Here is a 134,671-nt window from a genome sequence, read left to right on the forward strand (position 1 = left end):
AAAAGGGGAACCACAGAGTCAATACAATCAATCTTTACTGCTCATGGTTGACAAAAAACTACCTCCGGCAGATCTATGAATTTTCATCTTCCCATGTTCAAGCTAGATGATGAAATGTCCTTCTTCTTTTTTTTTTTTTTTTTTTTAATAGAATGTAAACTCTCTTGAAATCATGCTACTTTAATGTGATACAAAAATTTCTCAACATTATTTCTTGCAATTTAGCAAAAAGGACAAAGGTATTAACAAGTACAGATAAAGCATAAAGTAGTTGGATCCCAAAAGTAGCTAGCCAATTGCATTTATTCTCTTATAGCCGTCGGAACAAACAGAAAGGAGAAAATAAACTTATGACATCATTAAAATAATACTTCAGTAGCAGCAGCATATAGCAGCACACACATAATTATATTAAGCATACTTAACATTGATATTATATGAAGGAAAGTTATGTACAATCAAAATGTCTTTCCTTATCCCATATCCCACACTAATATTAAACTAGTTAGCACATCAAGGAAAGCTAAGTACATGCAAAATACCTTTCCTTATCTTACGCTAAGATTTTTCATACTTCCGGTTTTTTCAACATCAACACCAAAAACTACTTCCCATATGCTAAAAACTTCTCATGCTTAAAAAAAAAAAAACGAAGGTCTGGTATTTTATCATAATGAGGGTCACAGAGCAAGAAACATCTTGGAATTAATTCATCAAAGGAGGTGGATATACTACACTGAGCAACCCAGAGATCATTATGTGCCTACTTTGGTTAGGGAATTTTATGCAAATCTTAACCCCCAAAATAATACATCATGGGTTAGAGGTAACACTGTCGTTTTTTCTTCATACGTGATTAATTCTCTTTTTAGACTTGAAGAAATAGATGACAGTGTTACTCAATTTGAAATTGATAATCCAAATGTTAATGAGATTGATGAAACCTTGTGTCCCTTCGGGGCTGACTGGACCTATAAGAATAATGGTTCGAGGCACTTACGGGGAACAAATATGCGACGTTCACACCGAGCGTGGCTGTAATTTGTTAATAGTCGGTTAATCCCAACCTCGAACAACTGTGAGATTAAAGTCTCCAAAGCTGCGTTGGTTCAAGCAGTTCATCAATTGTTGCCATTGAATGTGTGGCGTATAATTAACGAACAAATCAAGTTATGTAGAACTGATGTCATAGTACGATCATTTTTCTTTCCTTCACTGATAACACAATTGGTGGCAAATGCCGGGGTTCGCATCACTGGAAATTTGTGGAAAAGTCCTCCTAAACCTCCTATTACTATGATTTTCTTGTTAAGTCTTGCAGACACTACTGGTCCGAGGCGGCCGGATAGGCTCGCTGGTCAAGAACAAGGAATCGCTGGTCAAGAACAAGGAATCATTGGACAAGAACAGGGTGTCATTGGACAAGAACAAATGATTGATGGACAAGAGCAGGTAAACATTGGACAAGATCAGGTAAATGTTGTACAAAACCAAGTGAATGCCGAACAAGAACATGGAATTATCGAACAGGCACAAGTGGAAGATGAACAAGAGCAGGTAGTTGATGAGCAAGAACAAGCAGCCATAGATCAAGGACAGGAAGAAGGGGGCGGTTTAGAACCACCACCCCCAAGAAGGGGAAGAAGGAATTTGACTGAAGGAATTAGTCGACTTGAGGAACATATGGGAATGATGTTAGTCCACCAAGAACAAATGATTGCTCGACAAGAGCAGATGCAACAAGACGTAGCAGGAATAAAAAATGTGTAAGAAAACAACTTTGCATATTCATCCTCAATGATGTACTCTATGGGTTCCCTTATGGGAAATCTTGCACATGCTTTTAATATTGACTTACCAGTTTTTTATCCTTTTCATGAATATGTACAAAATGGAGAACCAACTGCACCTCCGCCGCAACAACAAAACATGCCTCTGGGAGGAGTTCGTGTAGGAGAAGATACCGGAGTAAATTATGAGGAAGGAGACATGGAAACTTATAACCCATCCATGGAGCAGACTCATTTTCAGCAGTTCCAAACATGTGTAGAAAGGGATCAATTCACATATGGAGATATGACTGATGAACGTGCAGGACCTAGTAGTGCTACAGAAATTGCTGCACCATTGATGAATATACAAGGATTTGCTGACATGGAGGATGGGGATTTCCAGAGGAACGATGACAATGCTTAACCTTTTAAGTTCAAAAAAAAAAATTATATATATATATATAATATATATATACCTCTCCTAAATCAGGCTTTTACTCGAGACGAGTAAAATCTTGAGTTTGGGGGAGGCACTATGGTATTACTCGATCTCCCTATATCTCTCTTATCTACTAAATATGTGTTACTACTACTTTTTTTTTTTTTTTAACTTGAAAATGGTAGAAGACAGAGAGTTTTTAAAGTACAGTATAAAGAGAGAAAGATGAGTACGGCAGGAAGAAGTACAATCTTTATTTATACAGATTTCCACCGCCAAAAAACGTTTGTACTCCGTCTTCTTGATGCCCGATGCAGATTTGCAATCTCATTCTTGCGGGTTATCTTGTTGCCATTAATCTCTCCTGACACATTTTCTTCTCTCAGCTTTTTATCTTCTGCCTTGGTAAATGACTTATGTCATGTACTATTCTTAAATATATATATCTATAGTTGAGCTGGTTCCATCATTAAGATGTTTCTTGTATAAAATATATCTGTAGATATATGTATAGGAATATATAGTCCTACGCTACTTAACTTCCTAGTCTACTTGATGTTATCTAATAAGAACTACCCTTATTTTTTTATTTTATTTTTAATATATAAAAATAAAATAAAAAATAAAAAATAAAAAACAAATATTTAAAGCAGAATAATGTTAGTTCTGATTTTAACGTCTTCAGCTAGACAGAGTTCCTTTTATGGATCACTGGATGAGTGTCGTAGAGGATTGCTTGTCATATCCTCCACCCAAGTATATTTTCAATCGATGTCCATTTACTTTGAATTTGTCACCTCCTTTTATGTGTTGTATCTCAAATGTTCCATATGAGGTGGCCGCAGTGACTAAGTATGGACCTGTCCATCTAGATTTGAACTTTCCTGGAAAAATTTTTAACCGGCTATTGTATAGAAGAACCTTGTCGCCCACTTTGAATTCCTTGTTTTTAATAAAGTTATCATGCCATCTTTTCACTTTTTCTTTGTACAAGCGAGCATTCTCGTATGAGTTCAGACGGAATTCCTCCAGTTGATTTACCTGCAACAATCGATGCTTACCAGCAGCAGTGAAATCCATGTTTAGCATTTTAATTGCCCAAAAAGCTTTACATTCTAACTCTACTGGTAGATGACATGCTTTTCCAAAGACAAGCTTATAGGGAGAAGTTCCTATTGGTGTTTTATAGGCTGTCCTATAAGCCCACAACGCATCATCAAGTTTCAAAGCCCAATCTTTTCGTGAAGTCCCAACAGTTTTTTCTAATATTCTTTTCAATTCTCTATTGGAAACTTCAACTTGACCATTGGTTTGAGCATGATATGGTGTGCCTGTCTTATGAGTAACCCCATATTTTCCCAACAAGGACTGAAATTGTTTGTTAACAAAGTGCGATCCTTGATCGCTAATGATTATTCTAGGGGTTCCAAATCGTGTGAATATATTTTTTCTCAAAAAATTGCAAACCGTTTTTGCATCATTTGTTTTTGTGGCTACTGCCTCTACCCATTTAGATACGTAGTCTACTGCAACTAAAATGTATTCATAAGAATGAGAAGAAGGGAAAGGTCCCATAAAATCAATGCCCCAAACATCAAATATTTCACAAATTAATATGGTATTGAGGGGCATTTCATCTCTTTTTGAGATGTTACCCATTCTTTGACATCGGTCGCAAGATTGGACATATTCTTTAGCATCTTTGAACACAGTTGGCCAATAGAAACCTGCTTCCAATATCTTTGCTGCCGTCCGATTTGCTCCATAGTGTCCACCTATTGCTCCATCATGGCATTGACTGAGAATTTTTGTCATTTCCGTCTCATGGACACATCTTCTGATAACTCCGTCTGCACAAAATTAAAAAAGGTAAGGGTTTTCCCAAAAATAATGTTTTACCTCTGTCATAAGCTTTCTTTTCTGCTGTTGAGAGAATTCCCTTGGCATCCATCGTCCAACTAAATAGTTAGCCAAATCAGCAAACCATGGTGGTTGATCTGCGATACAGTCTATTGACAAAATATGTTCATCTGGAAATTCTTCTTGGATACCCACTTTTTCATTTGGTGGTTTCTCTAATCGAGAGAGATGATCAGCAACCTGATTCTCTGTACCCTTCTTATCCTTTATTTCTAAGTCAAATTCTTGGAGTAGAAGTATCCATCTCAAGAGTCGAGGTTTTGCATCTTTTTTAGCAAGAAGGTACTTAAGTGCTGAGTGGTCCGTATATACAGTTACTTTTGAGCCAATTAGATATGCTCTGAATTTGTCGAAAGCAAATACTACAGCCAACAACTCTTTCTCGGTTGTAGCATAATTAAGTTGTGCCTCATTTAGTATGCGACTAGCGTAGTAAATGGGGTGAAAGATTTTATCCTTTCTTTGTCCAAGAACTGCCCCAACTGCTACATCACTAGCATCACACATCAATTCAAATGGTTGATTCCAATCTGGTGTCACAATAATCGGTGCATTTACTAATTTATTTTTTATTATTTCAAATGCTTCCAAGCAATCTTTGGTAAATTCAAACTTCACATCCTTACTTAACAAGTTAGTCAATGGCTTTGTAATTTTGGAGAAGTCTTTGATAAATCTCCTGTAGAATCCAAAAGATGTCCCAAAAAACTTCTTATACCCTTGACTGTGGTCGGAGGGGGTAATTTTGCGATTATATCCACCTTAGCTCTATCAACCTCGATGCCTTTTGACGTGATCTTGTGCCCAAGGACAATACCTTCTCTTACCATAAAGTGACATTTTTCCCAATTTAAGACCAAATTTGTTTCTTCACATCTTCTTAGTACCAATGTGAGATGGTGGAGACATTCTTCAAAGGTTTTACCAAAGAGTGTGAAATCATCCATGAATATCTCCAGACATTTTTCAGTTAATTCAGAAAATATGGCTGTCATACATCGTTGAAAGGTGGCAGGGGCATTGCATAGACCAAATGGCATTCTTCTGTACGCAAATGTCCCGCTGGGGCAAGTGAACGTGGTTTTCTCTTGATCTTCCGGAGCAATTGATATTTGATTGTATCCAGAATATCCGTCAAGAAAACAATAAAAACCATGACCTGCAACTTTCTCAAGCATTTGGTCAATAAAAGGCAGAGGAAAATGGTCTTTTCTTGTGGCTTCATTAAGTCGTTTGTAATCAATACGTACTCTCCATCCCGTGACCGTTTCCGGTAGGTACGAGTTCATTGTTTTCATTTTTTACTACCGTCATACCTCCTTTCTTTGGTACTACATGCACAGACTTACCCAAGGGCGTCGTATATCGGGTAAATGATACCGCTCGCTAGAAGTTTCACTACTTCTTTCTTGACAACCTCTTGCATTGCTGGGTTCAGTCTCCTTTGGGGTTGGACTATTTGCTTGTGATTATCCTCCATGAGAATCCTATGCATGCAAATAGCTGGACTGATTCCTTTTAGGTCACCAATGGTCCATCCTATTGTCTTCTTGTACTTTTTCAAGACTTCAATCAATTGTTTTTCCTGTTCACCTGTTAAGGAAGAAGAAATTATGACTGGCAATGTTTCACGTTCTAAGAAGACATATTTCAAATGGGAAGGGAGTGCTTTTAATTCAAGGGAAGAGTAATGGTTCCCCTTTTCATTTTGATTTTCTGAAGATTTTTTTTGTTCACATTCCAATTGAATTTCTTCGTCTGAATCTAAGTCAGTGTCAGTTGGATGTTCCTCTGGTGGATTCTTAAGTAGTTGTTGACCTTGATATTCTTCCACAAGCTCATTTAATATATCAATGCTGAAACATGAGGATGACGAAGCTTCTTCCTTTGGGTATTTCATCAGTTTCTGCATGTAAAAAATTACCCTATCCTCATCAACTCTTAAGATCAATTGTCCTTGTTGGACGTCAATCAACGCTCGTCCAGTTGCTAGAAAAGGTCTTCCAAGAATTAGAGGCACTTCATTATGTGCTTCCATGTCTAGGACAATGAAGTCCACTGGAAATACAAATTTATCAACTCTAACCAACACATCTTCGATTATGCCCTTGGGTTTTTTTAAGGATTGATCTGCCAATTGTAATGATACAAGCGTGGTTTTAATCTGTCCAAGGTTGAGTTTCCTGAAAATAGAAAATGGCATTAAGTTAATTGAAGCTCCTGAATCACATAGTGCCTTCTCAAAATAAACACCTCCTAAAGTACAAGGAATTGTAAAACTCCCTGGATCCCCAAGTTTTTTTGGTAATTTATTTTGAAGTATGGCACTGCATTCTTCTGTTAATTCTATAACAAAGAAGTTCTTCCATCCTTCGTTTATTTGACAATATTTCCTTTAAAAATTTGGCATAGGAAGGCATCTGAGTTAATGCTTCAGTAAAAGGGACATTAATGTATAGTTGTTTAAGAATATCTAAGAATTTCCCAAATTGTTTGTCTAATTTTTCCCTTTTTTGTTTTTGTGGAAAAGGGAGAGCTACTTCTTGAGTGCTTTCATCAACCCGACGGGGTGATTCTTGTTTTCTCTTTTCCCCCTTTTTCACTGTTTCAACTGACTCTTGTTCCTTAAGTTCTTCACTTTTGTCTTCTTTTGGAACTTCTTTTTCAGGGTATGGTTCAGGTAGATTTTTTCCGTTTCTTAAAGCTATGGCTTTTGCTTGTTCTTTTGGATTTTTTTTCGGTGTGGCTTGGGAGGCTCCCAGGATTCCTATATGTTAGCTTGCTTGCTAATTGTCCCATCTGAATTTCAAGATTTCGAATTGCCAAGCTTTGGGACTCCATTTTTTCATCAGCGTTTTTGATGAATTTATACATTAGGTCTTCCAGATTTTGTTTCTGAGGTGGAGGTTGTGCTTGATATCCTTGATGATTCTTGGTTTGGTTGAGAAACCCAGGAGGTGGCTGGCTTGATTGACCTTGGTTTCCTGGTTGCCACGGATTTAGGCTTCCACTATTATTGCTCCATGAGAACCCCGGATGTCTTTGCCCTTGTGGATTAAAGCCGTTGGTATTATAATAGTTACTATTTCTATTATAATGACCGACTGCATTTATCTCTTCTCCATGTTGACATTCATGGTTTGGGTGTCCTCCACCACATAAATCACATAGCGCTTGTGACTGAGGTTTTGATGTGTTTGCTTGTATTGCCTCAACTTTCTTTGTTAAGTTTGTTATTTGATGAGCTAATGTGGTTACAGCATCAATCTGGTGCATTCCAGCTGGCTTTCTTGATTGAGCTCTTTCAGTTGGCCATTGATTTGCGTGTTCAGTGACTTCATCTAAAAGTGTCATGGCTTCATCGGTGGTTCTGCTCATGATTGATCCTCCTGCAGCTGTATCTACCATGCTTCTTGAGGCAGGTGTTATTCCATTGTAAAAGGTAATTAGCTGCTGCTAATCTGGTACGCCATGATGTGGACATTTTCTCATAAGTCCTTTAAATCTTTCCCAGGCCTCATAAACTGATTCTGCATCGAATTGAGAGAAGTTATTGATTTCTTGTCTCAATTTAGCAGTTTTTCCAGGTGAAAAGTATTTGTTTAGAAACTTTTGAGTCATGTCTTCCCATGTCTGGATGGAACCTGTTGGTAGGTTCCTTAGCTAGGCTCTTGCATCTCCCCTTAATGAGAAAGGGAATAATCGTAATCTCATAGCATCATCTGGGATCCCATTATTTCCAAAAGTATCTAAGATTTCCATGAAATCATCCAGATGAGTATTAGGATCTTCTTGTGAGAGTCCATTGAATTGACATGTGTTTTGAATCATCTGAATCAAGGCCGGCTTAATTTCAAAATTACCGGTTGCTACTGGGGGACGCGTTACACTGGATTCTCTCCTTGTGTAAGTCGGTCGAGCATAATCCTTCAAAGAATCGTCTGGGCCGTGCTACGACTTCATCAAATTGATCCTCCAAAATAGGATCCTGGTTGTTGACTCTCCTGTTTTGGTTTCCATCTTCTGTTCCATCCAATCCTTGTTCTAGATTGTTTCCCCTATTAGGAGGTAGTCCTTGAATTCCATCCATATTATATGGAAGTGAGCTGAGACTGTAATCGTATTCTGTGGACAACTTTTTCAATCGTCTCAAGGTTTTATTTATTTGAGGATCAAGATTGATTAACTTCCTTGAAGAGGAGCGGGTCATGCACCAAAGATCTAATGTTAATGCTGCAGAATATGATAAAGAAAATTAGCTTAGAAAATTGGGTTAGTATTTAATGAATTGCACCAAAAGATTACCAATCCCCGGCAACGGCGCCAAAAATTTGACGAGCATCTGGCGTATATATATTTTAACTCGTACTCTGTCAAATAATAGTATAGAAAGATATCGATCCCACAGAGATTGGAATATTTAATGCTCTACCTTGACTACTACCGTAAAAATATAATGACTTTTCGCTTGATAATCCTTATGAAAGTAATAAAATTAAAGTATCGTGATTAGAATTTACCAATGGAAAAGATGTTGGAAATTGTGATTTCACTTGTTAATTTCATTGAGATACGAGTCCTTTGGCGAATTAATTATTTCTTGCGAATATAATTAAATCGTATAAGTCATAAATTATATTCTTTTCAGATATATAATTTAATTATAAAATGATTACAAGGAGATACCTGCTATAATTCTTAGATTTAAAGATGACTCCTTTCAGATATCAAAATTAATATATCTCATTACATTAATTTCTTTTTCGCAAATAAAAATTAATATAATAAGGTAAAAGAGATAAATTATAAAATCAGTGGCAAGTAATTAGGCTTATTGTATCCCAATTTAATTAACTAGATCCATCATATTTCCAACTGTTAAAGAATTAGTTCATTTTTTTTCGCAAGATAAGAATGTAAAAGACGACGCAATATAATGCATAATAGTGAGTAGCAACAATTGACGTTAACAACAAAATATATATGGTAATTTTATTTCACGGTATTATCTCCCTTTTGACAACACAGCTTCTTGAATTCTTCATAGTACATCCCAAGGGGTAGCTTCACTGTTGAGAATTCTTTTCCATTAAGGAAGTTCACACGTAGTAAAATCACTTCTTGAATCTAGCTTCCTACAAGAGAATGATTTCCCAAGTGGGCCCTTTCATTTCTTCTATGAAGACTTTTCAAAACAAGTAGAGAAAGGCAACTTAAAAAGTAGAAAAGAAAACTTTTGGTGGCTCTTGGTAAGTGTGTCCCTTTTTGTATCTCAGCACCTCTTTTTATAGGTTTTAAAATGTATAGCATGTTGCAGGCTTTAACTCTTCTTTAGCTCATTTGCAAATATTGATCATTGAATGTACAGCGCGTTGCAGGCCTTAACTTTTCTTTAGCTCATTTGCAGATATTGATCATTGAGCTCGATGTAATATATGAACTTTTCATCTGTTCTATCTTTTGTGTATCAACCTTGCAATCTTCTCTTTTGTCCCGGGCGTTATAAATCGCTTATTCTCTTCGGAAAAAGACAAATACCTTTAAAAATAGAAAATAAATCAGAGAAAATATAAAATATGTAAATAAAAATAGGCAAATATTCAACATTATTTAAGTGCTATCAAAGCGGACAATTTCTACAAGCAGTGGACTGGGCTGTTACAGTTGGTATCAGAGCCTGTGTCGGGCTGGTGCTAGGGCAAACCCGATGGTGGGGCAAACCTCAGCGAGGACACTGAGTCCCAAGGGGGGTGAGTATAAGGCTTGCCTTAGGCGAATCCACATCAGTTTAGGCAAATCCCATATCAGTTGGGGAGGAGAACGAAGAGTGCTTTATGAGTGCTTGGATACCTCTTCCTTGTAGACGCGTTTTAAAATCGAATCCCATATCGGTTAGGGTGGAGAACGAAGAGTGCTTTATAAGTGCTTGGATACCTCTCCCTTATAGACGCGTTTTAAAACCGTGAGGGGCAAGGGCTCTAAAGCGGACAATTTCTACAAGCGGTGGCCTGGGCTGTTACAGTTTTTAAGGCTTGCTTAGGCGAATCCCAGATCAGTTTAGGTGAATCCACATCGGTTGGGGAGGAGAACGAAGAGTGATTTATAAGTGCTTGGATACCTCTCCCTTGTAGATGCGTTTTAAAACCGTAAGGGGCAAGGGCTCCAAAGCGGACAATTTCGCAGTGGTGACCGAGGGTTACAGGCTGGTATCGAGCCCGTGCTCGGGGCCGTGGCGGGCAAACCCGATGGTGGGGCAAACCTCAGCGAGGACGCTGAGTCCCAAGGGGGGTGAGTGTAAGGCTTGCTTTAGACGAATCCCACATCGGTTGGGGAGGAGAACGAAGAGTGCTTTATAAGTGCTTGGATACCTCTCCCTTGTAGACGCGTTTTAAAACCGTAAAGGGCAAGGGCTCCAAAGCGGACAATTTCTACAAGCGGTGGCCGGGGCTATTACAGTTGGTATGAGTGTAAGGCTTGCTTTAGGAGAATCCCACATCAGTTTAGGCAAATCCCACATCGGTTGGGGAGGAGAACGAAGAGTGCTTTATAAGTGCTTGGATACCTCTCCCTTGTAGACGCGTTTTAAAACCGTGAGGGCGGGGCTTCAAAGCGGACAATTTCTACAAGCGATGGCCTGGGCTGTTACATAATCAAATGACCCGTCCTCAATTTTAAATCCTAATTACTTCATAAACCCACTTGTTTAACCCGACCCGACCCACTTTCATGCTCTCCTCCTCTTTCAAAGTGCAATTATCCCAATTTTTTAGGAGGATATACCGGACTTAATCCACTTTACTTTTACACCCGGGTGATCATAGCACCTTAAAACAATCTAATTAGCTTCCTCTTTTTCCACAATCTGTTACTATAAAATTTTAGGCTCATATCTGTGTTACAAGTTCTGTCCAATTGGCAAGTGTCAAAAAATAGCCAAAACACTATTAACCTATAATTGGACGTAGATCTATTCAACTCTGAAGCAATTTGACGACGTTTGCAAAGGCACTTAACGATTAAATCCTGTAAAACAGAATTCTAAGAGAAGTATTTTACAAGATGAAACATTTGTTAAAAGTTAGACTTTTGAAAATAGTCATAAAATTATGCACCAAGCAGTACAAGGTGTAGATGCAACCAAAACTACAACTCTAATCTCGAAGGACAATAAAATTGCTGATTACCTCGGCTGTTTAAGGAACATAACTTGTTGATTAAATCATGAACTTGAATACAGTGCAGAAAAGCGGGAAAGGAAAGTTTTATCAACACAATTATGTTGAAAGATGAAATTCAGAAACAAAAAATCACAGGCAGAACATGATATGAAACTAGAGCTAGAAGCCTAGAAGGCAGAATTCGAGAAGATGGATATGATGAGCAAAGTGGCAGTCCAGTATAAATGACAGATAAGTGGTATAAGCTAAAAGTCTAAAATTCCCTCAACTGACATTTTATTGACACCAAGTAGGGAAAATGAGCTAAAAGGGACATTTGAGAATGGAATGAAGGATAAGGAATTTCATTTTATTTTTTCATTTTTTTTATTTTACAAGGTTGATTAAGTTTAAAATAGAATATTTAACAACTTAGGTAAAATATTAAAACATCAAAAACTTATAATAAACCCAACCAATCTCTACTCATTTCCCCATTTTTCAAACGTCTCCTCTTACTTCTTTTCTCTTCTCTTCTCTCTATATTTTCTCCCCTTTTTCCTCTTTAACCCACTTTTTTCTTACTAATTTCTCCTTCAAGAACGCTCTTTCTCTGCAAATTCGAGTTTTTTAAGGCACCCATTTGTTTTTATTCTTATTTCTATTGTTTTTATGCCCATTTGGGACATGGGGTTTTTGTTTCCTATGTTTGCCTGGTCGATCGATCCATCTATTTCCTTTTATGGAATCATTGTTAGGGATTCTGCTAAAAAAGGGTAATTTTGCCTATGATTTTTTTTGTTATTAATAAGAAGAAGGACTGATTCTTGGGTTGCCTCACAAAGTGATTTATTGAGATTCTATTAGTTTTGTGGAATAGTGAGGTTCTTGAATTAATAGTGTGCTACAATGTCATAAATATGTGTGGAGAAAGTAGTAATGGCAACACTTTGTTTCCAGCTTCATCAGAGGGGAATAGTGCTTATGACATATGGTGGATAAATTCTGTATTACAAAAAAAAAAAAAACTAGGGGCAGCGAAGCCGTGTTGAGCACGGCCCAATCCAAAACTCAAAAGAGAGGATTGAAATTTAAATGTAGGTGTATGAGTTATGTTAAAAAAACACATCAACATTATTTTGTGAAATATCATTTTACATCTACCTCTCTTTTGTTTTGTCTCTGGTTATTCTCAAGTGCAAGGAAAGAAAATCAATTACATATATGGTAGTACTAATTACAGGCAAAAATTTTCAGGAAAGAATATAAACTTTATCCAAACAATCTATTTTCTTTTATGGTTATTGTAGAAACAAAAAAAAAATCTGTGTACTTTAAAAATTTCCTGTATGTTAGAAATGTACTAGAAAACAAATACTCTTCATAAGCACTCTATATAAGAACAGCGGAAAAATAGAAGATTGCATAATGAATTGTTTTTCCCCAGCAATAAACTTTTAGATTATTTATAAGAGAGCTGCAGTAAAATGCATTGACAACCAATGAAATTGCCTCATTATCATCCAATTACAAAATAACCTCTCCAAATACCATTGTCAAAACATAAAGAAACAATACTTTAGCAAGGAACTCTGTGAAATGACATATAAGCATGTGGCAGATTTTGTGCAAATGATAAGGGCCCACACAGTAAACACACATAAATAGGGGTGGTACGGTACGGTATATACCGATTACCATTTCGAAATTGAAAATTTTGATACCGTGATTTCGGTATTATGGTATTTGGCATGCATTTTTTAAAAATTTGGTATTTGGTACGGTATTCGGTATTGATAAAGAAAAAAATGAAATACCGAATATCATACCGAAGTTTTTCATATAGTTACATATACAATTCATATATATATATATATATATATATATATATATATATTAATACAAACTAATTGTTTAAACGTTGGAATTGCTTGCAGTTTCTTTTAAATATTTTCACATATGTAAGATGTTAGTATGATATAATTGATTGAAATGCCCTTTTTGTGTACCAAAGTATATATATATCTTGGTTGAAATGCCCTTTTTGTGTAATTGCTTAACGAAGGCATTGCTTGTACTTTCTTTTGAATATTTTTACACGTGTAAGGTGTTAGTATAATATAATTGAGATGTTTCTTGAATAGCCGAAGTCTTAATTCTTTAGTATATGTATATATGTAAGTCGTAGTCGAGCAAATTATGGTTACCGAATTACCGTACTGCAAAATACCGAAATCAAACTTAAAAATACCGACCATACCGAATTAATTTGGTATGGTAATGGTATAGTATTTTTAAATACCGAAAATCGAAATTACCAAACCGAAGTTTCAAATACCGTACCATATCCACCCCTACACATAAAAATACTAAATGAAAGAGCTGGGTTAAATCATATGGGGGAACCAATGAAAAAGCTCAGCATGGAGCAGCGCGACTAAAAGTATAAGTAGGAAACAGTAAGGATTTTTCGGTCATTATACATATACGGGAAGCTCATACACCCCCTTATTAATAGTAGTAAAATTTCTACTATATTAGAAGAGTGGGAAAAAATAATAATAATAATAAAGGTGGGGTCCACATGAAGAATTAGGAAACAATTGGAAAAAAATAATAATAAAGGTGGGGTCCATGTGAAGAAGTAGGAGACAATTGCAAAAAAAATAAAAGAATAAGGTAGGATCCATGTGAAGAAGTAGGAGACAATTGCGGAAAAAAAAATTTAAATAATGATAATAAGTTCAGAAAATGGTAAAGGTATGCTTAGAGAAAATTTAAAGAAGAGAAATCCAGGAAAAAAAAATAACGATTTAAATTGAAAACAAAAATCGCTAAAGAAGTCATAAAACCAAAAGATTTAAAACTATACCTTTGGGTAAGGATAAAAATGCACTAATTTTAGACACATACGTCTCACACAAATAATGAATAACATCAAGAAGACGAAATATAAACGGTCAAGAAACTTATACACATATTTTCTTAAAATGATGAAGTTGGTCTATACTTAAAAATTTAAGACTACAACAGATGCTAACACATGAAAGCGTTTTTCAGTGTTATTGAGTAGAAAGAGACGATGGCATGAAACTCGGTGGGAGAAGGTGTGTTTCAAATCTTTCAATTGGAGAACCAAACCAGGGAGAAGCGGACTAAGTAAATAATTTATTGATATTTTCAATTAATTGAATTATAATATTTTCTATAATAATAATTTCATAATTATATTACTAAAAGGTAATCTCTCTGTCCTAATTTATGTGACATAGTTTGACTAGGCACGAAGTTTAAAAAAGAAAGAAAAGATCTTTGAAACTTGTGGTCTAAAACAAGTCATAGATATTTGTGTGGATTTAAATCATTTCATTAAAGGAAAAAGGGAAAGTTTCAAGTTAAATGATTTCTAAACATAAAAATATATCATTCTTTTTTAGACAGACTAAAAAAAAGGTATGATACTATTGTTGTATTGGGCCCGTGCTAGCACGAGCTTTCATCATCTAGTAATAATAATATATATAAGCGAGGATGCAAAAGTTTTGTCATCCTTACGAAACTTTTGATCCTTTGAACTTTGATAAACCTATACATGGAGGATTTGATGTTGTCTTTTTCTTTGCCTACTCATTTTTTGCATCCAATATTTTTTTCTTATGTCCTTTCTATACAGTCCTATGTAATTAATGTATGTTAGGATTATAGTAATTTTTTGTTGAAATCTATTCTTATCCTTTATTTTCTCCAGTTTATATTATATGGTTTTTTTAGTTTTTATATTTAATTCGTGTAAATATTTTTATATAATCAAGGAGGTATTAATAACTTTTTTATTGTTATGAGGGAATTTATGTTTATTTTATGCGAGGTTTAGTTATTCATGTATTGGTTATTCAACCTATATATCCTGCATAAAGTAATACATAGATTCCCTCATAACTTATATATGTATTAGTTATACGGATTTCTATATTGCAAATTAAACATCGTATTAAGTTTATACGTGAATAACTTACCTCCTAACCAGCTACCAAGCACGATATTACTTATGCAATAGTTAATACCTGCATAACTCACCTTCTAACTAGCTACCAAATGACCCCTTAAGGTAATAGTGAAAACGCTTCTTACTTTCTAGGGGGAACTGATTTCTTAAAGGATGTGTCCAAACTAAAAACAACCTACAATATGGACTGAAAGGACTATTTGATTACCCTTTACATTATTTGCCATTATAGATAAATTTAGGCAACTTTTGCGCCACATTTTTAGTTTCCCACTGGAGCATTTATTAGATCCTATTAATTATCCACCTCCACCCCCCTCCACCCCTCCCCCCCCCCCCCCCCACGATTTATGTGTCACTTTTCATTTTGCGAGAGTCAGTTTGACTAAACTTTGAAGCTTAATTGAATTAGATCAACTTAATATTTTAAATTAAAATTTAGATACTCCCTTTGTTTCAATTTGTATGTCTTGTTTTGACTTGACATGAAGTTTAAGAAAGTAAATAATACTTTTGGATCTTGTGGTCTTAAACTAAAAATATGTAGAATGTACCAAAATGTCCTTTAATCTTGTGGTTTTAAACATGTCACATGGAAAGTTAGAACTAAAGAGTTGCCAAAAAAAGAAAGAAACATTCTTTTTTAAACGGACTGAAAAGGAAAGTAAGACAAAACAAATTAAAATAGATGGAGCATTGAACATCTATACAAAAAGTATTATAATTGCAATTTTAACTTAGCATTAATATTTTTAAGTATAAAATATATATGAAGAACTAAATTGATTCTTGAGAGTCATTTAATGAATTTAGTTTTTCCCCTTATTTTAGTCTAAAACTAAGTTTAAATGGCCACAATTAACTAGCATAAACCCTTGCTACATGAAATATTATAAGTGAAATTAAAACTTAATAAATCAATAAAAAATCTATTTCTATATGTAAATACAGAAACTATTGATAAAAATGCTATGTTTTTGTTTCATCGAGTTGTAATTATTTTACATAATTTAAATCATGTTATTTTACAGAATGTTGAGTCGATTGTGTCCCTTTGGTATTTAATAATTTTTCTGATAGACTGTCTTCCCCGTAAATAGTTTTTTGTTTAAAAATTATCTAACTAGGTGACTAGAAAACTTTAATAATAACAAATACTTCTTTAATTACAATATTACTATTGTTATCTGTTGAGCCGGGCCTCATGTAACTACTAATAGAAATAGAAATAGAAATATATAAAGAGGTGATGAGATCACCTCCAAATTTCATGTGACAAGTAACATTTTTAGGATATATTTACTATGACCATGATAGTCTTAAAATTATTATGAGGAGTTTTTTTTTTTTTTTTTGGTAATAAAATCATTAAGGAATTTCTTAATTTAAAAGATGGAATAATCATGTTAATATGCTGAATGTTCCTGTTGCAAATAAGATTGATGTGTATAATTAAAGAAGACAAGAAATTGGTTAATTTATTTATGTATGAGCACTTGAGAACACGCACAAAAGTTATTTAAAAAATTTGAACTGAAAGTTTCGAAGAGTAACACTTTATTATGTGTTCGGTGTTCAATTTGAACACTCCGTAGTTCGAGTGTACAAATGAAATTTACTAGCAAGTTTAAGGGTTGACTCCTTTGACTTTTTCGTGTGTTTACCTTTTTGTATTTTGAATCCTCTCAGTGAAAAATCCTGAATCCGCCATATATTAGAAATTCTATAAATGCCTATAAATTTTTAACCGTGAACTCAATTATTGTATTTTAACTTGATTTTTCTGTAAGAACCCACAAACTTCAAATCACGATCCAACCCCTGTCCATCCTAAACTGGAGGTCTGAAGTTCGAGCACGTAAAATGAAGTGGCCTTTGTTGGGAGCACTTAACCCCAAAGTGGGACTTTCTGGCGGGATTCTAATTATTCGAGCCCCAAAAAAGTTACTGAATATCGGATAAGATAAAAGAAAATAACTATTATTATATACCTTAATTTGAAAGACCAGTCATGGTTCAACATTAATTAAATTGAGAAATAGATTCCGTTGTTTGGTCATTAAATACCAAGTTTCCAAAAATTAACGGTTACCGTTTTTTTTTTCTTGCCATAAAATATCAACAATTTCTTCTACCGCCAAGAAGAAAAGTTTCCTAAGTTCTCAATTACTTTGGGTAAGTTTCCTACTCAGTACCAAATTTGTCCCACGCTTCCTACTTTTATTACACTTGGGTTTTACAAAAGTTCCCTAAAATTGAACTTTTTGTTCTATAAAATCAAACTATATATAATCATACAATACAAGTATACAACCCTATTTTATCTCTCAATTAACTCTAATATCGGCCGCCCATACCATACTAAATACACATCTCTTTTCCCTTGTTTTTTCATCTCTGAAAAAAAAAGGTTCTGTCTTTCGGTTCTTTCTTCATATACTGATATACATGCAAGAAAGAATTAATACTGATATGGAGTTAGAGAATCTTGAAGAAGGGTATCGTTTTCATCCAACAGATTCAGAGTTACTCACATTCCTTTTGAGGTTTATTGCTAAACAACCATTGTGTGATGATGGTTATATTACTGAGCATGATGTTTACAAACAAGAACCTTGGAAGACTTATAACCATGGTCGCCATTGTGGAGGACAAGATGATGAGGATACTAGTATTTACCGCTACTTCATTACACCAAGGCAGAAGAAAGGGAACAGTTTTTGCAGAGTTGTGGGTGAAAAACTTGGAACTTGGAAGCAGCAAGATAAGGGAAAGAATGTAACTATGAGTTATGGTAATCAGAGAAAGCCTTTGATTATCGGACGAATGAAGAGTTATTGCTATGAGAATACTAAGTATGTTCATGGGAAGTGGCTCATGAAGGAATATGTGTTTTGTGATACTCTTCTTAGAAAGTTCGAGAATTCTGAGTATAAAGATTATGTTATCTGTGCCATCAAAAAGTTGTCCAAAAAGAATTCTTCTAATGGTAGTCAAAGTAGCAATCTGACAAGTATTGATTTTGTTGACGAACCAATGGTGGATACGGAGGTGACTTCAGGGGTAAATTCTGTTGAGCCGTTGATGGATCATGAATATAAGGCGATCACTCCTATCAATGTTGTTGAAGAATCAATGGTGGAATCTGCTACTGGTGAAGAGAATGGTGCGTTGGAGCTAAGTACTTCTTCTCAAATTCAAGAATCTAAGATTGCTGACTTTGAGAACGCGATGCCAGAAAATAATGTTCTTGAAACAATGGATATGTTGGATCAGGACTATGAGATGATCAGTCCTATCAATATTGTTGAAGAACCAATGGTGGAATTTGATGATCTTGAGGTGAAAATCCAAGAGGCTGCTGGTGAAGAGAACGGTGTTTTGGGGCCAACTACTTCTTCTCAAATTCAAGAATTTGAGAACGCCATGCCAGAAATTAATCTGCCTAAAGAAAAGGATAGATTGACTGAAAATACAGGTGACACAGTGTTGGACAAGAACCAGACACAAGAGGGTTGTATTATTGTTGCTAATGAAGACTATACTGCATATTTGGAACTTGAAGCCAAGAGTACAAGCTTTGTTGAACTACTAACTGTTGGGGGAGACTCTGCTATGAAGAACAATCAAGTGCAAACTCAAGAGGCTCCTGGGGATGAGATTAATCGTCTGTTGAGGCAAACTAGTTTTTCTCAGATTCATCAACCTGTGATCCCTGACTTTGCGAATGGACCAGAAAAAACTATGCCTGAAATATTGAATACTTTAGCTGAATATATGGGTGTCACAGTGTTGATGTATCCGGACTATGAGCTGACCACTCCTTTTGATTTTTCTGAACAACCAATAGTAGAATATAATGAACCTCAGGTGCAGACTCAAGAGGCTGCTGGTGAAGAGAATGGTCTGTTGCGGCTAACTGATATTTCTCAAAATCAAGAACATGTGATGCCAGAAATTAATGTGCCTGAAATGTTTGATACGGGTGACACACTGTTTGAGAAGAACGAGACACAACAAGAGACACTTTGTGAAACAGAAGAATCGAGCTTTATTTCTGACCTTGTGGAAGACATGTCAGATCATGCGACTATGAAGGAGAGATTGGCTGCAAGTAGGATGGATCACAATACATTAATGTTGGACCAACAGTCTTGGCTGTCAAAGACGTATTTACAAGATATGCTGCTATGAAGTATTGGTACTACCTCAACAGTTTCCAGCTAACTTAGTGGACAGTACTAACTAGTTAGGTTCAATTCTTGAATCTTAAAGTGAGTTATTTGCACAATAACTGTACATACTGCGTGCTTATCAATGGAGGTTTACATTCTTTTTTCCTTTGTGCTTGTGAATGGTTAAGAGAATATCTTTTTGAAGCAACAAGAAATTTTGAGCTGCTTCTTAGTCCTCTTTGGTTTAATGTTTATAAGAGTTTATGTAAATTCTATTCGTCCAGATTTAGTGTTCAGTTTCTAATTTAGACAAAGAATCATCTACTGCAACTTTTATATTAAAGCTTGATCGCATGTGACAAACATTCAAACAGTTCCCCCTAAATGAATTTTTCTGTTCTGTCCTAAACTAAATATAGTACTGGAAAAGATGAGCAGGGTCTCTACAACACATCTCATCATTTGAAATTTGATACATAAAATTCCCCCTAAATTTGGTTCTTTCTGCTACTATAGGATGTTTGTATTAACCTGAACTTTGTTTTTTCGTATGAATTACCATCCTATCCAAATCTGGTAGCAAGTGACAATTACGTGCCAGACACTTAGTTGCCAATTTTGGAGAATCACATCCCAGTGAAAAATGAAAATCACTCTGTTTTTATGGTAATTCATACAAGCCACCTGCTGCATATATCTCATTTTTTTTCATTGCTGAAGATCCATAAATGTGCCATAGAACATCTTTTCTTGAATGGTTCCTTTTGCGACAAACTTGAAATCCTGAAATATGTAAATTCGACAAATTACCTCAAATTTAACCATGTTCTGAAGATAAAGTTGAGCATTATTTGAAGCGAAAACATCATATTTTGCATCCTGATATAAGAGGATTCACGAAAGAGCAAATACAAAATTAACTAGGAAGATGATCAATTTTAATTACTTAGCTAATAAAGACTTCAAATATGTGCTCATAATAGTTAAGCACAGTACATTAATGTTGGACAAACAATCTTGGTTGTCTAATGTGCATTTATGAGATGCTGCTGACTAGAATTGGAACTACCTGAAACTATTCAGCTAATTTAGTCGACAGTGGTATGCTTTGCATTATTTTCAAGTGATGCGACTCCATTGTTTATATATGTGTTGTTTTTAGAGGAAAAAAGAATATTTACACGCACATGTATAAGAATTTTTTGCTAAGAGATTTTAGATGACACCCTTTACTAAAAGGTCTCTCCGCGACTGCTTCTACTCTACTTACCCCAATTCCAGTAGTATTAAATAAAAACTATCATTTCAAAAGAGTTGATTATCCAATTTAGTTGAACATAAGCATTTGGCTTCTATTGTAGCCTTTAACAGCTCCAGGAAGGAAGTATGATCATGTTACACGCTATTTACAGACATTTTGTTGAAAAAGCTTAAATATTGTTCATGTTATCGTAATTGTGTTTCTCATGTTAAAGATATTGTTTAATCTTCTTAGGATTGTGCAGACTTGCCACATTCAAGCTTGTCCTCACAAGTTGCTTCACCAAAGTGTTCAATCTCCACTGTACAATATTTGTATTGTCGGAAAATATGCAATAAATATCCGATAGAATAGTTGAGGCGTCAAAAATTTGTTTTCTAAAATTGTCAGGAGTGAATAACGGCTCTAAGAGTACTTTTTTTTACGTAACTATTAACTATTCAATATCCAATAACCACATGCCTGATTAATTTAGATTTGCGATATTTAGGACTCATTAAAGGAGGAAACTCTCCCCCAATTTTTCATTTTCAAGGTTTGAACTCAACAATTGATTGGAAAGAAGTGCTCCAAAAAATAAAAGGCATATAAAACTTAGAATTACGTGAGAGTATTGATTGACGACTAGTTTAAAGTTGGATTAGGAAACATAAATAATTTTTTTTTATTTGCTAAGTTATTTAATTAATATATAGCATTTGTAGTCAAATCCATATAGGAATAGTTTTTCAATTCCTAGTAAAAATAGGTTTCAATATTATTATAAATATAGGTAATACAGGATATTTTTGTAAAAAAATTGTGGAGTTCATTCAAACATATAGGTATTGCTAGCAGAATTTTTTTACCGACAAGAACTTCTCTTCCTTCGAATTCAATTTGGAGTTCCAAAAAGTACGTGCTCACACACATATATATCCTTCATTTCACATTATTTTATTAAATATAAAGGTAAAGAATGCTAAATTAAATACAAATATATTGTAATTTGAAACATGGGATACTATGATATTGAAATCGTTTCTTGGCAAGCATATTTGAAGAAGTGAACGTGACAAATATTTTGGAATAAAGGAATAGTTTTTTTTTTTTTTAAAAAAAAAAATCTAATAGGTTTTTCTTTATAATGAATAATTAATGTCCAAATTTACCTCATCCTTATATTTGAGAGGGATAATAGTATTTTTGGTCAATTTCGGTATAATTTGATTTTGGTCCCTGTAATATTTGACAAATCACGTTTAGCCTTTAATTAATCGAAATGATTGTTTTTAGTCCTTTTATATAAAAGTATGTTGTATTTGAACTACTTTTAAGACTATATTCCCATCAAATATGGAGTAATAATACAAATATAACATAACACGAGAGTAATTTGTTGTATTTGAACTACTTTTAAGACTCCTATCAAACATAGAGTAATAATACAAATATAACATAACACGTGAGTAATTAAGTGGTAGAATGACTGATAATTATGGTAAAATTTTAATACTCACAAACAAAGGAATCAAAAGTGCACATTTCAATTAATTGAAGGTTAAACGTATTTAGCTAGATATCACAAGGATCAAAATTAGAATTTATCAATAATTAAAAAACCAAAAATGCTACTAACCCTTTTCTTTTCTTTTTTTTTTTTCAAAAAAAAACAAAAAAACAAAAAAAACAAAAAACCGGACCTTTTAGGTGGTTTTTCCCCCTTTTATTTTATAATGAGGAATCAACATCCAAATTTACCTCATTTATTATATTTATGACGGTGGGAGTAGCACTTTTGCAACCATAAGGGTTAAAGTATCAATTTCCCAATCTTTAGGTATCAAAGTGATATTCCGTCCTTTCGAATCGTGTGAATTGGAAAAAAATGATACTTAAACCCTTATGTTTATAAAAGTGCTACTCCCACCTCCCTTTCAATAGAAGAATTTCAGTTCCAATCCCGATCTTTCCTCTCTCTTTATAGCCACCGTAATCACCGCCGTAGGCCTTCTCGGACGTATTCTTCGGTCAATTATTACTCTCTATCGGGCCTAAGGTCAAGCCCAAATTATTTTTGTGCTTATTAGGTTATTTTTTGTGATTCTTATTGTAATTGGGCATTTATAGAGCGAAGATTGATATTAGGGATCCAAATTAGTTTGGGATTGACATGTACTTGATTGATTGATCGATTCTTTGTTGTGATTGGGCTTTAATAGAAGAAGAAAAATAGGTCAGAGGATATTATTGATTCGAAGTGTGGATTTTTCTGACTTGAATTACTTGATATGATAGAGTTAATTTCATGACCCATATAGCATTCTTGCTTATTTACGTCTTTTCGAGTTCAATTAAGAGATTATGGTAAAAAAAAAAAAAAAACACTTGAATTATCGCTTTTTCGCGAGTTTCACGCCCCAAATATTGTTCCCTTTTCCTACCTGAACTATCAGCATCTATGTATTAAAACGCACTATTTGATAGTTCAGGTAGGAAAAGGGGATAACTGGTAGTTGGCCTTATCAGCTTCGAGGTGCGTTTTAATTAATACATATATGGTGATAGTTCAGGTAGGAAAAGGTGGCCTAATCAGCTTTGAGGTGTGTTTTAATTAATACGTATATGGTGATAGTTCAGGTAGGCAAAAGGAACAGCTGATAGTTGCTAAGTGAAACTCGCGAAAAAGTGATAGTTCAGGTGTGTTTTTGACCATTATCTCTTGAATTAAAGTATCCCTAATGAGGAATAGTACATGGTATAATTGTACCCTGATACTATCTAAATTTTGTAAGGCTTATAGTACTAAGATAAGTAATGGAAAATTTGTTAGCTAAAAGGGTTAAAAAGTTTTCTATGAGAAAGATGATAGATAATGATTATCAGTCAGACGTGTTTTTGAAGAACTTAGAAATCCCTTCGTGTTCGTGTCGAATTAGGGTACCTGCTTACTATGTTGACAAGGCATAAGTATGAAGACTGTAATCGAATTCTCATCGTGTTTTTGATATACCTGAGTGGGAAAAAGGATAAAGGTACTTCATTGTTGAACTTAAACTTTATTAAGTATATGTTGGGTGTTAAGTTATATTTTTTCGTAATATGATGTTGAAAAGGCACCGTGTGATTGGAATGTTTGTTCCGTAATAGAAGTTGATGCATCTTTGTATGACCCAAAAAGAAAAGTAGGTGAAGGTCTTTGAAAAAGGAATTCTATAAGTTGACCGCTTTCTGACAAAAGAAATGCGCTTTTATAAATCTATACCTCAAATTACGAGGGAAAGCTTAAATGTAACTTCTAGAAAAAGTTGTACTTATTAGGATGCTTCATTCACTCAGTTATGCAGTGGTTTGTTCAATATCTTTGCCTGGCTAGCATTTTCCTGATGTCAGTTGTCTATTGCTTACCAGATGGCACTTCAAGAAAGTCTGCAAAGGTTCAAGAAGCAGCAAGAGAAGTGCCAAAATACCCTTAGTAGTATAGCTAGAGCTGGACCTTCTAGGCCAGCAGCTCCTCCAAGACCAGCAAATGCAAAACCTCCTGCACCTGCAGTCAAATTTTCAAATGACACGGAAAGGCTCCAGCATATAAATAGTATAAGGAAAGCTCCTGTTGGGGCTCAGATAAAACGTGTCATAGACTTGCTGCTGGAGGTATATTGCCTCCCCTTTCTTCTCATTGTTTTTAAAATTTTCGTTAATTTTATTTCGAAATTAAGAGCTATGATTCAGGAACTTAATGTAACTTAGCACCCAGAAGCAAGTGTCAAAACTGCTAAATCTCTAAATTCATCCCTGCAGAGAAGATTAGGATTAATTAAGGACTACTTAACTTTGCTTACTAGTTGGCAGTCAAAACTTAATAGCTGGTTGAGATTAGATCCATTAGCCTTGTTCAATTGTCTTAGATTTATGACTAGGTCTACCACTTAGGATTCGTGCAACGTTGTCGATGGAGCAATTTATTTGGTTGAAGCTGCTTTTATTGGGGCACATCAAATGAGAAACGAACAGAAGTTCTATAAAAAATAAAAAAAACACAAAAAAAAAACAATGCAGTTTTAATGGAGGGCTTTTGCTTGTTCTGAGGAATTATTTTTGTGGAACGTGTCATGTGGTTTGATGTACTGTTGTGTGTTTATTTCATGTCATATTGGAGTAGTATCCTATTACAAGCTACTTCTAGTTTCTAGAGTGTCAACCATTGATTATTAGTTGCAAGACATACTGAAGCTAGAGGTCTATTCCCTTCTTCTTCAAGTGAAGTCTTTTGCATGTCTTCGGAATAACCATAAACGTACAGGCGTCAAATGAGTCGCTGAAAGACCTTTCAACTTCATGGATATGGTGATGAAAATTAATCTCTTCTTTTAGCAGGTCTGATGTAGTTAACTAAATATCATGTGAATAGACTTCAGACCCCACGATGTGGGATTTCACTGGGTTGTTGTTGTTAGACTTCAGGGTGGCATATTTCTTAGCTGGTAGTACAGCACAACCGCATAACTCGTTGTATCCTGCAGTGTTCCTTCTTTTAGCTTCAGGTTGGTAGATTAGATTCACATACACTATTGTTTCTTTCTTCTTTCCCTGATGCTACTGGGCAGTAACTACGGAGAATTACTGCCAAATGAAGACACCAAGCATGCGCAGAAAAAAGATATGAAATGGTAAAGATTATACTTCATACAGCACTAATAATGTGCTGAATCGAGAATTGATTCAGTTACATTTTGCACCCAACACACAACAAAAAATTATCTATGGTCCTTTCCGGGGTGGGAGTTCTGTTGGTACATAAAAGTGCGAAAATTTGCAAGGCCATACCCCAGGAATGTTGCATACCTCTCCATTGTAGCTGGATTCTCTGCCCTGATTAATGTAGTGGCTTGTCCTGTTATCTTATGGGAAACTGTGTCACATTCTGTTTAATAGTAGTAGTCGGACTTTGACGATTAATTATTTTTCATACATACAGACAAGGCAGGCTTTCACACCCGAACAGATTAATGAATCATGTTATGTTGATATAAATGGCAATAAAGCTGTGTTTGACAGTTTGAGGAACAACCTCAAAGTATATTATGATGGCAATCGGTTCTCTTATAAGGTATTGTAGTCCTCCGTCTTTAAGTCATTTGCAACCATCTAAATCTCTCCTTTTTAGTAACATAAATTCACTTATTATTTGTCAACAGTCGAAACATGCCTTGAAAAATAAAGATCAACTACTTATCTTGATACGAAAATTTCCTGAGGGTATTGCTGTCATCGACCTCAAGGATGCATACCCAACTGTCATGGAGGACCTTCAGGTACATTTGTCATACTAACATACTTTTGAGTATTTGCTTTCAATGTACTGATACAGGGTATTTCCTATAGGCTCTCAAAGGTGCTGGTCAAATTTGGCTGCTATCAAATTTTGACTCGCAGGAAGACATTGCCTTCCCAAATGATCCACGAGTACCTATTAAGGTTGATGATGATTTGAAACAGCTTTTCAGAGGTATTGAATTACCACGTGACATGCTTGATATTGAAAAGGATCTCCAGAAGAACGGGATGAAACCTGCTACAAACACTGCAAAGAGAAGGGCAATGGCACAAGTTCATGGCATTGCTCCCAAGAACAAAACCAAGAAGAAGAAGCATGAGATTAGCAAGAGGACTAAGCTTACAAATGCTCATCTTCCAGAGCTCTTCAAACTTTAGAGTTCCATTTGTTCATAAACTTCTCCTGAATTGAAAAGAAGCACTGGAGCTCCTGTCATAAAGGCAGTAGTCTTTATTAGGCTTGGTGTGTGTTGCTCCTTTCCAGATTCTGATGTCTAGTGACTGAGCCTCCAGATGCCAAATGCTTTACAATACGTCTAGCACGAAAAGCTCTTAAGAATGGCTAAAGTCTAGGTGTTTGGTTCCTGTTGACAAGGTACTTATTTTTATTTATGTTAACTTGGGGGTGGGAATGATACTATCATTTTGTGAGTGTATTACTGACTTGGGGTTTTTGGACCATCAAACTGTTATGTATAACCAAGTTCATGAAGATCAACAACTCCATTTTGTATCATATAGTTTTAATATCAATATATATTACAAGAAATTTGCAACTTGTTGAGGTATGGACTTTCAAGATTTACAAATTTAGTTTCAGCTTCAAAAATTCTTATAAGTTGCAACTTCATGTACTAGTAAATCCTTCATAGTTCCAGTTTGTCAAGAAAGTTCGTAGCTTTTATTATTAAGTCAATACATTGGAAAATCATTTCATGTGCTTTCGCATGAGTTTTCTGACTCTAAATTTCATGATCATTCCTTTCGTAAGAGAAGAATATGATATCTCACAGATTTTTTTGACCCAACCTTTAAAGCCAAAAAGTTCAGTTTCCAATGCGGTCCCTTCCAGATAAATGCTGGATAAGCTGCTGGTTCCTTTTTTTCTCTCTTTGTTTTTAGAGTCCGGTTAACCAACTAATTGATATATGACAAAATTGGATTAGGTTTGGACAACCAATAGGCACAGAATTAATAGTGAAGTATGCAGTGACCGTGATGATAACAGCCACCTATGGACTAGATCAGCCAAGACAACAATAGAAGAATTAGACAGCCATAGTTGGAACCAAAGATGGATGTGTCCGCCACTTATCTTTCTTGAATGATCCCTGAGTATGCATTAGATTTTACGATATTAGGAACAACAATTTCATTGATCGTGGGTTCAAGCCGTTAAAACAATCTCTTCCAAAATTTCTAGGTAAGGTTTTATACAATAGACCCCACATGTGGACCACCCCTTCCCTAAATCCTCACATAAGCTGAACTTAATGCATTGAGTTGCCCTTTAGGTCGGCGAAGGTTGCCACTCTGTGTAGTAAAGACTTGGTTTCCTGAATTATCACTTTGTACATATGCCACTTCATGAAGAATAGCAGGATCTTTGAATCACTAGGATTTTTCACTTCATGCAATGACTAGAATTTTTAGAAGCAATATTTGTATTCCATCAATATGACAAGCCACTATACTTTATTGAGCTATAGACTATTAGTGTGCATACACATAAAAATCGCCTTTTCCAAACCCTTGTAATCTTTTGCAAAATAATCTTGATGCCAAATATTATCAAATTTGTTAACAAATGCTTTTTGGAATAAACATAAAAAAGAAGATACAAGCACTGGTTGCCAACAAAATTAGCAACGCATTGTGATAAAGAACTCCTGCAAAATCCCATTTCAGAATTTCATTTAGCCATGAGATGCAATCTGATCAAAATACCCTACTCTTAAAACCTCGTAGGACTTTCTCCAAGCAAATCTACGAATTGATAAATGTCATTGCGCCTCTGGCTCTCTAAAGGGAGGCTTTCCCTGCACAAGCTTTGAACAAAGTGAAAAAAACATAAAGATCTTATACTAAGCCAATTTTTACAAGAAATGATGCATCACCTTGTCTGTTGAATTGCAGCATAATCAATTTCAGCAATTAGAACTGCTTCCTCATGCCCAGTGGTTGCAATTATTTCACCCATCTGCTCACCAGGCAAACAAAGATCTCTTTGATTGCTCTATCTAACAACTGCAATCCAAAGTAACTATTTGCAGATTTACATTACAGTTTCTTAACATACCGGTCCAACCACAGTGGAGTGACCCCATATCATGTAGCTACTGGCTGAATCTCGAGATGGGGAGCAGGATGCCACATAAAGCTACGAAAACGTAATGCATGTCTTTCAGTTTTGAGTACAAGACAAAGAGGACTATCATGATAAAGTAACATGCATTACCTGGTTATCTACTGCCCTGCAAAATCAAAGTTGAATGAGCAATGAGGAAGCATCAGTTATAATAATATAGCACAGAACATTGTTACACCACAGGCAAGAAGAGAGAATCAGAGGGATATATCCAAAGTGAAGAGATATTGTTTATGCCAACAGGAAGTTCGTCGTATAGAGTAAAATACTTAAGTTACTACTAAAAACATAGGCTACAAGATCTCCGATATTAAGGTGACCTCGTTGGTCGAAGAGGATAAAGAATAAGGAGAAATCATTTTGAGGGAAAAAATTTCAATAGGGGTTAAGTACTGGTTAATTGAGGGCGGGAGGGGACCTATTCCGGGAGTTTTGTGTATGATTTCCATAAGTGTGTTGCAACTAAATTGGTCTCTCTTTAATGAAATATTATGAAAATCTTCATAGAACCTCTATTGGTCAAATCTATTCACAACTTAGAGGAGACAGAATCATCTTGCCTTGTTCTTTGCTCCAGCTCCCACAGAGCTGCCCCAGTACTCATGTTGAATGCTCCAGGGTAACATATTAGACGAGCACCTGATTCTCATATGAAGAAGCTCTTTTGTAGACATCATGGTGAAATGAAGAAGAACAATTAGCCAAACAGGATGAGTAACTACTTAAACATGTAAATTATCGTACCTCTAGCACTATATGACATTGCCAATTCAGGAAATCGTATATCGTGACAAATTCCTATTCCAATGCGTCCAAAATCTGCAGACACTTTGAATTGTCAGTAACAAGATGTGTAAAAGTACAGTTTCAAGTACAAAGCCTGATAGGGAAATTAAGAAAAGAAACATAAGTGAGACCAACTACTAGCTAGAAAAGTTTTGCCGACAAAATGAGACCTAAATCAGAATTGGGCAGGTAGAAAAATGTGAGCATACATATGACGTACCAGATGCAGCAAAACATTTGGACATTTTCTGCTAATATATTTGAGATGCCTAATGCCAGTAATGTCAATATATTTGACATGCCTATGCACAGAAGAATTACATAATATCCTGACTGACCTATGAAACATACTACCAGGGGCAGATTTAGAGGGTCAGTTATGGGTTCACGTGAATCCAATAGCTTTTACCCAAACATTGCATGCATATATATATATATATGCATGCAATGTATTAAGAAATATATATATATATATATATGTATGTATGTATATATATATATATATATATATATATATGTATGTATATATATATATATATATATATATATATATATATATATATTAAGAAATACGCTAAATATCTATAAATATTTGACTGTGAACATAGTTGTTATTGAAGTATTAACTTGAACTCGCTATAGGAACCCATAAATTTCAAATCCTAGATCTGTACTCTACTAGTAATTACCAATTTACCACATTTAGGGGTAATTGCTTTAAGCAGGAAACAGTTGCCTACCTGTATCAACAATTATAGGCTTCTCTCCTGCTGAAATGATATTTGATTCCTTAAATTGAACTTCTCCTGGCAGTGGCTGACCCATGTCAAACAAATGTATCTGCAGAAAGGCATTGCACAATTACATTTCTAGTTCGTCTTGCCATTCTCTCCGTCCAATCACCTGTTTAACTTCTTTTTCGTGCAACCAAAGTTTATCATTATATATATTATTTTACTTTTGTTAATATTTTGGACAACTAGCTTGATGCTTTCAACTTATAATGAAAATATAACACTAATCAGAAAAGAAAAAGATGTGGCCTTCATTGTAGACTTTTCTATCTTCCCTATAAGAAAAGGCTTACTTTTCTGTGCTTAGCCTTTAATTCTCCATTAGGTCCAAACACAGAGCAAGTATTGTACAGCTGACCGGCATCTTTTCCGGAATCGATCCACCTATAATAGTGACTCCTAAGGAAGCAGCAACTTCAGATGACATAAGCAATGACGGGGAGCTTTCTATATCATTGAAGTCCTCAGCAAACTTTGCAAACAAGTCAGTTGAATAAGGGCAATTCCACATTTCCTACAACAAATGATTGAAAAACATTGAATCATCACTTCCAACATTGTTATTAAGATATGCACAGTTACATCCTTGACCATCTTTTTTAAATCTTCAGATAGAAACTTCTTTAGGCTGGTATAAATTTTCGTTCTTACTTTGGGAGCATGATTCAATCCTCTTTCCTATCTTATCCGATCATAAAGTTTTATTCTTAAAACCATAGCAGAAATGAATACAAAGAACTTCCAACAGCGTAAAATGCTACTGGAAATAATAACAATGTGCTAGTCAGCATGTTTAGGTCAAATCACTATGCTAGACTTCCACAGTGAATAAATATGAGTAAAAAAGGTATTAGGCATCGTCGCATCGATCATCTAAAATGAAAAGTATAACTATTTCTTTTAGATTTAAGTTTTATACACTAATAGTGTAAAGAGCATTTGCACAACCAAATCTTTCTTAAAGCCAACTGCAGTGCAAGTGTCTAACTAAGTCTGATTTGTTAAAATTGGTCAAATTACAGCATCTAGTTCTTTACATTGTAGTATATAAATCAGCATAAGATTTATCAAAAAAAAAAAAAAAAAAAATTATAAAAAGAATTGTGTAAAACAAAAAAGAAAAAGGATTAAGCAGTGATATTTAAAGCTAAAATATAAGAGGGTTTAGTGAAGGGGAAAGGCTACTCACAGGCAAAAGTATAAGACTTGCACCTTGTTCTGCAGCAGCTTCAATCATATTACGAGCCTTGAGAATGTTAGCACTCTTCTCTGTGGTCACTTTCAGCTGACATATTCCAATCTTGAACTTCTTTGACAAAAACCCAACAAAAAAAAAAAAGAAAGAAAAAAATCAACAAAATCATTATCAAAGTGAGGAAATTTGTTAGTCATTTTGTTTTCCCCATCAAGAATCAAGAAAATATCATGTTTTGGATTTTGTTGGGAGATGGAGAAACCAAAGGAGACCAAAAAGGTAATTTGATAAAGACATTATAAAAGCATACCTTTGTTATTTTGGGGATTTGAAGTGGACCAGAGACAAAAAACTGGTCACTTGTTGTACTTTTAGAGATAGAAGCCATGTAAGTAGGTCGCAAATGCTGATTTTGTGAGAAATGAGTGTGAAGAATACAGGAGGAAGGTGATAAAGGCTCTATACATTTTGTCTGGCCTTAAATAAAACAATTCTCTTAATTAATTATGCTTCTTGTTTACTAATCACGGGATGAGACAAATTCTCAAAATAATGGAGCAACAATCAACACTCCCTCTGCCAATTTGAAGTGCCTTTTAAATTTAGAGAGTCAATTTTTTTTTTTTTTTGTAAGTTTGACCTTAAATTCTGACATAATGTTTTAAATATTTAAAAGTTATATATAAGATATTTATAAGATATTTATAAAGCATATGAAAAATCTTGGTTAAAGAAAAACTTGTTTGGGCAGATCCGAAAGATATCAGACGGGAATAATGATAATGATAAAACGAGTTTAGAAAGGTTAGAAATAGACGATATTTCATATCACTAATCTCTAGTAACTTGGAATCGAAGCATAATTATTGTTGTTGTAGTAGCAACAAAGAAAACCTTAAAACAAATTATCCTAATCTAAGCTAGAATCAGTACTATAAGCACGACTTGTAAACTAGACATAACTACACACTCGGTTCAAAACTCGATAAGACTAATAGTTTTATAATGTTTAATGTTGCTTGCTTTCCACAAAATTAGCTGTGAACAAAAAATTGCAATTGGCCTAAATGGAGAACCTCAAAGGATAGCACATCACAAGATGTAGAAGATCAGTTATTTATGAACACAAAATATCAAGCATCCGGGGCCTCACTGTTTCTTCAGAAATAAACAATCGAGAGAACAAAGTGCTACCACAAGTGGAACTAAATGAGGTATATTTCAAGTCTAACTGCTATCTTAGCTGTAACTACAAAGAAGAATATTTCAACTATGAACCAATGCCTTCCATGTAAGAAGTGAAATAAAATATGAAAATAGATAGTATAAAACAAGCTGAGTCATTCTCCTCTTCTGTACAACCAACAACCTCATGGATTCTACAGCCTCCATAAGAACATAATCAATGAAGCCATTCTCTATAATATTATGGAATCTGAGCAATTTCGACCAAAATCTTATGCAGCGATTGTGGCTTCGAGAAGAATGGAGCATGGTCACTGCCTTTGATCTTGAAAACTCCTTCAGGAGGGTTTACTCTCACTAGCTTTTCTTGGACATCCGGTGAAAGAGCATGGTCATCCAAAGTCTGGATATAAAATCTACGACTAGTTCCATACTTTTCAGGTGTGAGTGATAGCTTGTCCATCATCGGACCAAGAGGAATAGGTCTCATAGAAACCATTGCTAAAGCAACATCCTGCAAGCATTACATATAGTGTGTTAGAGATGTATTTTTGCGAAACCATCGATTTACATTTTTCTCTTAACTGTTCAGAAATGATCTGAAAACATCTAGATAGACATTAAAATACACACAAGGATTCTTTGGCAATACATTTTCATGATGATGGTATCTGGACCAGCTTTTCCGCATCTCGACTATTCCACCGGGTACTTGCTACCTCCCCTCCCATCAGCACAGGTACCTAGCAACTCTGCCCACTAATGCTCAAGTAGATTCAAAGAAATCACCTATTGTGTTTTGCCTCTGCTAGGATTTGAACCTAACACATCATGGTTTACCCCCACTTCGTTGCCCAGTAGGTCACAACCTGGGGTGCTTCTTTGGCAATAATTTAACTTCTGAAATGGGCTTAATTAGATGTTGGAATCATAATTTACACCAAACTCTGACGGAAACAGGATCTATTCTGATCCGCTGTGGTCAGCTTCTCTATGGTACCACAGGGCGTTGATCGAACTCGTAATGTAAGCATATTCTTCCTAGTAAAACTAAGAAAAGTTAGCCCCTATCATTAGCTTTCGTACTCCGTCTTCCTTCCATACTCTCTCTTTTCTACACTATCGTTAGCTTAATCTGGAGTACATGGAGGTCTTACTATTCATCTTTTTTTTTTTTTTTTTTTTTTTTTTACCGAGCAAAACTGCATATTGAGGTCTCTGTGTTTTTCTGTAGTCATTTCTAAAGTAGTTTTAATTGAAACAGCATAAATAATGCACTACGAAGCACATTCCCACATACTAGGGATGGTTTAAGTTTAGCAATTAGCATAGTAATGGATGAACCCTTGCAACTTGTATAAAGGAAGTACCTTTGTAGGAGACTGATTGAAATATAGCCCCCGCATTTGCTCCTTCTCGAACATGATGCCAGTAGCAGGCTTGTCTTTACCATTCCCATAAATTAAGAACTTAGACTCCGGGGTAAAAAGCTCGGCGGACCCAAGCTGCAAAAATATCACCCATAAAAATGTCAAAGTGGAAAGAAGAGATATAAAACAATTATCGACACTAGAAGAAAATTTCAGCAGCAGATTTATTTTTAGGACCAAACAAATCCTTATGAGTTTAAATTGATAGGTTATAATGAATGACACCTAATCCACCAATAATTTTGCAAGAATATACATCCGCAACGTCTCTAAACATGAATCGTGCATGAAGAACATTATGGCATGGTTAATTGAACTTAGATTAGTCTAATTCGAACAGCAGTCTGCAGTGAGGTTGTCACAATCATTATATATAAGCATATTAACCAGACAGTCAGTAGGATGCTGATTTGGAATGTGGACTAAACTGAGATAGCAATCACTATCAGACATCACCTCTTATGGTACTTTCTTACCTTTTGAGCTCCATTCTATGTACAAGCCCCTACTTTTGTTTATTAATGTAAATACAAATTGGGGCTAGATATTCTAAAACTAACAAAGTTCCTATTTACTCCACAATAGATTTTTATTACAAGGTTTACTCAGTTTATCTCACACGAATAAGGACACAATTGAGGGAAAGAGGAAACATCTTTCAGCGAAAATACAAGGCAAGTTCTAGGGGAGAGAAAACACGCTATCAATGCACTGTACCTACCTAACCAAAAATATCAAGAATTTGCATTTGATTACTTGCTATGCAGTTTGCTGCTATTTTATCAAGTTTAAGAACTATAGAAGTTTCAGATGATACTTTTTGACCTCTCCTTATATGTTCCTTGAAAATTTCATAACTTCAAGCACTCCATGTGACGAAACAAGAATATCTTACAAGATGACATCACAACCAAAACAGTGCTTTCTGAAGGCATGACCATAATAATGTTAGTTTTAATACGTGCAGTTTAAAAAGTGCTACTAATAAATAATTCAACAGGTTTCCCAATCGAGATGAGAATAAAAGGTTGGTAACCATTATTGGTAATTATTATTCAATTGTATAGATAATAAGGGATGTGTACCTCTTCAGCAAACGCATCAAAAGGCCTCTGGCCATCAGATATCATCGTGGCACTAAGAAATACTGCTTTTGCAATTTTAGTTGGGAAATGCTCTAAGGCATAGGAAACACAAGCACCTCCAGCACTGTGACCGACTAAAATTACCTAAAGAGATATATGCATAATGCTTTCAGAACATAAGTGAAATCGTCTATGTTAAAATTCATAGTAGAAAAAGGACTTGAAATTTATACCAAATCTATCTTACCTTTTCATCCTCTGGCAACTTCTCCAGATAATCGATTAATGGTTTTGAGTAGTCGACTAGAGTAGTAACATTATTTGTATCTGTCAGATGAATGCCAGATCCAGTGAGATCTAAGGCTGTGGGGACCAATCCTGTTTCCTCCAGTAGAGCAATAGTTTTGTACCAACACCAAGCTCCAAATCCTTCTCCATGTACCAGAACAAATTTCTTTGTTTTGATGTTCTCCAAAAACTCTGGTAGCTTTACAGCATAAATTTTGTACGTTAATTCAGTGCTATATAAAAATTTTCTATAGGTCGCCAAAAAGATGTTGATGATTATTGGATTTCCGGGGTCTCATTTTCTTCATTAAGTGGCGTGTTACCAGCAACAGTATATTTTCTACATCCTTCTTTTCAAGATGTTCCCACTGATTAAGCAATAAACACTCAGATGGATCTGAACTTTTTCAATTGCTCTGTTATTAAACTTGAGCTACGAATTAAAAAAGACTTCCTATCATTGCTATATTTACATCTATAGCATGAGTACTTAAAGCTAGTGAGAAGTTAAAAAGTTTACTTCCCACAAACATGATTGTGGCCACAAGATATCGCCAAACAAAGGGGAATTAGGATCTAAAGAAGTGATTCAAAAAATCACTTTGGCAAAATAATATTCAGAAATAACCAAAAACAAGAAGCAAATCACAAAGGAAAGGGTGGATCTTTTTGTTGTTCCTTTCCGTCCATCCACGTGAAATTTGCAAAACATATTCAACCCAAACCCGAAAAGGCAAATAATTGCAATAAGTTTATAATCAACAGTCTAATAATGAATCTTAGCTGAATGAACTAATTCGGAAGAAAAGGCCAAAAGGGGGAGGGGGGATCAAAACTTTTCACTTTTTGCAACAAAAGGTGCCTTTTTTGACTTATTTCCTTTTCATGAGGACTTCAGCAACATCACGAAGCTTAAAGAGAGTTATCATATCCACCACCAAAATAATAAAAGAAAGATGCTACTTTTCTGCGTTCTGCACCATCAATTCATTATAGAAAAAATAAACCAAAAGAAACACATAAAGGAAGAAACTTTCCACATCAAAAAGCATATCATAATAAAATAAAGAAAAAGTGACTCTAAAGAACTGAATAAATAAGAAAACAAGTCTTGAAACAACAACAATACCTCAACCTCAAACCACTTGGGGTCACTATATAAACCCTTCATATTCATTGAGCTCCCTAATCCATTTCATTGCAGTATCATAAAGACAAATTAAGGGTTCACTACCAAGACTCTTCTATTTTCATTAGTTACATTTGAAATTGTTTCATTCCACTTCAGAAACTTTTCTTTTCCTTTACTTTTCTTTTAAGCCGAGGGTCTATCAGAAATAACATCTCTAACCCACAAATGTAGGGGTAAGGCTGCGTACATCCTACCATCTCCAGACCCGCTTATTGGATTACACTGTGTATGTTGTTATTTTTATTTTCACAAAACTTAGGGGTTCTACAATAGACTTACATATAAAGCATAGCCTAGTGACTACCTGTTTTGAATTGGCTAACTGGTCAGGCAAATCATTGCGACGACGAGAACTAGTGGATCCAATACGTCTAGACATTGACCCCTCAAATCTTTGAGACAATTGATGTTGTTGAATTGCCATAGACAAAGCTTGTCTATGAAGTAACTCTTCTTCCAATAATGACCTCCTCTTTGATCTCTCCATCCTCTTACTCCTTGAACCTATCCCATTTTTCCCACTTTCTCTTATATCCTTCTTTGTCATGCAAATAAATTTGTTGCCCATTTCTCAAAATTCAATCTTGAACAAACCCCCGAATTTTTTTTTTGCCTAACAATGACCAATAAAAGCAAAAAAACTCAATCTTGAACAACACCCAGATTTTTTTTTTTTTTTTTGCTAAACAATGACCAGATAAAGCAAAAAAAATTCAATCTTGAACTAACCCCAGTTTTTTTTTTTGCTTAACAATGACCAGAAAAAGCAAAAAATTCAATCTTGAACAAAACCTAGATTTTTTTTGCTTAACAAAAAGCAAAAAAATTCAATCTTGGGCAAAACCCACGTTTTTTTTTTTTTTTGCCTAACACTGACCAGAAAAGCCAAAAATTCAATCTTGAACAAACCCCAGTTTTTTTTCGCTGAACAAAAAGCAAAAAAAATTCAATCTTGAACTAACCCCAGTTTTTTTTTTTTTTTTTTTGCTTAACAATGACCAGAAAAAGCAAAAATTCAATCTTTGAACAAAACCTAGATTTTTTTTGTTTCAATCTTTTTTTTTTTTTTTTTTTGCCTAACACTGACCAGAAAAGCCAAAAATTCAATCTTGAACAAACCCCAGTTTTTTTTCGCTGAAAAAAGCAAAAAAAATTCAATCTTGAACAAACCCCAGTTTTTTTTTTTTTTTTTTTTTGGCCTGAGAATGACCAGAAAAAGCAAAAAATTCAATCTTGAACAAAATCCAGTTCTCTCTCTCTTTTTTTTTTTTTTTACTTAAATGACCGGAAAAGGCAAAAAAATTCAATCTTGAACAAAACCCAGATTTTTTTTTTTTTTTTTACTTAAATGACCAGAAAAAGCAAAAAAATTCAATAAATTGCACAAGATCTAGAAAGAATTTTTCCCAAAAAGAACAAGAAAAACTGAAAATTTGGTACTGTAAATGGAGTTGCAGGTTCTTGATATGTTTGAAAACGATGACGTTTATTGAGGTAATAACAGTAGGTGGAAGTGCAAGCGAGGTGGTTTTTATTTAATAGAATTAATTCATTTGATTGTTAAGGAAAGTCTGGAAAAACAACTCAATACAACCTAATATACAAGGAATTTAATGCTATAGTATAATTTCTTTTTTTTTTGTCAACGGATGCTTCATTGATTTTCTCTCTCTTGATATATGTCACTTTCAAGTTTCTACTTCTGTTTTGTTTTTTTCTACGTGATGTTGAAATTTGGTTTGTGAGTTTCTGTGGTAACTCTGACTGCAAAATTGGATATGATCAACCCTTCAGGTATATCAGTAGAATTTTTTGTTGTTAAGTTTTTGTTCCTTTTTGTCTTATCGTTTTTGGGTAGTTCATCTTGTTTGTCTCTAATAGACAAAAAGAGCTTTACCATAAAATATAAATGAATGATGTAAGTGGCCTACTGGTTAAAGAAGTTATAAGTGGGTTAGAATTTGAGTTCATAGGTTTAGAATTTGAGATTGTTTAATAGATTATTTATATATTTTAAGTGGAATTTTAAACACAAAATTAGAGTTTGACGTAAAGCTACTTGATTTTATTGAATTTAAGTAGTGAAGCTTTAGCGCGAAAAGTAAAAATACGGATTCAATAAAATTAAGAAAGTTTGACTGATGTGAAGAAATCAAAATAACTTTTCTTTTTACCGCATGCTTAACTACGGATCCAATAAAATCAAGTAGCTTTACCTCAAACTCTAATCCCTACATTCGTCCAAAAGAAATACAATTTTTTTTTTTAAAGAGAATAAGCTGAAGACTTAGAATATTTTTCTTTGTCTACCAACCCCAAATTAATTACTATAAACACAATACAGTGATCTTTTTCATCTACAACACAATACTTCTCATCCACTCATCACGAGGAAGAATATCTCATTTATATAGATGTACGATTTTTTTCATATATAGTAAATATCAAAATAGTTGATGATAATTTGAGGCTTTGCCGGATAATTAATAGGACATAATGGAAAGAACATGTCGTGGTAACCTGAGTTGCAAAGAATAAATGACCACAAGGAATAAATGACAAAAGTTATATTCCAGCAAGATACTCGGTGCTCTAAAAGTATGTTGAATATTCAGTCAAGAGTAAATAAGGAAAAGCCAATAGATAACGACCGTCAAAATGTTGTGAAAAACGTTTTCGCTAAGAAAACAAGTTTTTTAATGAAAATGACTTCCCTAATAAAAATACGGTAAAAATTATTTCACCCCCAATTTTACTTTAAAAAATCAAGTTCACTCCTTGACTTTGAAACGATAATTAAATTCTCCCACTTTATCCTAATTAACTTTTTTAAAAGTCCTATTTTACTCTTACATTATGAAATTATCTTTTTTACTTTTACTTCTTTAGAGTCATGATTTTTTTATCTCTTTAATCTATGTAACAAATTTCCTATAAAAAATAAATATTACTTTCGAGACGGAAAAAGAAAAGTGAGAAATACTAGTTGAGTATATAACTTAATGTCATTCTGTAATGAAATAAATGAGAAGAAAATAAATTTCTTTTTAATAATAATAATCAAAACTACTATCTATTTATACAAGTAAATATAACGGGTAATAATAACTTTATAAATATCTTTCAATGTCGGTAATACAAAATAATTAATAAAATTAGAGGTGTATTCTATAACAAATTCCTAAAAGATTATCTATTTATATTATAAATTATATTTAAAATATTCCATTAATGATCAAAATTCGTTTATATATTGACAATAGAGAATAAGAGAGAAGTGAAACTTAAATATACATATACATATATATGTAAAAATAACAGGTAATATGTGAGTGTGTGTATTAAAATATCAATCATAAAAAATAACATTAGATTTTGTGACAAATTCATAAAGGATTATTCTACTTATAATATGATATGAATTTAAATAAGAATCTATAAATACCTAGGTTAAAAAAATTAATTTTATATAATATAAAAAAGGTATTGCATAGATGGAGCATTGAAAATGTCAAGGATAAAATAGACATTGCATGGGATAAAAGGGTGGGGGGCGGGGAATGTCTATTGTTCATAGTTGAGGGAGGAGTTTGATTTTTAAAGTAAAGTTGAGGGTGAAAATCAATGAAAATAGGAAAAACAAGTTCCAATAAGTACCATTCTAAGTTCATTGTCTCCTCTCAACTCATCCAACACCCCAACCCCCACCCCATGACCATCACATTCCCACCCCATTCAAAGTTTTGCTAGATTACGTATAAATATTCTTGAGATAATATTTTTTTCTTACATACCAAACACTAGAAAATAAGTAAACCAACTTATTTTTCAAGAAAACATTTTGCATGGAAAACATTTTCCTTGGTACCAAACACACCCAAAGAAAAATAACTACAAAACAATAAAAAATGCTTTAGTAAGCATCAATTCCCTTGCACTAGCAACCATCGAGCTGTCAAGGTAATCTTCCAGCATACGAGTCTCATCCTTTGATTTCTTCCGAACTCTTTTAACCTTTCGCTCAGCCACAAGCCTAGCAGCATGCTCCTTCTCTAATTTCTTTTCTAGCTTTTGCATGGTCTTTTCTACCTGTCAAATACATAAACAATTGGTCCATAAAATGGAAAGACATGGACAGTCAGAATTTATTTAAATTGAGGCATTGTTTTTGTTATTGTTCGTCCATAAAAGGGCCTAAGGCCATAACGTGTAGTGCATCCGCCTAAAAGGATGAGTTTACGTACTTTTTTTTATTTTTTAAAAAAAAGCGTAAAAGTGCATTTAGTATGGTTCAATCATAACCTAAGGGACTAAACCCATCACTTAACCGCCCATCGATCTAGTTTGATCGGTTTTGATTAATATAGATATCTTTAAGTTATATACATAATATACTGAGTTTAGTCGGGTGAACATGGTTGACGTGACCCATTTTTTATACATATATTCGCCCCTTAGTGCATCATTACAATTAGGATATATTCGTTAAATATTTTCTACTAAGGGAAGCAAAGGGCAGTTAATAATAACAATCACAATTACCATTTCAGTTATTTGTCTAATTTGCTCCTCATGGCACCTCTGCATTTGGTCCTTCAATTCTTTTATCTTTTTCCCAGGATCAACCTTTGCCTTCTGATTATGAAAATTTGTAGCTCCTTCCTGTAAACGAGAAGCAAAAGTTGTGGCCCCACTTGACAAGTAAAAAAAGAATAATGTTAAATGGAATGAACCATTTGGTAACTGGTAGTTCAATTCCTTGAAAAAATTGTTTGTATATGGTTTCCACCATTCTTTTCCACAACCAAATTCACTTGGAAAAGAAGCTCTTTCAATTGCTCAGCTTTCTTAATTGGATCTTTAGCCCTGTTGTCAAAAAGCACTAGCCTATTTTGACACATAGCAAGACTTTCCAGTAACAGCAATCCAAATAATTTATCTGTGTAACAATCTTCACACTCATCATGAGAAAGCAACACAGAAAACAAAATATAACAAATGAAGTGATGCTTTTTCTACAGAAATTCATATACATGTTTTACAAGATCCAGATACAAGCTGGTGTCTTTCTTGAATCTTATGCATTGCTACAGAATTACAGTACAAAAACATTAAAGATTGATATCACAAGCCGAATCATCAAAGATATTTGAAAACCAATTAAGAAAAATCTGAACAGAAGAATGCTAAAAAGCATAGACATTAATAAGATCTACATGTGATTAATCTAATTACCTTAAATGTCTCAGGGCAGTCGGCGCCTAAGTAAGCATTCAACGTCACATCATGATCTTCAAGATCATCTCCACCAGTGAGTACCACAATCATGTAGTCACTAATTTTGTTACCGAAGAACTCTTGAAAACTCTGGACGGCTGCTTCTTGTTCTCTTGAAAAGCGACTTCGTATAGAAAGGACTAAAAGAACAGCATGGATGCCATCTTTAGCCAAATCGATGCATCTAACAATTTCACTCCTAACAATTTCTGGATCAGCAGAAAAATCGAACAGTCCTGCAATTCCACAATCTTATTAACTATGAGTAACTCTAGTGATGTACTAACATTTAAGAGAATTTACGCTGTATTAGGCAATTCCCCATATATGGTAACATATTATTTCATTTTTTGCGAACTTGATGCACCACATAGCACCTATAGATGATGAGACTATAATAATAATATAATACAGCAGTATCTCTAGAAATCAATATGAGCTACAAGAAGTCCAAAAATATTTATAAACTTTAGAGACTTTTACAACCAAATGATGGACTGAACTTCTGAGACATGGAAATTTTGTTAGTTCCTTGAAACAGTATACAGTTCTGCCCTATATGTTGTTGAAGTTTGGGATGAATACGCACAATCTTGAAGCACAAGTTATAGAAATTGACTCTGTACGTACGTAGTTAACAAATGTCGTACAGAATTCTTTAATAACCAAATAATCAACATATTTAGCAAAGAAGTACAAACTTTTTCCATAAAGAAATTGACTATAAGATAAAATCTTTCCATTGGCTGTTATATTAATGAAGCACATTGTAGTTACATTAAAAAAAAAAAAAAAACGCTGTACGTACCAGGCGTGTCGATCACATCTAGTACTTGGTCATTCGGCAATTGTGTACTTTGAACCTCACAGGTCAATGTAACACCAGTAGATTGAGGCATCGACCTAAATACCTTTCTTCCAAGAACACTATTGCCTGTGGAACTCTTATTGTCTCCAGTACGTCCAACCAGAACTACTGTCCGAGCTTCATTTGTAGCAAATTCCCAAACATCACTTAAAATTGCACTACCACCCATCTTATCTTATTGAATCAAATTTCCTACAATAGCAGGCTCAGGTCGGGAGTACGAGGGCCAAGACCCAAATTGACTACCTACTCTCCCGTAAGTGCGATAGACGTTTATGCACGGACTGCAAGGTTATCCCCGGACGAGAACCTCACGACTTCTAGTCTATTATGGACCCGGAGATAAAAAGGAAAATATATATTGTAGTTCGATTCATATATGAACAAGGACAATGCCCGGAGCATCGGTTGAATATGGGAGCACGGATATACGAGTAGTATGTGGACTTCGGCAACATCAGTAAGCGGCAAGAGAGGTGCTAGGGGTCACAAAGGGTTACTGCGGCGAGACCAATTCAAAGAATTAAAAGAAAGTGGAAGCTCAGAAAACGACGTATCTAAAGCTAGTAGAGATCACCATAAAGAGAAGAGGACTAATAGGGAGCTGTATAAGAAAGCAAAAGATTTTTGTTAGTATTTATTCTTCGAGTTTTTGGAGTAGTAATAAGGGGGAAAAAGGGGGGGAAGTTGTACACTATTAAGTCATTCAAAAAAGGACTATGTATCAAGTGAAGTGTATCAAAATGTTAGGATTTTGGTAGAGGATGCTATAGACGATGGCGGTAAAAGCAACCTCACGAGCAGAACAGAAAAATAATTTTTAGGCGAATAGCTTTTCCGAGAGCCGCCGTGATTTGATACAACTTAATACTCGAAAGAAAAAAGAGGTGATGCTTATGCGGAATGCAAGAAAATGCGCAAAATCAACCAACAAAAAATTAGAAGAATGCGGGTAGGGAACCTTGGATAGAATGAACCACGGTTGTTGAATGTTATCTTTAGGATAATGGATTCAGAGTATCACACAATGCAAGAGAAGAATAATGCAACAACTATAGGGGCTCAACTTCAAGCCATACGATCCAATTTGGGAGAGAGTGGTGGAAGCGAGGATGAGGAAGTTAGTTTATTTCGGAGAACCGGTTCGGATTCATGCAGGGGGCGTTCACTTTGAAGCTATTCACCTAGTGAGGAGGTTGGTGGAACGGTATAGGGATAAGAATATTTGCACATGGTGTTTGTCGACCTTGAGAAAGCTTACGACAAGGTCCCAAATTATTTTTGAGATGTAAATGTATCATTTCTTTAGCATACATTAGAGTGATTAAGGACATGTATGATGGAGCCAAAACTCGGGTGAGGACGGTTGGAGGTGACTATAAATTAAGACGATATGAGCTGCGCCGGTTAAGAATAATGCAAGTTATGATATGGTGTTAAAAAACCATATTCAAGGAATATGGTGCGTGTTGAAGGGAAAAAATATTCATCAGATCATATTCCTGAAACCAGGTTTGCATGTTAACAAATTATTTCAAGAAATAGACTACAACGGTAAAACACAATTTAAGTAATGGGGAGTCAAGTAGAGGAAATAGTGTAGTAAGATACTTTAATTTTCTGCTGTTGTTACTTGTTAGTTGTTAAGCAAAAAATACGCAGTTGAAGCGATGTCACAGAGAGATTGAGAGAGTGAAGAATGGAAGCTCGCATCGGGGGTGTTGTGTGATAAAAGTAGGCGTTTCTAATAGATACAAAGTACAAATTCGGTGGTTTTTGACCATATGTTGTATGGGACCGAATGCTGGCCGAGTTAAGAAAGCGCAGTCCGGAAGATGAAGGTAGGCGAGATGCGGATGCTTAGATGGATGTGCGAGCATACCGGGAGATAGATAGAAATGAAGTGATTCGGGATAAGGTGGGTGTGGCCCCCGTGGTGGATAAGATGCGGGGATTTTTTTGAGGTGGTTTGGCCACGTGCGTGAATACAACGCAGGTGAGGTATTCGTGAGATATATACAAATGGGCTTTCGAAAAGTGAAAAAAGGCCAAAAAAAATTTTTGGGGTGATTCGGCGGGGAAAAAGTGAATAATTTTTATGGCCAAATGGCACCTAAATGTAAATCGGGGTTCAGTTTGGGGGGACGAGAATTGTACTAAAGGCAAATTATACCCTTTTATGTGTTGGTCTTATCTAGTTATTTTATCATGACTTCGTTGCTACTTGCTATTTCTCATTTAATATGGTAACTTAGTCATTTTACAACTCTTTTCCCAATCCCCTTCCTTGTTTTTCTTTCCAAAATCTTTCATTTTCCCCTTGAAAATCGTACTTTAGGCCACATGATGATCTCTTAATTTTTTGTTGTAATTTTTTATTTTGTCAAAATTACAAAAATTATTTATATACAGAGTAGGGTGAGAATAATTATTATTAGAGAGAATAGTAAAATATATATTTAGTTCGATTCATATATAACGAGCATTAGTCAATATCTAATATCACATATACATGTCTTTCTTCCATAACATAAACCAACGCCATTCCAATTCAAAGAATTCAAAGAAATGAGATTCATATATATACTTGAGTTCCATAAAACACTTTCAGGAACAAGCAAATCAAAATGATTTTTGTCTGTATTTATTCTTCGAGTTTGAAGTAGTAATAAGCAAAAATCACACTATTAAGTCATTCAAAAAAGGATATGTATTGACCTCCTTAAAATGTTAGATTTATACGACATACGTGCTTTAACAAGTAAAAGTAACCTAATAGTGTCAAAATAATAGTGTCAAAATTTCCTAATGATGTATACAACTTAATACTCAGAAAGAAAAAACATTAATGATGTTAGAGGAATGCAAGAACATGCGCAAAATCAACCAACAAAAAATTAGAAGCTCTCACTGTTAATGTAGAACCTATAGAATGAACCACACCGTGATAATGGATTCAGAGTCACACAATGCAAGAGACGAATAATGCAACAAGTATAATAGGCTGCAACTTCAAGTAGTATACTCTCCAATTTATGTGATATAGTTTGATTCGTATTTTGAGAAAGAAAGGAAAACTTTTTATCTAAAACAAGCCATAATATTTGTGTGGCTCTAATTCATTAGGGGTAAAAGGGAACTTTTAAGTTAAATTATTTTTGAATATAGAAATGTATCATTCTTTTTGGGACAGACTAAAAAGGAAAGTGTATCACATAAATTGGGACAAAGGGAGTATATATTAAGATGACAGAATGCGAACCAGAAGAATAATGCAAGTTATGATATGGTGTTAAAAAACACAAATATGATTTTGAAGGGAAAAAAAAATTCATCAGATCATATTCCTGAAACCATGCATGTTAACAAATTATTTCAAGAAATAGGATACAACGGTAAAACACAATATTAAGTACCATGAAGCAGTAAGAGGAAATAGGGTAGTAATAACTTTAATTTTCTGCTGTTGTTACTTGTTAATTGTTAAGCAAAAAATATGCAGTTGAAGCTTACAGAGAGATAGAGAGAGTGAAGAAGGCATGTCGAGCGGAGTAATAAGTAGGCGTTGTGAAAAATTAAAGTAAATTTTTTGGAAGAACAAAAATATCATAGATATTTAAAAGAGTTTCTAGAAAGTTATATAATATCTTTGATATATATTATTATATAATTAAAAATAAAATAAAAATTTATAGTTGAGGATATATAATTAAAATGGTAATTAATTAGGATCTTGGATAATTATCCCAAAGAAAAATCTAGATATTCTAGAGTAGTGGTAGGGGATAAAGATGATTAGTTTTTTCTCCTTCATTTTTGTATTTAGAATAATATCTTGAAGCATCCTACATAACAAGTATAAATAGGAGTGACATTAGGCATTTATTAATTTCAAATTTATTATTTAAGTCACCACCATCATTAAAGTCTCTTCTTCCATACCAAGTTCTCTATCTAAAATTTTACTTTCTCCAAATCATCCTTTAATTGAATATTTCATAGATCTTGAAATACCAAATCTTAAGAAACAAAAATTTACTTTTTTATAAGAAATTTCTCTAAAAAATGGTACATAGATACAAAAACAAATTCTCATTGTGGAATTTTTGAAGTTGGAGTTGGAGTTGTGTTTGGGGGCGGTTGGTGAAATGTAGTTGTAAAAAAGTGAAAAAAGTGAAATTTTTTTTAAAAAATAAGTTTTTTGAGTTTTTGGTATTCGGAATACGGGGAGTTGTATTTGGAATATATATGGCCAAATGCTCAAAAGTGAAAAAAGTGAAAAAAATTTTTGGAAAAAAGTGAATAATTTTTATGGCCAAATGGCACCTAAATGTAAACTTTCAGTTTGCCCTTGTGAAAAGGCAAATTATACCCTTTATCTTTGTAGAAGAAAATCAAGTAGTAATACTACTCCTCTCATTATAAAAGGGTAACTTAGTCATTTTACAGCGCCTTCCCCAATCCCCTGCCTTTTCATTTCCAAAATCCTTTCATTTTCACTTGAAAGTCGTACTTTAGGCCACATGATGACTCTCTCTTAATTTTTGAATTTTATTTTGTCAAAATTACAAAAACTTATTTATAGGGTGAGAATAATTATTTTGAGAGAAATAATTATGTTATTTCAAATCTATTATTTAGAGTTTTAGCTACTATCTCAAAATTATTTCTAAGTCCCTGACACGCTACTAAGGTTCGGAACTTTCAAAGATGAGTATATATACTTGAGTTCCAACCGAACTTAAAACAAAATTCTTTGTTGCAATTTTTGTGGCAAGACTCGTTGAAGCTCCAAAACAAAATTATAGAGTTCAAACTTCTAAAAAGTTTCTGCAACTGAACATTTATAAGTTTAAACTCCATGTATCTTTCTTGGAGTTTGAATTTATACATGATCATAGTTTAAACTTATACATTATCATTCTTGGAGTTTCAAATTCTAGGAATTTTTCAGACTCCAGCACATTCACTTGTTAAAGTTTCGAACTCTAGCATTGTATGCTGACATTGTTCTGTACTTTTAGCTAGAAATATTTTTGTCAAGATGATATTTTTCATATTAAAAGATATTTCCTTTGTCCCAATTTATATGATACACTTTCCTTTTTAGTCTGTCTTAAAAAGAATGATACAATTTTATATTTAGAAATAATTTAATTTAAGAGGGCGTTTGGATTGACTTATTTAAGTGTTTATTGACTTTTAAGCTCTTTTCTACTTTTTGAGGTGTTAGGGAAAATAAAAAGTGCTTTTAATTAAGCACATCTTTTTAGGCAAAAAAAAGTACAAAAATAAGCTAAAACTTTAAGCTTTTAACATATAAGCTACTTTTAAAAAGCCAATCCAAACAACCTCTAAAAAGTGCAGCCAAACCTCTCTATAATGGCAGCATTTGTCCAAAAATTTCATTTTCTTATATTGAGGTGTCTTTATATATATATATCTTGACATTTGATGTTTATATCTCATTTAGTCATTGTAAACAAAAGTGCGCAATAATTATTTTTCGTACTTTTTATTTACATATAAACGAAAACAATATACTTGTTAAGTTTTAAATCTCAATTGATTTTCATATTTCAATAATTAAAAATTGAAAAGAGTAATAAATTACTAATAAATCCATAACTAGTTGTACCATACCGATAAAGAATTAAATGCATGCGTTTAAAATTAATTTAGAATTTAAATATTTCAAGTTTGACGTAATAATTCTACAATTGTAGGTTGTTTCGTAAATTACAGTCTCTTAGTGATAATATAACGCTTGAATTGACGAAGAGTTTTGTCCAAAATTTCAGCAAAAGGGAATTCAATAGCTTTCCCTTGACAATGGCTATCTCAAGAGCTTACTCAAGAACTTTTTGTTTTTATACATAATATATTTCTTCCAAAATATATTTTTTGAGTTATTTATTTTCTCTAACAAGAACTTTTTATTTTTATACATAATATATTTCTTCCAAAATATTATTACACAATATTTGAGTATGACTGTTATAGAGAGGTAATTTTACAAAGAATGTACTGCTATAATGAATGTCATTGCTGTTATATGTAGAATGCTGTTGTAGAGAAGTAAAATATAACATGAAACATCGGTTCCAGAGAAAATCAGGTTGTTATAGTGAAATGCTGTTATAACGAATGACAGTTATAGAGAGGTTTGACTATACTACTTCCAGATCAAAAAGAGTGTTCACTTAGCCTTTTTTATTGGGTAAAAAAGAGTATCCACTTATCAAATCAATAAATAATTAACCTTATTTTTTCACATTTGTCCCTATTAAGTGTTATATGATCAAATCTCAATACCTATTTAATCAGGGGCAGTTTAGACAAATTATCTATTTTTGTCTAGGAGTTAGTATTTTCTTAAGGGATGTGTGAATGGCTAAGTGAACACTTTTTTTTATCCGGAGCGAGTACTTCTTTTACCCTTTAATGAAATGATTTAAAGTCATACAAATATCTATGACTTGTTTTATACCCAAGTTCCAAAAGTCTACCTTTTTTTCTTAAACTTTGTTGCAGTCAAACTATATCACATAAATTGGGACGGAGGGAGTAACTATTTTTAACTCCACTTAAAATGATGGCCAAATTTTAATTGACAGGTCAAAAACTGATGATCCACCTGATTTTTCATATATTATGTGTGCATCATTTTTTAAGGACATATTAACACATTAATCAGCCCTATTTCATTTTTGTTTTCATGTGGCCCAATAACTCTTTGTTTATCAAGAAAGGGATTATTTGCTCTCATAAGTCAATCTTCAATACTCCAAACTGCAGCCTCTCACACACACACACGCTCTCAAGGTCAGCCTCGTAACTACAGTTCATTTCATGATTATATGAAATATACTTTCAGGACTATGATCTCAGTTTGTGTTATCTTTTCTTATCTTAATTGTATAATGTCGAGGAATTTTTACTATCATCTTGCTATTTTTCTTTTTTAAATATAACGTGTAATATCAGGAAATTCCTTTTCTTAGTTCTTTTGTTGATCAAATAACTTACCATGGACACTACTATGACTAATCATAACGTTGGGTTGTCAAAAGATGCTGTAGCATGCATGTTAGTTTTGTGCTTCTCTGCTTTTTTTGTTTTTTAGGGGTCTCATTGCCATCCGAATCTAACTGCTGGTAAGATCATGATGTTAAAACTTACCATACAAGGTTACTTTTTCTTTTTATCCTAAACAAAACAAGAGTGCATTCCTTTGTTGGTATCCTTATTTTACAACACTATCAACTGGAATTGCATTTAGTTGTCCAGACACTTTTGTGGGTAAATTTTTCAGCGTTAACGTCAGGGTCCTCATGTTTAATCCCTTAGCGTTTCTTCTCTTATGTTGCGTAGTGATGAAACCATGAATTTCGTTAAGAGTGTTCAAGAATGAATTTATATGTATAAAAAGTCATATTTGACCTATAGAGTAATTTTCCCCCTAAGTGTGTATGATTGATCACACTTCAGCTGACATAGTTATGCCCCTGATGTTGCATTATCCCTTATTTCAACCCTTCAATATAATGATTGTAATTGAAAACCTGCACTTATTTAATTACCTTGTCTTTTCTTTTAGAATTAATAGTGACTTAAACTTGAAATCCACCAAGAAAATGTAGATATTATGTTATCTGTCTATGCGAACCTTGCTTGTACCTGGTCACCCTGACCACCCTTTTTCCTATCCAGGAGTTAAGCAGCCTGGGTTCGACATTTAAAGTTTTTAGTACTGCCATATGCATGTGAAATCCCTTCTTATTAGTAAGTGGCGCTATTTTTTCTGCTTCCAAAGCAGAGACACGTTAGCTTTGGTCTGAAGGCCTTCTTGTTATCCTCTTCTCTTCAATGGTTTGAATACCTTATCAAAAGGGGTTACCATTTTATAGATTTGCATAACAGACAGACGATTTTGTTTATAGTTGATTTTTTATTTAATTAATGAATTTCAGTTGATGTTGTATTCCTTCAAAAGCAGTATCTTTAACCCAGCTGTTTCATCATTTAACCTGATCGTGACTCGTTGCTTAAGGTGATCTGATCCAATAAGATAAGATGGGTGGAAGTGCATTCAGTGATGATTGGGAATTTGTTGCAAATGGAGCTCGGACACTACTTCTGGTTGGACGTACAGGTGACGGTAGAAGTGCCACAGGTAATAGCATCCTTGGTAGAAAGGCATTCAGGTCGATGTCTAGCTTTGGTGGTGTTACAAGAACTTGTGAGATTCAGAGGACTCGATTAGAAGATGGACAGATTCTTGATGTGATTGATACCCCGGGTACAGTCATCTATTTGCCCCTTTATCAAAGTAGTGATTTCTGACAGGCCACTGTATGTGGTCTCTGCATTAAAAAGGGTTAAGTAGAGTAATTTGAAAATATATTACATTTGCTGAAAAAATGTCTTTGGATATGGGAAAAGAGCATACCACCTAGTATAGAAATCATGAATTTGGTGAATCTTGCTTCTCTATTTCTTATATCCATCAGGTAATCTGTAAAGTTACTGATAGCTTAGTTTGTGCCTTGTGGGAATTGCAGGATTTGATTTTACAGCTGAATCTGAATTACTTGGAAATGAAATTGTTAAATGCATCGATTTGGCTGATGATGGCATCCATGCTATTCTTTTCGTTTTGTCTGTACGGACACGCTTTTCAAAAGAAAAGCAAGCTGCTATCCAGTACTTTAGTGAGTTCTTTGGGACCAAAATTAATGATTATATGATTGTGGTCTTCACTGGCGGGGATGAGCTCGAGGACAATGACTCTTTGAATGGTCAGTTAGATCGTTCTTGCCCTGAGAATTTAAAGGTAAAATAATGTGCAGAGATTTATTGTTGGATATATTTGCACCACACCCTTTGGAATAAGCTGATTGATTCTAATAATGAATGTCTGGACATTTTAGCATTCATCTATTCAAGAGGTTTCTTCATTTTGCTCCAATTTTGGACGATTTCTTGATCTTAAATGGTTGTATTCTGCTAAAGAAGAATTTTCGTTGGCTGTTGGTCTGTTGTTGCGACAATGCTCTTTCGTACTGTAACTATGTCTAGGGCGAGAAGATTATACAGTTTGTGGGATGGACGTAGAGAATGTTCATAATTTCTTTTATTTAAAAAGGTTCCGTTGGTCAGTTATTATTTTCAGCTTTGCATGCTCAAGAGTTTGCTGTTCCCAATTTAATTCTTCCTACCATTCCAGGAAGTTCTTAAGATGTGTGGAAACAGACAAGTGCTTTTGGACAATAAGACTAAAGATCCATGGAAGAAAGCTGAACAATTGAGGGAACTTCTTTTCCATGTGAATATGGTTGTACAAAAGAATGGTGGAAAACCATTTAAGAATGACTTGTTCGAGGAAGTAAAGGTATGTGTACGGCATTTACTAATTGGTTGGATTTGGTTCCTCATTATGCATTAGTTCTTTGAAGGGAGGGGAAAATAATCTATCTTGTCATCTATCTCTTCTCATTTATAGAAGATGAAGCTTCATAATGACACGTTGGAGGTTAATTCTTCGCTTGGAGATTTAAAGCAAGAGGTAACTGAGTTGAAGGAACAACTGCAGAGGTGGTCTTTTGAGGAGCAACATAGGCGAATAACTGAAACGGTAGGTACCACTGTTGACACACTTTTTCTTCCATTGTCATTTGAAAACATCAACTGTCAGTGTTAGACAAACTTCAGCTAGCATATCCTAAATGTCAAAACAATGTATTATATGTCCAGTACTTTGTTGGATTGAGCCTGTAACAATAATCACTAACTTGTTTTGAGTGCAATGTAGGTGTAAAAATTCATTAAGAAGATTGAGTGTGTTACTTGCAACTGCATTTTGCTAGAGCAAGTTTAGTATGCAGAGAATTTTAATTTGAAAAGCCAAGCTTGTGCCGGCTTTCTAAGCTCCCTAAATTCATACTGTCATGTTGCTAGATTTGCCTCTCTTTTATTCCTTTTTTTAGATACTCTATGTCTAATAAGCGGTGAGACAACACTGGAAGATATGATTCTCTTCCAATCTCTGTTTTTCACAGAGAGGAACAGACTAAAAAAGTGAGACTGGTAAATTGCTTTTGTTCTGGCACAATACGTTCTCATTTCTGTGAGACATTAGTTGAAATCATATTCAACAGCTACATTAATAGCTGATGTCATTTCAACTTTCGATACTATCTTAAGAGAGCCTATTTACAACTTTCGTAGGGAATTAGTTGAATTTTATTAAACAAGAAATTTATTTATTTGTTATCTGTATTAAAAATTTTGTCAATCATGAATTTTTTCTTGTAAATGCTAAAAGTTAATTTGGGAAATTCCTTATATGATATAAAATAATTCATTTATTTGACTCAGAAGTATTTCTAGTTTCCTTGGCCAAGATCTATGAATTAGGTACCTGATCTTATTCCTAGATAGTGCCCTTGAGCATTTTATGGACCTATCATTACATATTTGATAGGTTGAATCTAAGCTGAAGGAGACCATGCATAGTCTTGAAAAGCAATTGGAGGAGGAGCGCACTGCTCGAGTGGAAGCAGAAAGAAAAATTTGTGAATTGAGAGATAGCTTAGAGAAAACTCAAAGGGAGACTGAGGCGCTCACAGGTCAGTGTCTATTTTATAAGTTATTTGACATGATATTCTTGGAAGAACTAAAACTTTGATTGAGGTTATGTTTGCATTCTTTTCTACCCTCTTCATACTTTGTAAGGAAGAGATGTTGGTTAGAATATCATACTTTATTGGATTGTCTATTGGTGCCTATTTACCATGTTGTTTATAAATGGCTTGTGAATACTGAATTCAACATACTTCCTAAGTTCCTTGTCGCTTATTGCCTTCATGAGACTTTAAGAATCCTCATAACAATTTTATAATATATAGTTTGTCTAATTATTTGGAGCTTAAATTTTAAGAATGAATAGGAGTACTTTGTCAATATATTATAGATTATGGTACTCAGAGTTTAAGTTGGCATGCAGCATATGCTGGTTATCAAGTTTTTTAGAGCTCGTGTGCTAGTGGGAAGGCTTTTGAATCATAACAATCGAGAAAGAACATTTGAAGTGTTTTGTGGAGCTTTTTCCTTGGAACTTTTTAACTTCATTTGCAATAATTATTTCAATGTTCAAGTATTTCCAATTGATTCAAATTCTCAGTTTTTACTCGCATATCTTCAACTATCATAAATATCTTTCCTCAGAAAACCCAACTATCTAAACACAGGTTTCCACAAACCTTTTTCAAATTTTTTGTCTGCTTCAACATCAAATATTGTTCAAACACTGATAATTGAATATTTGTAATCTTTTCATTCATGGATTTATTTTCTTTCACTGCCATTTTAAATCAAACTTGTATATATTTCTAATTCATCGACGTAATTTGGTCTTTCACAAAGTAGCTTAATTTCCCCTCTTCTTGATGGTACTTTACCCAATCTGTACAAAGTTTGTGTTGCAGCCTTATAAATTTAAACTATCCCTCAATACCGTAATTATTTAGTACAGAATTCTCTGGTTCGTTTTCATTTCCTTCCAAGTTAAAGAAATTTATGGTTCTTCCACTGTTTAAATTACGCTTTATCTCTTGTTGTGCTACTGTAAAGTTGACTTTTGTCTTCCTATTTTATTGGATGGATGTAGTGGTCAAACGTCGCTCATACAGCTGCTACAAATGTCGAAGTCATGTCTCATTTGACGATGATATCATCTCCAAAAAATTTCAGGTGAACAATTTCATATGTCCATTTATAGTTGCTAGATTGCTATTGTCATGCACTTTATCTGTGGTCTGCATTAACTATAGAAAAAATAATTATTGTTTTTCAGGCAAATTGTGGTATAGCTTTCCTTTTTGCTCATGTGAGGAATATTAATATTGGACCCAAACAAGAAAAACATCTCACAACTGGTCTTCACACAATTGCTGACATATACTGCGGGAATTGCCATGAGGTTTTGGGCTGGAAGTACGAACGAGCTGTTCAGCTATTGCAGAAGTACAAGGAAGGGAAATTCTTACTCGAGGTGTCCAAAATTGTTAAAGATAATTGGTAGCTCATAACCAGTCATTTTGATTTTATATCTCAGTACTTTATGTTAGTATTTTCCTGTCTCTGAGCTTTCACTCTACAAAACTTTCCAACAGATTATCATATGCATATTGTCACTTTTGTTTCACGTTATAACATTTGTTGTTCCTTATAATTCACTGATTCGGTTACTTTTGTTTCACGAATTCTTTTGTACGCGCAATTTACCTTCAGAAAGTGTTTAAGTACTCATTCCGTGCAAGTCGGAGGTTATGTTTGCAGTTTGCACAAGTCTCCATATTGTGAAAGAGAGATTTGCTGGTTACAGTATGATAGTTTCTAGATTGTTTAACAGTGCCTAGCTATTCCTACTCAAAGGCTAGTAAAGAGTGAACTTCAACAGACTTTCTAAGCTCTTTGGTACTTGTTTATATATGTTCACAGTTTCATATTCTATTGGTCATTCAATTGTCTATAGCTGTCTTCTTTTAATTGTATATAGCTTGAATTTAAGAAAGAACAGGAAACTATTGTCAATATATTCAAGATTTTTGTACATAAGAATGTAGAAAGCACTGACAGATTAAATAGAAATTGCCTAAAAAGTTTTAGCCAAAACTCAAGTGTTGTGTGCAAAGTCTATTGCAGGAAAGCTGAATCCACCAGTTCAAATCCTTACAATTGTCCCAAAAATAAAGGCAAACAAATCAAATACACAAAATGAGGTACTAATTTAAGCAACACACAATCATTAGAGATTACTTCATAAGTTCTAAACACCAAATTTCCTTAATAAATTTCTCAAAACGCTTCTTGGAGATTTACCTGCATCAACAGAAACATGAATGATCAGTGGAGAAACAGGTAATTTTACTTTTTGGCAATCTATATTCTTCAACTTCAGCATTTTGGTCTTTCAGAGCTTCCTCTAAAACATATTTTCCAGGTATTTTCTGCCGTCTATCGTGTCAACTTATATGTTGAAAGACTATCTAGTCGATCCCCTAAACCCGAAACACCAGCGTTCATCTCATTTATTAATTATCAATCCATCACAAACTTGAATTTTGTGACTATTTTTTGATGAGTTGTCACAAAAACAATTGTCCCAAAATCATTGTGACGGATTATCAAGAACTCAAGATACATCACAATATGTTTGGGCACAGGGGCAGATGCAGCTAGTTGTTATTGGGTTCACATGAACTCAGTACTTTTCAGTGCGGAGTATGAAGTTGTGTTGTAAAACTTCACTAAATTTGCAATACATACTTTACATAACTCATAACCTTAAAAAATATAATGAGTTCCATTCTATAAACCTCAAAGGTTGACCCCCAGGAGCTTAAATTCTGGATCTTATCATACATTTATTTGAGCTTATTTTGGCAAGAAGAATCAGTAGTGATATATAAAGATGTTTATTTGAGGAATTGAAGACATACTTAGTCTAGTGAAGCTCAAGGGACTTCTTGTCATGATGAGGAGGCAGTGGATCATAGGAAGAGACACCTTGGCCATCCATCATATTAAGTTGAAGCATATTTCTTGCTAAATATTGTTGTATTGCACTGTACTCTTGCCCACCTCCAGCTGGCATCATGCTTAATTCCTGAAGCCTCTCATTTTCTGCTATCTAAAAAGAAATAAGTATTTTCATTAATCCCTAAGCGAAAATAACTGAATGCGCACCTCTAGGCATTAGAGCTCAACACGTCTCCACTAGAGTTTTGTTGTTTTGTTGAACATATTGTGGACCAAAAAACCAGTGACTAAAGTTCACAATGTTAGGATTTAAAATCCCAAATCCGACTTTTAAGTGATTCCATTCCTTAAAGATTGGAGGGTCACAGGGACCACTTAAATACCAATCTCCTTAGACAGAACCTACTTACGCCGTGATGTAAGCGAAGAATAAATAACACACGCGTGGATAGTGGTTCACCCTCAATGTGAGAGCTACGTCCACGTTCATGCGTATCTTATTAAAGAAGAAATATTACAAGTGTTTACAACACTCAACCTCACAACCCCAATCCCAATGACACTCAAGAATTTTTACCACACAAAATTCTCTCAAAGACCTTCTCTTACTTAGGCCTTTCACTAAGAGTATTTCTCTTAGATTTTTCTCTCTTTGGGATGTGTTGTCTTCTTCAATTTGGTGTGTTTAGCAAATGAGAAAGCTTCCCTATTTATAGGTGTGAGATGAACCTATTGATGTCATTGGTGACTCAAGCAAGCACTTGACAATTTGCCAAATACAAGGAAGATGTTTTCTTCCAAAACAAGGGGTGTTTTTTCTCAAAAAAAACAAGGGAAGTGTTTTCTTCCCTAAAATAAGGACGGACCCAACAAATTCCACTTGAAGACTAATTTTAATTTGTCTTCACACTTTGATCGAAAAGTTTCACATTGCCCGTGCGAGAACCGAAGTCGAACACAGTTGTCAACATCACCACCGTTGTCGCGCATTAACATAACCTTGCAATCTCGTTTCGATTTTCGAAATACAGAGTCGAACTCGAGCTACCTTTCGTATATCTGAATATCCACTTCACAGCCTCTCCAAAGTTGTTGCTTTTCCGATTGCTCATAAATCGGTCCGACAACTCCCACCGCATGCGCAATGTCCGGGTATCTTGTCCATCCGCTTCTTCTCATCCTCGGGTTGTCGACGATCGATCCTTTGACAACCGAAAGTCTCCCCAAGATTGGCATCACGATGTTGAACTTTTTGATAACTTTCCTCACATATTCTTCTTGTGAGCGTTTGATGCCTTCTTCTCGTTGAAATCCCTTTGCAAACCAAATTTGCTTTATAATGCCTTCTTCCATCGGGTTCTTCCTTTATCCGATAAACCCATTTGTTTTGCAATGCCCTCTTATCCTTTGGCAAAATTCCCATGTATGATTTGTCGACTCCATCTCATCTTTCATTGCTCAGCCTCCCACTTAGTCGATTCATCGACTTCGTTTCTTCATAACATTCCTCACCCCTATCAAAACAGAGAATGTAGTTGAGGGATGGAGAGTACCGTGAATCGCTTCCCCGATCCCGACGATCTACGTTTCCTGGGCGTCGCTTGATTTGTTTCTGGACCGCATCACGCACCTTCTGATTATTTGTTCCTCCGCCGGCCGTACTGTACGGTGTGTTTAAAAGTCCCCTCAAATCGACTATTTCCGATTCTCGTCCCGACATTCCGAATTTTTTGCAAACTTGTCTTTGTACACCTCTTCATTGAAGACAACATTCTGCTTCTGATGATCTTCCGATTTTGTTCATCCCAAAATCGAACCAAGCTCGGTCACCATAGCCAATAAAGTAACACTTTTTGATTTTGATCAAGCTTGCTTTAGCCGTATCATCATTATGAACATATGATCTAAATGAAAGATTTACCTTCTTGCCACTCCGCTTTCTTCCTCGAATTCAAATCCAAGGAACCGACTTAGTCCTCTAATTAAGAAGGCCGCTTTATTGACCGGTGACCGCCCTGCACGTCTTGAGTGTATTCTCATACTCGACACGCTTTCAACGTTCGGTTCATTCTTCGGCTACTCCATTTTGTCATGCAGAATAGTCTTCATCATCTTGATTCCATTATCGGCACAATACCGTTTGAAATCACCATCAATGTATTCTTCCGCATTGTCGTCGACCTCAAACACTTCAACTGAGGTTTGTTTCATTCTCGACCATGGCTTTCCATCTTTTGAATACACTAAACACATCGATTTATTTTTCATAAAATAAACCCACACCTTCCTCGTTGAATCATCAATGAAGGTCAGGCAAATCCTCCAAGAGAGGGAACAGGTAGGTCCCCACACGTCCGTGTGCACCATTCCCTTTTCGACCTTCAACTCCCTCGCCGCATTGAGAAGCTTTACTCGCTTTTTGTTTTCCGAGAATGCAGCTCTCACACGTATGAAGGTCCACCGTCTTCATATTAAGCCATTTGTCACCAACACCATCCCCTTCGTCCGATATGTCCCACACAATGCCACAAATTGTTTCTTGTGTTGTCAACCACAAGAATAAGATTACCGCAAAGGTGCCAATCTTCTTTCCTCGGCCAACTACCATAGCACCTTTCGCCACCTTCCAAGACCCATTACCAAAATCGAGATCATATCTCATCATCAAGCCGACCTTCGTGTTTCGCATCAGCTTTGGAACATGTCTAACTTTTGTAATCTTCCACGAGGATCCATTTGACATCTTCAAATTAATGTCCTCCGTGCCAACAACGTTCAATGCGCTTCTCCATCGGCTAAATAAACTTTGCCGAGATTCCCATAGTTTGTCATTATATCATGACGTGGGGTGGTATGAAAGGACGCTTCCCGAGTCTCTATCTGTCGTTAACCGATAACAACGCATCGCCAATGTCTTCCGTAATTCCTTCCCTCCTTCTTGCGCCCGGCAGCTTTTCTTGAGCGACTCGGTTTTCTTCTCCAACACTAGCGTTCGTCCCGTATCGACACTTCGATCCGCCCCTATTTCGGCCAGTAGTTTTTTGTTTTCAACATTAAAAGCGTAACTCGTCGACGCCTCTCCTGCAAGCGCACCTCCATGATACGATCCCTAACATCGTTGAACTTTAGTTTGTTACCGCTTTAATTACGAGAACCACGCTCTCATTTCCCGCTATTTGGTAGGGATGCCAATTTAGAGAGCTTCATCATCGAAATCAATTTTTACCGATGACAATTGATTTACAATGGTATTGAATTCATTTACATGTGCAAAGAATACGAGCATTTTCCATCATCTTTAGATGAAATAGTTTCTTCATGAGAAATACTATTATTTGCCAAGGTTTCTCATACATATCGACAATACCTTCATCATATGCTGGTCTTCTCCTTTGCCACGCTGTGAGCAACGTCTTCGACAAATCTCAATGACTTAGAACTTGTACGTTTATGAGATCCCAATGCTTGCTTCATCTCCTCTGGTTTCGGACTCAGGTTCATGAAGTTTTCTACAATAATCTTCAATTTGCATTCTCTTGCAAAATCAATCGAATTTACCGATGCCGTGCGTCGTACCATCTTCGCCTCCCATCGTTTCTAAAATCACAACACAACCTCGTCGTTCGATACCGATTGTTAGGATTTAAAATCCCAAATCCGACTTTTGTAAGCAGATTCCCAGGAAGATTGGAGGTCACAGCTTTTACCACTTAAATACCAATCTCCTTAGACAGAACCTACTTACGCCGTGATGTAAGCGAAGAATAAATAACACACACAGATTTATAGTGGTTCACCCCAATGTGAGCTACGTCCACGTTGTCGCTGCAGATCTTATTAAAGAAGAAATATTACATTCACAACCCCAATCCCAATGACACTCAAGAATTTTACCACACAAAATTCTCTCAAAGACCTTCTCTTACTTAGGCCTTTCACTAAGAGTATTTCTCTTGATTTTTCTCTCTTTGGGATGTGTTGTCTTCTTCAATTTGGTGTGTTTAGCAAATGAGAAAGCTTCCTATTTATAGGTGTGAGATGAACCTATTGATGTCATTGGTGACTCAAGCAAGCACTTGACAATTTGCCAAATACAAGGAAGATGTTTTCTTCCTTAAAACAAGGGAAGTGTTTTCTTCCTCAAAACAAGGGAAGTGTTTTCTTCCCTAAAATAAGGGATGGACCCAACACACAAGACCCTTCTCCAGATCTGTCCAGTGATTGTTCTCTGGCAACTGTGGAAGGAGTGGACTGCATGCAGCTTTGGGGACCAAAAAACTAAAGTTCACACTACAAACTGGAGTTACACTGCATTTGGAACATCAAAACTGCCTTGAAGCAGGCATTTCCTACCTTAATCACAGAGGAAAGCTGGATTCACATATGTGACATGATAAAAAAAACTCAGTCCTGCACTGAGATGCATTACTGTTTATTGGGAAAAACCCGATAGAGGAGAGGTTGAGCTTAACACAGATGGGAGCTATTTACAAGTAATGGAAGGACAGGTGCTGGTGGTATACTGAGAGATGAAAATGGTGACTTTATACTGGCCTTTTCCTTTCCTATACACTTTAAGAGCAACAATGAGTCTGAAGCACTGGTTGTTACGGTGGGAACTGAAATTTGCAGACAGAGAGCAATTAACAAGCTGAAAATAGAAATGGACTCTCAAATCATTTCTAATATGCTGATCAACAGAGGAAATGACAACCTTAATCTCAAGCACATTAATGGTGCAGATATCCAGATTAATCACTGCCATAGGGAGGCAAATCAAGTGGCAGATTTCCTTGCTAAATTGGCGTCAACAAGTGAAAATAGGACCCTTATATCATTCTCTTCAAGACTTGCCAAAAGAGGCAAAGGGGCTACTTGAATTTGACAAATGGCATTTACCTACTTTTAGAAGGAGATTTGAAAAATGTACGTTCTTTGTTAGTTAATAAAGATATTAGCTTTAGCTTTGGGAAGGACTCTGTATAGGCTACTAATCCTTCCTTAAGATTGTGTTAACAATCTTCTTTTGCTCATTAGAGGCAAGGTCCATGTCCTCCTCTAATTCTGTAAGTTTTTTGCTTATATATGACACGGTAAAGGTCAAGCCAAATCCACCACAATGGTGATGGCTTATTATTTTATTAAAAAGGAATAAAATGCTGTTTAGGCCTCTTCATCATTGGAAAATGCTGATTTTGGTATCAAAGTGTCTATCGTTACCTTCAATAACAGAGTTGTGTGCTTTCGCTTCCTCCGGAAACAAATTTCATAAGTTTAATGGATATTTAACTTAAATAACGAAGTGAATTACCAAAATAACTCTCTCGGCATAAAAGACCAGTATATATTCACATGGTTTAACAATTAAAGTTCCTTGATGCTACAAAATTTTGTTAGCCGAGGGATTAAAAGTGCACATCTCTTAAGGTTAAGAATGCCTAATTATTGGTAGAATATTACAATTATCCAAGTAAGCAGATAGTAATTCTTTTATACCTGGGGACCACCTAAACTTGACACTTTTATTCCGTGTGCGTCTGAACTATTGTTTATCCTAATTACCCCTGAACTTGGCAATTTGATACCCTTCAACCCCTGAACGCCGAATAGCAATGAGAGTTGGCTACACTCACTCTTCGGTGCGTGGGAATGAAGAAACTTTTAAAAAAATCAATTTGTAAGTGGGTATTTTTCAACTGCCAATTTCTACACCGTCATATACAATAGTTGATTCGTTTCAAACGATATATTTTTTCTTACTTCCTCTTAAACATATTTTACCTCAACTTTATATTTTTCTTATTTCTTCTTTATGTATAATGGTTATTTGTTTCGATTATGTATTTTTATTTTCATTTTTGCTTTTATGGTCCAAATCTGTAAAAGGGACATGACTGAAATTCTATTATTTTAGCAAAAATAATAAATTTTAGCTGTATATTTCTTAAATTCATCTTTAGATTCAATGACGATTTGTTCAACTTTATATCTCTTCTTTTTCGGGCTAAATCAGTTATTTTTTGTCAAAAAAAAAAAAAAAAAACAAATTAGCCTAAATAATGAAGTTCTAAATATGCTTTTACCAATTTGGCCCCAAAAAAATGAACGAAAATTGATAAATTTAAAGGTAAAAATATACTATTAAATCAGAAAATGGCACATGGACAGAAAATATTCATGTGGTAGTGAGTGTAGCACATGACCTCTTTTGGCTGAGGTCATCCAGGGATAAGGCTGCCAAAGAGCCAAGTATATTGGGGTAATTAAAATAAAAATAATTTAAACATACACCGAATAAGAAGTGTCTAAGTTCAGGAGGGGCTCGAGCTTAAACAATGATGACACTTTTTCAAAAATAATATCTCAATAGAAGAAATGAAAAAAATGTCACTCAATTATGAGTTATGACAAAGGAATAGTTGTTTAACATGCAGATGTTAATTAAGAGACAAAGCCATTGATGTCAAATTAAAAGTACCTTTGATCTGAGGAATGCATTCTCCTGTTCCAGTTGAATTTCCTACAAATTAAACAGCAGGTCGACGATTAAAATTAATTTGCCAAAGCATAGTGATATCTGATCTGAACCCAAAACATAATAAGGATAGAGCAAATTTTAAGAAATTACCATCTTCTGCAAATTCTCAGTTTCAGCCAGTATCATCTCATGCTGTCCAACCACATAAGAGATATAAAAACCACTATTATGAGGATTTGTATGATCAACATAACTATTTTTCTACTTAGGCTAGACATTGTTACTATTGGTAGGGTGTCAAATGACCGGATTGAGCTGAATTTGAGTGGATTAAAATGAGTTGATTTAATAAATGGACGAGTTATTTAACCGTCTAAAGATTACTTAAGCTGAGATGGAACGGGTCAAGATGGACTCAACAATGGATCATAGCTCAACTCGCAGTAACTTTTATTTTGACAAAACTTTTTTTTTTTTTTTTTAAATATGACTATATATATCAAACAAAGTAAAATTAAAAATATTTTAACAAAGTTTCTTATGGATCAATGTGGGCTATATATTTAGTCCAAATTAACCCAACTTTCAAAGGGAAATTTGCACGATTGCCCTTATTCGGGCTCGTCTTTAATTTTTGTCCCTCAAATTGCTGATCTTTAATTTTTGCTCTTAGCCTAAAATATCCTGAGGTTCTGATTTCGAACTGTGGCTCAGTTAAAAAAAAAAAATTGCAAGGCAGAATTTCGTAGCAAAATTAGGCCTATTCAGGCCTAACTATTGTAAAATTCCAGCAGAGTAAAAAAAAAATTATGCCTCACAAAATTTCGCAAGTCAAACTTCTGCCTTAAGACAGAATTTTCTCCAAGTCTTGTCTTGCAAAATTATTATTTTTAATTGAGCGGGATTTGAACCCAGAACCTCGAGATATTTTCGGTCACTTTTTTAAACGAATGGCATAAATTAAAGATTAGCAATTTGAGGGGCGGAACAAAAATTAAAGACCTGCGCCTTTGAAGGGAAATCCATGCAAAAAAATGACTTTCAAATGGACTCAATTGGACGGACCAATGGCTTGAGTCAAACTTGATCAAGTTGGACACCCATATTTTCATAGACTAGTTTTGTCACCCCTAGTTACGTGATAAACGTGGCCATGATCAGATTACTATTCGAAACATGTAAACATTTTTTGAATATTCTTATAAATTTTAGTATACCTTTTTTGACCTAATTCTACTAATGCCTCGTTCAAGTCTGTTCTCCAACTGCTTCAGCTCTCTTACATTCAAAGAGCTTAAGCCTTCACCAACCAGATGCCTGTACGTATAAAATGTTAGTATAATTTTTAGAAAACAATTAATGGAATTAGTTTTAAATTCATCACGAATTTTATGGAATTATGACGTTACCTGTTTGAATTCTGCATCATTTGTATCTGTTGGCGCAGCTTCTTTGATTCTTGTTGGTAAAACTACATACATGAGATAGCCAAACGAAATATTTATTTCAATCACACAAACAACTATTTAGGAAATAGCACTTCCACAATTAGCAAAATGTGTAATCAAATACTAGTAGTATTTCTGATATTTATATATCTGGAGATACTACTAAATGACTCTGCTTAATTAATTATTTACCTGAGCGTTAAGCTCTTGAGTGGTGCAAGCATTAGAGGTTTCTGTAGTTGCCTTCTTGTACCGGTCAATAGTTGCCTTAATGCTGTACATAACAAAAAAAAATTGCAAAAGTTTTCAACATTTATAACAAAATAAACAACAAAATATTTAGATAAAGATTAGTACGACATTTACAAAAAGACTTTTGAAAAGTGTAGCCTAAAAAACTATAAGTATTTGTGGAACTGTGAATCATCTCATTAAAGGTAACTAAGTAGTGTAAAATTAAATTTTTTAAATAAGCATGATATTTTTGTTTAGACGGACTAAAAAGAAAAGTAGGAGATAAATATAGGCAAGAAAATAATTTACTTATCAGATTGCAGATAAAGCATTTGATACGAAAATGAAATATGTGATGTAAAGCATAAATTCCAATCCAATTGGTCTTTTGAAGTTTTCTCTTCCCTCCTTTTCCCCGCTTCTTCCATAATGCACTATCTTTGGTATCATATCTTTTTACTTTCTTTTTTTAAAACTAAATGTTCGATTTTTATTATGAACATAAGGTACAAGAAAGGAATGACAGAACCATTCCTGTACAGAAGGGTTTCCTCTTATACTGTTAAGCTTCCAAAAAGACAGAACAAATGCTGAATCTTCTTCATTTGAGAGATATATTTTCATTTGTTACGTACAGCATCAATTATCATATTTTTTTACAATCTTAAACTTAAGGGTGATTATGATTTATGTACTTATTTTATATTTTTTTAAAAAGTCACTCCCCGGGTAGTAGCATCAATTTGACATATCCATGCAAAAGGGAGACCCTACCATGCATCAACTTTTTAAATATGTAAATGTAAACGTAAAAGTGAACAGGGAAGGTCAAGAGAATATTCAATGGTATCATAAATTTACTTTCACTAGAATAATACAAACAAAAGCAGGAGAAATTTACTGCATAAGCTACAATAGGAAACTAAGAAACCCCTGGAAACAGAAGCACACAAACAATGAAAATGGAAAGGAATAGATCAGATCACATCACTTACGAGAGGTGGCAATTAACTGCACTTCTCAGTACATCTTTAGTGCTTATTTGTTTGGCTAGCTTGTCCTTATGCTTTTTCATATATACAACAATCTTTGTGATAATGATCAGCAGTTCAGTGCTCATTCATTTTCGTGCATATGTAAGTATATACACATTTAGATTAAGCTCAATTTCTCAGTAAAGTAAAGAAGACGAAAAGAAGTGATGACGAGCCAGTAAAGGATTTGATGTTGTTGAATCAAACAGTATTGGATCTTGCTTACATAGATTAGCATAATCTTATGCTTGAACAGTGTTACTTCAATAGGAATGATTACACTGATATAAAGGAACAATCTTTGCACGTTATCATCCCATATAAAAGTTTAAATTTGGGAGAGAGACTCACGTTTATTTATTTAATGGAAAAGTGTCAAAATGCCCCTCAAAGTATGTGAAATTCACCATATTTGTCCTCTGTTAATAGTTTGGCCCAATTATACCCCTGTCCTTACTTATTGAACCAAAAATGCCCTTATTTAACACAGGACTTAACCGAGGGCATATCTGGACTTACACACGTAGTATAAGGACATATTTGGTCCAATTTAATTCCTAATTAATCATGCACAAGTTGATTGAATTGTAATGAATTTTCTCACCAATTTAAGGAATCACATAGAGCGTATTGTGAGCCACTTTTAAGCAATTTAACACGCCATTTTGTACGATTTAAGTTAGAAGTTCTAGGAAATTAAAGATACAACAATCATAATGTCATAAAACAAGGAAAATTCATTACATTGTTTCAAATAACAAAATATATTTTACATTCCATCAAATCACCAATTGTCGTTAGATTCCATCAACCAAATAAATTGGTAGAGACTAATGGAAAGCAATGCTATGGATGTCCCTACTTTGTTCGGAAAACAAGACTAAAGCGTGAAAACTTAAATTTAAATGACATTCTTCCCTACTACCATAAAGATTAATAAAAGTCTCCAAGACAAATTCTTTCAATCCATAACCATCCTTAATTAATATACTGAAAAGGAAACAATACATGTTCAGGATTGATGGAATCTAATGGCATCAGGTGGTGTGATGGAATGTAAAGACAATTTCTGGTTATTTGAAGCAGACTTAGTTATGTTATTTTGATGCTATGTAACTGAATTTGTGATTTGACGGAATCTTATGGCATTTGGTGATCTGATGGAATGTAAAGATACTTTGTGATTGAATTAATGTAATTTTCTGTTTTTATGACATTATGGTTATTGGATGTTTACGTAGAACTTCTAATTTACAAAACGACATGTTAAGTTGAAAATGGTTCAGAATGTGCCCATGTGATGCCTCAATTGGTGAGAAATTTCACTATAATTTAATCAAGTTGCTTCATAAAAACAATTTTGCAAGTTGTTGCATAATTGCAATTAGAAACTTAGTTGGACCAAACATGTCCTTATACTATGTGTATAAGTCCAGCTACGCCCTAGGTTAAGTTCTGAGTGAAATAAGGGTATTTTTTTACACAATTAAGTAACAACAATGGAATAATTGGGTGGAACTATTAACAAATTACAAATATGGTGAATTTCACATACTTTAAGGGCATTTCTGAACCTTTTTCTTTTAATTGATTATATTCACAACAGGCCAGCACTCACGTGCAGGTAATTCTTTTTCATGGGTCAAGCATGTTAAATCCTTTTTGTTACTAGTAGCCATAATACTCAATTCAGGACCTCTGCTTGTTCTAATAAGAAGTTGAACCACAGAACCATGTCATCTAAAAGCTTAAGTTGTCAGAGAAAACACATTTTTATTTACTTAATTATATCACATATAATCAAGTATATTATTGTTGTAGTTATGTACACGTCAATGGTGGATGTGGACAATAATCATCTCATGAACTAAAGATTTTAGGTTGAGTTAGGCTCAATATCCATTTCTTAATCATGATATTAGAGTCAGACCCATCTCTGGCATGAAGGGATGTTAGCATGCCATATTGGTGGTGGATGTGATGATTTGTTTTCTTATATGATTTTGGACAATTCTTAATTCATGAACTAAGCTTGTGGGTTGAGTTAGAAAATGGTGTGTTATTGATTTTTTTCGTTCCATTCTTATATAATTCATATTAAACGTAACGTCACTACTAATCTGAATATCATTGACTCACAAATATCCAAATGAACAAGAATTTGTCTGCATTGACTGCACATCCAGAGATGATTCCTTGAAGAATAGACAACAAGATATATATGGGCGAATGATTCCACTGATATCAAGGAAAAGAACGACGAGAAAGGAGCGGATGCTAATGAAATGACAAAGCCAGCAAATTCAGAGGGCATAATACATAGATACATAGACAACTCATTTCCACTTTATCTAAACACTCTAAGTTTGAAAATGTACATCTAGACACCTCAAATCAGTCCCACTGTGTCTTGTGGACATTCGACACTGACGTGACACATAAATTTTAGAGGTGTCTAGATGAGCATTTTGTAAGTTAAGAGCGTTCAACTGACACAGTGAAGACGAGTTAAGGGGTCTAGATGATAATTTTGTAAGTTGGAGTATTCAACCAACAATAGAAGTCATTGTTAGGTGTCTATTTATGTATTATGTCAACTCAGATAGAAACAAAAACACAAAAAAGAGGCAGAAAGAAAAAGATATATAAAATCATGAGTAGTGACTACGTAAAAGAATTACTTGTTGTTAGAGTACTCATAGACACGGCCACGAGTGGAGAAAACAATAAGAGCAATCTCAGCTTCACAGAGAACTGTGAGTTCATAGGCCTTTTTCAGCAATCCATTTCTCCTCTTGCAGAATGTCACTTGCCTATTTGTGTTGTTCTCTATCCTCTTTATCTCTATCTTTCCTCGACCCATCTGTAAAATAGCATAGTGGTCAAGGGTTCTTCAAAGAGATGTGATCATGTGAAGTTATAACACATTAATTAACACCTATGTTTGATTTTGAGACTAATGAATAAATTAAAGGGGAAATACACAACAAGAGAAGAGGGATGAGAAAAGTAGAAATATAGAACAAGAAATCCTCACTCTTGTTCCCTTAACCTAACATAAGTCTATAAATCTTAATTAAGAGAAAGATCTTGTAGTATAAGAGTTCAGAGCTAGAAAAGGCAATTTGTTTATTACAAGTACTATCACTGGACTTGAGAAATGATTCTAGAATCTCTCTTTTAGACACTGAGAAACTTTAGGGTGTGAACATAAAAGCATCCAAAAATCAAGAATCTAAGCAATAACTCACATCATCTATTTCTTCCATTCAGGTAATAAAAATAAAAACGAAAGATCAAGCAGACGTACCTCCATGCCAGATGTAGTAAGAAACATCATCCAAATTAGTGTTGCAATATTTTTTTTTTCTTGGAGAAGCTCCAAATATTATACAGTAAAAAGTACTAAAACAAATAGACGGATCGACAACTTATGTCGCTAAACACCTCCGAAAAAAGACGTGTGTAATCAAGAGAAGTAATAAAAGATTGAATGATGCAAAAATCTGTCTCCAATCCTATTTAACAATGGATTAGCGACGGGTTATTAAAAAATCATGTTAGCTACGGACTATTCAAAGAGAGATTAGCAATCAATATCGAAGCTAATTCTTTTTTTTTTTTTTTTTGTAGCGCTAGTATTTTTTTCATTCTGTGTGCAAGAAAAGATGCATACAAGAACAATCTTGCGTACATAGCTACAAAAGATATGCATGTTTTAAAGACTTTTTTTTTTCCAAGAAATAAGCAAAATGGTATGGAGAATTGAAAGAATGAAAAATGAGATTTTTCAAATAAGAAAACCCATTATTCTCTGAACTATGGTTGCAGATCTAAAACTTGACTCACTTCCACACGAAACTCAATTTAAATAAATTTGCCATAATGAAAATAAAGAGACACATTTCAGACACTGCAAAAATAAGTGCATGGAAGAAAGGGAAACGAAAGCAAGTTTTCATTTCAATATTTTTTTTCTAAATTTTCCTCTCTTTCATTTCATATATTGCTATCTAAAATACCAACAGACCTGATTGGCTTGAATTGAAAATATTGCTATTTTCCAGTGAACTTCAAAGCCTTTCGGAAAAATCACACAACTTCCAAAGACTTGGAATTACAAAACACTACTGATGAATGAAGAAAAAACCAAATAATTATATGGCTTTCTTTCTTTGTATATATGCGTACCCTAGCTAAGTTTTAACTATCACTTAAAATTAAAGTGAAGAGGGAGCTGTCCAAGAAAATGACATTCAAATGTCCTTTTTCCAGATATAAACCAGACGTGGTGTTGTGGCCTTGTTTATTGCAGACCAAAATTTTACCAAATATTGCAAAGCGTGTATTTGGTTTCAACTTGACTAATATGCCCCTTCTTCATTTTATTTAAAGGCAAAATTTATAGACAAAGACTCAAACTTGATCGTAACTATCAGTTTGATACTTAAACTTAACAAGTGATCATTTAAACACCTTAACTTCACACAGGGGTCTCTCGACACTCAGAGCTGACTGGCACAATGTGTGCTATATCTTCACATTTGAGCATGTGGGACATTATTCCAGCCAATTTTCAGCTTAAAATATACAGTTAAAATTCATTTTTCCACTTGTAATCGATCTCTTTCATTCCTAATGCGCGCTCCTCTCTCATCCTTCTCCATTTTTATTATTTTTTCTAGTCTACACCATCGTGACAAACTCTTTTTGCAAATAACCCACCCCCAATATAGGCTTAATTCTCTCGTTTTTATTATCCCTCTCATTTTTTAAGACTTGAAAGAACGCAAGAGGCAGATCCTACATTTAAACTTTATGGGTTGAACCTTTTAGGATTCTTAGTTGAATCCATTCTATTTTAAAAGTTATGGGTTCATGTCTACTATTTGTTGCAATTTTAATAAATTTTTACTCAATTTTTTAAGTAATAAATTTTTACACATAAATTTATGCTCTGCGTGGAAAGTTAGGGGCTCAATTCAACCCCACCTTAAATGTTAAGTGCGCCCCTGAAACCAATTTCTTTCTCTATGTAATTTGCAATTTCAATAACAAGAGAGATATTGTAGAAGCAGATTTGGAAAGAAGAAGAATAGGAGATGGACGGGAGGGTTTTTTCTATTTAAAATTAATAAATTATAGTTTTTGAAAATATATATATATATATATATATATATATATATATATATATATTTTAAGAAAATACATGTGTCATTCGCTAATTTGTTCATTTGACACGTCACCAACTATTGGAGTTCACGCATGAAGTGCGCTGGACCGGGATGTCCACAAGACACACATGTATTAAGTTAGGGTGTCAAATGATTACTGGGTAAGTTAAATGTCAAACTGACAGGTGGGGCCAAACTTAAGTGTTCGTTTATGTACTTTTGCCTTATTTAAATCTCTCTGAGTTCTCTTTCTTTCGAGCTGATACAAAAATTGTACAGTAATTCAACATGATGGTACGAGAGATTTTTTATGCTAGTAGAATATATGGAGAATTTTTAATTGGGGTGGAGCTAGGGATGCAATGGGTTCATCCGAATATTCTTTGCCGGAAAATTATATATATATATATGTATATATATATATATATATAGAGAGAGAGAGAGAGAGAGAGAGAGAGAGAGATCTTAGTTCGTATCAACTTATTTCTAGCTTTCTAAGATCTTAGCTAACTATTTCTAGCTCATTTTTTTTGTTGTTTTTATTTTCATTTTACATATTGTTGGCCTAAGATGAATTTAAATGAAGAACCATGATAATTTATAAGTGAAGATTCATATAATCAATCTCAACTTGTCGTGCATGAGGCATAATAATTATTGTTGATGTAATTTAAAATTTCATACACCATCAATGTACAAAATTTAAATTCAGATATAACAACGTTGAGTTTAATTAATATACATTGTCGGTGTAAACAATTTTTACAATATCGGGTCATTCTTACCTATTATAGCTGGTAACATATCTTATTTTAGGATTGATCAAGCCCCAAATTTTAAGAAACTTTACCTTTTGAATGACTTGATACCGTAAAAGAATTGTTTACATTAACGATGTATATAAACTTAAACTCAACTACGTTTGTCAATTGGGCATAGATAAAGTGAAGTTTCCTTTGAGGTTTGAGAGAGTGGGGTTTCTGTAAAACCGCACGTAGAAGTGAAACTCTTTTGTGGAGCGCCGCATCGTAATCAGCAGGTACACCATGATGTTAAGAGGGATTTTGAGGGATAAGAAATTATTTTGCACAATAGTACTCTCCGTTTTGTTTATATCTATCATGAGAATTAAGAAAGATCTTAGTTTGTACACTTTCCAAATCCCCTTAATAAATATGGACCATGACATTTCAGCATTATTTTAATTGGGGGACAAGTTGCCTTAAATGAAACTTCATATAAGTGTGAACACAAAATTTTCTGTGCTAATGCATTCTCTTAACTGCTAATAGGAGCATTGGGGGGCATATTTGATTTCATAATGGCCGTTTTCTGAGAGCAGCAATTGCCAGCCAAATAATTAGCAATATCTTTAATTTCACTATGTTTAACAGTTGAAATACTTTATAAGGTGATCTATATGAATCTTGTATTATAGAAATCGTGAAATACAACGATTTTTAGCCGCGAAGTTGCTTTTGACCACTCAAAGATTTCCTCAGATGGTAAATCTTGACCTTAGATAAATTTGGCACAGTAAAATCTCCAAAGAAACAAAAAGGAATTGTGAAAGTTAAATCCCTCAGAGGATCTAAGATAGATTTGCTATCACTGCTTTGCAAGCAGTCACAAAGTTATGCATGTACGTAAAATGAAGAATTAAATGTCTCCCTTACTTGAAAATAGAAGATTCTTACCCTTGTCATAACTGATGTACTATGATCTAATTATAAATTTTTCCCTTTACAAGTAAGAAAGAATACGCAATTTCTTTCTCTATGTAAACCTTTGTTTCTTCGGTAAAGGGCCAAAAATATTTTTAACGTATGAAAAATGGTTCATAAATATTCTCCATTCACCTATTGGTCTAAAAATTAATACTTGACCTATTTTTTAGCTCAAGAATACCCCTCAAACTAACACCCTAAACTTGATGCTTTTTCTTTTGAAAAACTGCGTGATTTATTATGATTAACAATATATATATAAATATATATATAAATATAAATATATATATATATATATATATATATAAAAAAAAAATGGTCAAACCCACCCACTTTCAATATTTATCTGGATCGTATTGACTTCCATTATTGGAAGAAATCTGTTTTCTTGTCTAATTAACGGCAATATTAATTAAATAGTAAATTATATATAATGATGTCCTTTGTGTATTTCTTTTTACTCTATTAAGAAAAATAAAGTCAGTATATATATTTTCTAATCTAGGAGAGTTATAAAGTTAAGGTCATTTGTTTGGAAGGATTAAAAAAATAATTTGATACAAAATTGAGTGGATATTATCCATCCCATGTTTGATTGACATTTACGTTTTAGACATAATTTATATATTAATTTAGGTATTATGTATATTTGATACAATATGGAATAACTTATACGGACATTAGTTATGAGACTATAATTAATTTTATATGAAAATCCTTGCTTTATAACTCTCATATAATTAAGAAATAAGCATATATATAATAATAAATATAAATTTGGGCGTAATTAAAGAAGTGTATACACAATTTTCAGAGAAACTACTACATTTTTAAACAACCAAATATTACTTTAATTAATTTAACCAAACAAAACAATTGGTCTCTTAACTGGACAAAATGGATGACATTGGCCTTAGTAATTTGATTTAGATTACTCTTTTTGTTTTGGTATTTTAATAGGACAAGTAATTCAAAAAATTTAAGTCACATATGTGTCATCCTTTTGTCTTTTGTTAAGTGAATATTACTATAACACTTCGTGCATTCGGGCTAAGATTTGACTCGTAAGATGGGGGTATAATGAACCCAATTTGAGTAGTGTAGAAATGGTGTTTGAAACCCAATCAAGACATGAGAAGAGTCCTTGAGCAAAGGAAAGTCGGAAGCTACCCTACGGAGCGTGTTTTCAAGTGAGTTTGCACCATGTCTCACTTAAAATGAGTATACGGAAAAATCTGTAAGGAATTTGGGAAAATTTCCTTCTTGAAAGTTGTAGATCTTTGAAATACCTTTCCAACGGTATATTATGGAGGTCAAACAGACATCTGTACAAAAAGTTATGCCTGTTTTACTAAAACATTGTTATGCCGATTTACGGTGGAATCTACGGGCCGTAAAAAATAATACGAGTCGTAGATTTGGGGCGTAAATTTGGTCCAAAAATCCCAAATCACTGTAATTGATTTACGATGGGATCTAAGGACCGTAAATCTTTTACAGTCCGTAAAATGGGTCCGACAGCAATTTTAAAACTTCGTTTTGAGACTTTTTCACTTCATTCGACCTCCTATCCTCTCCCATCATCAAGAACACCAAGGTAAGCCTATTCTAATCATTCCAAGTCAATTCTAATATATATCCTTGTAATCTAAACAAGAAATCATCATTCCTAACCTAGGGTTTTCTTGAAAACCCATCTCAAGGTTCAAGATTTAAGATTTTGGAAATCTTCTTCAAAGTTCAAGTCTTTAATTCAAGTTTTGGAGCATTACCAGGTATGTAGGGTTTCTATCCACGTGTGGAAACATCTTTGTTCTTCCCCATGCCACGTTCTTCCATGATCATACAAGTTACACCAAAACTAGGGTTTTAGCCATGTTCATGATAACCCTAAGTACATGTACCATGATATACTATAATTGTATGATTACTTCGTTATTGTATTCTTAATAGTCCCTTTTGGTTATCGAGAATGCGCCATAATCCATGAACTCATACTTTGCATTCAATGGGTTCTACATGCAAGTTATTAAATGTAATGCTTATTTTCATGAATATCCTACATGTCTACAAGTTTTTCGTGCAATTATATTATATTATTATATCCATGCTATGATACAAGATACTCATGTTTAATACAAGTCATGCTTTATGAAACTCATGGACTTCTTAGCCAACTATATCATGTTCATGTTTTTGGGAGTTGCACAGATTACCGAGAAGGTTTAATACCTGAAACTACGTATGCCAACGTTGGATAAGGATCATTCGCTCCGCTTCGATAGGGACGATTCCTTCATATTCTCCCCATTGAGGGATTTGGATCCATTTATGTCATGTTCATGTCTTGTACCCCGGCAAGGTACAAGATGACTTAGCTGATCGGACAGAGATCAGATGCCCCGTGTTAACGTGGTGGTTACATGTTGATTATATTAATGCTCTCCCAACTTAAAATGCTTTTACTTATGTTATATATGCATTCATGTTCATGTCAGATACTCGTGTTCATTACCGGTTTCGGTTTTAGGTTTGACCTTATCATGTTACTTTCGTGTACCGCGTTTATTTCATTCATTTGCTTTACATACTAGTACATTCAATGTGCGACGTCACTTTGTTGCCGGGGGCCTACATTTCACGATGCGAGTGCGGATTTACGAGACGACGCCTCTGATCATTAGGATCTACTCGTATCAGCTTTATTTGGTGAGCCCCCCCTCCTTCGGGGTTAGACATTGTCTTTCTTTTATTGGGTATACAGTTAAAGGTATGCTGGGGGCCTCGTTCCAGCGAATATGTTTTCATGATTAGACTTTTGTTAGAGGTTTCATAGACTAGACAAGTCAGTTATGTCATGTTAGACTTTCCAAGTCGGTTAGCCGGTTTGGCTTATTTATGATATTATCTACATTCATGATCTAAATGAGTATTTCTATATTATATGGTGACCTACTATGTTATACAAAAGCTCATCATGCATTTCACGTTATATTTCCGCTCATGTATGCCTCATGATGATTCAGCAAGCCATGTGGTTCGCTCGGTCACATGCAATCAGGCACCGAGTGTCGTGTTACGCCCAGGCCATGGTTCGGGGCGTGACAATTACATCATATTACAAGTTGAAAAAACATATAGTTTATTAATTAAGTTTGAAAGTGGGTGGGTTTAAAATGAGTCAAGGGGGTGTGGGTTTAAATTAAATAATATATGTGACCAATCATAATAAGTCATGTGAATTTTTTAACTTGGAAAAAGATATTAGGTTTAGGGTGTTAGTTTGAGGGGTATTCTTGAGCTAAACAAATAGATTGAAGGTATTTTTAGATCTATAGACGAATGTAAGGATATAAGTAAGCCTATTTCCACACGTTTGGGGTATTTTTTTTTTTTTTTTACCCCTTTTCAGTTGTTTCTTTTTTCCTAAGTGATAAACTAACCTTTGACAAAGCATAGTTGGGGCTCAACTTTCCTCTAACTGACTAATTCAAAACATATTTACTAATTAATAAACAAAAAGTATGTCATTTTTCTCAAAAATAAAAAAGAAAAGAAGGTTAAAGCTGAATAAGTCATACGCTATTCTATAGAATAGCGAAATATTTATTCGATGAAGTGTACATCGATCTGCTGGTCAAATGAGAATCAACTTATGAAAAATGTGTGCTTTGAACTTTGAAGGGAAGGTAAGTTCATACAACTGTTGGCAAAATCCAAAATATATAATTATATAGAAGGCCAGAGAAAATGGATTTAATATTTTACAATACTATATTAGAGCAAGCACTTGAGCAGAGACAGACACGCTTTTTATTACAATAACCAGGGAAAAAAAGAGTGACTAATTGTCATGTCTGAAGTCCACGGAACTGAAAGAAAAGATCTTCTCATGGATCTTCTCTCTTTTTTTCATTTCATTTTGGCATCTCTTACACTCTTTCTTGGACTTTCACCAAGTCAATGGCCTATATTAAATCAAACAATTTAATTGAATTCATAAGTTAAAAGCATAAGTACTACTACATGTTATTTACTATACTAGTACCTTCTTTTTTTGTTGCCCATCAAGTATCCGATATCCGTATTAGAGCCTGACTATATCCGGATTCGCGTCGTATATGACCTATTTGGGTAAGGTGCTCCCTACCAAGGATTTTTCCATGCCCAAGGCTCTAACCCGAGACTTCTGATTAAGGAAGGAGCAGACCCATCCGTGCGCACCACATCCTTTAGTGGTATGCTACCTTTTTCCTATGCAAACTAGATATTCGAGTTCGATGACTATTCTTAGCTCTTTTCTCATTATGATATTCGCAAATTCACTTTTATCCTAAAACAAGAGTACGTTAATTGAATCATGTCATGTAAATTTTAAACAAAAGGATTGATTAATGAGTATCAATTTCTTAGACAAAATGTAATTCTCACCAGAGGCATAACCAAGATTTGAAGTTTATGAGTTCAAAACTTTAGTTCTTTTAAGTTATTGAAAAGAGCGACGGTGCACTAAGCTTCCGTATGCGGGAGGTCCGGGAAGGGCGGACCACGGGTTTTATTGTCGCAAAGTAGCTTCATTGCATTTTACGCAGAAGGTTGTTTCCACGGCTCGAACTCCGTGACCTCATCGGGTCACATGGTAACTTTCCGATTCTGCGCTCACTTCCTTTTAAGTTATTGATATTTAACTTAATAATTTGTATACATTCAATAGAATTTTTATGACAAATATAGAATTTAAATCAAAACTAATGAATTTGACTGAACCCGTAATCAAAAAGTAGCTCCGGGGCCCCTGATTCTCAACCAGCAGAAGATACTCTAGATCGGATGAAGTCATAAAACTATACATATATCGGAATAGTAGGATGTCTGGAATGACCTGGTATTTTGTTATAATGCATAAGTAATATATAAATATTATCTTTTGAACAAAAAAGAAAAGTTCACCTACATTAATCATATAGTTTGAGGGTCTTTGGGTAAAATTATAAGTCGGTTAAAATGATCCTTATATCTTAGAAGGATACTCGGCTTATTTACGTATTCGACTAAAAGTACTTATAAGTCAAAATCAGAGTTAAAAGTTTAATCACCACCCCCGGGCCTCCCCTACAATTTATAACTTTTCATTTTATTAGCACTTTTAGTTTGATAAAAAATTTACTATTTGTTCTTGAAATATTTTTCTAATTCTCAAAATACCTTTCGCAAAATGAAAGCTCCTAATGCCTCCCTGTTCCATCTCCACCGTTCATGATACTTATGAATTTATAGTAATTATTTTTGTTAAAAAGGTAAGGATACTTTAGCCATTTCACCGAAAAAATAGCTTATCAGATTTAATTCTCGCCACACAAATCCTGCTACACTTTTATTCAGACACGTAACTATTTACTTATAAAATTAGATTCACCACTTTTTTTTTTATGAGGCAATGTTTGAAAGTAGGTTTACTTGCACCTCGATTAATTCCATATGCATACCCGCCACCTACCACCAACAACAAAGTAAAACTCGTCCACCAAGCGCTTGGAAAGAAATCACCTATAGGTATTTTGTCTCGATCGGCTGGAAAAAAAATTAGTTTCACCACTTAAAAATACCTATAAACACTTAATATTTATTAGCTACTTCTATTTACAATCCGCTAACCCAAATGAACCCTTTATTTTTTATTTTTAAATATGTATAAGCCAAGGTTTTGATGGAAAATTTCACATGTTCTTCTTTCATTGTTGGCTCGATTTCGGACCACCACTTGAAGTCTTATTTTTCCATTTTTGGTTACTTATCAGCTCGTCAGATATTAGGTTTAGAAATTTTGGATTTTGCTGTAGAGAGTTAAATGGTTTACCTTTTCTGTCCATTTTATAAATGGTATTCAGATTTATGATCCTCTTTTGCAATTGAAGCCTCCTTTATTTGTAGGTGGTCCTAAGTCTATATGCTTTAGTTTTCCTTCTGTTTGCATTTCATCTTTAGATAAACTTTCTTTAGGGGGTAAATTTGTCCGTATTGAGTGTTTACACTAAGCTAATGAGTATAGATACTATGTTTTTGTATATACATTTTATATCACCTAACCATGATTAAATAGTATGCATTTTTACTTTGATTTGTTAACTCTTAAAGTTAATTATTTAGTTAGGTATAAACACAATGCGAGCAAATATTTACCCTTTCTTTAGTGTACTTTCGTGTAAATGATTTAAGTTATAATTTGTTTATGAGTCATGAGACTTGCTCTGATGATAGCTAGAAAAAATGCACTCCCTCCCGATCCACTTTACGAATGATAGATGGTACAAAGTAGTAGTTATTTTAGAAAACTAAGATATAATTAACTATTAATTTTCATCTTTATTTTACTCAATAAATGTGGAGAGAGATTAATGTGGTGAAAAAGATAGTTGTATTAAATTGAGATAAAAAAAAAATAAGAATAATTTAGTCAATATCTTCTTCAGGGAGTGCAAAAAAAAAATCATGACAAGTAAAATGGACCGAAGAGAGTAATATTTATATATGCATCTAACCATAAATCAGGAATAATTAAAGTTAATGAATAGTAAAATTTGCAATTACTGAGACAAAGGTCAAAAAGGTAAAAGAGAAATTAAAGGTGTGATGAAATTCCCTTCCACTAGCAAAATACTGTTTTATTTTTAATCAATTGCTTTAATTCTCATCTTAATAAGGCAAACAATATATGGAGGTGAATTTTACAAGTTGTTTCTTAAAGAGGAAAAAGCCAACAAACTGCATGAGCAGTGTAGCTTAATATGGGAATCAAATTATTGTACTTTCTGAGGGAATTATTCAAGAAAAAATTCAGGACAAATCAAACTTTGGGGTACACTGAGAATAATAAAGATAAGGCTTAATGCATATGCGGCCCTCTAAATTTGCTCTTTTTTTTTTTTTCCTTTTTTATTGACACCTTAACTAAGTGTTGTTCCTATTGAACCCCTGAAATTAGCCTCAAGTGTGTCTATCAAACACAATCCGACTTTGATGATAATATTATTTATATTAAAATTGATGTTTCTATATGTTGGTTTCGTGTTTCTAGAACAATCAAAAAATTAAAAGAAAATAAGAAAATCTGGTGTTTCAGTGCATGTGAATTGAAAAAAAGAATTCGTCTCTGATGGTGTGAATTGAGAGTTATTTCCTAGAAAGGGAGAAGTTTCTAAAGAGAGTCACTTACCATTTTTAAGTCCATTATACAATTAGGACCACATCTAGTTTTAGGTTTTGGGTAGACCAATAAGATGCATATCTTTCTTTGAATTTCTTAGTTCTGGCCTAAATCAGTGGAATTCAAGTGACTCCGAGATTATAAACTAACAACCTCCGTATTGATCATGTTAAAATGTCTTAAAATTTATGTGGAATAAAAAAGTTATTAGTGAAATCGAAATATATATTAAGTAGTTTATACTAAAGTTTTGTGATCCGTCAGGATTTGTAGCAAAATAAATTTTTACCTATCCATAAGAAATTGATGTGATCCTTTAGAACTTTGTGATAAATTTGTTCTAAAGTTATAACACAATTTCTACTAAAGATAATGGTGATCTGCCAAGACTTTTGGCGAGACAAGCCTTTGACCATCCATCCAAATTTTTGGAGATCCATCAAGACTAGCAATCAGGTTCTCACCCCCAAACTCCAAATTCTATTTCGTAAGCTATTTTTGCTAAAATTATTTAACAAAGCCAAAACTTAGATAGTGGCAGGAAAGAACCTTAATAAGTGCAAATTTATTCCATTTCACATAGTTCAGGAGCAAGTTTGACCCCAAACAGTAACGACGAGGACATATAAGACCCCAGGTATTAAATGAGACTAAATCTATCCCATTTCGCATATTTCACTAGGCAATTGGACCCTTTACACTTGGTTGTATACAAGTGCATTTTTTTGCGTGTTGCCCAAAGTTTTGGGGTGGCCTTGTGTAAGTAATGTGGGGCAATTCGCAAATTATGTACTTCCATTTGGGGTGGTCTTTAAATTTTTGTCCTCATGTTCAAATCTTTAAAATTTGCCCTAAACCCATGAGTTTAGGGTTCGAACCCACGCGAGGCAAAATTTTAAAAAAAAAAAAGTCGCAAGGCGAGTTTAAATTTCGCTATCTGGGACCGGCATACTTTTGTTAAGGAATTACCAAAGTTATGCGGACCGGCATACTTTATGCCTTATGGGCGGACTTGGCATAAGTATCACGTCCGCATAACTTTGATAATTCCTTCAGTTTATCTTATCCGAGAAATACTTTATGGATAAAGTGGATCCAGCCTACTATGTCAAAGAGTCTTTCTGACCAATTTATGCGATTAGCAGCCGGACTTATATTATGGTTAGACAAATTATATTCTTGGAATGCATCTTTTCCTTAAGTACATAACTTCTTCTCGGCTTAAAAAGACTTTGAACTAAATTCTTGGGCAAATTTTTAGTTAATCTAAGGAAAAGTCCGCCTTATGGACATTTATGGTGTTTCAGTTATGCATGCCACTCGACATATATTTTAGTTGTACTTTAATAGGATCGCCCACGATAGGGCATAATTAGAAAATTTGTGTTAGTTAAGTGTTGTGATGAAGAAAGTTTGCCCATTAAAAGTATGCCCCGGCATAAACTTTGTGAAGAAATTATCAAAGTTATCGGACCCGGCATACTTATGCCAAATCACCCATAAAGGTATGAGTATGCGGGTTCGGCAAAATTTATAATTCCTTAACAAAAGTATGCTTAGGTGAATACATAAGCGAAATTTAACCCTTGTCTTGCGATTTTTTTTTTTTTAATTTTTGACTTGAGTGAGGTTCGAACTCGGGCACGCGAAGGGCAAAAATTAAAATGTATTTTCGAAATATGAGAAGGCGTAATTTAAAACCATGAAAATATGAGGGCAAATTTATACAAGTGCACCCCAACATAAATGTGGCCCAAAGGTAAAAAATTGAGTAATGTGGAGGTTAGGTTTGAAAAGAACATTTATAGGCCCATCGAATAGGCCCAAGAATGAGAATAGTTGAGAACTGGGCAACGGTTCTTGAAAGTTTCAGTTCATAGACAAAACCCTTACATCTCTCTCTCTGTGTATGTGTTATTATTGTTGGTAATTAACACTCAAAGCAGAGCTTAACAATGTCTTCTACACTGGAAATCGAAGCTCGAGAGTAAGCTTCTTACTCTAATCTCTTTACATAATATTTAGTATGAATTCTTTTCTTTTTTTGTTTGTATATGGGTGTGTTTATGTGATATATAAGTCTTATTTGTTATACATGGTGCCCCATGACTGTAGAATTTGCTTATTCTGACCAAAAGCAAGGTAAAAATTGTAACTTTAATAGTAGTACCATTTGCTTTAATCTTCTTTGAGAATTAACCAGCATTGCAATTGGCTGGTACACCACCATTATTAAAAAAAAAAAAAAAAATAGGAAAAGACGAGCAGAATGGATTTAGAGGTTTGATATATAGTCATCGACAGTAGTTTAGGTGTAGTTGATTGATTCATAATGTGTGTGATAGAGATACTGATTAGGATATACCTTAGGGAAAGTAATATAGAGGGTGCTACTATTTAAAGCTGCAATTTTCACCTTGTCTTTTTTTGTCTGGTTAAGCAAGGCACCATGTATACTAAACAAAACTTCTTGCAGCACTTGTGACATATTTTTTTCTTGATAACCGTGGTGTTCAGGCCAGCTTGCCCACACCACGACTAATTCCACGGGGAACCTGCTACCTCCCGTCAACACAGGGTAACTCTATCCACCAAGGCTTGGATAGTTGGGAAGAAATCACCTAATATTTTTCCCTCCGTCGGGAATTGAACCTGAGATCTGATGGTTCTCAACCCACTTCATTGACCACTAGGCTACACCCTTGATCTGGATAAACAATCTTTTATTCTGGGGCTCCATGTATAACAAGAAGACTTCTTACAGCGCCCGTTGCATTCATCGACCCATATTTATGTGCACATTACTGGACGGAAGCTGTTTTTTAACTGATGCATGTATAAGTAGCAGTTCTAGCCTAAGTTACTCGGACTCTTCGAAAGTTTTGCCGCACCCCTGTTGGATCCTCCAAAAATACACTACTTTTGAAGGATCCGACACGCACCTGACTGCATTTTAGGAGAGTCCGACTGTCCGAGTAACTTGGGTTCTAGCTAGTTGAGTCTTTTTTTGATTAGTTAGTTGAGCTATTTGCTGTCAGGACCATTTTTCTTTACCAAGAATACCATTTGACATTGCTCGCTTTGAAGATACTACCTTGCAGACATATCAATTGGGAACATCATTAGAGTTCTTATCGTTGTTGTTGTTGTATTTGAGAGATAATATTATCTTTCTTTCTTGCAGTGTCATTAAGATAGTTCTTCAATTCTGCAAGGAGAACTCTCTGCATCAAACTTTTCAGACATTGCAAAATGAATGCCAGGTTTCTCTTAATACTGTGGACAGCCTTGAAACCTTTATAGCTGATATTAATAGTGGAAGATGGGATGCAGTACTACCTCAAGTTGCACAACTTAAGCTACCTAGAAAGATACTGGAGGATTTATATGAGCAGGTCTGCACTCTTCATTGTTTCAAAGATACCTTAATGCCTAAACTTTAGTATGTTATCCTCTTTTATATTGTGTGTTTTATGCTTATTATCCTCTTACTCTTTTTATGGATTCAAAGTTGCTTGAGAGTTGTATTAAAAATGTTGGATGTGAGAGTGAATAGTATTTGTTGTGATCCGGTGGGCGGGCCGAGAAAAAAAATTCTAAAAGGTAAATATACGGATCGGGGGTTCAATATCTATTATATATACATAATAAAATAATTTTAACTTTGAAAATCTTAATTTTTCGTTGGATAACCCCCTGGACATGTCAGTAGAACGTGTTGTTGTTAAAGGCTTGCTTAAGGCACACTAGAGCTTTGAAACTAGGTGCAACGACAGGTTCGACGCTTTACCTCGCATAGGTGGTGCTTTAGTGTAGGCACTGCCTAATTTGCTGGGAGGGAAAGGGTGACATGACAATGAACTGGAAAACTGTCTAGTACACTGCTCCCTCCATTCCATAATAAGTGACTTTTTAGGCTTTTCATTTTGTTTCCAAATAAGTGGTGCTTTAGGATTTGAAGAAGAAATTGACATCATTTACATAATCAAGAATCATTAAGCTTTTCTTTTTCTAGGCATTTAATTAGGGGTAAATAAGTAAAAACACTCCTAATTTTCTAGGTGTGAGCACTTTCTTAAGGGGTGTGCATAAGCCTGAAAAGTCACTTATTATGTAATGGAGGGAGTATTTATCAGTGTGACAACCCCCCCCCCCACACACACCCCACACTCACACACCAAAAAAAAAAAAAAAAAAAAACACAAACACCCGCAAAACCAAATGATGAATATTTCTTCTTCCAACTTGATAATATCCTTTCAAGCATCTCTATTACCCCTTGCCAAATGATATTGCATTTGTAGTTGGCTCCCAATTGGAATCCCCCAGTATGTGGTAGCCGGGTTCCACTTCCCTTCCAAGTGTCTCTGCCATGCTGATTTCATGTCTTGTGATTTTGCATGCTTGCACTGGGCTGAACTTCAAAGTTCAGTTTCTCGTGTGCTGCATACTTGCACCTGGGCAGAACTGTAGAATTCAGTTTCTTGTGATTGACTGTTGCATACGTACACTGGGTAAAACTTGAAATTTTAGATCAATGTGCTTCGTTGACAATCTGGTTTTGGATTCAGATGAACATCAGCTTGACGGAAAAATGTTATGTGCAAATATTGCTTTCCTTTCTTGGTTTTCTCTGAAGTATTTGATCACCTTTTTACTATCTTTGTTGAGTACAACCTTTTCTGCTCCTGACTCTTTCCTTTATCTGATAGATTGTTCTAGAAATGATTGAACTCCGAGAGATGGATACTGCACGAGCTATTTTAAGGCAAACCAACGTGATGGGTGTCATGAAACAGGAACAACCAGAAAGATATTTGCGGCTCGAACATCTACTAGTTCGAACTTACTTTGATCCACATGAGGTTAGAATCATACTGTAAAAGAAATGATTAAGCTATGTGGTCCTTTTTTTAGGCGCTAGTTGAGATTTGGACACCTCAGCTGTTGTTCTTTGTATTATTCACAATGCATGTCATGTTAACTGGACAAGTATACCTGTTTTTTACTTATGATCGAAGTTGCCCGGACTCGGGTATGGGTATGCGATACGGGTACGGATCCGAGTGTCAGATTCGGCAAAATCTAAAATTTTGGATTCGGGGGTGCGAATCCAGGTACGGATACGGTCGCTAGGATTCGGCTAAGAAAATTCAAAATTATAAAAATAGAACTATAAAGATATTCTATGAAAACTTACATGTATATTGTAGAATTCAATCTTTCATTCTCCAAGATGGGCATTCCATTTCCCATGTCTTAAATCTGTTTTATCTTTTATTTTTGAGAAATCAAAATCTCAATTTTCCACCTAAATTTGTCCATGGACTCCGGTCAAAGCATCTGAAATTGATTGACTGAATCCGAGACGTAGCCTGCACCCGCACCCATCCCAGTCTCGTGTCGAGACGGGTTCGGCATAGAAAATGAAGAGTCCAACTTAGCTTATGATTCTACTTGTGCTCAACCTCCTGTTAGATCTCTGATGATGTGAAACAATTGGCTTTCTTAACCGTCTGCCGTATCCTTAATTGCTTGAAGTTGTCTTGATACCCTTGACTTGAGGTTTGACTGAATTTGGCTTTTGACTTTGCATGCAAATGTTATATGTGCAGGCTTATAATGATTCAACCAAGGAGAAAAGGCGTGCCCAAATTTCCCAAGGTTGCCAAAATTTCACTTTGCTTAGACCGATAAAATATTTAGTTTGAAAGGAAATCTAGAATGAAGATATTTGCAATATGTGTTGTATGCTTTTCTACATGTAACCTGGGAGCAAATTTTAGGAGAACAATTGTTTCATTTCGGTACTCAGAGTCAACAAATGTTAGCAATCTGGCTTGATAGATGCATGGTGCCAAGAAGAATGTAAAGCTCGTTAACCTGTTAAACTCCTTCAAAGAGGAACTGAAAGACCACCTGAGATGTGACTACTTACTTCATAAAAAAGAAACGACCACCTGAGATGTGATTTGAAGTCAATCCTCTGAAAGTAGTTTCGTAAGGTTCCTGCCAAGTAAAGGGAAAGTGTACTTCCTAACCCAATCCCTTGTCCTAAGAACCACTACATAAAAGCTGCATCTTACTATTTTTCCAATTACTTCATCCAACATTCCCACCAGATTAACATCTCCTTGTTGCAATTCCTCCCATGATCCGTCTATATTCTAATCTATGTGATCTCTTAATATGTTATATTCTGAGATCTGTACTATCTTATCTGCATAGCGATGACCTTATAGTGGCCCTCCACGTCTTTATAATTGGTTAAGAAGTACATTAATTCAAACAGTACTAAATAGGGCTGAGCAGTTTATGGATTGAAATGGTTGGAGTGTCATGATGTCAAATATATGTACTTAATGCATAATTTGGTTAAGGATACACTTAAGATTATAATATATCTTTTTTGGCTTGCAGCACTTTCTGCTGAGGTTTCTGTTGTTCCACCATCACGCTTAATGGCTTTGATTGGTCAAGCCTTGAAATGGCAGCAGCATCAAGGTGAGATATTATTTTCATCACTGCAGGAAATCCCACCTTTAGATTCTCGATTGACTTGTTAGTAATGAACATTAAACTTCTGAGCATAAACTTTGATAATTTTTAGGACATCAAAATTGATAATTGCCTTTTGTTTTCCTTTTAAAAATAAAATGATTATTGTTTTCTTTTCATAGAGTTGTTAAGTTTGCCAGTATTTCATGCACCAAAAAATGATGATCTCGTGGTGAAGATGATTGTTGGGCCCAATGAATTTATGCTTCTTCACTGTCTTCCAATTTCTCTTAGGGGCACGGGCAGGTGGTTGTCAGTTCTCAGCAGCTCAGGGTTTATTGCTAGTCTGTTAACTGTTTCAGATCCTTGATTTTGTATTTGATTTTAATATTGTGACTTTTATGAACTAAGAGAGTACATCTCCTACAAACTGTTATCAATAATTTTTTATCTCCAAGTTCAAATCCTTGTCTTGAGAGAGTTTGCATATTGCATTATTCAATCTTGAACATGCCTATTTTAGATGAAATCGTATATTTGTTAAAGAAGGATGAGGTTTCCATATCTTATGTCTAGTGCTTAATGTAACTTCTAACGCTATGCTTCCAGCGGTGTGACTTCACATAAGAGGTGGATTAGTTTTTAAACAATTAAAAAAAAGAGGTGACTTAGTTGTTACTGCTAACATGACACAACAATGACTTTGTAATCGTGCATCTTATTTTCTTCTGGCACATTTCAGGTTTACTGCCACCTGGAACACAGTTTGATCTATTCCGAGGAACAGCTGCTATGAAACAAGATGAAGAGGATATGTATCCGACAACACTCGGTCACACTATTAAGGTTTGTTGATTTATATTAACCTCATATTTATTTGCACGTTAGATGGAAAATCTGTGCTGCATGTTATAGGGTAGTTATAACTTCATCAAAGAGCTACATTGTTGAGACACCAAACTTTTAACCTTTGGATTTTGCTCAGGGTGACCCAGATTTATTTGGTTTATTTATTTGTATATCTATTTTATCTTATAATTCTTTTATTTATTTGTGTAATTTGGCAAAGTCAAAACAGAAGGGGAATTTTTTTATTTTTATTTTTATTCCTATTACGAATCTGCCCACATGCTGAAACTGCTCTCAGCTGGGTAATCACCTTCATCAAAAATATCCTAGTCATTTTTGGAGAATCCGATGTTTTTTTATCTCTCCATTTTTATTTTTAATGGTGTCCTTTTCTGATAATAGGCTTCTCACTAGATATGTTTGTCCAGCTATTTTTCCTAATCTCTCTCTTTTTTTTATTTTTTTATTTTTTCTGTCCGTTTTTCCTTTTCGGGAGTAATAAGGGGGAGTGAATAGGAAATTTAGATCTGGCAATTTTATTTAACTAGGGGATTTTGTTGCAGTTTGGTAAGAAGAGTCATCCAGAATGTTCTAGGTTCTCACCGGATGGACAATTCCTTGTCTCATGCTCAGTTGATGGATTTATTGAGGTATACTAAAGCTATGTCTCTCCCAATGCTCTCTTTTACTTTTATTCATTTTCTTTTATGTTTAATTGATGGTATGGAGTTGATCAATTTGTTTTGACATTACTCACCAGGTCTGGGATCACATAAGTGGAAAACTGAAGAAGGATCTTCAATACCAGGCGGATGTGAGTTATGCATTTATTTCTTTTCAATTTTCTGCTTAATTTTGGGCCTGATTTTCTTGGAATTCAAGCTTAATTCCATTGTTTTTCATCCCTGTATGTGACTACTGGCTTAAATCTTTGCTGGAATATTTATTTCTTTTTGAAAAGTGCAGTTGAGTAACTTCTGCAATATATTTGCCGTAAAATATATTAATGAATAGAAGATATAGTATATTTCAGCTGTATGTCAGTTTGTTGTCTTGTGAATTGCCTTAAGCAATTCTTCCTTCATAAATTTCAATATGCAAAGTTGTCTAAATCTAAATATAAGTTGTTTTTATCGAAAGTGATATAAGCTGTTTGTTATATATAATTCCATAAATATAGGCTCATTTTTTCCCCTTTTTTTGGCGGCGGGGGGATTAAGGGGTTTGAATCTTGTTTTGTGCATACCTAGTCCTTTGGCATGTTTTTCCTACTGATGCATTTGTCTTTTTGGATTTTCTTATCATGATAAATTTCTTATTATTTAGGTGTATAATGATTGTGGTAATATGAGCATCTTTGTGTGTTGTTAAATACTCATCAGGCTGTTTGGTGAAAAGAGTAGCCACTTCATAGTTCGAAGTTGTACTTCTATTCCTTATTTCGAAGGCTGTATCGAGGGGAGGATTGCTCCATATAAGGAGACCAACCATCTCATTAACCACCGATGAAGGACTTTTTTTCATTCTTCAACACCCCCCTCACGCCCGGGCTGGACATGGAGCGTGGGCAATTTAATTTGCCCAACATCGGGTGAGATGGGTCACAGCACATATGTAAAGAAATGGATCACCAACCCCAAAAGTCATTGCCCAAGTTCGTATAAGGAGACCACCCATCTCATTAACCACTGATGAGGGACTTTTTTCATTCTTCAACATTATCAAAAAAAAGAAGAAGTTGTATAGTCTATCGTGCTGGGTTCCTGCTGCTTTCATTTTCCTAATCAGCAGCTGTTTGTCTTTATTTGCCTATACTAGTCAGATGAAGCTGAAAGAGGACTTGGATATCGTGATGCATCTGAATTTGTGTTTAGCTATTTTTTGAACTTGGGATAGTCATGCTCGTGGTGAATCTTTTGTATTTTCTGACTTACTATATATTTATGTAGGAAACTTTTATGATGCATGACGATGCTGTCCTTTGTGTTGATTTTAGCAGAGACTCGGAGATGCTTGCGTCTGGGTCACAAGATGGAAAAATAAAGGTGAATGTTAAGTTTATATTCAGCACAGTAAAACTTTTTTTTTTGTTTTTTTGTTTTTTTGTTTTTTTGATGTAGTAAAAGATCTCATTCAAAAGGCATCAAGTAGATGCATAGCAAAAATTACAATATAAAGATGTATCTGCTCATACAACAGTTTACACTAACACTAGAGAGCAGATACAATCCAAAACATAGCAAAAATTACAATATAAAGATGTATCTGCTCACATACAACAGTTTACACTAACACTAGAGAGCAGATACAATCCAAATAAAGTTCACAACTAGTTAGATGTGCCTGGTTTAACCAGCAAAAAAGCTTTAATAAGCTCTTGGTTTTGACGACATGATAAGTAGTTGTGATACCATCAAAACATCTTCTATTCCTTTCATTCCTGATGCACCAAAAAAATACAAGCAGGCCCCATTTTCCAGATATTCTTGATGGATTTCCAACTCTCCATGAACACCAGCACTTATAGACTTCCTTTACATTACTAGGCATGACCCAGACAATTTCAAAAAGTGAGAAGAACATGTTCCAGATATACAGTACAACCTTTCTATTTCTTATTAGTTATTATCTCATCCTGCCAATTTGACCGCAGGGAAAACTGAGACACTTGAGGAAGTCTCGAGAAATCTGTTTTAACATTGTTATGCTGTAATTGCACTTCAAAAAGTTTTATGTAGAAACGCAATTCGATGCTGGCATCCAGAATAATAACATATTGGAGCATTCAAATGAAGCAACATATTGTTGCTGTATATGTTTAATTAATTGAAATCAGCATCATAAAGATCCGTGATATTTTCATAAAGATCCTTAATATCTTATCAAAAAAATCTCTGAACATTGGTAGGAGCTAAAGAAGAAGGATTCAATAATGAATGAAAAAAGAGAAAAAAATATATGGCTATTTTTGCTTAGGATTACTTGTTAGATCATAAACTTTAATTACTGAATCAATGCGCGAGTCCATGTTGTTGAATTTATGGCACATCCTTCATATGCCTATACATATGACTTTATTTTAGCTAGTTAAAGATGTTAGAATATTGGATAGCCCTTAGCAAAATGTCATGATTGAACTTCATGTTTTAAGTAATATTAGAACATAATGACTTCTGACAAGCTAATCTCATCTTTATGGGTTGGTTTGGTGTATTGTATATGGTTACAGGATTAGTATCATAATTAATATGGATACAATAAGAAGATAAGTAAGCTATGAAATTTAGGGAATACATTACAATTCATCAATTTTTTTGATGAAGTACAAATCGTCAAATTTAGTGTATCTATTGCATATTCCAAGTATATCTAGTACTAGTACTAGTACTAATACCAGGCTTAAATATGATATTTTCTGATAAAGTGTTTATTTATATTTCTTTGAATAACCCATAAACAAGTGGTATACAGGATTAGTTAAGAATGTGATTCACTACAAATAAATATCCATCAATCTATACTAACCTGAATCTTGTAGGTGCTCCAAAACTTTACAAAAAATAACGACGATCCTCTAATATGTACAAAGATGTTTACGAACTCTACAAAAGTTTATTGATTCCTTTTTTTCTTCTTATTCCCTCGTTATCTCCTCCTCTTCGTTCTTGCCAACTTAGTTGCCAGTCTTAACCAACCAAAATTACTCACTCAATATCAAACGTATTCCAGAGTCCATACCATGTCCCAGAATCGTTGTGCTAGTTGGCAATGAATTGGCAAATATTTCACATCTTCCCCGACTGCGTGCACATGTGACACCAACTGATGTGAGTCACCCTCCTCTTCCTCAAGTTTTCAACGGTTAGAATGGATCCTTGGGCTCCAGAAGCTACATGTGCTTTAAGGAACGAGGATATATAAATCACCTTTTCGGCATTTCTCCATAGCTTCTAATAGTGGGACATGTTCCTTACTCCTTAGTCTCTTACTATGTAAATTGGGTGATGCCTTTTAACTTGAATATAGCTTGGAGATGCGGGATGGGTAGGAGAACAGATATACTTCTGCTCATGTAAAGAACAGCAGTTGCTTTGGGTTCACCATAATAAAAGTTTTTACTTATAAAATGGCTCCTTGTGCGGTTAGCCTTAGCCAAAAGAATACTCATCTATCTTTTTTTTTTTTCCTTCTAATGTCAGCGTATTAGATCTGGTTTTGGCTTGCTTGTCTTATGTTACCGTGTTTTATAGGTCTGGCGTATAAGGACTGGTCAGTGCTTGCGTCGCCTTGAACGTGCACATTCTCAGGGTGTCACCAGTCTTGTCTTCTCTCGAGATGGAAGTCAGATCTTAAGCACATCCTTTGACAGCACAGCAAGGTTTTTATCCTTTGACCTTTTGCTGCGATGGCATGTATCACTAGATGGTAGATGTAGTGGTTTTAGCTAAATGATATCCTCAGATGCGCTGTTATAGCGATAAATTAATTACTGTTGGTCTTGGTTGGGAGAAGCATGCCTGATATCTCTGTTTCATTTGTTGTAGAATTCATGGCCTGAAGTCAGGTAAATTGTTAAAAGAATTCCGTGGACATTCATCTTATGTGAATGATGCCATCTTTACCTTTGATGGATCTCGAGTCATCACTGCATCTAGTGACGGTTCAGTGAAGGTAAGATTACTGCCTTTCAAGTGATGGCTGAGAGAAGCATGCCATTTTCTTTTCCATTTCTATTTTATTGGGGTTATTGTGCATAATTTGTCTGAGTTGCCTCAAATCAGGTCTGGGATGCCAAAACTACAGAGTGTCTGCAGACATTTAGACCACCTCCTCCTTTAAGGGTATTCAACTTGCCTGGGCATATTGCCACTATATTACTTATTATGTGTTGATTTATCTCTGTACTTTCTTTTACACAATTTTGTATTTTTGAACTCATTTGAATATTTTTCCTCTTACAGGGTGGTGATGCATCTGTGAATTCTGTCCATCTTTTCCCTAAGAATACAGACCACATTATAGTGTGCAATAAGACATCATCTATTTATCTGATGACACTTCAAGGACAGGTAAGCATTGTTGTTTGTGGATCATTCTTCTTTCCCATTCTTTATTATGGGATATTTTTCCGAGAAAGAGGAGTGAACAAATTGGGAAATGGAAGCATTTTTGGTTAGCAACAGATATTTTTTATAAAAATTGGAATGTCGATTTTTTTTTCTAAAAGAAGTTAAACATAAGGATAATGGACTGAAATGGTTGTTATCTTTCAAAATTTTGGAGAAGAATGCAAATAATAAGTGAACTTATGCTGAGATTGTCATGTAGGTCGTCAAAAGTTTCTCATCCGGTAAAAGAGAAGGTGGAGACTTTGTGGCTGCTTGTCTATCACCAAAAGGGGAATGGATTTACTGTGTAGGTGAAGACAGGTACAATATTAAATTTATGTCCCTCTGCTTTATTGGAGTTTTGAGATTGGTGCTATTATTTCTTATTGCAAAGGGAAAAAAGAGAAAGAGCGTGACTTTGATGCAACTTGCTGGTGAACTTGATTTTATTTCATCCTTGAAGATTTCTCTCCTCTTATATTTAACAAACTTCAAGGACTTGCTGCTACAGTTGTCTTTATGATTGAACTTAATTACTATATTTTAGGTCGAGTTATTCTGAAACTATTACTGCTCTCTTGTATCTACTTTTGAGCCGGGGGTCTATCGGAAACAGCCTCTCTACCTGTCACAAGGTAGAGGTAAGGTCATACACCCCACCTGATGGGATTTTACTGGGTTGTTGTTGTTGTATCTACTTTTGAACCACCATACTATCGGAAACAGCCTCTCTACCTGTCACAAGGTAGAGGTAAGGTCGTACACTCTACCCTCCCCAGACCCCACCTGATGGGATTTTACTGGGTTGTTGTTGTTGTATCTACTTTTGAACCACCATACTATCGGAAACAGCCTCTCTACCTGTCACAAGGTAGAGGTAAGGTCTGCGTACACTCTACCCTCCTCAGACCCCACCTGATGGGATTTTACTGGGTTGTTGTTGTTGTATCTACTTTTGAACCACCATTGCTGATTGTACAGTGGCAAATATTTTTTTCTGTTTCTTTTTCCAGCAGTAAAGTGTCACTTATCTGAACTTTATTAAGTGTTGATATTGATATTGATGTAAGGATTTTTCCCATTTATGCTGATGATGTGGTTTGTGCATTCCAACAGAAACTTGTACTGCTTTAGTTATCAATCAAACAAACTGGAACATCTGATGAAGGTAAGCTTCAACTCTGACATAAAGTTTATTACCACATGTTCTTCTTTACTTATTGTCACAGTTACAAGTCATACTTGAAGAGTTAGCACTTTGAGCTTGGTATTGGTACAAGTTGCTCTTGCTTTCCTTGTCTCTTGTTTGCTCACTCGATCATTGCTGGGACATATGCGTATGTACCTCAGACGTACATATTCACGTAAATGGATGCTGCAGGCTGCCGAGGCTAAAGCTAAATGTTTTTTTATTTGTTAAAAGATGAAATAACAGAGTACAAGACGGATATTGATTTTTTAAAGTGTGTTTTAAAAAATGATAACTCACTGATGTGTTCTGGTTTTCAGTTTCTTACCTAATTTTTATACGAAAAATTAGGGGATACCACGGATATTTTGGTTTAACACGTCTCATTTTCTACTCATAATACCTCTCCAACCAACCCGGTAGCGAAATAAGATAAAATGATTTTATTGATTCTGTGGTTATTTCTCTCCTCGGTCTTGATTCCACTCTCATTTTTCAAACCAAATCATGCTTTAATCAACATTTATGCAGTGATGAAGTAATTGGTACTATTCAGACTATTTTCTATTTTCTTTTGTTTCCTCTAGATCCTCTGCAACTAGTATTTTGTAACCCCAAAAAAACAACACCACACACATAAACATATGTGTGCCTGTGCATTCACATGTATATACAGACACGTGCGTAGTGTCAAGTTGAATGTCGAATATGGTAGTTATTCCTCGTCACGGATGCATTAAATTTCTAGGTTGGTTTTTGGTTTTTTGGTTTTAAGTCCTGGGACTTTTGCAGTTCTTGCTTTTGGAACTGGATAAAAGGCAAGTCGCTGAGTTTTAGTTTGTGCTTCATGGCAGGTACATGAAAAGGATGTAATTGGTATCACTCACCATCCCCATATAAACCTTGTCGCCACCTATGGAGAAGACTGCACCATGAAGCTATGGAAGCCTTAAACATTCTTTGCCATGTTGAATGCCTTCGTGTAAAAGTGGAAAAGCCTTTTGTAAGATTGTTTCCTGGTGCTGACTTTAGGGGGATGATTAGTAAAACTTGGTGTTTAGTGTAATGTTATTTTCATAATCGATGTATATTTAGCTCCGATTTCTGATCTCTTTTCTATTTGAACTGTAGTCTATTCAGTCAGATGCCTCATGAGTGTCTCTACTAAACCTTTAGTAGCAAAAGAAATTTATGCTTTGAGTAATAGGCCTTTCTTATTTTTGTAAGTTCTCGTAGATGTCTCGATATGGCTTTATTCATTATTCCCTCCATTAGATTAAGTCATCCAATTATGTATGTCGAATTACAGATTGATTTTTGATTTTGACTTACAAAAATATGTACACAAAATCATGACATTTTTGGTCAAACTTAAGAAGAGATTTGAAAAGTTATATCGTAGAATTTTTATGAAGAGCTCGAAAAAACAAAGAAATAAATCAATAAACGAAAGTGATAAGGGATGCTTGCTTTGTTAATTTACCATGTTTTCGTGTTCTAAAGTCCGCGCCCAAATTATCCAGATTTTCCTAGTTTCTGATCCTTTCTGTAAGTCTGAACTGTTAATATTATTAATTGTAAATTTATGAAGTCGTAATACTTAAAACACTGGTAAACTGGACTACAAGTAGTATAGTAGCAGCATGAAAACCGTCTGAGAGCTAAAGTTCTTCCCATATCTGCAACCTTTGTCGACGGCCTTATTTGTTCTTACCAATTGCACCAAGCCTAGATGCAAGTTATAAGAAATCATATTCTGAAAACTTATGAGCATGACTTAAAATTTACTCCCTCCGTTTGACACTATTTTCTTGTTAATTCGTTTAGACGGGAATCACCCATTTCAGTATCTCCTATACGAGGAGCTTTTATAGCTACAGTATGACATGTTTAAAAATTTCCTTTCTTTATTAAATTACAACAAATAGGCGGAGGGTGAAACATGTTATCCATCTTTATTACCACTAGGTTGTGTAACAAACTTAAATATTTGCATTTTCCGTAAAACACACTTAGAATTTCTCACATGCTTACTATGCTGAATTGCTGGTCATTCGGCTGGCCGTACATATAGTTATGAAGTGTAACATACATGTCGTTGGTTATGAAGTGTAACATACATGTCGTTTTCTTTTCACCCTTTAGGCTTTAGTATGCCTTCGTACTTATTTTTATCGATGAAGACTAGCTAGGTTTAAAAATATTCTCTCTCCAACACGGGCAATTTATTGGAGAAAGATCCTGAAAACAAATATTATTACAATATCGACAATACTTATATCGGGCTAATTGGAGGAATCCAAAATTCGAAATATCTACTAATAAAAAGAAATACTTGAAACAATTTCAACTTCACATGATGACATAATGACATACGACTTTTGGTTGCATGTCAAACAATTTCTTATCAAGAACCAGAAAAGCATACTTTTATTGCAGATCACACTTTTCAGGAGGGTAAATGTAATAGCAAAAGAGTCAAGTCAAACAAAGGCCAGTAGTAGTAAATGCTATACAACCGTCCCAACTGTCTCCAACACACAAAATCAAGCTTTCTGCATGCTCATCAAAAATCTGAAATAAGAAAATATTCAACTTATATGCACTGATATTAGTGTAAAGTAAAATTATGCTATCTATTATTACGTACACTTTAACATGTTATAGCAAGTATAACTTGTCGATTTTTCAAGTTACTAATATCGAATTTTATGGCGTATTGACCTGATAATGTAAATTTCTTTTCACTATCAGTGTACAACAACAACCCAAAGGTAGTCTCACAAGGGTATCTAGGGAGGGTAGGACATATGTAGCCCTTATTCTTACCTTTGTGGGGTAGAGAGGTTGTTTCCGATAGCAGCTCAAAAGAAAAGTTTTCGAAGCCGGATTAAAAGAACAATATGACAACAAAGTATCAAGATATAAAGCAAATGAAGCAACATATAGTAATGCAATTGAAGATTAAGAAACTACACGATTACTAAATAATACTACTAATACGGAAAAGAGGAGAAGATGCTACCCCCTGCCTCTTCCACGTAAAGTGTTACATCACTCGGCTATCTACTAACCTTCTACCCTAATTCTCGGCCCCCTATACCTTTTTATCTAGGGTCAAGTCCTCAGTAAGCTTAAACTGTGTCATTTCCTGTTTAGTCACTTCCCCAGTTCTTCTTCGACCTACCTCTACCTCTCCTAAATCCTGCTACAACCAACCTCTCATGCCTCCTTACTGGAGATGCCCGAACCATCTCAGCATCACTTCCCTCATCTTATCTGCCACGAAAGCCATTCCCACCCTGCCGCTTTTAACTTCGTCATATCTGTGTAAAGAAGTTAAATAAAAAAAAAGTTCTTGTATTTATTTCTGTCATAAATTAAACCTTCCCAAACAATGCACTTGATTTTATCTTGGGAAATGTGAGACTTCATTGTTACCGGCCAGCTGCAAATGGAGCAAAGTAATGAAGGAAGCAGCATTATATTAATGTGAAACGCGCAATGCTCTGCCTCCCAAAGGGACCAATCATTTGTTAAGTCTCATACATATATATATGTATTTATGCAAGGCTGCAGCCTGCAATTATTTATTTATTTCTATCCATAGCAGTAACTACTGTGTTGTTCATTTGCTCAACTAATAACTCCCTCTCATTTTTTGTGACGCTGACTCTTTGATTTAAATGTCTTCTTTTTTGAGTTTCTAGGTGAAATTATAATCTCTCTGATCATAAATATGAGTCGTTTTGCCCTTTGAAATTTTTATTCTAAAAAAATGTGATGTTTTAGAAAAACGAGAAGCATCTATTAACCTTTTTCCCCCAAATTAAGTTTTACAATTTTAATTTGTGGACTACCTGTTCTCGCATTAGCATCGACTATCTTATTACCTTGCCGTTATTTTTGTTTGTTGCTAATGTCATATTTTTCATCTTTATCGAAAATAACCTCTATACATTCTCAACATAGGGGTAAGGTATGCATTAGATCCTCCTCATACTCCACTTGTTAAATTTCACTACGTTTGTTATTAATTGTTGTTGTAATTTGTGGAATATTAATTAAGTAAGATGTTCAAAGAGATGTAAATGATATTGTTAGAGTCAAAATTATTTACCAATGTCTCCCTTAAAAACTACCCCCTCCGGATAAAAAGAGTGTCCATTTAGCATTTTTTTTTCTTGAGTTAAAAAGAGTGTTCACTTATTAAACCAATAAAGAATTAACCTTATTTTTTTAGATTTGTCCCTATTAAGTGCTATGTGATCAAATCTCAATACCTATTTAATTAGGGGCAGTTTAGTCCAATTATCTATTTTTTTCTAGCCCAAATTAAGTCACTTTAGCTAAAAAGTTTGTTCTAGAATAATCGTCACTTTAAATAATCAAGGTAATTGTTTCAAACCTTATCCTTAACATTAAGTAAATATAGTTTTTTTTTTGTTGTTGTTAATATTACTCAATTCTTAAAGAAACATCTACTAATAAATAAGAATAAATTAATAAATTAAACCTCATAAGTATTATTTTTTTAATCGACGTGAAATTAAGTTTCATAATACTTGTTTGAATAGACCGTTGATAAATGATCAATCTACTTAAACGTCCCAAAGTCATTTGCCTAATGTACTTCTCGAGAATTTTTCCAGAAAGATGTTGATATGTATCTTTCCAAATAGACATACATGAAATAATTAGTGAAAGCAAATAATAGAAAAGAAACGAGCAAAGCATATCATTCGATGATGATCGTTTATTGTTGTACCTAGCTAGCAGAAAAAATGAGACCTAGAAAGTAGTAATTAAATTATCAAGATCAATACTTATTTACTCACTCATCAATTATCACTCATTTACTGCAAAAAGCAACTTGCAGGTGAATCCATTTACTCCTCTCTAACCACCGCATATTCCTTCCCTCCCCCCCCCCCTTCCACCCCCACCCCCTATTAAACCCTTTGCCACCTTCTCACTTTCATCTTGCATTTCTCACACTAACCAAAGAAAGAAGAGAAAATCCATTTACAAAGAAATGGCTGAAATATTTAGGCTAATGTCTTTGGGGTGTTTATTATTTTTGTTGTTGAATAATGCAATATGTCAAGAAGAAGGAGGTGAAACAAGAAGTGCAATGGTGCCAGCCATGTTTATATTTGGAGACTCATTGATAGACAATGGCAACAACAATAACTTGCCTTCTTTTGCAAAGGCTAACTATTTCCCTTATGGCATTGATTTTAATGGTGGCCCTACTGGTCGTTTCTCCAATGGTCTCACCATGGTTGATGTTATTGGTATACACACAATTTTAATTTGTCTCTTTCTCCATATACTTCATTTCCCAGATGCGTATGCAATTTATTTTAATTACAGGGTAATGTGAGTACTATGTCAAGTATCATTAAGTTATTTATTATCCAATAGGCTTCAATTTAGCTTGTGAATTCACTCATTTAATTGGGTAGGTTGATTTTTTTGTTTTTGTTTTCTCACTTGGTATCCGGTACCGCTTTGAGGGCGTGACTAATTTGGATACGCGCTACCTAAGACACATTAAAGGGAAAAGCGCTTTCTACCAACATTTTTTCAATTCGTAGAAATCCTGTCCATTCCACCACAACCTTGATATTCCTTTTTTTGGTTTTCCTATTATCTATGGGTTATGTGTAGGATTATCATAAACAGTAAAAATGCAAAATGTGATAGTATGTGTTTCTCACATTCTGTTTTTATTATGAAAAAGGAAATATTTGATTGTTTTTCCTAAAATAGAAAGATAGCATTCGGTATGGAAAAATTTCTTGACATAATATTAAAGAATTATTGTCTATTGATTCATTAACACATGAATTGTACATGCAGCTCAATTGCTTGGACTACCCTTCATTCCACCACACTCCCAGGCTTCTGGAGACCAAATGCTATTTGGAATCAACTATGCCTCTGCTGCTGCTGGCATTCTTGATATTACTGGCAGAAACTTTGTAAGTTTTTTTTTTTGGGGCAATATTTATCTAATTCAATTGAATATATACTAATACTGTAATTATTTTTTACTCCATTGATATAATTTATCTTGTCGTTGTAAGACTTTTAACCTTATTTTTAGATTACCAATTTCATTTATCTTAAGAAATTACATGTAAGTATTTTTTGCTGTGACCTAATAGTGTAAATATTCTGTTGTATTGTTAGTGTAGTATATAAAGTTAAATGACATTTCAACAAGAAAAAGTAGGCATTTGGATTAAAGAGAAAGAAAAATAGAGACTATATGGCCCTACAACCCTCAAGGATCTTATGATTAATGCGTCAAACTCCATAGGTAGAACCTAATAGGTGACATTTTCAATATTATACCAATAAATCCATGACCAAATTAGTACTTAATAAACAAAAGTAAGTGCAATTCACCTCTACCACCTACCAAGTGCTTCTTCTTTTCCAATAGAATCTTGCATGTAATTAATTGTATTTTTAATTGTTAATTTCTTACAGGTAAGTCGCATTCCATTCAATCAGCAAATCACAAATTTTGAGAGCACGTTGAACCAAATGAGAAACAATATTGGAGCAGCAGATGTGGCAGAGGCACTAGCCAAATCTATTTTCTTTGTGGGATTGGGAAGCAATGACTACCTTAATAATTACCTCATGCCTAATTATAATACAAAGAATCAATATAATCCTGAAGAATATGCCAATCTCCTGTCTCAGCAGTACAATCAACAGCTTATAGTAAGATTCTCTATTTGTAATTTTTAAATATGGTAAATTGTAGTATGTTTTCTTTCCCTTTTTCTTCCAAAGAATGATATTCCATCTCCAGATTTCCCCTGAGAGTTTATGTTTGGACTCTCTAAAAATATTGTTGTTTGTGTCGTGTATATCCTCCAAAAATGCATGTTTTTGGAGGATCTGACACGTACCAGATGATACTTTTGAGAAGTCCAAGTAATTCTCATTAATTTATTAACCAATTTTTTCCTTTTTTTTTTCCTCCTTTAATTCTTGAAAATTGCAGAGATTATATAATCTTGGAGCAAGAAAATTTGTGATTGGTGGAGTTGGACTAATGGGGTGTATTCCAAGCATTCTTGCACAAAGTCAAAATGGTGCATGTTCAGAGGAAGTGAATCAACTTGTTCTACCATTCCATAACAATGTTAGATCAATGCTCAACAACCTAAATACCAACCTCCCTGGCTTCAGATTTTCTTACATTGACATCAGGAATCTGTTCCAAGATCTCCTTACTAATTACAGACAATATGGTAAATCAATATGATTCCATAAATCTCTTAATTATTTTGTTCCCTTTTTTGTCTTTCGTTTTTTCAAAAAAGAGAAAAAAACATTTTAAAAGTTCATAACTTCTCCAATTTGTTTTCTTCCTATCTTTTTTGATGAAATGGGAACCCACAGCTGCTACCCTTCTTCTTCCTATCTTTTTCTTCATCTTCTTTTGATTATAAGTGGAACTAGTAGTTTGCAAAATGAGGCAATCAACCAACTATAACAAGTTAAAATATACTGATAGTGCAAAACAAAACTACACTATAAATGTATATAAGTTAAAAAATAAAAATATGTTTCTAAATGGAAAAAAAAAAAAAAAAGGACGAGAGAGATTGAACCCTTTAGCCTTCCACCCCTTTCTCTTCATTTCCCTTTCCTTTCCTTCTATTGTTACAACACCTATTACTAGCCTTTTTGTCTCATTTTCTTTTTCAACTTTCCATCTAAATCATGAAGATTTCTTTGATTTTGCATATTATTATCCTTGGAAGCAAATGCTATAACTTTCTCTTTTCAACTCTCTTGATGATATAACAGGTTTTAGTCAAGTAAATCAGGGATGCTGTGGGGTAGGGAGAAACAGAGGGCAAATAACATGTCTACCCTTCCAAACACCATGTGCTAACAGGGAACAATACATATTTTGGGATGCATTTCATCCAACTGAGGCAGTTAACATCTTGTTTGGAAGGAAGGCTTTCAGCGGTGGACCTGATGTTGTTTATCCAGTGAATATTCAGCAACTTGCCAGTCTTTGACCTTTCTTTTAAGTAGCTATGGAAAATCATGGAAAGAAATTGAATTTGTTCAACTAATTCCCACTTATGTGTAGTGAGCTTGTGTGTGGGTATCTGCAAGCATTGAATTGTGGAGAATCATGAGGCAGTTGCTGATATATTTGCCTTAGAATCTATAATTTTATCATTCTTCAAAAGATCATCATATTTAACTGCAAATTTGTTAAGGACCAAATGCGAGTAAATAACTTATATGGTCACGTATGTTTATTTTGTATCAATAAAGTCACTTGAGTTAGACTAGATTTCCCACAAAGTCACAAACCACAAAAGAAGTGTTACAAAGCTAATTTAACTTGAATGACTTTATTGATACAAAATAAACATAAGTGACTTTTAGTAAATAATTTGTTATAGATGAATTACCATATAAGTCAATCACCAATCGCATTGCTTCAAAAGGATAAACAAAAATGTATTTTTTTTTCTGATAAAGAGATGTTTATGAATTGAAAAAGAGAAATCAATAGTAGGCAGGGAGATATTTATTAAGGATCAATAACCATAAGCCAAATGAGGTTGCGACGTTGAGTTAATGAATGCGGAGTATCATTGCAACCATTATTATCTTTTTAACAGTAGATGAGAACTTATTAACTTCTTCAATAATGGTTCAATTATTTATACACTTTATGTTGAAGAGGATGAGTTTGGTCACACCGGCTGGCTCAAACTTATCTGCCAGTTGCCATTAGGAGTCACGAGAACGATTCTTAATTTCTATGTAATGATACCTTAAAATTACAACATCTATCCCATATAGATGTTAAGAGCTATTAGACAAAGGACAATCCTGTGCAAGAAACATTCTGAGTACCGGTCCAGGGAAAAGTCTTGGAGAGTGATTTAAGTAGCCTATCCACCACACAGCTTAAACTCAACTTTGCCATTGCTCCAACGCTCCCTTCAAAAACTATTAAGACAAGGGAAACCTAGGATTTTAAGTTTGTGGATGCAGAGGACAACTGCACCTTTTGAACATGTGTTTCCGTTCCAGTCACTTGTTTGAACCTTTGCAGAAGAAGACATCACTGTCGCAATTCTATTAATGTGCAAATCTAGTTGTAGAAATAGTTGTTACCCAGCTAAGTCTTACCGGACTGATGAAAAGTTTTTTGACATTGATCAAGAAGAACATTACCACTCAGAAGAGATCTAACATGTTTTCCGCTAAATTGGACCTCAATTATCAGAATTTCATATCAATGTGGATGAGAGTAAATGGCACTAGTAGCGTGGGGGATCCATCTAAATAAGAGTTCACTGGGACTTATGCGGGTGAACTAATGAGTTTAAGATTACCTGTCATTTATCAGCAAATGAATATAGAGTACAAAATTGCCGGAGTCTTCAACATATCAGAGGTACAGCAAAGGAAAACGAAAATTAAACAACATTCTTCTTACAGAGACTAAATAAGTCCTTTAACGGACCTTACGAACTTTTTCTTCCTGTCCTAAGCCGAGAGATTTTTGTGCATTTGCTATTCCTTCAGGATCTGCCAAATGAAAACATTGGATTAAAGCGCGAAAAAAGAATAAGAAAAAAAAAAAGGGGGAAGGAAACAAAAAGGACCAGAAGTTTTTAGAAGGGCCAAAAAAGAAGAGGGTGGAAAAGGAAACATATCAGTTTCACACTTCATTTGCTTTCCCTGTACTATCCATCCATCAAAATAACAGTTTAAGGGAAAAAATGAAGATCCTACAGAACAAAGGGGGAAACAAAAGAAAATCTATTTCTCCTTTCACCAAAACACAGGAGACTCTGCTTGTCATGACTATATTTTTTGGTCAAGTCTGCTTGTCATGACTATATTCCCACCTTTATATGTGCAACTTCCATTAACTTGCATAGTCTCAACAAGTATCGCTTAAAGTATATAAAAAACAGTGCTTAAAGTATAAGGCCCAGCTAAACTAATACCCAGAACTCCAAGGTTCACACCCCAGCAAGTGTTTACCTGAAAGGGAACTCTAAGCAAATCCCCAACCTCCAAACAAAAAGACATAAGGACAGACACTCCAAAAGCAGCAAACCGAAAAGGAGTCTTCACAAGAAGAACAGACATTTCAGTGAAAACACGAAAACAAACAACTAGCAAGTAGATCCCAAGGGGATCCCACAAAGAAAGAACCCTTTCCCCTTGAAACAAATTGGTAATATGCAACAAACGAATAGACTTACTAAAGAATTGCGTAAAGATACTCGTGAAGAAGGTCAAGTTACGAGCGACATTGTACCCCATTGCAGGAGGCAGAGGTTTAACAACTGTGTCAATGCTGAAGACACGTTGAAGAAACTGCAAACAAAAGAACCGTAGAATTATTTTTTAACCAATAAGAAATATCAAAGGCTCAATAGTTTTTAATATAGCAGATACTGATACTGAAGCTTGTCATGCATAATCAAAAGGACCATCCGGTAATTCTTAGACTAATACATGAGATCCCTTTTGATTGTACTCTCAGCAGCTTTAGCATTAGATTTAGACAATTGGTTTTTGAAAATGCAAACCTACTGTAAACTGATTTGAACAAACAGATGAAGAATTGGTCCTCACGAAGGTTTGGATAATGCACTTAGTCATCTATAGTTCTACATATTCCATGGTTTTGCACTGTCCATCCAAAATTTTATCATATTGACTTTATATTTATAAGAAATGGCTCTCTTCCCAGAATTTCCTTTTCCTCTTTCTGTCAACCATACACCTACTCATTGGCTCCTTTTTCTTGGCTTCCCTATCCATATGCCACAGTTCCTTCACTTTAATCATCAGTCAAACCTCCAATTACACATCCATTTATTTTGTTTTACCCAATACCCTCGAGTTACATCCTTTTGTGCTCAGATTATCCGATTACCCCAAATGATTCGTGTATTCGCCAGAAAATTAAGCCCTAGTATTCTTAAAACAGAGAGACCATCTGGAGCCTCTTAAAGCTAATCTCATGTTGCTATCATCCAAAAACACAAGATATTTTTTGACATATGATTCCTTGATGCATAACAAAAACCTCAAGACCATAATGGGTATCCTAGTCAAACCCTGAACTTAAGCACTAGGAGACCACGTGACAATCCAATAAGCATGAAAATTTGTACTATCAAATGAGACTCATGAAATGCTTGATAAAATGCTACGTGTATATATATATATATATATTTTTTTTTTTTAAGTAAAATGCTAGGTATAGTTTGAGCAAGGCATTTGCAAGAAGCAGTCAGGTGATGGGAAAGAGTGGAACTATGGAAGTAGCAAATCTGAGGAGAAGAATATAGCGCATTGGGTAAGAGCTTGAAAGAGTGGGAGAAGAGTACAAGGGTTGTTGGAACTTGGAAGAGTAAAAGGACAAGAGACAAAGGAGCAAGAAGACAACGGTGAACTCACGCACAGAAGTGGCTCAAGCTAAATGGAATGAGAAGGCTATGTAAGAATGGAGGAGCTGCCCATTGTCATTGCTCCCCTTAGCTTCTTCCTTTTGCCTTTTTTTTTTTTTTTTCCTTTTATAGTTTCCCTTCTGTTTCATTTTATTTTTCATGTATTTTCAAGATGCTTCAAATTACTTTTTTTGACTTACTCTCAACGTGTCATGTCCTCCACTGGAAAATGGATCACAGAAGGATCATTTTTATTGTTATCGATCTCAGAAGGATCTTTCAAAATCAAATGCCTCAGGTTGAGGACTAAATAAGAAAAATCAATATAATGTAGAAAAACCGCCAAGCTCAACTATGGACAAAAAAACTAATTTGGTAACTGACACGTACTAATTTACTGTCCTTTCACTAAAATGGAAGGGCATGGAATAGCAATCAGACAATACAAATACAAGTTGTCCTCATTGCACAAAACTACTCCAAATCTACTGTGATACGTATCTACTACACGTACTGCTTTCCCTGACACAAGCAGTACACCAAAATCCATTTTGATGCAACACAACTACTAACTCAGGAAAAGAACTACTTTGATGGGTCTAAGTTGTTATATTAAAGCCTATGCTCTATGGGAACAAAAATAGTTCACAAAATAAATGTTAGTATTACCTTTAAGCCACCTCCACCTTATAATGATTTAACATTCCTTCTCTACCCAAGGGGGGCTATTTGAGCCAAGGGCGGAGCTACAGTGTGGGGGTTCGGACGAACCCAGTAGCTTTTGCGTAGACCAGGTATTTACATTAGAAATTTCGGTAAATATATATAACTATTAGGTGCGAACCCACATACGTAAACAAACAGTTGGTCCAGCGGTAACGAAGTGTTAGGAGAGTTCTCATACCACAAGTTTGTGGGTTCGAAACCACTTGAAGCCAGTTCCCTTCTGTTTTTTCGCTAAGAAAACATAAAACTGCATATACGTGTGGATTTCTTTTTAACACTTTTAACAGTTTCTTTTCCTTTTTTTTTTTAATTTAAAAAATTGTGGTTAGGAAAGGTTTGAACACTGACTTCCCTAACTTTAGAGTGTCCCAAACCAATGAACCAAAGCTTGCTCTTCAACAGTTACCTTTCTTCCCAGCGTTACAGAATTTTAAAAAAAAAAATATTTTAAAAAACCAAACATAAAATTGACAATTAGAAAAAGTAAAAATCACGTTAACGTTTATATTTATCTAGTGTTTAAGTGGTTCATTGCTTTTTAAAATATATATTGAGTATCGATACTCGTTCATTAGTTTGGCGGTTATTATATATTAGTTTGATGTCGTTATCCTGTCCTAAAATTCCGAACCCACAAACCTCAAATCCTGAATCCGCCTCTGATTTGAGCTATGCTAGTATCACACCATATGACCACTACTGAATGTGAAACCCATCCAGCACTCTATCTTTTCACTAGACGACCCAAGTCAAGTGCCATGCTAGTGTTCATGACAGAAAATCCAATGGCCAACATTGGGATAGCTTGGCCTATTTGTTCATTTTGCTGCTATTAGTTCTACAAAACCTCTATAAGCTTAGTTCGCCTTAGGTTTTTCTCACTCTCCCAGATTTAGGAAGATCCCCTTCTTTCTATTTTAATTAGATCAATGATTGGTCAATTTCGGAGGGAAAGAACACATAACTAACAAGCTGACAATTGCACTTCTAAAGTTAGGCCGTTAAGTTTGAGTAAGCAATTGAACTCAAGAAAGCATATGATTTTCCTGGAGGTCTGGACAAAAGCTGCAGTCAACCTTGCCCGGATGTTTGTCAGACCCAATTACATTTAACATTCTGTTTTTCTGTATTCTCTTTTAGCAATTTGAATAATTTCTGGATCTCTCTTAATCTTTCTTGCAATACCACGTAACTTGAATATACTGTTATGGTGTTAAGAGTCCATGAAATTTGTGGAATATGTCCGATGAATTCTCTTTGGAAGTTATTGAACATTCTTTATTTAGTAGATTAAGGCTCTAAGGAAGAAAACCTTATACAAGAAAGTATCGTTCTGTCTCCTGTTCCCCGCCCCTCTTCTTTTTCTTTTATTTGGCAGATTAAAGTGTTTAAATATATAGGAATTGAGTCTGTTGCAACATTTCCATTCTTATATAGAGTCAAATAGAAGGAGTTGAATGCCCTGAAGTTAGTCCAATTGCATCCTATACTTTTCCCAATTGAGTAGTGCTCATTGTGTTTGGGGCTCAACCTCGCCTAGAGTAAACCCTCATTGACTCATCTTCACTATTACATCAAACAATTCACCTTTTCTCTGACATAGAGTTGATAAAACTATTTTCTTCCCTCCATTAGCAAATAGTAAAAAGAACAATTCTTTGAAGGTATCATCTCAAAATTGGAATGCAAAAGCCTCCCAAATGAAATCAACAGCCTTTAAAATCCAACTTAAACAGCAAAACCAAACCACATGCAGTCAGCAATTTCCAAATACTCAATCAATCAACTACCTCTCAAATCCCAATTAGTTGGACTGGCAATATAAATTCCACTGGTCGTCCACCTATCCGTCCTTGTTTTATCCCATCTCAGAACCCACTATGCTTTGTTAAACTCTCATAGGCAGAGCTAAAGCAATTTCCATAGAGTAACAATAGAAATTTATGTGTACACATCCACACACACAGACAAAATGACAATTTTAAGAGAATCCAGCTTCATTGTCTTTCCACTCAACGGACCACTTACCAGTAACATACATAGTGGGTTCGGCTATATGAATATTCTATATCAATTCAGAAAATTCATCATAAGTTACGGAGCACTAGTTTTACACTAAGGGTATGTTTACTATGAAGGAAAACATTCCAATTTTCCCATCTTTGGTTGGTCAAAATGTTTTGAAAAACATTTTCTCTAGGAAAACAAGTTCCTTAAAAATGAGGAAAATAACTTCCCTATTCATTGTCTCCTCCTCACCTACCCAACGCCCCCAACCCCGAGCCGCCACTCCCCACCCCATCTGTAAAGAAATGGATCTTGGGCCTAACTCAACCCCAAAAGCTAGCTTATGATGGGAGGATTGCCCAAGTCGATATAAGAAGACCACCCATCTCATTAACCACCGATGTGGTACTTTTTTCATTCTTCCACACCATCCCACCCCCATAGTGTTTTACTAGATTACATATAAATGCTTTAAAGATAATATATTTTTTTGCTTACTTACCAAACACTAGAAAATAAGTAAAGAACCCCACTTGTATTCCAAGAAAACATTTTGCTTCATACCAAACACACCCCAACTCTTTAACCTACACCAATTATCCTTCTTTATCCCAGACACAATACCCGGCAACGAAACAGCAATTTACATATACTAACAACACAAGTTTATGACTTAATATGTACCTGGAAGTTACGTTGGAAGCTGTAACGAAGTTGAGGATCAATTTCAAGAGAATCATCATTGTCTTTAAAATTCACTGTTTTTTTACCAGGAACATGCATAGTTGCCGTTTTACCTGGTTGACTTGTCACTTTCATCCTTGCATCTTTGAATTTATCATCTTCCTCTACCCTCCATGGTGCTGATGATAACAGCTCTTTTTTCCCTTTCGCCATTTTTCAAAGCTCGAAGAAATTGCAGTGTAGTTAAACTATGAGGAGGACAATGAATGATATGAAACAAGATAAAAGGAGAGATGAATTGGCCCTGTAGACGATGTCGTTTTACAAGTCATTTCTTTTGCTTCTTGGGCTTTTTCATTTTTAGCTTAATACTATATAGATTGACACCTTTACTTGGTACAATTTGTAAATTAAACCTCTAATCTCATGATTTTTATTAAATTGAACCTTTACTTGAACAATTTGTAATATTAGACCTCTAATCTAATACTTATCTAAAAAAAAAAAAAATCAAATTGACAGCTTTACTTGTACAATTGTAAAATTAGACCGCTATTTCTTTTGTTGAAAGAGAATCCACAACTACTGCCTTTTGATACGCACAAAGTAAAGACGCTCCAATGTGGGTTCGAACCTGCGACCCCCCATTTGGGAGCAAGTTCCGTGCAAAGAGTTCGATCGAGAAAGCATGTCTATATATATATTTTTTTTTAGCTTGAGCTAACTAATCTTTTGCTTCTCTGGTGGTGTCGAATAATGGTGCTTGCATCGGGGGAGATGTCCACTCGTAAGGAAGACGGTGGAGCTGCTTCTTCGCCCGGGGGTTTCAACCCGCAACCCCTTTAACTATGTATGCATAAAAAATCAAACTGTAAAATGTCATTTCCTTTTGTTAAAAACAGTTTTTTTTTTTTCATGAAAGCACAACATTTTTTCCATATTTGCCTTAGATTAAAACTCTAGCTAATGGTAGGAATTTTGTTCTTCACTTGGACGTAACCTATTCTTCTATCTTTATTTGCAATGTAAACTTTAGGCATGGAAATAAAATAGTAACAGTTTCCTTAGAAATTAAAGTAATTAAATATTTTCTTTATAAATGGATTTCCTTTATGCAGGAAAATAAGCTGTGGAAAACGTAAATCCACACAAGAGGCTAACAATCTAGAAAACAATTAGTAATCTATTAGGAAGAAGCATTACTTGGCGATTGATTCAGCTTCGAATAAATTTTGGAAAAACACAAAAATAGATGACAATTCTAAGACACTTAAAGGTTAGCAAATCCACAAGGGAATTAATTTCATTCCAACAAAATTTGCATTAACCCACACCAAATCTTTTCAAGAACACATAAAACAAAAAAACAAAAAAAACAAAAAAACTTAATACAAGTATTTTTGGCTATCCGCTCCCCTCTTTCGTGCATCCAATGACTCAATATGTCATTCCAAACGTGAAATTATATGGTAATTAAAAGACTACAGAACATACCAAAACAATTTGGTGGGATAAAATTTGACCCTCAACAAGGCTAGGACTTAAGGACAAAAGGATTTAATCGAACCACTTCTATAACTTGGGATGGTGAAGTGCCTAAGATATTTAACTTCTTCTCTTATGTATCCCTCACAAAGAAAATTCCTAGAGAACTTATCTTCCGCATACCTTTTACAATCATGCACAAACACATCAGTTTCTCCATTTTCTCTATTCCTAGCCAATAATCCAGCAGTATATATCACTTTCATCCTCCCTGGTAAATCATAACCTGCACCTGTTGGTGCATCAATCATGATTAAATCCCATTCATTTTCGTATACTTCTTTTGGCAAATTTGTTATCGCAAGTGGACACTTAGAATTTCTAGGATCACCAACAAATTTGCATGAATCTTCCCTTTTACCTATACTTAGAAGTTCAGGAGCTTGATCAAGTCTAGTGTCATAAGTTTGATGATAAGCTTCTAAAGAAGGTACTTCTTTAGTAATTTTGTCTATCCAATGTTGATTTTCTTCGATGAAGACGGTTCGACCATTATGGTTGAATGAACTCCACATTAAGCTATCAAATCCAAGTCCAAAGACCAATAAATTGCATGGTGATTTCTTCTCAAGGACCCTATATGTTACCGATATTTCGTCCATCTGTTGTTGGGGTGTCCTATTGGTAGTGGCATAGTGGAGTAATGATTTAGCAAGAGATGGTGGAATCTTGTTGCATGTTGATGGAGTTGATGAGCTTATTGATATGTTTTTTAGCTTGAAAGATGGGGAGTTTGCTCTCAGTATCAAGTACAAGAGAAAAATGAAGAAAATACAAGATAGTATGAGCTTGTTGACCATAGTGTGCTGGTTTTTGGATGTCAGTTGGTTTTCTTTCATTGTGACAGAGACTTGATGAGGAATTTGATAGTATATGGAGCTAGAGAGCTTGTTTTATAATTAGATTTGAAATGGACGGGGGAAATAATCCATATTTAAATAGTGATCTGACATGATTTGTTTCTTAATTTGAAGAAAGAATTAATGAAAAAGATGCACTGGTTCGAGCAGATGTAATATCCATATGCAATGAATTATCAAGCTCAAAATTCAATATTGAAGTGCATTTATAGTTATACTACTAAAGGAGAAACAGAGGACTCTAACAAATTAATTAACAACGTGCTTGCTATCACAAATATACTATTTGGAGCCATGTCTAAGAGAAAAATATCAGGGATATTTCAGTTGTAGATAGTCTAGCTACTCAAAAAGAACTGGCTAGTCCAATATTAATTACTCTTAACTATTAACTCTATTGCAAATGTTACAATAATCCAATGAACAAAGATTTTTCAAAAATTTGGTTGAACAAATTCAAAAACAAACTAATTTAGGAGGTAAAGGCAAAAGGTAATGCCAAGAAAACAGAAACTAATTTCCATCCTTAAATTAAAGATGGAGCGAAGGGGTCATATTCATTGTTCAAAGTAATTATGGTGCATGTATCCTCCCCTGTATAAATAGTTCACAAGTTCTGTTGGCCGATTGACAAATTTGTGTGTTGTTCAATTATTCACAAAATTTTCCAGAAGATTTTGTACTATCTTTATTCTACCCAGATATACAGATTCTTAAGTAGAATAACAGGAATTATTGTAAACACTGTAAGCGTAAGATCATTTACAACAACTGAGAATTAATCCTAAACCCCAATTAGTTGAAACTAAAACCCAGCGACAATTTGCAGGCCTTCTTTTGAATAGTTTGCAGGCCTAAATCCTGCATCTATTAACTACTATCAAGATTCACCTTTCAAACACAACACCAATGGCTAACAATATAGGAAGTTGAATTGCAATCTCCTCTTCCAAGTTAAAAAGCTTCCTAGTAAAAAAACAGATAATTATGTGAATATAGAGAAGTAGAATTCAGAAGTGGAAATAGAGCTGGGAATTTGCAGCTTTTGAACTGCTTTTAGTAATTTTTACTAGCTTTTTACACTGAGCGTAGAATTTAAAGTAGTTTGTTTAAGATTGTGTTTTCATTCGCTCTTTTCAATATGCAAAATATTTAAAGGGCTACACTATTCCAATCAAACCAAAAAGTTGAATTTGGAGTCACAAGTTCTATTCTTCCAAACCGAGTAAGCACTTTCACAAATTCATCCGTACAGCAGCATTACAAGATTGGAACATACACATTGATCCATGACAAACATAGAAAAAAACTTTTCAGCAAATTACAGAACTAAAAAGATGTTGGAATCCTCCAGAAATTTGCACAAAGATGACCCAACTGCTAACCTCATGAAAATAATGTACAGAAAGATGCCATCCACAAATCACAAACAACTCCTTTCATCTATTAAACCCTGCAGCCATGGTGCGCGAAGAACAAAAATATGCAATAAGAAAGCAGAAGAATATTAGAAAAATGAAGGCCATTGCAGACTGCTGCATTTATAAATGAGAACTTTGAGAAAAATGTTACACCTGAAGAATGAAAGCACGAGCGCGAGAATTAGAGATGCAATAAATTTACATGAAGGAATGCTATTGCTTAGTAGAATCCTTTCACGAAGAGAGTGTCTATGCCATTTGTAACTATCTGCATAATGTAAAATGCACTTAATCTGTTCTTGAAATATACTGGTAAATTTCTTAATTTTCCTCTGAAGAAAAGAAAAGAAAAGAAGTCACCACAAATTAAGCGTTAACTATCTGTTTGTACAATTCATTCAGTTGCCACTGGGAGGCATTTCATATGAGATTCTTGCATGAAACTTTCAAGAATGGTGCTTAAGTCGTATGATATGTACTACTAAATAATAAGGCCGAGTATACATACAGTTGAACATGATCAGCATGCAAGACACAAGAATTTTCTTTTTCTTTTTTTGGTTAAACTAAGAAATTTCATTTAACCTAATAGGCAAATATGTACAAACTAGCTCATTGGGCTCTAGAGCTAGAACTCACAAGAAATAACCACTGAAAAAAAAAAAAAAAAAAAACTTAAAGCTGTTAACTAGCAGAACAACTAGTAACAAGCCTTCGACAATCAGGATAACAATTAAGCTTTTCTAGCAGGGGCGCGGCTTCCATTTACTATGCTTTTGGCCAGCAATGCAAGACACATGTTACTACAAAATATATGCAGCAAGACAAAAGTTACTAAAAAAATTGATTTTCATAACAGATGGGATAAATTAAAGAGGTGTTGAACTGGCTTACCATCAGCTTTAGTAGTCCTACCATATAAGAACTTGGAGACGGTCACATCCAGTGCTTTCTTCTATTTGTTTTTTAATATTCATAGCTGAAACCCTAAGTGAGTCGATGCAGTCAGATAGTTTAATAAGTCGCAGAGTTGGAATATCCACAAGGATAGGAGGGATCTCCTTGAAGTAGTAACAACCTCTTAAAGTTAGCTTCTCAAGCATGGGAAAGGATTCCTCTGAAGCTTTCCAGTCTTCCATAAACAACCCCCATAATGTCAAGTGTCTGAGTGCAGGGAACTTAACATATTCGACATCCCAGCAATAGTACTCTGATTTCCCCAAGAAATCCACCCACTAATTCGAGACTCTTAAGCTTCTGCTATGTTACGATGTTTGAAACTATTTCTTTCGTTAGGAAACTGCCTCGAATGTGCAAATGCCTAAGATTTGAAGAGAAGACAAAGTAGCTCTCCCATCCATCTGAATTCGAGAGTGCAAACACGTTTATGATCAGTTCAAGAGATAGAAGCTGAGTATGAACTTCCAATATGGGAAACAAAGGACAGCTAGGTAAATCAGAGGCATCTGAGTTGTTCAATATTCGGAAACATCCACCAGAACGTTGGAGTCCTATCATCCACGCGTATACGATGAGCGCACAATGTCTTCAAGTTCTCTAGCATAGTTGTTGAAGGTTCTTCAAAAATTGATAGATCATTGTCTCCCCATAACAAGGACAATTTGGTTATATTCACATTCCTTAGCTACATCATTTTCCAGATAGCTGCAGGCCATGTCCACAGATTTAATAAGACGTGATACAACAACTCATGATATTACCCGGGCATTTGTGCCAAGCCACGCAATGGTTCTTCCATCTTTAGCCGCGCGTCAGCTTGTGGCTCAAATAAGTGCACCTTTGAATGTAAGTGTTCCAAATATTCAGTTGACTCCTACTAATGTTCTTCATGCTTTAGTGTCACACGATATGGAAAATTTGAATGCTATGGATAATCCTACTAAAAGGAAGCCTATTGGAATTGTGGCCAAGAGGTACGAGCCAGGAGCTTTAGTGGAAGATCCTTTGGAAGCTTTTGATGGTGATTTGGACTTTGACATATTTGATGAAGAAGATGAGAATGAAATATTGGATGAATGCTTTGCTAAGGTGGCTAGGGATGGAGATCTTTCACCTAGGCAACAAAGGAGCGGATTCAAGACAGAGAAGACTCATGGAAGAAAACATAGTTGGGATGGTAAGTGTCTGAGGAGGTTGTTCTGAGGCAACTGCCAATGAGAGTGACAAAACAGAAGGAGACAAGGTTAAACTACATCAACAAGGTCCAATAGATCCAAGAAGATTTGATGAAATATCAAGAGATTTTGAAGTTGTTGGAAGAAGAAGACAAGGCGAAGAATCAGATTTTTATCGGGCTACATCTCCTTGAAGAATTCACAGTTCCAAAAAAACAAAAGTCTGACTCTATATTCTTGCTTATTTTAATATTTCCCTATTTAAGTATTATCAGTTGTAATATCATCATAGAGTGTGTTATAAACTCTGTGATGATCATAGAATATTTAGTGCTTTCTTCTTCTTATTTTTTACATGCATGTTAGTTAGTAGAGGTTTTTTACGCCTTAATAGGATTAGTAAGATAAGGCCTAGCCCCTTGCTTGTACTTTTCCTTTGCGTTTCGCTATTATTATATAAATAAAAAACTAGCCCTAGGCACCTCGCCAAGTGGTAAAAAAAAAAAAAAAAAAAAAATCATGATATTAGAAGTAGACTTCTATTTAGAATTTTAAATGACGTGATAATATAGAAGTTGTTGTGAAATAATCTATAATACTAAAAGTGGGAAGGCTACTTAGCTTTAAAGTTGGATTCGCTTTTTCTTTTTCCCTGATAATCAAAATATAATAAAACATCTAATTAAATATTAAATAGTTAATATTTTAATTACGCTCAAAAAGTTAAAAACTAAATTACCCTTATCAAAAATAAGATTACCCTCCACTAAAAGTTAACATTTAATATTTGCTTTAAATTGTTGTTATTGTAAGATTACTACCGATTAAAAGTTAATACTGTATTTAACATTCTTTAACGATTAACATTTGAGATTTGCTTTTAACATTTCATCTCCTGCGTTGCAAAGCTTTTGGGTTTTCTTCGGTTATCAAAATTAAATAGTTGATAAATTATGGCTCTTCACCTCCTACACTATAAAGCTTTACAAGTTTTGGATGAATTATAAATAATTAAGTAATACATTAACAGGGCGAATGAGATTTAATGAAATCCTATTAAACTCTACATGGAGTAATTGCTATTACTTTCTCCGTTGCAAAACCTTTTGGTTTCCTACAGCTAACAAATTAAAACTAATGATGAATTATCTTACCTGATATGTTTAAATTCTGCTCATTAATTAATCATCCTATATAAATGGACATTAAGAATATGTCTAACCCTCACCATTTCAAAAAACAATAGAGCATAATTGCAAGTATGTAAACTTTTCCTTCTGCCTTCTTCCATGGCGGCCTCTCCTTCGTAAGTCGTTTTCTTATCTCTTCACGTTATATTCACCTTCACGTATATCTCTAATCTCTCTTCCTGTTAGTAATTTAATTATTCACAATCTTTATCCTAATTTTCTTTAGTTTTTTTCATTTTTAACTTGAAGTTCTCAGGCGAAGTAATTTAGTAGAACATGTGAATCAAAGTTGATGTAAGCAGGTACATACTTTTACATGTTCACAACTCTTTGCTTTTGGCCATTAATTGTACAAAATATATATATGAAGAATAAACATGAACTTAATATATATTTCATTTGTTACTAATCAAATAAGAATATCAATTATATTAAAAGATGTTGGAATCATATTTGCATCTAGAGCGCAAAGCATGGGCAAGATGTGTTCCTGCAAAAAGCAGCCACCTTTTCCTTACAATTATAATGCAAGAAATTACAAGACGTTTGGTTCCTATATTTCTTTGGTTTTGGAAACTTAAATGTCATGCCGCAAGGTTTTATTACATTTTTTAGAACACAAAATGCTTTGATTACTGCCTTTTGCTTTTAATAAAGTATGCTTTCAATTTTTTTTTTTTTTTTTTGAAGTAATATTGTACAAGTAGTGTTCCAACTTCTCATAACCATAAAAGTTGTTTAATAGTGGACTTCAAGTTTTGGTCATCATGTTATAACTTTAGTCATTCTTTTGACCAGAGATGATAGTTGAATGGTTGAGATCCCTCCGCTTTTAATTAATCAAAAAAATTGGGTTCAATTTCGAAAATGAAGAACATTTTAGTTGAAACTGCTTTACCCCTTTGTGGGGTAAGAAATTTGCGTATGCGATGGCCTCTATAGATCTTTGAATATGCTCACGGTGCGGAAAGGTGAGATTAGGAATAATGGTCATTTGGTGAACTAATTTTCTGTCATTGTGAGATGAAGAAATTCTCGTGTCGTGAACTAATTTGTTTTGTTTTTTTGCCTTTTGACTTTTGTAAAGCTCTCGAGTACTATTTCAGCTTTCTTGTTATTGTATTGTGAGTTGTAGATATCCAATTCAAGTGAGGATGGTTCAATTGTTACATATGAATCTTCTTAATAAACTTAAATCATGATCGGAAGTTTATGTATGAAAAAAAAGAATTACTATTACTTCTTTTCACATTTAGAATTAATTCTCTTTTTACCAGTGTTACATTCTGCAAGAGTTTGAAAGTACCAAAATTTCGCATGCACCAAAGATCCTTTAGGGTGAAATAAATTGTTGTTTTCAAATCACTTGGACGATGATCTACAAGTTCTTGTAACACGTAACGACGCACGTGTCTAAAGTATAATATAGTACTAATATATATATATAAGCGGAGACAATAGCAAGTCATTAACTCTAAAAATTCAGAAATTACATTTATCTTTTTCCACAATTTTTTTTACAACTTTTCTTAATTTCCAGTAAAACAAAATATGAACACGGTGCATTATCTCCCAAAGAAAGCCGAAACGTCACAACTTAAATTTTCTTTATTCGGTTCAGCCGTCACTTGCCATTTCTTTTCTCCCCCGAAACAGTTTTTCCGTTTCATTCTCTTAAGCAGGCTTAGGAATAGGATTAGGATTTAGGCCTTCTCTCTTCCCCTTTTTTCTTTCCACTTGGTCAATATTACATCCTTCAATTCTTCTTCAATGTTTTTCCGTTTACTGAGTTCCTACTATGCTTTCCGTCGCTAAACATCTTGTTCCTAATTTTGGATTTAATTTATAGCAGGGGTCACAAGAGAATAAGAAGGTGTTTATTCAAAGTATTAGTCTGCTCCAACGTGTTTCCAGGGACCTGCTTTAGCAACTGGTAACTTTGGTTATACGCCGCTCCCCTTCCCCCTTTGGGGATGCAACCTATATTCAGTGGGTTCAATGGAACCGGTATTCCAACACAAAACACAAATTTATGTGAAAAAATTACTACTAAATTTCAATAAATATTAAATTTTGAACCCATGATTTCAAAAGTATAACGTGTTTCTTGCTAGAAACTTAAAGGTTGAATCCTTCATATTTAAATTCAGAATCCATCTCTGTCTGCCAGCCCCAACCCAACGACGATCGTTTTTACCTATTTTGTACTATACCACTGCGGCATACTACTATTTATTCAAACAATATGGTGTTTTTCCTGCTTTTAAGGTTCTGAAATGGAAGTTGAATACTACCCTCCCATGGAAGATGTGATTCTCCAGAATTTGGTTCAAACAGATTTATATATAATGTCTCAGGAACATTGGTAAGTTAAGATATCAGGAACAATTACTTGAAATCTTGGATTTGTTGTTCATGTTATCAATCATTTATGTATTATTACATGATAGATATCGATGGACATGAACAAGTGTTACACCCCGCATCTTCGAAGAAGCACTTATCAAATTTGAAACATAAGTACGTTGAGTTACGGGAAGAAGCACTTATCAAATTTGAAACATAAGTACGTTGAGTTACGGTTAAGTAAAACCACTTTGGAATGTAAGGAGCAAGCATTACTAAGTATATTAATGAGTGAAGGATGTATATAAGGTATATCGGAAGGTTTTATAAGGAAATGAGTGAAAGAAATGGAGTAGTACGACTTTGGAGAAAGGATGGGTGAAGTTTTGTGTGAAAATTTTGGTCCAAATTGGGGGACGAATATCTCTTCGCATATGAAGTGTCTTGAAGTGAAACAGAAGCCTAAAATGAAGTTCGTCGAGTCTAGTTCCCAATGCAACAAACCGCTCATCGATAGGACATCGGAGTAGAGAATATCTCTTCGCATATGAAGTGTCTTGAAGTGACGGAATATTAGTTTAGGTCCGGATAGCACGAGATTGTGATGGTAGTCTTGTTTTGCGGTGGATTTGAATGTGGATTCAAATCGGATATCGGAGATATTGCTACTTCAACAAGAGTAAGGTATGGATCTCTTTCTATTTACGCTAATACCGGTTCATTCGCGAATGTAGAGTGGTTAAATAATTGTATATTAAGTGGGTTAGTTACGGAAGTTGAAAAACAGCATGTGGGCTGTTTTATGGTATATATTAGTGTTGGAAATGATATTATTGATGTTGGTATGGTTGTGGTTGTTGTTGGTTGCTGAATTGAGATTTCGGGCTAGGCATATAAACAAGGGAGATGCTGCTCGATTTCCGGCAGGATATAAAATAGTTTAATTTGAAAACTAGGACAAGTGTACGGTGATAATTCTAACGTTAGTGTAATTGCTCTCGAATGTAGATTTACGATCTCGGGCGGATAAGCGTAACTAGTAGAAAGTCGAACAAGTATGTTAAGGCTATTCTCTCTCGCTAAAGGTATGATTCTCTTCCCATGAACCCATACATGCATATTTTCCATAACATCCTTGCTTCCAAAAGAAATGTTAGAAGTTCATGATTCCCAAAATCTTACGATGCTAAGGATAGATGTATTCAATAAGGATAATAATGATGAAAATGTTGCTTTTACTTATGCACTTCTATATATGTATATATAGCCACGTGTGGAACCGAACCTACATGGTCGAGTACGGTGATATCGAACCGAACCTATATGGTCGAGTACGGTGATATCGAACCGAACCTACATGGTCGAGTACGGTGTATCGAACCGAACCTACATGGTCGAGTACGGAATAGGATTAGGATTTAGGCCTTCTCTCTTCCCCTTTTTTTTTTTTCCACTTGGTCAATATTACATCCTTCAATTCTTCTTCAATGTTTTTCCGTTTACTGAGTTCCTACTATGCTTTCCATCGGTAAACATCCCTGTTCCTAATTTTGGATTTAATTTATAGCAGGGGTCACAAGAGAATAAGAAGGTGTTTATTCAAAGTATTAGTCTGCTCCAACGTGTTTCCAGGGACCTGCTTTAGCAACTGGTAACTTTGGTTATACGCCGCTCCCCTTCCCCTTTTGCGGATGCAACCTATATTCAGTGGGTTCAATGGAACCGGTATTCCAACACAAAACACAAATATATGTGAAAAAATTACTACTAAATTTCAATAAATATTAAATTTTGAACCCGTGATTTCGAAAGTATAACGTGTTTCATGCTAGAAACTTAAAGGTTGAATCCTTCATATTTAAATTCAGAATCCATCTCTGTCCGCCAGCCCCAACCCAACGACGATCGTTTTTACCCATTTTGTACTATACCACTGTGGCATACTACTATTTATTCAAACAATATGGTGTTTTTCCTGCTTTTAAGGTTCTGAAATGGAAGTTGAATAATACCCTCCCATGGAAGATGTGATTCTCCAGAATGAGGCTCAAACAGATTTATATATAAGGTCTCAGGAACATTGGTAAGTTAAGATATCAGGAACAATTACTTGAAATCTTGGATTTGTTGTTCATGTTATCAATCATTTATGTATTATTACATGATAGATATCGATGGACACGAACAAGTATGTATAACACTCAGCAATCCTTATCCATTTCAAATATAGAATTCAAATACATTAGCGGATTAGCCTTTCTTATTTTTTCTTTAACCTGTCTGCAAACAGATCACTGGCCGCCATAGGTGCTCGCTAAGGTAAATATCCTCTTTCTCCGCCTTTGAGATTTGATTTTGGTTAGTATTTGATGTTTCTATGTATCCATTATTTTCAATTTCTGTTGGTATTTAGATTCGTTGTAGCATTTATAATAGTTTGGTCTGTCATTTCTCTTTTAACTGCAGCTGAAGGAAAATTTAGTTAAAGAAATCTAAAGCTTCAGACTTACACTCTATGCTCTCTTCTTTAATCCGAACCTATGATGCATACCCTACTATAGCCCCGGCTTCTCACTCGACATATACCTTCTTATTTATCTCTTTTTACCTTATTTTTTGTGGATTAGTACTTTTTTCTCCTAATTATTATGTTTAACTTAATTTTAAAAATCTAAACAAGTGGTTAAATACGTTACGTAATTGAATGAAGAAGATGTTTAGGAACATGAAATATGAAAACACTTTAGTCCTCTCCGGTCTCTTCCTTAAAGTTGTAACGGCAGAATGTTGATTATCAGTTATATAATTGGATTTAATTAATCTTTAAAACTGATCTCATCAAATCATAGGAGCAGAGGAAAGCCATGAGGGGAGGAGACAGAATGTTGATTATCAGTTATATAATTGGATTTAATTAATCTTTAAAACTGATCTCATCAAATCATAGGTGCAGAGGAAAGCCATGAGGGGAGGAGAATTCTTCCAGATTTCTGAATACCAGGCATAAAAAGGTCTCTTTCTTTTCTTTTTCTTTTAAATCTTTTTCCTATTATCAGCTTTCCTCCATTTTGAGTTGCAGTTTTAGTTCTTGAACTTTGAGAAGAGAGAAAATACAGAGGGAACATAAAAATAGGATCTTTAGGTGGTGAAGTATCAGTAAAGAAGAAGAAGAAGAAGAAGAAGACATACTTCATCCTTCTCAAAGATGGGTCATCCTTCTTCCTGCTTTAATGGCTTTATGTATGTTTTCGGGGTAAGTTTGAGAACATTTTTTCATAGATTTTTTAAAATAATTTTTCATCTCACTTATACTCTTTTTTGTTTCTGTATTCGCTTATTGAAAAATATTGCTTGGAACTATTGCTCATTTATACGTTTTTCCTGTACTTTCTTATTGTAGAAGTGAATTCTGTGGATTGAAAAATTCTGAACCTTCATTCCTTCATGTTATTGTATCGTTATTTTTGGTTTTTAGCAACTACTCTTTCTAAAGTTGTTGAAAGCTAACAAATGGCCAGAAAGAGTAAAAATTGCGTGAGAAGCTACTGATATTTGGAGGCTTTTGGGATTAAGTTAAGCAAGCGAGATAACTTAGGAGAAAGATCAGAAATTTAAGGGGTTGGCTCGGCATGAGCTTGAGTTCCTCAACCCATCTAGCTGAGTGACTGAAGGTCGTCTTTTTGTTACTATATCAAAAACTGACATGGCTCCCACAATTTAGTATGCAACTGTCACTGCTCGATACATTTATGCAACTTTTTCTTTTAGTTATTTCACGATTATATATATTATTCTTGGTTCAACGGTTTGTTCATTTTTATGTGTTTGTCGTTCATATCCAATCACTCTTTTGCATTACTGATTTTGTTGCTTAAAGCTATCATTACTTAGTTATAATCATGTGGTAGCCTCTGTTGAAATTTTGAATTATTGATTCCTTTTAATTACTTAGCAAGTTTGATGAATATAATGACTGGATACAAGAAATGTTATCATTCATAAAATGGCTATCATGTGGGTGATGCAATAAGAGCTTTTGAGAAGGGTACATTAACAAACATTTTCAACCTCCAGTTAATATGTAGTTTTAAATTGTTGAGAATTCTGTGTGTTATAGATGATTGAAAACTCACATCGCCGGCTATTTTACAGGATTCAAATCTACTAAGTAATAATTTAGAAGAGTACGGATTCTAATCTTAATACGAGGAAAAATGGACTTAAAATCGTAGACTAGATGGTAATTATGTTTTATTTTGAGGATTTAAGTGAAATTAGTTTTGGTTCCTTTACAAAATTAAATGTATATCTTATAAAAGCATGCTTTAAATGACAAGATAATGCATTAAAGATTCACACAACATCAATGTTTTAAAATTTGTCTTGCATGAGCAAGAGAATGTGGTCAGTCTAATGATTTTTGTTGCTAATTGAAACGTTCGTATTTCATTTATGTATATATTTACCTTACTAATTTACAGCTGATAATAATTTTATTTTTTTGTGTAATTTTATTTTTAGTTTTACTACTTCTAAGCTTCCTTGAGCCTCCTCAATCAGATAAAACTTAAATAAGCTTTGATTATATGTACCTTTCTTAAGTGTTTTCTTTCTCATAAAAAAGAGGGATAGTATATGGATCCATTATTAGCTCGATAGCTATTCTATAAATTTACTTATTCATTCACAAGCACGGGTATATTTACTTGTATAATATAATAGTACTACCTCTAAGGTTGAAGAACGAGGACGACAAAAAAGAAAGACGGATTTTCTTCTCGTGGCTTGAGTATAAGTTTGAATGTCCTTTTTTTATTTTTGTTCTCTTATTCTTGGGTTCTTTTTCTTTTTCTTGTTTGACTTCAATAATGATGTATCTTTATGTACAATACGTGTTATGTCGTATTTGTTTATTATTGTTTGCTAGGATGGTTTGAAACAAGTTATGCAAAGTATTGGGGGATAAAGATACATGATTTACTATAGTAGGAGTTACGACAGAGCAGAGAGTCACAAGTCTGGTTATAATCGCAATTGTTATCATAAATTAATGATATGATTTTTCCTTTTCTGAGTGTGTGTAGGTACCAAAGTCACTAAATTAATGTTGTAACAAAAAAGCCGCTCGCCTTTATTTAGGCCCCGTTTGGACATGGTTTGAAACCAAACCATGGTTTCAAATCATGTTTTGGACATGCAATTTGGATATTTTAAGTTGTATTTTCTATTATGCATAAAAACCCCACAAAATTGTGAAAACTATCAAAACATTTTCAATTCTTATACAATTTTACCAAATGAGTAAGTCATAGTTCATAACAAAATTAGTACACTACTATAAGGCCTTTCTAAAAAATACAACATCAATTAATCAAACTTTAGTTCAATAAAAACGAAAATTTAACAAGAATAGTAATGTAACTACTCTTTAATATAATCCTCCCACATAAATTAAAGGTTGGTAGACATAAATAAAGGTTGATGGAAGTTAATGAGATTGGTAAATGATTGATGGTAATTGTTAAAAATATCTATCTTTTTTTTTACAAAATACTCCCTCTGAGTATTTTTTTCATCCGTACAAAATGAATGGCCTCTATTTGAAACAAATTCACTTTATGAATGATTAAATTTTATATTTTAAAAATTGAAAATCTTCTCTCTCTTCTTAAATGTCCCAAATATAAATTGAAACGGAGGGAAAGACAAACTTTTGGAAATTTTATATTCAAAAAGTTGAAACTATAGTTTCAAACCCCAAATCATGCCTTTTTGGATGATTTGGAGTTTGAAACCATGAGTGTAAATGTATGTCCAAACGCTGATTTGGGATCATGATTTCAAATGATGGTTTGAAAACGTATGGCGAAACGCCTACTTAATATCACAAAAAGTCACTAAACAAGTTTTCATGATCAAAAAGTTATTCAACCTCCTCAAAGATATAGAAATAATACCGTCTACCGTCACCATGTTTGCTTTACCTCATCGTGTAGGCTTTTGGGTGATTCATTAATCTTCTATCAATTGTGGATAGTCCTTTCAAATAAAGCATAATATATACATTTTTTATTGCTTACGCACCTCATTTTATTGTAAAATAAAACACGCTATGATTATGTAAAGACGGGTGTGTATCAAAGGTTGAACGCATTCAGGGAAACTTTTGATGGGCTGAACAAAGGCGGATTCGAGATTTAAATTTTAGGGTTTCAATCCTAAGATTTTTAGTATTGAATCCATTATATTTTTAAAGTTATGAGTTCATATCTAAAAAATATTTATTACAATTTTAATAATTTTTTTATACATAAATTTATTCTCCGCGTCGAAAGTTAGATGTTCAATTGGACAATGTATTAAGCATAGATTAAACAAAGTGTTATAATAAATCTAAATAAGTAAGCATTATGTCGTAAAACATTAAAAAAAATAGTATTAGAAAATCAAACATGCGATTTTCTTTTATGAACAACAGAGTGGTAGTGGTTAGAGCCGATGTAATCAATTGGATGTATTATATGATGTACGGAATCAAATCTTTTCATTAGTAATTTCCTTTTTTTTTTTTTTTTTTTAAATTAAGCTATTTGGACTATACAACAACTTCTGATTACTACTTTTATAAGTATAAAAAACAAAAATACTGACACTATCTAGCATGCAGTTCTGTCTCTAGCCACACATTATCTTTAAAGATTATATTCTGTCCTTTTGTCACGACTCAAGTGCAATCTCTAAAATATACTACTATATAGAGTACGTGGTTCAATCCGTTGATCAGAAATTTATTTTTAAATTTGATAATCATTTACAGACAATCATGTAGGCTTTTGGATGATTAATTAATCTTCTATCAATTGTACCAATTTATTGTGCAACATTATCTTCACTTTATAGTCTTTCATCACTTTTCATTTTACAAGAGTCAGTTTGACTAAATTTAAAACTACATTAGATTATATTAACTCAATATTTTAAGATTAAAGTTTACATATTTGAAAACTACATGAAAAATACTATAAGTTGCAACCTTTCTCATATCAATTTGATAAGAAATACATCTTAAAATGTTGGTCAAATTCATGCAGTTTAAAGTATATGAAGAATGAAAGCACGACTTAGAGAACAAATGCCAAAAAGTTATATGAGTGAATGATCTAAATATGTTTAGTTAAATCCTTTCTCGAACAGTGTCTATGGCATTATGCTATAGGTATCGATCGCATAATGCATAGTTGCCACTAGGGAAGTACATTAAGACCACCTTATTTAATTTTCTCGATTTTTTGCTTCTTTTATGAAACCAAATAGTAATCAGTTAAAACCTCATATTCCTAAAATAACAGTAACACCAAGAAAATAATTCAAATGAATTAAAAATTGATATATTAAAACGCGAACCAAGGAATAATTTAAAAGACGCTCCAACTTTTTAGAGGATTCAAATTTTTTATAAGCTCTAGTTTATCAAAAAACTTTACTCCTATTACTTTATAAAAAAATAAACTTTAAAAATTCACCCCTTTCACCTATCAAAAGTAATAGGGTTTCACACTAAAAAATATTGGGTTTCAAAGAAGAAGAAAAACTAAATCAAAAAAATTAAATAAGAAAACAAGAGAGTGAAGAGAAAAAGGAACAAAAAAGACATAAAAATCATATATCATATATATAAAAGCAGGCAAAAGCCCGATGGCCTGGCGCTCTCTATGATCAAGAAATGCGTTTATCTATTTTCTCACTTTTTTGGTTTTCCTCACTCATTCTTTTCATTTACTAATTCATTTAAAAAAAAAAAACCAAAAGACACAACACTATATAGAAATAACCGTTTCTTCACCTATCCCTCATTTAGTACTATTTAATTAATTCATTTCTCCTAAAATGCCAAAAAACACACCCTTGCAATAGAAGTTGTTTCTTCAACTAGGTTCAAAACCTCTCTGTGACAATTTTCCTATGGTGCAGTAAATTAGTACTTCATATATAACTTGGACTGCGGTTTCATTGGCAGTGGTTATCATCGAATACCAAGTCAGACCCATACATGTTGTTAAAAGCCACTATGTTACATCCTCTGCAAATATCGTGAACGGTGTATTAACTAGTCAAAAAATTCTGAAAAGAAAGTGACACAATAGTGTCTGTGAAATATCCATTATTGAGACGCCGGTGGAAGCGGTAGAATGCGGAGGTGGCGGTGCAACTTCTATCAATGGAAGTAGCAGAGATGGTTGAAATCGATCTTTCAAGGATCTTTTAGCGACTTAATTGGTAACCATGATACCATTTTATGTTTTAACAAATTGCTTTTCTTAATATTTATTTCTACCCCCAATATAGATGACACAACAATATTGCAACATTATGATATTTCATTTCATGATTTCGGTGGAATTACATAGGGTATGTTGTTATTGTTGTTTTTTGTGGCAACTACAATGGAAGAAGTTGAAAGAAATGTTTTACGTATTGCTTTTTAATTTACAGTAAAACATTTCTTTTGAATGAGACATGGTATTTTCTAAAATATGTTTGAAGTGGTTTCTATATGACGAAAGAGTTACTAAGAATGTTAACAATGAAATAAAATAGGAGGCTAGAACTTACTCTCGTGCTTTAAGAGGAAGATGCACTTTACTAAACAACGACACTATAAAAGAAGAGAAAAATAACAAGAAAGGAAGAAGAAAAAAACAGGAATGAGAAAGCTCCTCAAAAGCGAATTTAGAGGACGAGGAGGAGAGATCTCAGAATGACAAAAATATTGGCGACTTGAACGCATACAAAGGCAGTCGGAATTTCGCAGGTTAATCCAATTTCCTCTTTAGTATGATATTCTACTCTATCTTTATTTGTAACTATAAATAGCAGCATGTTCCTTTTTCTATTTTCCAAATATATTACTACTAACTATTAGACTCACTATATAATTATTTGTCTAAAGCCTAAGCAATAAGGGATAAGAAATTAATGGATAAGACTAAACAAATAACCAAAAGAGCGTTACAAGCGTCCCAAAATACTTTAAGGATCTTACATCCCAAAATCACTAATTGTACAATTACAAATATAATTGTAAATGAGAATCAATAGAAATATCTTAGTAATTATGTCACTATTGAAAGTAAAATAATCATTGAGAATGTTGTGTGTAATATTTAGCTCTTAAAGACTATATGCCATAGTTAAAAATACCCACAAAAAAAAAAATTGTATGCTATTCAAAATTCTTATACGAGAAACTCTTTGGTTTTTTATCGACGTCTTATTCGTTCTTTTCACATAAATCAATTGGTTATTTTCTTTTATTGTTTTTTCATATATTAAAAAAATTATATTAGATAAATAATTCTGCATAATGCAGAGATTTTAGGCAAATATTCATTTTTAATGTTATTTTGTGCCAAAGTTTATTTCACTTCAATTTTAGATTTTTGATGTAAAAGTTCTTGCTGATCTATACAGTAGTAAGTCACTTTTCTCATTCTATTTAATTTTAGTTGTCTTATGATTATTAAATTGAGCTATAATTAAATAAGAAAGAGTAGAATGACGTGTTTATGTCTTAAAGACCGCGCTTCGCGCAAAGCGCGGATGATTTCTCTAATATAATATAAAGCTAGGCATAGCCAAGGTGATGTGGCACCTCTCTATGACCTCCATTCCTATGTATCCTTTTTCTCCTTTTTTTGCCTTTTTCTCTCTTATTTTATTTATCTTATTGTAAAATAAATATCTCAATTATTGCTAATCTTCATATTCCTTACGGTAGAAGTACTAAAGAGTCAATATTTGAATGCCTCAATTAAATGCCCCAGTTACTACTACAACCTTTCATATTCTTTATTAGATCATTTTTATATGCTACCCAACTATGTTTTACGTACTCAAAGTTATGGAGGCTAATCTGAGATTGATGAAGAAGAGCAACGGGAGTTGAACCTTGAGATATTGATTTGATTATGGCACAAGCAGATGTGCCAAGGAGCAAGGCAACCTATTATTTTTCTATGACCAACTTTACAGGTTTGGAGCATAAATTATTTTTATAATTTTTCAACTGGCAAGGTCCCTATTTAGCAATTAAATAGTACTTTGTTTTAGTTCGACTGAAACGAGTTTTACGAGAAATATGTGCTTTTTTTCTATGAATAATGTGTTTATTTGATTTTCTTCATGTTATAAAAAAAGGTGCATTCACTCTCGTGAATCTGAAATAGACTTTCTAAGTGATATCATGGCATTTGTTTTAAACACATAATTCTAAGAACAAAATATACTGAGGCATACTTCCAGACATATTTATTAGCTTAATCCATTGTAATTAGACACTTTGGACTTTTAAATACAAGGTAACAGAAGAATAAAAGTAAAATGAAAAAAAAAAAAGAGAATAGCAGATTTCTTTACCCAAAAATAAGTGCCATAATCTTTGTACAATATATGAAAGGATTAAGCTTTTAGCTCTTCATAATGTTTGCCTTGCCGCACAATGGATTAAGCTAAGTAAAATTATATGTGAAAATATTAGCTATTTATTTAGTATTTTATCGTCAATTTATGTACTCCATTAAATTCTCTTTTCATACTACTTGGCGTTTTTTTTTATTTTTTTTTATTTTATTGTTACACTTATTTGATAAATTGACGGAGGTAATAACGATCAACTATATCCCCCAAGCCTCAACTAGAACTTCAAGTTTATCTTATATTACGTCCATGAATTTTTCAAGGAACTTGCATAATATTATTACACATTGACATATTATTTATGAATATCATTTAAATAGGAAAGGAAGGCAAGATCGTGTAATTTGCATTTGTTTTCTGTTTAATTTTTTTCATATGTAAGTTTTTCTTATTAGTTTGAAATTTTATTTTGATCTTAGGATATACAGTTGGTTTTTTATTTTTGGCAGTTCAGATTCTATCTTTTCTTTATCAACTAAATTCTGTGTATCTTCTTTTCTCAATTTTTAACCCGTTTCCTCATTGTTTGGTTTTCACCTTTTTATTTTTATTTTTATAATTGATAAATATTTATTGCTGGAATGAAGGAAGGAAATAAAGAGTTGGTTATGTAATGTTGCACTTGAATATTAATGAAATGGAATGCTTAGTTACCAAAAAGAAATAAAGAGCTGTAAGAGTAGTAACATATGAGCATGATAAAAATTTACAGTATAAGAACTAATAACATTTAATTTATGCTGTAATGAAGGAAGGAAATAAAGAATTGTAAGATCAATAAAGAGTTATAACATATGAGCATAATTAAAATTTACATTATAGGAATTAATGACATTCCCTGCCATTCCACTACTTAATTGATTGTATTTCTTTCATATCTTGAACTAACAAGAAGCTCATGAAAATGTGATTGGACTATTTTAGGTGATGAAAAGAAGTGTGAGTTGTATGTTACGATCTCTTTATGAATTTATGGGTCCAAAATTTCAATTTTAATGTTGTTATGTATGTGGTTTTTTTCTTTTTTTAATGTGGCTGTGAATATAGATGCACATTAATTTTTGGTTTCAAAATGAGAATGGTCAAGGTCTCTTTGTGTTTAACTTTTTTTGCTTTCCTCAGTAATAATATTTTTGTGTTTACCCTTTTTTGCTTTCCTCAGTAATAATATTTTTTTTTTCTTAGATTGGTTAGAAACCATTTTTGTGCCATTATAAAGCAATATAATTAATGTTTTCATGACATGACTTTTGGTTAATTTTAGAAAAATTCAGTTTTGCGGGGAAAATATTTTTGGGTTGAAGTTATGACTTGTATATTTATATTCTTCAAAGACTATCCAAAATATTTTTTAGCTTTTCGAAAATTCTACCCCACTTTTTAGTTATTTTAATACTCATGCAAGTATTAAAAAATATATTATTTTTCAAATTTAAGGAGGTTTCAGGACGGCGCGAAACGCGGACAAAGTTCACTAGTAATTAATAAATCAATAAATTAAAAATGCCAGGCAGCTGCTGTTTACTTTTGCACTCACATGCCACAAAGATAATAAATCGCTCTCGATACCACTAGGGCCTAGGCCCTTCAAGGGGTTTTAGATAAAAAATCAAGAGTATTATAGACACCCAATAGTATAAGTATAAAAGACAAGTTACTAAAACTAGTATTCCCTGCAATCCAATCTAAGTGTCTTACTTATCTTTTGATATGTCTCAAAAAGTGTGCCTCTTTCTGTATTAAGTAAATTGACAATTCAAACATTATACATGACAAGTTTATAACTACAAGATTCAAATAACATTTTAATATATTATACACGTCTTTAATTTAGGATCACAAGATTTAAAAGTTTCTATTTATTTCTTAAACTCCGTGTCTAGTTAAATTAAGACACTTAAAATAGGACTTAGAGAGTAGTATTATGCGGCAAGACACAAGTTACTAAAAAAATTATTTTCCATATCAGATGCAAGAAGTTAAAGAACTTGGAGACGGTCACATCCAGTGTCCTCTTCTATTTCTTTTTTAATATTCATAGCTGAATCCCTAAGCGAATCATTGCAGTTATCCAGTTTAATAAACCGTAGTGTTGGAATATCCGCAAAGCAAGGAGGGATCGCCTTGTAGGAGTAACCCCATGTTATATATAGCTTCTCAAGCACAGGAAAGGATTCCTCTGAAGCTTTCCATTCATCCATCCACACAAATCGTAATTTCAAGTATTTGAGTGCAGGGAACACAACATCTGTGACGTCCCAGCACCGGTATTCTTCCTGGGCATGAAATCCACCCACTAATTCGAGACTCTCAAGCTTCTGCAATGTTGCGATGTTTGAAACTAGTTCTTTCGTTAAGAAATAGCCGCAATTCTCAAATGCCTAAGATTTGAAGGGAAGACACAGTAGCTCTCCCATCCAACTGAATCCCAGAATCCATAAGGGATCATGACCAGATCAAGAGATAGAAGCCGAGTATGAACTTCCACTATGGGAAACAAAGGAAACTTAGGTACATCAAAAATCCAGAGTTCGAGTTCTTCAATATTCGGAAACCTCCACCAGAATCTTCGAGCCATATCATCCACGTCTTGTATATAATAATTGCCAAATGTCTTCAAGTTCTCTAGCATAGTTGGTGAAGATTCTTCAAAAAATTCCTGGTGATTGTCTTCCCATAAGGAAAAATCATATATCTTCACATGCCTTAGCTTCCTCATTTCCCATAAATTAGCAGCCCGTGGGTATAATGTCTCTTCTGATATAATCTCTAAGAGTTTGAAGATTGTGTAGGTGCGATATCCACTTGAATTCAAAGTGTTTGACACGAAGTGCAAGGTACCTTAAGTGAGGGAACGACGATATTGCAGTAGCCCAAGAATTTGGCAATTCCACATACATCAAATTCAACACCCGAACAAATCTTAACTTAACAAGTAAAGATAAAGGATCTGATCGGTTACCCCATTTGTTGAATTCTGGATGAGCAATTAACTCCAAAGACTCTGCTTCCTCGGCAGACTGGAACATTGGAACCTTATTCAGCTGATAATCAGCATGATCTAATTGTTTATCAAGATCATCATGCATATAAATGCATAACCGTGATTCCGTAGGACATGAATGCTGATATGGACTGTATGGCACAATAAGCTGCATAAACTTCTCTTCTTTAAGTTTTCTCAAGCAAAACTCACGCACTACATCATGAAGTATGCAGCTTTCTATATCACCATTGAATTTCTTTCTAGAGACCATTACAAGGCTTCTATTAAGTAGATTGCTCAAGCAAACTCTAGATGCTTCCTCCATGTTCTCTGTTTCGGCATTCAATACAAACTCTTCAGCTATCCACAACTTCAGCAAATCATACACTGGAATCTCAAAGTCTTCTGGAAACAAGCCCATGTAAAGAAGACAAGGCTTTAAGTGGTTTCCTAAATGGTCATAACTTGTTTGTATCACCTTCATGCTCTGCTCTTCTAAGACATAAGAACTTAAGTCATTTGCAACCTCAAGCCACAAGGACGCTTCTCTTTCCATTTTCGCAATAATTTCTTCGCAATAATTCCAGAAATCAGGACAACGACAAGAGGCAATCCCTTACAATGTTCGGCAACTTGTAACCCTGCTTCCACTAGATTCAAGGGACAAGTCTCTCCTCGAAATACTTTCTTCTTCAATAATTCCCAACTCTCTTCCACTGTTAGAAATCTAAGAGAATAAGGATCACTGCGGTGCTGAAGATTCTTAGCCACTTCTTCAATTCGAGTTGTTACTATTACTCTACTTCCTTTTTCATTATTAGGGAAACATAATCCTACATCTTCCCATGCCTCAACTTCCCATATATCATCTAATACAATGAGGTATCTTCTGCCTATTAGAGCCTTCTGCAACATGTCAGCTATGACGTCAACGTCCTCTTTAATTTCGCTCTTATCATGTGTTGTTTGTTTGAAAATCTCAACCAACAATGTCCTCCTATCATATGTTTGCGAAACAGAACACCATACTCTAACATCAAAGCGATTAACAATGGAAGGATTGTTATACACTTTCCCGGCCAAAGTTGTTTTCCCGAGTCCTGGCATTCCATAGATTGAGAGGACATCCATATCCTTTGTTCCTCCAGTCAATTTCTGCATTATATTTTCTGCATCTTCCACAAAACCCACAACTTCCTCATCAATTGATGGAAAACTACGTTCGGTGGAAGGCTCCACAGAAGAAAGAGTTCTTTTTTCACACGTCTCAACAACCTCCATATCAATTGTTCAAAACTACGCTAATTGGAGTCTTTCACGAACTACAACCCAACTTCCTTGAGATAATTGCTCGGTCACCTTTCATAAAAGAAATGAATACAAACATTAACAGTCTTCACAATTTAGAGAAAAAAACCAAACCAAAGAATTGTACAAAGTAATGTCATATGTAAAGTCTCATGTGTCCAAAGGCCACCAATATATAATCAAGATGAATGAAAGGAATAAACCCCCTAACCCCTACGGTCTCCAAAATCTTAATTTATACGGTAAACATTACACTTTTACCTCTACTGGATATTTTCTTTCAGTCACTGGATATATAATTCTTTCCTTGCCTCTGTGTGTGATTTTTTTTAAGGAAGAAAAAGAATCACTGGAGTTGTTTCCATCTTAGGATGTAGGGTGATACGTGGATCTATCAAACCAATAAAAATTACACTAAACCAAACCAATAAAATTCAGATTTTTCAACCTCGGATTTTCTCGGGTTTTTTTTTCCGTTCCCCTCCTTGCCTGTCTATATAATTAAGTGTGATAACTTATTTTTTTTGTAGATAATAAAATCGAAAAAAATATTGAATTAATAAGCCCTTTTACTAAGTCATGATAAAATAAGTACAGTATTAGTTTCCATCTCTCTAAACCAATTATGCAAATGGAAGTGTCTTAAAAAATACGCACATATAATTAAAACTTATTGACATTTCAATAATATGATAATAAATAAAAACCACAAAAAAAATTTAAGAAATATTTATAAATTACATTACAAATAAATATTTTTAACATATTTTTGGTTCATTTTTTAGCTAAAAACCAAAACCAAACTAATTATCTATTTTTTCTTTAATCTCCCAAACCACTAGTCGGGTTTTTATTTTTCTTCGATTCGGTCATTAAAAGAAGTTTAAAAAATACTTAAATTATTTCTAAACTTTAAAATTTTTGTCATCTGATATTCTCTTTTTCCAAGTTTTGATTAGGATTAAAAAGAGAAGTTTAACTTAAATTATTTCTAAACTTTAAAATTTGTCCTTTTTTTTAGAACAGACTAAAAAGAAAATGTTGCTACATAAATAGGAATGGAGAGACTAATAGATATTCTTGTTTTCGTCATTCAAATATGTTTTTTCGATTATATTAGATTCATATTATTTTATATGACATAATCAAAAAATTGAAACACCAAACTAAAAAGGCTAAACTGAAAAAGGATAGAAAACCGAACAAAAAAACAAAACAGAGTAATGCAAAATTAAACAGAAATTTAATGCACCCCCTACTAAACTTTCTTGCCGTCTGTAATTCTACTTAGAGTTCTTTAGATTTGGTTGCGACTTTCTAAGACTTTATCCTTTATTAACTAGGTGGAGCGTAAACAAATAACTTCGTGTGCAGCTATAGCGTCAACCTGCCGAATGAAACCAAAAAAATGTGTATTGTAACACTGTAGCGGGGCAAATTTTGAACCCGACACTTTTAAGGTTGTTTTGAGCACCCCTTTATAGCCACTTTGGAAGATTCAATTGTAAAAAAGGTATTCTGCTGGGGATATTGGATCTCCCAGTACTATTTTGTCCAGTAATCTTCAATAGAGCGTTTCATATGTGTTACGTCGACAAAAAATAATCAGTGGTTTATTATTCATTATTGTATACGGTAAAAATCGGATAACGTTTGTCGGTCTGGCTTGGGACATAAAAGGAAAGAAGGCAAACAATAGCGCTTGAAATTTAGAAGTTTTGATTAAAGTCGTCGTGTCGGTTCAACCAGAGTAGTTGGTCGGTCCTCCATAGCCGAGTCGACCGTGGCCATTTGCCCGGTTCAAATATTAGCGGAATCGGTCGTGTACCGTTAGTCCGGTTTCTTCGTGTCCATTCGATCGTCGCCGTTGGTCCGGATAATCGGGCTATTCGCCCGCCACGTGTGATAATCTTGTTGCCACCGCAACGCTGACGATCGTACGGGTGTCGGACCGTGCGACCTAGCCTTATTCATATTAGGTTTTCTTTATCCAAAGGGGCTGTGATGTATAGAAGGCCCGCCAGAAAAACTATAAATAGGGGCATTTCCGTATTTTTGAGGGTTGGCTGAGATCCAAGAGTTTTGTATTAGAAATATATATATTAAAATTCTCTCTCGCTTTGATTTCTTCAGATTTTGGTCCGGTTTACAGCTTAAATAATTTATTGAATCATTTCATTCAACATTGCACGGAATATATAGTAAAATCTTAGCTCAAATATATAAACCCCAACATCTTTGCCCAACTTTTAACATATCAACTCATTCACTACTTAAGTCGTTTATAAGCAAAATATACACGTATATCTTTTGTTCATCAAAGAATAGATTAAAGTGCCACTTATCCTTTACCTCATTTACAAATCCAACTTATTATCCAATTTCTTTGGGAAAACGTTTGGCCCACCGTGGGAATTTGGGTAATAGGGTCTTTGATCTCGGTTGCACCTTTCATCTAAAGATTTCGTCTTTGTTCGCCTAAAATGGACCAAATGAAAAAAAACG

The 134,671-nt window shown here is 34.3% G+C and overlaps 11 protein-coding genes, 1 non-coding gene and 2 pseudogenes across 18 annotated transcripts in view; 6 read left to right on the top strand and 8 right to left on the bottom strand.

The window, feature by feature from the left end:
• Positions 1 to 7,597: 7,597 nt before the first annotated feature.
• Positions 7,598 to 7,704, top strand: LOC132055004 (small nucleolar RNA R71). The gene has a single exon (XR_009414472.1). It is a non-coding gene; the product is annotated as a small nucleolar RNA R71 (small nucleolar RNA).
• Positions 7,705 to 17,766: 10,062 nt separating this feature from the next.
• On the top strand, positions 17,767 to 19,488 carry LOC132053899 (NAC domain-containing protein 78-like). The gene has a single exon (XM_059445992.1). The coding sequence runs from the start codon at positions 17,767 to 17,769 to the stop codon at positions 19,486 to 19,488; it is 1,722 nt and encodes a 573-aa protein (XP_059301975.1).
• A 3,203-nt stretch (positions 19,489 to 22,691) lies between these two features.
• On the top strand, positions 22,692 to 26,824 carry LOC132052099 (uncharacterized). 3 transcript variants are annotated; one of them, XM_059443464.1, is made up of 6 exons: positions 22,692 to 22,768; positions 23,350 to 23,409; positions 24,121 to 24,363; positions 25,688 to 25,819; positions 25,908 to 26,024; positions 26,095 to 26,824. In XM_059443464.1, the coding sequence occupies exons 3-6, from the start codon at positions 24,121 to 24,123 to the stop codon at positions 26,422 to 26,424; spliced, it is 822 nt and encodes a 273-aa protein (XP_059299447.1). In that variant the 5' UTR covers positions 22,692 to 22,768; positions 23,350 to 23,409; the 3' UTR covers positions 26,425 to 26,824. The 3 variants fall into 3 exon arrangements, with proteins under 3 accessions (XP_059299447.1, XP_059299448.1, XP_059299449.1); XM_059443465.1 differs by lacking the exon at positions 23,350 to 23,409 and having other exon boundaries at positions 22,693 to 22,768; XM_059443466.1 differs by lacking the exons at positions 22,692 to 22,768; positions 23,350 to 23,409 and adding an exon at positions 22,796 to 22,945.
• A 1,095-nt stretch (positions 26,825 to 27,919) lies between these two features.
• Positions 27,920 to 31,722, bottom strand: LOC132052100 (omega-amidase, chloroplastic-like; annotated as a pseudogene).
• Positions 31,723 to 32,289: 567 nt separating this feature from the next.
• On the bottom strand, positions 32,290 to 38,092 carry LOC132052101 (putative methylesterase 12, chloroplastic). 3 transcript variants are annotated; one of them, XM_059443469.1, is made up of 6 exons: positions 37,685 to 38,092; positions 36,674 to 37,161; positions 35,137 to 35,376; positions 34,890 to 35,033; positions 33,745 to 33,879; positions 32,290 to 32,888 (listed from the first exon to the last, which is right to left on the bottom strand). In XM_059443469.1, the coding sequence occupies exons 2-6, from the start codon at positions 36,935 to 36,937 to the stop codon at positions 32,616 to 32,618; spliced, it is 1,056 nt and encodes a 351-aa protein (XP_059299452.1). In that variant the 5' UTR covers positions 36,938 to 37,161; positions 37,685 to 38,092; the 3' UTR covers positions 32,290 to 32,615. The 3 variants fall into 3 exon arrangements, with proteins under 3 accessions (XP_059299452.1, XP_059299451.1, XP_059299453.1); XM_059443468.1 differs by lacking the exon at positions 37,685 to 38,092 and having other exon boundaries at positions 36,674 to 37,391; XM_059443470.1 differs by lacking the exons at positions 34,890 to 35,033; positions 37,685 to 38,092 and having other exon boundaries at positions 36,674 to 37,397.
• Positions 38,093 to 40,229: 2,137 nt separating this feature from the next.
• On the bottom strand, positions 40,230 to 42,697 carry LOC132054534 (immune-associated nucleotide-binding protein 9-like; annotated as a pseudogene).
• A 6,577-nt stretch (positions 42,698 to 49,274) lies between these two features.
• Positions 49,275 to 54,765, top strand: LOC132052102 (immune-associated nucleotide-binding protein 9-like). 2 transcript variants are annotated; one of them, XM_059443472.1, is made up of 8 exons: positions 49,275 to 49,339; positions 50,568 to 50,816; positions 51,079 to 51,350; positions 51,744 to 51,908; positions 52,020 to 52,151; positions 53,001 to 53,145; positions 54,186 to 54,268; positions 54,372 to 54,765. In XM_059443472.1, exons 2-8 carry the CDS (start codon positions 50,591 to 50,593, stop codon positions 54,597 to 54,599), a joined length of 1,251 nt encoding a protein of 416 aa, XP_059299455.1. In that variant the 5' UTR covers positions 49,275 to 49,339; positions 50,568 to 50,590; the 3' UTR covers positions 54,600 to 54,765. The 2 variants fall into 2 exon arrangements, with proteins under 2 accessions (XP_059299455.1, XP_059299454.1); XM_059443471.1 differs by lacking the exon at positions 49,275 to 49,339 and having other exon boundaries at positions 49,889 to 50,816.
• A 326-nt stretch (positions 54,766 to 55,091) lies between these two features.
• LOC132052103 (agamous-like MADS-box protein AGL11) lies at positions 55,092 to 69,445 on the bottom strand. Of its 2 annotated transcripts, none has more exons than XM_059443474.1 (9): positions 69,284 to 69,445; positions 67,935 to 68,116; positions 64,178 to 64,259; positions 63,947 to 64,008; positions 63,755 to 63,854; positions 62,688 to 62,729; positions 62,538 to 62,579; positions 56,020 to 56,210; positions 55,092 to 55,399 (listed from the first exon to the last, which is right to left on the bottom strand). In XM_059443474.1, the coding sequence occupies exons 2-8, from the start codon at positions 68,114 to 68,116 to the stop codon at positions 56,025 to 56,027; spliced, it is 696 nt and encodes a 231-aa protein (XP_059299457.1). In that variant the 5' UTR covers positions 69,284 to 69,445; the 3' UTR covers positions 55,092 to 55,399; positions 56,020 to 56,024. The 2 variants fall into 2 exon arrangements, with proteins under 2 accessions (XP_059299457.1, XP_059299456.1); XM_059443473.1 differs by lacking the exon at positions 69,284 to 69,445 and adding an exon at positions 68,564 to 69,212.
• Positions 69,446 to 81,186: 11,741 nt separating this feature from the next.
• On the top strand, positions 81,187 to 94,206 carry LOC132052104 (suppressor of mec-8 and unc-52 protein homolog 1). Its single transcript, XM_059443476.1, has 16 exons — positions 81,187 to 81,345; positions 82,543 to 82,753; positions 84,071 to 84,223; positions 84,974 to 85,022; positions 85,779 to 85,862; positions 86,599 to 86,702; positions 87,269 to 87,355; positions 87,466 to 87,519; positions 88,655 to 88,750; positions 90,956 to 91,083; positions 91,250 to 91,376; positions 91,487 to 91,546; positions 91,667 to 91,774; positions 92,034 to 92,134; positions 92,930 to 92,981; positions 93,857 to 94,206. Exons 1-16 carry the CDS (start codon positions 81,314 to 81,316, stop codon positions 93,953 to 93,955), a joined length of 1,545 nt encoding a protein of 514 aa, XP_059299459.1. The 5' UTR covers positions 81,187 to 81,313; the 3' UTR covers positions 93,956 to 94,206.
• A 3,775-nt stretch (positions 94,207 to 97,981) lies between these two features.
• Positions 97,982 to 101,238, top strand: LOC132052105 (GDSL esterase/lipase At1g71691-like). The gene is made up of 5 exons (XM_059443477.1): positions 97,982 to 98,299; positions 98,868 to 98,989; positions 99,504 to 99,743; positions 100,030 to 100,279; positions 100,842 to 101,238. The coding sequence occupies exons 1-5, from the start codon at positions 98,038 to 98,040 to the stop codon at positions 101,060 to 101,062; spliced, it is 1,095 nt and encodes a 364-aa protein (XP_059299460.1). The 5' UTR covers positions 97,982 to 98,037; the 3' UTR covers positions 101,063 to 101,238.
• Positions 101,239 to 102,392: 1,154 nt separating this feature from the next.
• On the bottom strand, positions 102,393 to 108,134 carry LOC132052106 (uncharacterized). The gene is made up of 3 exons (XM_059443478.1): positions 107,900 to 108,134; positions 103,286 to 103,400; positions 102,393 to 102,599 (listed from the first exon to the last, which is right to left on the bottom strand). The coding sequence occupies exons 1-3, from the start codon at positions 108,110 to 108,112 to the stop codon at positions 102,526 to 102,528; spliced, it is 402 nt and encodes a 133-aa protein (XP_059299461.1). The 5' UTR covers positions 108,113 to 108,134; the 3' UTR covers positions 102,393 to 102,525.
• An 816-nt stretch (positions 108,135 to 108,950) lies between these two features.
• LOC132054536 (glucuronoxylan 4-O-methyltransferase 3-like) lies at positions 108,951 to 110,374 on the bottom strand. Its single transcript, XM_059446521.1, has one exon. The coding sequence runs from the start codon at positions 110,281 to 110,283 to the stop codon at positions 109,441 to 109,443; it is 843 nt and encodes a 280-aa protein (XP_059302504.1). The 5' UTR covers positions 110,284 to 110,374; the 3' UTR covers positions 108,951 to 109,440.
• A 19,219-nt stretch (positions 110,375 to 129,593) lies between these two features.
• The window catches only part of LOC132052107 (putative late blight resistance protein homolog R1B-16), a 22,539-nt gene continuing 17,461 nt past the window's right edge, over positions 129,594 to 134,671 (bottom strand). Inside the window, exon 3 of the mRNA XM_059443479.1 lies at positions 129,594 to 132,217. Within this exon, the coding sequence (XP_059299462.1) occupies positions 130,602 to 131,414 (813 nt within the window). The 5' untranslated portion in view covers positions 131,415 to 132,217 and the 3' untranslated portion in view covers positions 129,594 to 130,601. The remainder of the gene's footprint in view (positions 132,218 to 134,671) is intronic.
• Positions 131,449 to 132,139, bottom strand: LOC132053900 (putative late blight resistance protein homolog R1A-3). Its single transcript, XM_059445993.1, has 2 exons — positions 131,543 to 132,139; positions 131,449 to 131,499 (listed from the first exon to the last, which is right to left on the bottom strand). The coding sequence occupies exons 1-2, from the start codon at positions 132,137 to 132,139 to the stop codon at positions 131,449 to 131,451; spliced, it is 648 nt and encodes a 215-aa protein (XP_059301976.1).

Source organism: Lycium ferocissimum, chromosome 4 (assembly GCF_029784015.1).
Source record: "Lycium ferocissimum isolate CSIRO_LF1 chromosome 4, AGI_CSIRO_Lferr_CH_V1, whole genome shotgun sequence".
Classification (NCBI taxonomy): domain Eukaryota; kingdom Viridiplantae; phylum Streptophyta; class Magnoliopsida; order Solanales; family Solanaceae; genus Lycium; species Lycium ferocissimum.

Coding starts and splice junctions, on each gene's coding strand:
- LOC132052106 (XM_059443478.1), bottom strand. CDS start 108,112: ATGGCGAAAGGGAAAAAAGAGCTGTTATCATCAGCACCATGGAGGGTA. Junction 103,401..107,899: donor GCTTCCAACGTAACTTCCAG/GTACATATTAAG, acceptor TTTTGTTTGCAG/TTTCTTCAACGTGTCTTCAG. Junction 102,600..103,285: donor TATCTTTACGCAATTCTTTA/GTAAGTCTATTC, acceptor TTCATTTGGCAG/ATCCTGAAGGAATAGCAAAT.
- LOC132052099 (XM_059443464.1), top strand. CDS start 24,121: ATGGCACTTCAAGAAAGTCTGCAAAGGTTCAAGAAGCAGCAAGAGAAG. Junction 25,820..25,907: donor GCAATCGGTTCTCTTATAAG/GTATTGTAGTCC, acceptor ATTTGTCAACAG/TCGAAACATGCCTTGAAAAA. Junction 26,025..26,094: donor CTGTCATGGAGGACCTTCAG/GTACATTTGTCA, acceptor TATTTCCTATAG/GCTCTCAAAGGTGCTGGTCA.
- LOC132054536 (XM_059446521.1), bottom strand. CDS start 110,283: ATGAAAGAAAACCAACTGACATCCAAAAACCAGCACACTATGGTCAAC.
- LOC132052102 (XM_059443472.1), top strand. CDS start 50,591: ATGGGTGGAAGTGCATTCAGTGATGATTGGGAATTTGTTGCAAATGGA. Junction 50,817..51,078: donor TGATGTGATTGATACCCCGG/GTACAGTCATCT, acceptor TGGGAATTGCAG/GATTTGATTTTACAGCTGAA. Junction 54,269..54,371: donor TCATCTCCAAAAAATTTCAG/GTGAACAATTTC, acceptor ATTGTTTTTCAG/GCAAATTGTGGTATAGCTTT.
- LOC132052103 (XM_059443473.1), bottom strand. CDS start 68,593: ATGATGTTTCTTACTACATCTGGCATGGAG. Junction 64,260..67,934: donor TATGAGTACTCTAACAACAA/GTAATTCTTTTA, acceptor TGTTATGTACAG/CATTAAGGCAACTATTGACC. Junction 62,580..62,687: donor CTGAGAATTTGCAGAAGATG/GTAATTTCTTAA, acceptor TTTAATTTGTAG/GAAATTCAACTGGAACAGGA.
- LOC132053900 (XM_059445993.1), bottom strand. CDS start 132,139: ATGGAGGTTGTTGAGACGTGTGAAAAAAGAACTCTTTCTTCTGTGGAG. Junction 131,500..131,542: donor GGGAATTATTGAAGAAGAAA/GTATTTCGAGGA, acceptor TAGTGGAAGCAG/GGTTACAAGTTGCCGAACAT.
- LOC132053899 (XM_059445992.1), top strand. CDS start 17,767: ATGGAGTTAGAGAATCTTGAAGAAGGGTATCGTTTTCATCCAACAGAT.
- LOC132052105 (XM_059443477.1), top strand. CDS start 98,038: ATGGCTGAAATATTTAGGCTAATGTCTTTGGGGTGTTTATTATTTTTG. Junction 98,300..98,867: donor CACCATGGTTGATGTTATTG/GTATACACACAA, acceptor TTGTACATGCAG/CTCAATTGCTTGGACTACCC. Junction 98,990..99,503: donor ATATTACTGGCAGAAACTTT/GTAAGTTTTTTT, acceptor AATTTCTTACAG/GTAAGTCGCATTCCATTCAA.
- LOC132052101 (XM_059443469.1), bottom strand. CDS start 36,937: ATGGGCAACAAATTTATTTGCATGACAAAGAAGGATATAAGAGAAAGT. Junction 35,377..36,673: donor AGTTAGCCAATTCAAAACAG/GTAGTCACTAGG, acceptor TATGCTGTAAAG/CTACCAGAGTTTTTGGAGAA. Junction 35,034..35,136: donor AGTTGCCAGAGGATGAAAAG/GTAAGATAGATT, acceptor ATATCTCTTTAG/GTAATTTTAGTCGGTCACAG.
- LOC132052104 (XM_059443476.1), top strand. CDS start 81,314: ATGTCTTCTACACTGGAAATCGAAGCTCGAGA. Junction 81,346..82,542: donor CTGGAAATCGAAGCTCGAGA/GTAAGCTTCTTA, acceptor TCTTTCTTGCAG/TGTCATTAAGATAGTTCTTC. Junction 87,520..88,654: donor ATCTTCAATACCAGGCGGAT/GTGAGTTATGCA, acceptor ATATTTATGTAG/GAAACTTTTATGATGCATGA.